General features: G+C 38.0%; 1 protein-coding gene and 1 pseudogene across 10 annotated transcripts; both read left to right on the top strand.

The window, feature by feature from the left end:
* Positions 1-32738: 32738 nt before the first annotated feature.
* Positions 32739-40972, top strand: LOC138081840 (UDP-glucuronosyltransferase 2B31-like; annotated as a pseudogene).
* Positions 40973-41717: 745 nt separating this feature from the next.
* LOC138082447 (UDP-glucuronosyltransferase 2B31-like) lies at positions 41718-120370 on the top strand. 10 transcript variants are annotated; one of them, XM_068975769.1, is made up of 7 exons: positions 41718-42452; positions 104282-104901; positions 105799-105947; positions 112171-112302; positions 112779-112866; positions 116170-116389; positions 119342-120370. In XM_068975769.1, the coding sequence occupies exons 1-7, from the start codon at positions 41719-41721 to the stop codon at positions 119616-119618; spliced, it is 2220 nt and encodes a 739-aa protein (XP_068831870.1). In that variant the 5' UTR covers position 41718; the 3' UTR covers positions 119619-120370. The 10 variants fall into 10 exon arrangements, with proteins under 10 accessions (XP_068831870.1, XP_068831879.1, XP_068831877.1 ...); XM_068975778.1 differs by lacking the exons at positions 104282-104901; positions 105799-105947; positions 112171-112302; ... (1 more) ...; positions 116170-116389; positions 119342-120370 and adding exons at positions 43262-43410; positions 50728-50859; positions 56397-56484; positions 57347-57566; positions 60391-61043 and having other exon boundaries at positions 41718-42045; positions 42397-42448; XM_068975779.1 differs by lacking the exon at positions 41718-42452 and having other exon boundaries at positions 104077-104491; positions 104843-104901.
* The last annotated feature ends 6363 nt before the right edge of the window (positions 120371-126733 follow it).

Raw genomic sequence — 126733 nt, 5'->3', positions numbered from 1 at the left:
AATTTGTAATGGAATATAATCTACAAAAACACTGAATCATTAAGCTATACCCCTGAAACTAACACGAAATTGTAAATCAACTACACTTCAAGGTAGATAGGTAGAAACAGATAGGTAGATAGAAAATTTTATTCCTGGAACCTCTGACTCTCTTTTGGCTGTACTGTGGCTTTGTTGCTGTGCAGCCTTTCCTCTAGCTGCAGGGCATGAGGGCTGCTCTCTAGTTGCGATGCACAAGTTTCTCATTGATGTGGCTTCTCTTGTTGGGGAGCACAGGTTCTAAGGCATGTGGGCTGCAGAAGTTGCAATGGGTGGGCTCACTATTTGTGGTTCCCAGGCCCTCGAGTACAGGCTCAATAGTTGTGGTGCACCAGTTTAACTCATCCCATGACATGTGAGATCCTCCTGGACCAAGGGTCAAACCTGGTGTCTCCTCCATTGCCAGGCAGATTCTTTACCACTGGGCCACCAAGGAAACCCCAAACCTCCCACATCTTAAATGGCAACATGACATATTCCATGGACAAGCTCTTACACAAAGTAAGAATAACCACTGAAAATGATACTTTAAAACAACTATTTAGTGTCTAGAAAATGCCCTAAAAAGACATCAGCAAATAAAGACACATTTGTTCCAGAAAAATACATTAACAGTAAAGTTGTTGAAAGCCTGTGATGTTTAAATCCAAAGTTCTCCCTCTTGTACTATCCATTAGCAGAAAAATAGATTCCACTCCAAGTAGGTTCAGAAAGAACACCTGGCTCTCACTACCTGCAGCTCCCATTTGAGTGTTATCGTATCTTCATAGAAGGATCAAGCCACTTGAATTTCTCTCACACACACACACCATAGCTGTGTGTTACAGTAGCTAAGTTCCAGACAAGTATGGCCAACAAAATTCTCCCTTCTTCCACACAACCCCAGTCATAGGGCAGTTGTTTGCTCAGTTCATTCATAGAATGGAGGCTCTGTGATGAAAAAAGCAAGCTAAAAATAAACCCTACTGTTTACACGTAAAAGAGGGATGTCACAGAGAGAGAAGTGTGCCTTGGTCCCTATCCCCAGGTCTGGAAGCCAAGGTGCAGAGTTTCATGATAGGGAGACTTAGGACATAAAATGAAAGTCGCTCAATCATGTCCGACTCTTTGCGACCCCATGGACTATAGTCCATGGAATTCTCCAGGCCACAATACTGGAGTGAGTACCCTTTCCCTTCTCCAGAGGATCTTCCCAATCCAGGGATAGAACCTAGGTCTCCCGCATTGCAGACTGATTCTTTACCAGCTGAGCCATAGGGGAAGCACAGAAAACTGGAATGGGTAGCTGCTCCCTTCTCCAGGGGATCTTCCTGACCAAGGAATCGAACTGGTGTCTCCAGGATTGCAGGTGGATTCTTTACTAATTGAGGCATCGAGTAAGCCCTAGGACATAAAAGCCATTCTCAAAACACTTTATTTTTTTTTATCAAACTGTAGGATGGTCAAGCTTATAATTACTCACAAACTATGAAAGATATGTTGATAAGCAGTTAAGAGGAAGCTGATTGCTTCATGACAGATACAGGCTAAACCACTGGCAAGCTAGTTTATCAGAGAAAACCAGAGAAAGAAACAGCTAAGAAGAGCCTTCCTGAGGTCTAACTAAAAGACAAAGAACACAAATAAATAAAATAAGAAACTAAAGTAAAGAATATAATAGATCATAGGATACTATTGTGATATTCCTACAAACTGGAGAACTTAGAAGAAAAGGATAAATTCTTGTAAGCATGAAACCTATCTTCAGGCAACTATGCTTAAAGAAGAAAAGTATAATGGCAATGTATTATAATAATATTCCATCTAATAAAGCCTATAAATAAAAGATAAAAATCATATTTTACAAAAGTAACAAATGGAAATTTTGGAGTTGAGAATTACTATATCTGAAATGAAAAATTCACTAGAGGAAGTCAATAGTAGATTTTAAGAAGCTGATGAAAAAGCCAGGAAACGTAAAGATATTATAGATCAATAAGTTAACATAATCAAATGAACAGAGGGAAAAAAAGAATAATGAACAGAAGTTTAGAGAATGGTGATACATAATAAAGCACACTAACATACACAGAGAGAGAGAGCCAGAAGAGAAAAGATACAGAGCAAAATATTTTAAATGTGTGAAAGCATTTCAATTAAGATGCAAAATCCCAACTACACATCCCAATTGTCCAACTAATTCCAAGTAGGATAAATATTGGAGAGCCATACACAGACACTAGTGAAATGTTGAAAGCTAAAGCAGAAAGTCTTGAAGAACTAAAAGAGAAATAATTCCTTCTTACAAGTGAATGCCAAGATAGTGCTTATTTCTCATAAGAAATAAGGAATGCTCCATGGCAGTGGGATGACCTTTTAAAGTGCTGAAAGTCAAAACTTTCAACCTAAAATGCATTATCAAGCAAAACTGTTTTTGAAATATGAGTGAAAAATATAGTCTTGTGCCCTCTAACTCCAAAAGAAAACTTATTGCTAGGAAATGTGCTCTATAGGAAAAACTGAGAGAACTCCTATGGCAGAAGAAAGTAAACCCAGACTACAATTCTAATCCCCATGATAGACCAAAGAGCAGTGATAAAGAGAAGCAATTTATAAAACAGTAAGAGCATGTATCTTTTCCTTTCTTCTCTCTTTTTTTTTTCCTTTCTTCTCTTAAAAAATATAAAAAGCAAGCATGTAAAATATGTATATAGTTGCATTTCCAGGCCTATGACATATAGTTATTTAACAATATATTTGAGAGGTGGGAGGAATGCAGCAGTGGTGAAAAGTGAAGTGAAAATGTTAATTACTCAGTCATGTCCAACTCTTTGCAACCCCATGGACAATAATGGCCTATCAGGCTCCTCTGTCCATGGACTTCTTCAGGAAAGATACTGGAGCAGTGGTACAGGGCCAAGGTGAAAGTGTTCTGCAGTGGCTTAATACTGCAGAGGCATGCTGTAGCTGGGAATGCACCAACTGAGAATGGTGCTTCAAAGTTCCACTTCTGGCCCCAAAGAAAGTGAGGGAAGATGAGCCATATGTCCACAATGATGACCAAAAAAAAGATGTCCTTTTCATTATAGGGGACTGGAATGCAAAAGTAGGAAGTCAAGAAACAGCTGGAATAACAGGCAAATTTTGCCTTGGGATACAGAATGAAGCAGGGCAAAGGCTAATAGAGATTTGCCAAGAGAATGCACTGGTCATAGCAAACACCCTCTTTCAAAAACACAAGCGAAAACTCTACACATGGACTTCACCAGATGGCCAACACTGAAATCAGATTGATTATATTCTTTGCAGCAAAAGATGAAGAAGCTCTACACAGTCAGCAAAAACAATAAAAGAAACTGACTGTGGCTCAGATCATCAACACCTTATTGCCGAATTCAGACTTAAATTGAAGAAAGTACGGAAAACCACTAAACCATTCAGGTATGACCTAAATCTAATCCCTTACTATTATCCAGGGGAAGTGAGAAATAGATTTAAGGGACTAGATCTGATAGAGTGCCTGCTGAACTATGGATGGAGGTTTGTGACACTATACAGGAGACAGGGATCAAGACCATCCTCAAGAAAAAGGAATGCAAAAAAGCAAAATAGTTGTCTGAGGAGGCCTTATAAATAGCTGTGAAAAGAAGAAAAGTGAAAAGCAAAGGAGAAAAGGAAAGATATACCCATTTGAGCAGAGTCCCAAAGAATAGCAAGGAGAGATAAGAAAGCCTTCCTCATTTGATCAGGGCAAAGAAATAGAGGAAAACAACAGAAAGGGAAAGACTAGAGATCTCTTCAAGAAAATTAGAGATACAAAGAGAATATTTCATGCAAAGATGGGCTCAGTGAAGGATAGAAATGGTATAGACCTAACAGAAGCAGAAGATATTAAGAAGAGGTGGCAAAAATACACAGAAGAACTGTAAAAAATAATAATAATAATAATAACCCAGATAATAAGGATGATGTTATCACTCACCTAGAGCCAGACATTCTGGAATGTGAATTCAAGTGCGCTTTAGAAAGCATCACTATGAACAAAGCTAGTGGAAGTGATAGAATTCTGGTTGAGCTATTTCAAATCCTAAAAGATGATGCTGTGAAAGTGCTGCACTCTATATGCCAACAAATTTAGAAAACACAGCAGTGGCCACAGGACTGGAAAAGGTCAATTTGCATTTCAATGCCGAAGAAAGGCAATGCCAAAGAATGATCAATTGCACTCATCTCACATGCTAGTAAAATAATGCTCAAAATTCTCCATGCCAGGCTTTAGCAATACATGAACTGTGAACTTTCAGATGTTCAAGCTGGTTTTAGAAAAGGCAGAGGAACCAGAGATCAAATTGCCAACATCCGCTGGATCATCGAAAAAGCAAGAGAGTTCCAGAAAAACATCTATTTCTGCTTTATTGACTATGCCAAAGCCTTTGACTGTGTGGATCACAATAAAGTGTGGAAAATTCTGAAAGAGATGGGAATACCAGACACCTGACCTGCCTCTTGAGAAATCTGTATGCAGGTCAGGAAGCAACAGTTAGAACTGGGCATGAAACAGACTGGTTCCAAATAGGAAAAGGAGTACATCAAGGCTGTATTTGACCCTTTTTATTTAACTTACATGCAGATTCTTGCCTAGAGAATCCCATGGGCAGAGGAACCTGGTGGGCTGCTGTCCATAGGGTCACACAGAGTCGGACACGACTGACATGACTTAGCATGCATGCATGCATTGGAGAAGGAAATGCAACCCACTCCAGTATTCTTGCTTGGAGAATCCTGGGAACAGAGGAGCCTGGTGGGCTGCTGTCTATGGAATTGCACAGAGTCGGACACAACTGAAGAGGCTTAGCAACAGCAGCAGCAGCAGAGTACATAATGAGAAAGGAAAAGATGGACGAAGCACAAGCTGGAATCAAGATTGCTGGGAGAAATATCGATAACCTCAGCTATGCAGATGACACCACCCTTATGGCAGAAAGTGAAGAACTAAAGAGCCTCTTGATGAAAGTGAAAGAGGAGAGTGAAAAAATTGGCTTAAAGCTCAATATTCAGAAAACTAAGATCATGGCATCTGGTCCCATCACTTCATGGCAAATAGATGGGGAAACAGTTGCAGACTTTATTTTTGGGGGCTCCAAAATCACTGCAGATGGTGACTGCAGCCATGAAATTAAAAGATGCTTACTCCTTGAAAGAAATGTTATGCCAAACCTAGAAAGCATATTAAAAAGCAGAGACATTACTTTGCCAAGATCCAGTTAGTCAAGGCTATGGTTTTTCCAGTAGTCATGTATGGTTGTGAGAGTTGGACTATAAAGAAAGCTGAGTTCTGAAGAATAGATGCTTTAGAACTGTGGTGTTTTTTTTTTTTTGGCAAGTACTGATTTTTATGGGATAATTCTTGGAAACAGCTGGAAGAGAATATGATAAATTAATAAATTGATTAAGATAATATTTTGAGGAATGAAGGAAGGAAGCTACCTAAATAACGAGGCAAATTGACTTGAGCCACTAGTGAGTTGGCAATTTCAAAGTGCTCTGGTCAAATGGAAAGAGAACACTGGTCCACATTCCAAAGGTTACTTTGAAATTTAACATTTATTTTGATACAGAAGACCTAAGTTTTCAAAATCTTGGTAAATTTTAGTTTTCCATACATAAAAAATGATATTATTCTACTATGGAACTCAAAAGAAACATTGTAAGGCTTACACATTTGGATCAGGGGACAGGAAAACACAGTATAATGCAGTAGAAAAAGCAGGTGCCTTTTTTAAAAAGAAAAAAATTATTTATTTGGCTGTGCCAGGTCTTGGTTGCGACAAGTAGGATCTTCAATTGTCATTGTGGTACATGAGACCTTTTAGTTGTGTGTTGTCAGATCTAGTTCCCTGACCAGGGCTGGAACTTGGGTCCCCTGCTTTGGAAGCTCAGAGTCTTAGCCAGTGGACAATCAGGAAATTCCCAAGAAGCGCATGCTTAAAGCCATGTAGACCTGAGGTTATTTCCCACCTTAACCCCCTTGTGTTGTATGATGTTGGAAAATAAACTTAAGTTCTGGTTCAAAAAAAAAAAAAAAAAGAACTGTGGTGTTGGAGAAGACTATTGAGATTCTTGATTTTGGAGCCCAAGAAAATATTTTTATATTTTTATTTCACACTTTCACTTTTAAAACAAATTTCTGTGAATTTATATTTATACAAACCCTCCTAGGTACTAGGAAAGATGGGACTTAATGCTACCAACTAAAAACATGACTTACCTAGTTGTTGCTTGTTGTTTAGTCACCAAGTCTTATATGACTTTTGCCACCCCGTGGACTGTAACCCACCAGACTTCTCTCTCTGTGGGATTTTCCAGGAAAGAATACTAGAATGGATTACCATTTCCTTCTCCAGGTTATCTCCCTAACCTAGGGATCAAATTCACATCTCCAGGTGGATTCTTCAACACTGAATGCCAGAGAAGTCCATGCTTACCTAGTTCAGTTCAGTCGCTCAGTTGTATCTGACTCTTTGGGACCCCATGGACTGCAGCATGCCAGCCTCCTGTCCAATACCAGCCCCCGGACTTTACTCAGACTTATGTCCATTGAGTCAGTGATGCCATCCAACCATCTCATTCTCTGTTGCCCGCTTCTCCTCCTGCCTTCAATCTTTCCCAAATCAGGATCTTTTCCAATGAATCAGTTCTTTGCATCAGGTGGCTAAAGTATTGGCGTTTCAGCTTCAACATCAGCCCTTCCAAAGAATATTCAGGACTGATTTCCTTTAGGATGGACTGGTTGGATCTCCTTGCAGTCCAAGGGACTCTCAAGAGTCTTCTCCAACACCACAGTTCAAAAATATTAATTATTCAGTGCTCAGCTTTCTTTATAATCCAATTCTCACATCCATACATGACTACTGGAAAAACCATAGTTTTGACTACATGGACCTTTGTTGGAAAAATAATGTCACTTTTTTTTAATACGCTGTCTACGTTGGTCATAGCTTTCCTTCCAAGGAGTAAGCATCTTTTAATCATGGCTGCAGTCACCACCTGCAGTGATTTTGCAGCCCAAGAAAATAAAGTCTGTCACTGTTTCCATTGTATCCCCATCTGTTTGCCATGACATAATGGGACCCAATGCCATGATCTTAGTTTTCTGAATGTTGAGTTTTAAACCAACTTTTTCACTCTCCTCTTTCACTTTCATCAAGAGGCTCTTTAGTTCTTCCTCACTTTCTGCCATAAGGGTGGTATCATCTCTGTACCTGAGGTTATTGATATTTCTCCTGGCAATCTTGATTCCAGCTTGTGCTTCATTCAGCCCAGCATTTCTCATGATGTACTTTGCATATTAATTAAATAAGCAGTGTATAATATACAGCCTTGATGTACTTCTTTCCCAATTTGGAACCAGTCTATTGTTCCATGTCCGGTTCTAAGTGTTGCTTATTTACCTGCATACAGATTTCTCAAGAGGCAGGTAAGGTGGTCTGGTATTCCCATCTCTTTAAGAATATTCCACAGTTTGTTGTGATCTACACAGTCAAAGGCTTTGGCGTAATCAAGAAAGCAGAAGTAGATGTTTTTCTGGAATATCTTTGCTTTTTCTTTGATTCAGCAGATGTTGGCAACTTGATCTCTGGTTCCTGTGCCTTTTCTAAATCCAACTTGAACATCTAGAAGTTCACAGCTCACATACTTGTTAACTTATCTGGCCACAAAGTAGAAATTATAATTATATGGCATGATAGAGGTTTGAACCATCATTAAAATGGCAATCATGTTATAATATATAGATGTATCAGTCATCATGTTATATATGTTAACTTAATGTTATATGTTAAATATATTCACCCTTTTCTATAAGTATATAATGTGAAACTAAGACTATCCCTGTATGGAGAGCTTTAATAAATCTTATTTCCCTTTATATAAACTTTCATACCTTTGCATATTTTATTGCCATGAGCTTATACTATTTTCATAAAGATATCAGAGGATGAAGTGAATCATTCCATATCAGTAATTAATTTGTATAGACAGTATATACTATAATAATTCCAAATGGATGCATTTTTCACAGCATAGATGAAGCAGCATTGGGTAGCAAGGCAATATGACCGAGCATTGAAGATAAGTAACTTTAAATTCTACTAAAGATTACTAGAAATAGAATATTATCTGGATATACCATGTGAGCATTAAGAAAGTTCAGTGACAATAATATTAAAACTGATATCAACAGATGAAATTATACTTTTGAAGAACACTCACATTGGATAAAAAATGGCAGCCAACTCCAATGTTCTTGCCTGGAGAATCCCAGGGATGGGGGAGCCTGGTGGGCTGCCATCTATGGGGTCGCACAGAGTTGGACACGACTGAAGTGACTTAGCAGCAGCAGCAGCATCAACACAGCCTTTAAGGTTAAAGTTTGAAAAAGTGCTTTCTTTTCTTTTCTTTGTTAAAATATATTTTTGCAAAGAAGTTTTACACAATAATTAAAATCATAAAGTGTATTTTTATGATATACAAATTTGGTCATTATTTTCCAGAGATTAAACGGAAGAAAATATTTTTAAAAAGATGAGTACATGGTTTTAATCCAATATCCAGAAAAATTTTGCTCCTCTAAATCTTAAATAGAAAACTTTGAGAAATGTGGAATTATTCCTGTATAGAAAATAACATGTTTTTTAAACTAGAAAGGATCAAGTACCACAAGACAAAATAATTCAAAAACAGTTCCAGGAAAATAAGTATTCACAAGGAGCTTTATTTAGTTAGAAGTGAACTACTCAAAAGGTGAGCAGATCGCTGGTGCAGAAAGCTCTGGGTTACCTCTCCCACTGTGAGGCAGGTGTTCCCTGGGTCTCAGGTGATGATGATGGTCCCTCACGGCAGTTACACATAGCACATCCTACTGTGACATCAATTATAAGATTTCAGGACAAAGGGTGCTGTATGTAAACAAACCGTAAATGCCATGTACTGAGTCATTCAGTTGTGTCCAGACTCTTTGCTACCCCATGGCTCTAGCCCACCAGGGTCCCCTGTCCATGGGAATTCTTCAGGCAGGAATACTGGAGTGGGTTACCTTGCCCTCCTCCAGGAGATCTTCCCAACCCAGGGATCGAACCCAGGTCTCCTGCATTGTAGGTGGATTCTTTACCATCTGAGCCACCAGGGAAACTCAAATCCAGCAATACAGTCACTCAAATAAGTAACTATACAAGTGTACCTCTGGGATACAAACGCAAGTCATAGAACTGTTTCATAAAGCTTCTAAACAATAAAACCAGACTCCTCAATATCAGTGACTAGTAATATAGACAGAGAGTTTTGGAAATTATTAAAATTTTTAAGGTAAAGAATAAGCAATAAGAATGGTAGACATAAACTGGATAAAATGATATTTTTTTCATAGTGCTAGTAGGAAAAAGCAATATTAATGACTAAATAAAATAATTCTCAAAGGACGGTCTCAAATAAATAAATGATTTAGTAGAATAATAATAAAAAAATTAAAGGTGAGTTGAATCCTGCATTGTAACTTCCTTCTAAGTATCTATATTAGTAACAAACAACATGATTAATGAAGAATCTGAATATAAAATTGTTTAACAGTATCTCCTTGTCAGCACTATGTACTGGCTTTATTTCATTTCCTGCTTATACACAAACACATTTGCACAAATATACATAATAGAAGAAACTGACCTCATATCACCCATTTCCTTCCCAAGGAAGTCAAGGATGATTTATGTTAAAAACAGCCATTATGGATTGTAATATGGAGTTTCCTCAATAAATTTTAACTTCTTTAGTGTTAAATACTGACCAATGTCCAAAGTGCACAGCTGACCAATGTCCAAAGTGTGAAGGCAGCATGTTCAAGAGACATGGCTTTGTAGGGGGGAGACTGGGGTGTTGGAGGGGTTAGGGAGGGAAATCACTCTATAAACTAGCTATATAGCACATTGTAGGAATAATGCACATTTTCTAATATAACACCTGTCTACATATGTGGCTCAGCAATTCCTCTTCTAGGTATGTATCCAAAAGAATTGAAATTAGGACCCCAGTGAGATATTTGCACACTAAATACATAAAAGCTCTATTCAAAGGAGCTAAGAGGTTGAAACAAACAAAAGTGTCCATCAACAGATAATGCAATAAACTAAATATCATATACACAAACAATGAAATATTCACCTTTAAAGGGAAATTCTGACACAATCACAACATGAATGAATCTTATGCTAAGTGAAATAAGACAGTCAGAAAAAGACAAATACTATACAATTCACCTTATAAGAAATACCCAGTCTAGTCACATTTGTAGAAACATAGAGTAGAATGAGAGGCTTCCCGGGTGGCTCAGACAGTAAAGAAACTTCCTGCAATGAGGGAAACCTAGATTCAATCCCTGGGTTGGTAAGATCCCCAGAAGAAGGGAATGGATACCCACTTCAGGATTCTTGACTGAAGAATTCCATCTGATTTTTTCTCTTTAGTTGCTTGTAGAAATCCATTCAATAATGTTTGCTACACTACTGCTCTTTTGTGATGGAACAAAATTTTTCATAGGAAATGGAAGAGTTGTTTGTGCAGAGCTCAGGAAAAGACAGTATTATGGTGTTTTCTTTGGGGTCAATGGTCAGTAACATGTCAGAAGAAAGTGCCAATGTGATTGCATCAGCCCTTGCCCAGATTCCACAAAAGGTACACACAGTAACTTAATAGTGGACAACTATTTAATATCTGTTAAACTATAAAAGACCTGATTTTAGACATTTTCTACCAGAAAGGTGAAATATTATGATAGTTACCACTTATCTCAGATACATAAATAAACCAAATATAAATGACAGGCTAGTTATAGCATTACAAGGAGTGTCTTTGATCCATAATAATTTTAGATTAACATTGTAATAAAAAAAGAATGATATTTGAAGAAACATAGTGTGAATTTTGGAATTATAATGGTAACATGGGCAGGAAAATAAATCACCATATTCTGCTTTGTCACTGTTCTCTTTCCTATAAGGGCTTCTTTTTGTAAAAATTTTTTAATTGAAGGATAATTGTTTTATAAAATTTTATGGTGTTCTGTCATACATCAATAAGAATCAGCCATAGGTACACCCATGTCCCCTCCCTCCCAGACTTCCCTCCTTACCCCACCCTTCAGCCTGTCACAGAGCTCTTGTTCGAGTTCCCTGAGTCATACAGCAAATTCCCATTGGCTATCTGTTTTACATATGATATTGTAAGTTTCTATGTTACTCTCTCCATACATTTTCCCTTCTCCCTCCTCTCCTTCCACCTTGTCCATAGGTCTGTTCTCTATGTCTGTTTCTCCATTGCTGCCCTGAAAATAAGTTCATCAGTGCCATCTCTCAGATTCCATACATATGTGTCAGTATATGATTTTTATATTTCTCTTTCTGACTTACTTCACTCTGTATAATGGGCTCTAGTTTCGTCCACCTCATTAGAACAGATTCAAATGTGTTCCTTTTTATGGCTAAGTAGTGTTCCATTGTATATATGTGTTGATGGACATCTAGGTTGCTTCCATGTTATAGTTATTGTAAATAGTGCTGCAATGAACACTGGGTTATATATGTCTTTTTCTGTTTTTATTTCCACATGGTATATGCCTAGGAGCGGGATTGCTGGGTTATCTGGTCATCCTAGCTTTCTAAGGAGTCTCCAAACCATCTTCCATAGTGGCTGGCTGTATCAGTTTACAATCCCACCAGCAACACAAGAGTGTTCTCTTTTCTCCACAATCTCTCCAGAATTTATTGTTTGTAGACTTTTTGATGATGGCCATTCTGACTGATGTGAGGTGGTATCTCATTGTAGTTTTGACTTGCATTTCTCTAATAGTGAAGAATTGATGTTTTTGAACTGTGGTGTTGGAGAAGACTCTTGAGAGTCCCTTGGACTGCAAGAAGATCCAACCAGTCCATCCTAAAGGAGACCAGTCCTGGGTGTTCATTGGTAGGACTGATGCTGTGGCTGAAGCTCCAATACTTTGGCCACCTCATGTGAAGAGTTGACTCATTAGAAAAGACCCTGATGCTGGGAGGGATTGGGGGCAGGAGGAGAAGGGGATGACAGAGGATGAGATGGCTGGATGGCATCACTGGCTCAATGAACATGGATTTGGGTAGACTCCGGGAGTTGGTGATGGACAGGAAGGCCTGGCATGCTGTGATTCGTAGGGTCGCAAAGAGTTGGACACAACTGAGCGACTGAACTGAACTGAACTGAACTGAATAATGAGGGATGTTGAGCATCTTTTCATGTGCTTGTTAGCCATGCATATGTCTTCTTTGTAGAAATGTCTCTTCAGGTCTCTTTCCCACTTTTTGATTGGATTGTTTGCTTTTCTGGTATTGAGTTGTATAAGATGCTTGTATATTTTGGAAATTAATTCTTTATCAGTTGTTTCCCTTGCTATTATTTTCTCCTATTCTGAGGGTTGTCTGTTTGCCCTGTTTATAGTTTCCTTTGCTGGGCAAAAGCTTTTAAGTTTAATTAGATCCCACTTGTTTATTTTTGTTTTTATTTCCATTACTCTAGGAGATGGGTCATAGAGGATCTTCCTTTGATTTATGTCATCGAGTGTTCTGTCAATGTTCTCCTCTAAAAGTTTAATAATTTCTGATCTTACATTTAGGTCTTTAATTAATTCTGAGCTTATCTTTGTGTATGGCATTAGGTAATGATCTAATTTCATTCTTTTGCATGTAGGTGTCCACTTTGCCCAGCACCACTTATTGAAGAGCCTTTCTTTGCCCCATTGTATATTCTTGACTCTTATGTCAAAAATAAGGTACTCTCTAGTGCACAGGTTTATCTCTGGGTTCCATTGGTCTATATATCTATTTTTGTGTCACTACCATTCTGTCTTGATGACTGCAGCTTTGTAGTATAGTCTGAAGTCAGGAAGTTTGATTCCTCCAAGTCCATTCTTCCTTCTCAAGACTGCTTTGGCTATTCAGGGTCTTTTGTGTTTCCAATGAATTGTGAAATTTTTTGTTCTAGTTCTGTGAAAAAAGCCATTGGTAATTTGATAGGGATTGTACTGAATCTGTAGAGTGCATTTGGTGATATAGTCATTTTCACTACCAGGAGCCAAGAATATCTCTCCATCTGTTTATGTCATCTTCTTTCATCAGTGTCTTACAGTTTTCCATATACAGGTCTTTTGTTTGCTTCAGTTCAGTTCAGCCACTCAGTCATGTCCGACTCTTTGTGACCCCATGAATTGCAGCACGCCAGGCCTCCCTGTCCATCACCAACTCCCAGAATTCACTCAAATTCACGTCCATCAAGTCGGTGATGCCATCCAGCCATCATCCTCTGTCGTCCCCTTCTCCTCTTGCCCCCAATCTCTCCCAGCATCAGGGTCTTTCCCAATGAGTCAACTCTTCACATAAGGTGGCCAACGTATTGAAGCTTCAGCCTTAGCATCATTCCATTCAAAGAACACCCAGGACTGATCTCCTTTAGAATGGACTGGTTGGATCTCCTTGCGGTCCAAGGGACTCTCAAGAATCTTCTCCATCACCACGGTTCAAAAACATCAATTCTTCAGTGCTCAGCTTTCTTCACAGTCCAACTCTCACATCCATACATGACTACTGGAAAAACCATAGCCTTGACTAGACGTTCCTTAGTTGGCAAAGTAACGTCTCTGCTTTTGAATATGCTATCTACGTTGGTCATAACTTTCCTTCCAAGGAGCAAGCGTCTTTTAATTTCATGGCTGCAATCACCATGCGCAGTGATTTTGTAGCCCCCAAAAATAAAGTCTGACACTGCTTCCACTGTTTCCCCATCTATTTCTCATGAAGTGATGGGACCAGATGCCATGATCTTCGTTTTCTGAATGTTGAGCTTTAAGCCAACTTTTTCACTCTCCTCTTTCACTTTCATCAAAAGGCTTTTTAGTTCCTCTTCACTTTCTGCCATAAGGGTGGTGTCATCTGCATATCTGAGGTTATTGATATTTGTTTCCTTAGGTAGGTTTATTCCTAGATATTTTATTCTTTTTGTTGAAATGGTGAATGGGATTGATTCCTTAATTTTTCTTTCTGATATTTCATTGTTTGTTAGTTTATAGGAGTGCAAGTGATTTCTGTGTATTGATGCTGTGTCCCATGACTTTCCTGAGTTTGCTGATTAGCTCTCATAATTTTCTGATAGTTTCTTTTGGGTTTTTTGTGTATAGTATCATGTCATTTGCAAACAGTGAGAGCTTTACTTCTTCTTTTCTGATCTGGATTCTTTTTATTTCTTTTTCTTCTCTGATTGCTGTAGCTAGGATTTCCAAAACTATGTTGAATAATAGTGGTGAGAGTGAATGTCCTTGTCTTGTTCCTGATCTTAGAGGAAAGCTCTTAGTTTTTCACCATTCAGAACAATATTTGCTGTTGGCCTTTCATATATGGCCTTTATTATGTTAAGGTAGGTTTCTTCTATGCCCAGTTTTTGAAGTGTTTTTATCATAAATGGATGCTGGATTTGTCAAAGGCTTTTTTTGCATGTATTGAGATGATTGTATGGTTTTTATCTTTCAATTTGTTATTATGGTGTATCATGTTGATTGACTTGTGTATAGCGAAAAATCCTTGCATCCCTGGAATAAACCCAACTTGATCATGGTGTATGAGTTTTTTAATGTGTTGTTGGATTCTGTTTACTAGAATTTTGTTGAGGATTTTTGCATCTATGTTCATTGGTGATATTGGCCTGTAATTTTCTTTTATCATGTTGTCTTTTCCTGGTTTTGGTATCAAGGTGATTGTGGCCTCATAGAATGAGTTGGGAAGTGTTCTTTCCTCTGCAATTTTTTGGAAGAGTTTCAGAAAAATAGGAATTAGCTCTTCTCTAAATATTTGATAGAATTCCACTGTGAAGCCATCTGGCCCTGGGATTTTGTTTTGGGGGAGATTTTTGATCACTGTTTGTTTGTTGGGTTTTTTTTTTCCACATTTTGGTAGTTTATTTTATTTTATTTTTAATTATTACTATTATTTAACTTTAAAATATTGTATTGGTTTTTCCATACATTTACATGGCAAAACCAGTACAGTATTGTAAAGTAAAAAAAATTAAAAATAAATAAATAAATAATTTGAAAAAAATAAATAAAATAGTATTTGTAATTGGATTGTTTCCTTAGTGATTCTCTGTTTTGATCATCAATCCGTTGGTGAAAGTGGGGTGTTAAAGTCCCCTGCTATTATTGTGTTGCTATAGATTTCTCCTCTTATGCCTGTGTGTGTTTGCCTTATGTACTGAGGTGCTCCTATGTTGAGTGCGTAGACATTTATAATAGTTATGTCTTCTTTTTTGGTTGATCCTTTGATCATTATGTAGTGTCCTTCTTTGTCTCTTATGATATACTTTATTTTAAAGTCTATTTTGTCTATTGTTGGAAAGAGAATAATCACTGAAATGGTAATAGAAGGATTAAGAAGCATTGAGAGCAAAGTTCAAATAGGGAACCAGGAATGTTATGGACACTCGTCTGCCCACTTTTCTTTCTTTCAGTGTGTGAACACCTCTGATGTTTTAAACTCTTCAAAGAGCATTTATTTTCAGTAAACTATCTTGATACTTTATTGTTGTTTAGTCCTCAGGTTGTGTCTTTGACTCTTTGCCAAACTGTGGACAGCAACATGCCGGGCTTCCCTGTCTTTTACTATTTCCTGAAATTTGCTAAAATCCTTGTCCATTGCATTGATGATGCTATCCAACCATCTCATCTTCTGTTGCCCCTTTCTTCTCCTACCTTCAATCTTTCCCAGCATCAGGGTCTTTTCCAGTGAATCAGCTCTTTTAATCAGGAGGCCAAAGTATTGGAGCTTCAGCATCAGTCTTTCCAGTGAATATTCAGTGTTGATTTCTTATATGATTGATTGGCTTGATCTCCTTGCTGTCCAAGGGACTCTCAAGAGTCTTCTCCAGAACCACAATTCAAAAGCATCAATTCTTTGGTAGTCAGGCTTCATTATGGTCCAACTCTCACATCCATACATGATTACTGGAAAAATCATAGATTTGACTATACAGACCTTTGATGGCAAAGTGATGTCTCTGCATAATAATACACTCTTAGGTTTGTCATAGTTTTTCTTCCAAGGAGCAAGCATCTTTTAATTTCATGGCTACAGTAACCTACTAGGTTTTTGGAGCCCAAGAGGGGAAAAGAAATCTGCCACTGCTTCCTTTTTTCCCCTTCTATTTTCCATGAAATGATGGAATCAGATCTCATGATCTTAGTTTTTTGAAAGTTGAGTTTTAAGCCAGATTTTTCACTCTCTTCTTTCACCTTCATCAAGAGCCTCTTTAGTTTCTCTTTACATTATGCCATTAGAGTGTTTCTGCCAGGATCATCTGCATATCTGAGGTTGATGATACTTAGAAATACCAAGAACCTCAGATATGCAAATGATACCACTTTAATGGCAGAAGATAAAGAGGAACTAAAGAGCATCTTGATGAAAGAGAAAGAGGAGAGTGAAAAAGCTGGCTTAAAACTCTGACTCATTGGGAAAACACACACATACACACACACACACACACACACACACACACACACACAACCCTAATACTGGGACCTTCCGGGAGAAAAGTGGTAAAGAATCTGCCTGCTAAGGCAGGAGACCCAAGAGACACCAGTTTGATCCCTGGGTCTGGAAGATCACCTGGAGAAGGAAATGGAAACACTCCAGTATTCTTGCCTAGAAAATTCCATGGACAAGGAGCTTGGTGGGCTATAGTCCATGGGGTCACAAAGAGTCGGACACAACTGAGCCACGGAGCACACTCACACATACACACTGATGCTGGAAAAGACTGAGGGCCGGAGAAGGGCATAACAGAGGATGAGATGGTTGGATGGCATCACCAACTCGATGGACATTAGTTTGAGCAAATTCCAAAACATACTGAAAGACAAGGAAGCCTAGCGTGCTGCAGTTCACAGAGTTACAAAGATTCAGACAGAACTTAGTGACTGGACAACAACAATAACGAAATATAACCTATAAAAGCCCTGATTTGTTATATTATGCACCTAAAACTAATGCATAATTGTAAATCAACTACACTTAAAGATTGATAGATCTATTGATACATATATTCATAGATATATTCATACATATGTTCAATAGATAAATAGAGGATAGATAGATATACTCACTTATGTTACAAACCAAAGGGCTTTTAAACCATGGGCTCTGGGCCATATCTTGGCAGCAGCCATTTGTGGTTCTACTGGAGAGGTTAAATGTATATAACACAAAATTTGCCCTTTTAACCATTATAAATTATATAGTTCAGTTAATAAGTTTACATGATATGCAATCATCACCTCTAGTTAGATCAAGAGTATTTTCTTCTCCCAAAAGAAACTATATACCCATTAGATAGTTACTTCCTGTTCATTCATTCCTCAACCCTAGCAAATAGCTATCTACATCCTGCTGCAGGTATTAAAGCAGCAGAATGTTGAGAAATTTCAAAACACTTTGAATCTCCCATTTCTTAAATGCTAACATGACATATTTTATGGACAAGCTCTTACATGAAGTAAGAATAACTAGTGGAAACTATGCTTTAAAACAACTGAAGTGTCTAAAAATTCACTTAACAGCATCAAAACAAGCAGCCCACTCAAAAAAAAAAAAAAAAAAGATCAGAAGATCTGAATAGACATTTCTCCAAAGAAGACATACATATGGCCAATAGGCATATGAAAAGATGTTCAGCATCGCTAATTATTGCTACAGCTACTGCTGCTAAGTCGCTTTAGTCGTGTTCGACTCTGTGCGACCCCATAGACGGTAGCCCACCTGGCTCCCCCATCCCTGGGATTCTCTAGGCAAGAATACTGGAGTGGGTTGCCATTTCCTTCTCCAATGCAGAGAGAAATGCAAATGAAAACTACAGTGAGAAATCACCTGACACTCATTACTATCATCAAAAAAAATCACAAATAACAAATGTTGGAGAGGGTATAGAAAGAAGGGAACCCTGCTACACTGTTGGTTGGAGTGTAAATTGGTACAGCCACTATGGAAAACAGTATGGCGATTCCTTAAAGAACTAAACATAGACTTACCATATAACACTTCAATCCCACTCCTGGGTATATATCCAAAGAAAAACATGATCCAAAAAAAAATGCATGCACCCCCAATGTTCACTGCAGCACTGTTTACAATAGTCAAGACATGGAAGCAACCTAAATGTTCATCAACAGAGGAATAGATAAAGAAGGCGTACATATATTCAATAGAATATACTCAGCCATTAAAAAGAAAATGATGCCATTTTCAGCAATACTAATAAACACAGAGAAAGTCATACTGAGTGAAGTAAGTCAGACCAAGAAAGAGAAATATTGTATGACATCTCTTATATGTGGAATCTAAAAAAAAAATTATACAAATAAACTTACAAAATATAAAAAGACTAACAGAAAATGAACCTAGGGTTGCTGAGGGGAGGATACAGTTAGGGAGTTTGGGAAGATCATGTACACATTGCTATATTCAGAGTGAATAACTGACAAAGACCTATTGGATAGAACATGGAACTCTACTCAATGTTATGTGGCCACCTGGATGAGATGGGGATATGGGGTAGGAAGGATACATGTATATGTATGGCTGAAACCTTAGCTGTTCATCTGAAACTATCACAACATTGTTAATTGGTTATACCACAATACAAAATAAACAATTTAAAGTTTGAAAAAAAGCAATAATAATAAAATGTCTAGAAACTGTCTTGAAGATACAGTAAAGACACGTTTATTCCAGAAGGGTATACTAACAGTAAAATCACTGAAATCCTATGCCATATAAACCTCAAACTGCTCCCTCTTTCACTTTCCTTAATCAGAAAAATAGATTTCACTCTAAGTAGGTTAAGAAAGAACATAGACCTCTCACTCCTCACAGTTCCTTTGACTGCTATGGTATCTTCTTCCAAAAGTCAAGTGACTTGAATATCTCAAACATACACATGTCAGCTATCTTGCAGAGGCAAAGTTCCACACAAGTGTGGTCAATAAGATTCTCCCATCTTCCACCCAACCAGATTCATAGGGCAAAGTTCTCTTTAGGCAAAACATGTTGAGAATCAATTCAGTTCAGTTGGTCAGTCATGTCCGACTCTTTGCAACCCCATGAATCACAGCATGCCAGGCCTCCCTGTCCATCACCAACTCCCGGAGTTTACTCAAACTTGTCCATCGAGTCGGTGATGCCATCCAGCCATCTCATCTTCTGTCGTCCCCTTCTCCTGTGCCCAATCCCTCCCAGCATCAGAGTCTTTTCCAATAAGTCAACTCTTCACATGAGGTAGAAAAGTATTGGAGTTTCAGCTTCAGCATCAGTCCTTCCAGTAAACACCCAAGACTGATCTCCTTTAGGATGGACTGGTTGTATTTCCTTGCAGTCCAAGGGACTCTCAAGAGTCTTCTCCAACACCACAGTTCAAAAGCATCATTCTTTGGTGCTCAGCTTTCTTCACAGTCCAACTCTCATATCCATACATGACCACTGGAAAAACCATAGCCTTGACTAGATGGACCTTTGTTGGCAAAGTAATGTCTCTGCTTTTTAATATGCTATCTAGGTTGATCAAAACTTTCCTTCCAAGGAGTAATCATCTTTTAATTTTATGGCTGCAATCACCATCTGCAGTGATTTGGGAGCCCCAAAAAATAAAGTCTGACACTGTTTCAACTGTTTCCCCGTCTATTTCCCATGAAGTGATGGGACCAGATGCCATGATCTTCGTTTTCTGAATGTTGAGCTTTAAGCCAACTTTTTCACTCTCCTCTTTCACTTTCATCAAGAGGCTTTTGAGTTATTCTTCACTTTTTGCCATAAGGGTGGTGTCATCTGCATATCTGAGATTATTGATATTTCTCCCGGCAATCTTGATTCTAGCTTGTGCTTCTTCCAGATCAGCGTTTCTCATGAAGTACTCTGCATAGAAGTTAAATAAGCAGGGTGACAATATACAGCCTTGACGTACTCCTTTTCCTATTTGGAACCAATCTGTTGTCCCATGTCCAGTTCTAACTGTTGCTTCATGACCTGCATATAGGTTTCTCAAGAGGCAGGTCAGGTGGTCTGGTAGTCCCATCTCTTTCAGAATTTTCCGCAGTTTATTGTGATCCACACAGTCAAAGGCTTTGGCATAGTCAATAATGCAGAAATAGATGTTTTTCCGGAACTGTCTTGCTTTTTCCATGATCCAGTGGATGTTGGCAATTTGATCTCTGGTTCCTCTGCCTTTTCTAAAACCAGCTTGAACATCTGGAATTCCATGGGTCATGTACTGCTGAAGCCTGGCTTGGAGAATTTTGAGCATTACTTTACTAGCGTGTGAGGTGAGCACAATTGTGAGGTAGTTTGACAGTTCTTTCGCGTTTCCTTTCTTTGGTATTGGAGTGCAAATGACCTTTTTCAATCCTGTGGCCACTGCTGAGTTTTCAAAATTTGCTAGCATATTGAGAGCAGCACATTGACAGCATCATCTTTCAGAATTTGAAACAGCTCAACTGGAATTCCATCACCCCCACTAGCTTTGTTCCTAGTGATGTTTTCTAAGGCCAAGTTGACTTTACATTCCAGGATGTCTGGCTCTAGGTGGGTGATCACACCATCGTGATTATCTGGGTCATGAAGCTCTTTTTTTGTATAGTTCTTCTGGATATTCTTGCCACCTCTTTTTAATATCTTCTGCTTCTGTTAGGTCCATACCATTTCTGTCCTTTATCGAGCCCATCTTTGCATGAAATGTTCCTTTGGTATCTCTAATTTTCTTAAAGAGATCTCTAGTCTTTCCCTTTCTGTTGCTTCCTTCTATTTCTTTGCATTGATCTCTGAGGAAGGCTCTCTTATCTCTCCTTGCTATTCTTTGGAGCTATGCATTCAACTGGGTATATCTTTCCCTTTCTCCTTTGCTTTTGTGTTGTTGTTTTTTTTTTTTTAATTTTTATTTTTACTTTATTTTACTTTACAATACTGTATTGGTTTTGCCATACATTGACATGAATCCACCACGGGTGTACATGCGATCCCAAACATGAACCCCCCTCCCACCTCCCTCCCCATAACATCCCTCTGGGTCATCCCCATGCACCAGCCACAAGCATGCTGTATCCTGCATCATACATAGACTGGCGATTCAATTCTTACATGATAGTATACATGTTTCAATGCCATTCTCCCAAATCATCCCACCCTCTCCCTCTCCCTCTGAGTCCAAAATTCCACTATACACATCTGTGTCTTTTTTGCTGTCTTGCATACAGGGTCATCATTGCCATCTTTCTAAATTCCATATATATATATGTGTTAGTATGCTGCATTGGTGTTTTTCTTTCTTTCTTTCTTTTTTTTTTTTTTTTTTTTTGATGTTCCTGCTGGTTTTATTTATTTTATTTTATTTTTTTTTGTAGGTCCTAGTTGGTTATTTATTTTCTTTTTTTTTAATAATTTTTTCCCTTTATTTTAATTTACAATACTCTATTGGTTTTGCCATACATTGACATGAATCAGCCACGGGTGTACATGCGTTCCCAAACATGAACCCCCCACCCACCTCCCTCCCCATAACGTCTCTCTGGGGCATCACCGTGCACCAGCCCCAAGCATGCTGTATGTGTCCTGCGTCGGACATAGATTGGCGATTCGATTCTTACATGATAGTATACATGTTACAATGCCATTCTCCCAAATCATCCCACCCTCTCCCTCTCCCTCTGAGTCCAAAAGTCCGTTATACACATCTGTGTCTTTTTTGTTGTCTTGCATACATGGTCGTCATTGCCATCTTTCTAAATTCCATATATACGTGTTAGTATACTGTATTGGTGTTTTTCTTTCTGGCTTACTTCACTCTGTATAATCAGCTCCAGTTTCATCCATCTCATTAGAACTGATTCAAATGTATTCTTTTTAACAGCTGAGTAATACTCCATTGTGTATATGTACCAAGGCTTTCTTATCCATTCATCTGCTGATGGACATCTAGGTTGTTTCCATGTCCTGGCTATTATAAACAGTGCTGCGATGAACATTGGGGTACATGTGTCTCTTTCAATTCTGGTTTCCTCGGTGTGTATGCCCACCAGTGGGATTGCTGGGTCATAAGGTAGTTCTATTTGCAATTTTTTAAGGAATCTCCACACTGTTCTCCATAGTGGCTGTACTAGTTTGCATTCCCACCAACAGTGTAGGAGGGTTCCCTTTTCTCCACACCCTCTCCAGCATTTATTGCTTGCAGATTTTTGGATCGCAGACATTCTGACTGGTGTGAAGTGGTACCTCATTGTGGTTTTGATTTGCATTTCTCTAATAATGAGTGATGTTGAGCATCTTTTCATGTGTTTGTTAGCCATCCATATGTCTTCTTTGGAGAAATGTCTATTTAGTTCTTTGGCCCATTTTTTGATTGGGTCGTTTATTTTTCTGGACTTGAGCTGCATAAGTTGCTTGTATATTTTTGAGATTAGTTGTTTGTCAGTTGTTTCATTTGCTATTATTTTCTCCCATTCAGAAGGCTGCCTTTTCACCTTGCTTATATTTTCCTTTGTTGTGCAGAATCTTTTAATTTTAATTAGATCCCATTTGTTTATTTTTGCTTTTATTTCCAATATTCTGGGAGGTGGATCATAGAGGATCCTGCTGTGATTTATGTCTGAGAGTGTTTTGCCTATATTCTCCTCTAGGAATTTTATAGTTTCTGGTCTTACATTTAGATCTTTAATCCATTTTGAGTTTATTTTTGTGAGCGGTGTTAGAAAGTGATCTAGTTTCATTCTTTTACAAGTGGTTGACCAGTTTCCCCAGAACCACTTGTTAAAGAGATTGTCTTTTCTCCATTGTATATTCTTGCCTCCTTTGTCAAAGATAAGGTGTTCATATGTGTGTGGATTTATCTCTGGGTTTTCTATTTTGTTCCATTGATCTATATTTCTGTCTTTGTGCCAGTACCATACTGTCTTGATGACTGTGGCTTTGTAGTAGAGCCTGAAATCAGGCAAGTTGATTCCTCCAGTTCCATTCTTCTTTCTCAAGATTGCTTTGGCTATTCGAGGTTTTTTGTATTTCCATACAAATCTTGAAATTATTTGTTCTAGTTCTGTGAAAAATATGGCTGGTAGCTTAATAGGGATTGCATTGAATTTGTAAATTGCTTTGGGTAGTATACTCATTTTCACTATATTGATTCTTCCGATCCATGAACATGGTATATTTCTCCATCTATTAGTGTCCTCTTTTATTTCATTCATCAGTGTTTTATAGTTTTCTATATATAGGTCTTTAGTTTCTTTAGGTATATATATTCCTAAGTATTTTATTCTTTTCATTGCAATGGTGAATGGAATTGTTTCCTTAATTTCTTTTTCTACTTCCTCATTATTAGTGTATAGGAATGCAAGGGATTTCTGTGTGTTGATTTTATATCCTGCAACTTTACTTTATTCTCTCCTTTGCTTTTGGCTTCTCTTCTTTTCACAGCTATTTGTAAGGCCTCCTCAGACAGCCATTTTGCTTTTTTTGCATTTCCTTTCCATGGGAATGGTCTTGATTCCTGTCTGCTGTACAATGTCACAGACCTCTGTCCATAGCTCATCAGGCACTGTCTATCAGATCTAGTCCCTTAAATCTAGTCCCTATTTCTCACTTCCACTGTATAATCATAAAGGATTTGATTTAGGCCATACCTGAATTGTCTAGTGGTTTTCCCCACTTTCTTCTATTTAAGTCTGAATTTGGCAATAAGGAATTCATGATCTGAGCCACATTCAGCTCCTGGTCTTGTTTTTGCTGACTGTATAGAGCTTCTCCATCTTTGGCTCCAAAGAATATAATCAATCTGATTTTGGGGTTGACCATCTGGAGATGTCCATGTGTAGAGTCTGCTCTTGTGTTGTTGGAAGAGAGTGTTTGTTATGACCAGTCTGTTCTCTTGGCAAAACTCTATTAGCCTTTGCCCTGTTTCTTTCCATACTCCAAGGCCGAATTTGCCTGTTACTCCAGGTGTTTCTTGACTTCCTACTTTTGCATTCCAGTCCCCTATAATGAAAAGGACATCTTTTTGGGTGTTAGTTCTAAAAGGTCTTGTAGATCTTCATAGAACTGTTCAGCTTCAGCTTCTTCAGCATTCCTGGTTGGGGCATAGACTTGGATAACTGTGATATTGAATGGTTTGTCTTGGAAACGAACAGAGATCATTCTGTCGTTTTAGAGACTGCATCCAAGTACTGCATTTCAGACTCTTTTTTTGACCATCATGGCTACTCCATCTCTTCTGAGGGATTCCTGCCCACAGTAGTAGATATAATGGTCATCTGAGTTAAATTCACCCATTCCAGTCCATTTTAATTCACTGATTCCTAGAATGTCAACGTTCACCCTTGTCATCTCCTGTTTGACCACTTCCAATTTGCCTTGATTCATGGACCTGACATTCAGGTTCCTATTCAATATTGCTCTTTACAGCATCGGACCTTGCTTCTATCACCAGTCACATCCACCACTTGGTATTGTTTTTGCTTTGGCTCCATCCCTTCATTCTTTCTGGAGTTATTTCTCCACTGATCTCCAGTAGCATTTGGGCACCTACTGACTTGGAGAGTTCCCCTTTCAGTATCCTATCATTTTGCCTTTTCATAGTGTTCATGGGGTTCTCGAGGCAAGAATACTGAAGTGGTTTGCTATTCCCTTCTCCAGTGGACCACATTCCGTCAGACCTCTCCTCCATGACCCTCCCTTCTTGGGTGGCCCCACAAGTCATGGCTTAATTTCATTGGGTTAAAAAAGGCTGTGGTCCATGCGATCAGATTGGCTAGTTTTCTGTGATTATGGTTTCAGTGTGTCTGCCCTTTGATGCCCTCTTGCAACACCTACCATCTTATTGGGTTTCTCTTACCTTGGATGTAGGGTATCTCTTCATGCCTGCTCCAGCAAAGCACAGCCACTGCTCCTTACCTTGGGCAAGGGGTCTCTCCTCATGGCTGCCCCTCCTACCTTGGACATGGAGTAGCTCCTCTCAGCCCTCCTGTGCCCAAGCAGCTGCCACTCCTTGGACGGCATATATCCCAAATAGTCATTTCCCCAGGTCATTCATAGAATGGAAGTTCCAGAACAAAAGAGGCAGACTAAAAATAGATACTATTCTTTACACCTAAAAGGATGTCACAGAGAGAGAGTTGTGCCACTGTCCATATCCCCAGTTTTGAAGTCAGTGTTCAGGGAGTTTGACCAGAGGGAGACATAAAACATAAAACACAGAGCTCCAAGCTATTTTCACTTTATTTGAATCAGACTGTGGGAAGGAAGGTTAAGCCTCTGATTACCCACAAGTTATGAAAGATTTGTTGGTGAACTGTTAAGAGGAAGCTAATTGCTTCATGACAGATACAAGCTAAACCATTTGCAAGCTAGTTTCTCAGACGAAAACAAAGAAAGACACAGCTAAGAATAGTCCTCCTGAGGTCACAACAGGCCTCAAACATTGACTTCCATAAACATCCTTGCAAATGAAAATGAACTTCTGGAAGTTAAATTCTGGAACAATTTATGCTCCCAAGATATTAACATAACCTATAGCACAATCAGTCAATAGTTGATGAGAGTTAACAGTAGGAAAAGAGACAGTCAAAAGGAGTCCCCTCCTAAAACTACTATCATCCCAGGGAATGTGAATATGCCCTAAGCTCCACCCTCCAAATAGCCCCCAACAGAGGCTTCACACTATAGGGAAAAGAGACTTCACTAAAATAGTTTAGTTAGTTATTGAACAAATAATAGTAATAATTAATGGTACTGGAAAGGACCAGTATCCAGAGTTGCTATACTCATTATCTAAATGTCATAGCTTAACAAAAATTTCACAGTACATAGAAACAGGGAAACGTAACCTACATGGGGAAAAAAAGCAATAGAAACTGCCTTTGAGAGGGACTAATAGTTCTAACAAGTAAAAACTTCATACTAGCTATCACAAATTGTGTTCAATGACCCAAAGGGGATTATCAAAAAAAAACAAAACAGTCAAGTAAATAAACTAAGGAGCTAAATATATATGTATGTATAAATATATATATAAATGATCATAAAAGAACATTATGAATCACTGTATTCTAAAAAATGGGAGAACTTAGAAGGAATGGATAGATTTCTAAAAACATACAATGCACCTTCTATAAAACAAGCTTAATGAAGTAAAGAAAGTTATAGAGAAAATGTCCCATTGACAGAGTCTATAAGTAAGAGATAGAAATCATATTTTTCAAGTACCAAATTAAAATTTGAGTTGAAAATTACAATAATTGAAAAAATTCACCAGAGGGAGTCAGTAGCAGATTTGAAGCAGCAGATGAAAAAGCCAGCCAACTTAAGATAGAGCAGTAAGATAATGTAATCAAAATAACAGAGATAAAAATGAATAGAAAAGTGAAAAGAAGGATAACAAATTGTGGAATACAATTAAACACACTAACATACGCAAAATAGGGGTGCCATAAGAAAAGTGAGCAAAGCAAAATATTCAAAAATATAATGCTGGAAAATATCCTAAATATGATGGCAAATATTAATCTTTACAACCCAGTATTTCAATCAGTTCAAAGTAGGATAAACATAGGAGAGCCATACATCAACACTAGTAAAATGTTGAAAGCTAAAGACAGAAAATCTTAAAACACCAAGAGAAAATAATGCATCCATACAAATGAACTGCAATAAAATATTACTTATATTTCATCAGAAAGGATGGAATCTCTATGACAGTGGGATGACATATTCAAAGTGCTGAAATTCAAAACTGTCAGTCAAAAATTTTGTCAACAAAGCTATCTTTCAAAAATAAGGACAAAATATAGATAGTCCTCTGCTGCTCATGCCTTCCCCTCCCCACCTCACCAAAAATTAAAAATAAAAAAGACTTCATTGCTGGGAAATCCGCCTTACAGGAAAACTGGAGAAGTTCTTCAGCCTGAGGATGGTAAAACCAGCCTCCAGTTCTAATCCACATGATAAACCAAAGAGCATTGGTAGAGATAAGTAATTTTGTAAGACAGTACAAGTACATATTTTTTCTCTTTCTTCTCTTAATATAAAGAACAAGCATGCAAATCATGTACATAGTTGTATTGTTAGACAGATGACGTATAGTTAATATATTTGTCAAAAGCAAGATAAAGTAGGTGGTGGTAACAAGCTGTATTAAAGAAAGGAATTACGCTATATGATAACAGGAATACATGGAAGCAAACATAGAAAATAAAAATAGGTAACTAAAAAGATGATCAAAACCACTGAAATAATATATACTTATTCTCATTTTTGCCTCATTTTGCCTTAAAAAAGGACAAAATTATATAAATACTAGTATACAATACATACACTAGTATGTAATTACATGTATGAATATAGCATGTATAACAGTGACAGCACAAAAGTTTCCAATAGAAAAGAGCTTTTAGGAACATTTTTTTCCATATTGAAGAGGAATTAAGTTAGTATAAAACTAATAAAGTTCTAATAATTTATCATGTATGTATAATAAACCATAGAACAATACAAAAATAATTTAAAATCATTAAATGAATTGAGATGTTGTGCTAGTAAGTATTCATTTGATGCAAAAGAAAGACATCAAAAAAAACCTAAGCAAATATAATGACATGCAGATAAAAGTAAAATGACAGATATAAATCCAACAGTACACCTGTGGTGGATTCATGTCAATGGATGGCAAAACCAATACAGTATTGTAAAGTAAAATAAAGTATTAAAAAAATAAAGAAAAATAAATAAATAAATCCAACAGTAGCAATATTAACACAAAATGTAAATAAATTAAAAATTCAATCAAAAGACATATGTTAAAGGTTGTAATAAAAATATTCAACTATGTTACTTAAAGATACAGTATAAATTCAAAGATACAAATAAGTGGAAATAAAAGAATAGAGTAGGATATATATCACACGAACAGCAACCATAAAAAAACTGGAATGACTATATTAATATCAGCCACATAAACTTTAAAACAAAAAAATATTACTATAGATGAAGAGACACATTTTATTATAAAAGTGTGAATCTATCAGTGTAAATATATATCAGTTATAAAAGATACACATACCTAACATCAAGACCAAAACACATGAAGCAAAAGCAGGGGAAAATTAAAAGAGAAAAAAATCCAACATTAATACTGGAACACTTTACTCACTTACATTTAATAATGGATAGAAAACTAGGCAGAAGATCAACAAAGGAAGCAGAAGAATTTCATAACACTATAAACCAATTAGGTTCTAAGAGACATCTATAGAATACCCCATTCCAAAAAGAGTAAAATACACAATCTACTCAAGTGCACATAAATATTTCCCAAGATACACTATCACTAGTGAAATTTTTAAGTCTCAATAAATTTTAGAAATTCAAATCACAAGATGAATGGCCTCTGGCCACAATGCAATAACAAAAAACGTTACAAAGAAATTGAGAAATTCACAAATATATGGAAATTAGATAATATTCAAAAAAGGCATCACAGATGAAAGCAAAAGAAAATTTAGAAAATAATTTAAGAAAGAAAATGAAAAATAAAAATTATGAGAATACATTGTTAAGAGGGTCATTTAAAACATAAACGTCTACATTAAAAAATAAATACTTCAAATCAATAGCCTAAACTTATACCTTCAAAAATCAGAGTATGGAGAAAGACGGGTTCCAGTTCAAGATGGTGTTTTTGAGCATAAATTGCTACACAGTCTGACCTAGCAAAATTCACACTCTTTTGCAGGAATGTTTTTTGAAGTTGGTGTTATGTCAAAGAATAAATTATGCCAAAGAGTATTCTGCTTATGTTTTCCTCTAAGTGTCCAGTCTCACATTTAGATATTTAATTAATTTTGAGTTTATTTTTGTGTATGGTAAGAGAGTATTCTGATTTCATTTTTTTCATATGTAGCTGTCCGGTTTTCCCAGCAACTTATTGAAGAGACTGTCTTTTCTCCATTGTATATTCTTGCCTCCTTTGTCATAGGTTAGACAAACATAGGGTACATGAGTTTTTTTCTTGACTTTCTAGGACACAATTCACAAAGATTTTTTTCATTCTTTTCTCTGTGTGTGTGCCTAGTCATTCAATCCTGTCTGACTCTTTGCAACCCCATGGACTGTAGCCCCCTGCCCCAAGCTCCTCTGTCCATGGGAATTCTCCAGGCAAGAATACTGGAGTGGATCGCTGTGCCCTTCTCCAGGGGATCTTCCTGACCCAGGAATCGAACCAAGGTCTTCGGCATTGCAGGCAGATTCTTTACCAGCTAAGCTACCAGGAAAGCCCTTTTCTCTCTATCAACTGGGTAATATCAAGACATTTGTTTTCAAGTTTGAAGATTCTTTCTTGTGTTTGATTGAGCTTATTGTCAAATTTCAATATCAATTGCATTTTAATTTCATTTATTTATTTTTCAGTTACAGAATTTCTGTTCAGTTGCTTTTATAATTTCTTTTTCACTTATCAGCTACTTGTTTTGTTCAGGTATTGTTTTTCCTGATACTATTGAATTATGTGTGTCCTCTTTAATCTCACTGGACTTTCTGAAAATAATTATTTTGAATTATTTCCAGGTAACTCATAGATTTTCATTTTTGGGGGGTCAGTTACTAAAAAATTACTGTGTTCCTATGGTAACACAATAATTGTCTCTGCCCAGAGGGAACTGTCACATTTCTAGCCTTTGTGGACTCACTTTATTGGGAAAAGACTTTCACCTAAGGCTGGCTGTGAGACAAATGAATGAGTGAGGTGTCATATCTGTTCCTCAGACTGCATGGCTGCATAATCTCTGTGGGCTATCACACAGATCAGCATCTGTGAAGACTGCATGGGTCTTCAGTGACCAAGGCTACAGAGATAGTTCTTGATGGTTGCAGCAGTAACTAGAGCTATTGGGGTCCTTGGCAGTGAAGTCTGCTGGCATCCTGCTGCTGGGGATCTCCACCTTGGTCCATGACACATAGTTGTAACTGAGGAGATCCTTCTTGGCACCAGGTACAATGTAGTGCACTGAGAGTGGCAGTGAAGCAAAGGTCCTAAAATTATGTTCATGTGTAACTACTATACTGCCTTGGCCCTGACGTGCAACAGTACATGCTGGAGCAGTGGTGTCAGAGTCAGAGTCAGGTACAAGCATGTGCAGATTTGTGATAGAACTTAGATGTGTGGCTGGTTTGCTTCAGTGACTTGCAAGGGGAAGGGGTGGGTGCAGCAGTGGTAAAGGGCCTGAGGTGACAGGGCACAGTAGTCGCTTAGGCCCAGGGGACTGAATGCTATAGCAGCCCAGCCTGAGGATGGTGCATCAAAATTCCAAAACTTATGCCAGGGGAAGTCTCAGAGCAGCACGATCCAGTGATGGCACGTTAAAGCCAATGTCAGGACCCAGGAGGTGTGACACAGAAAAGCAGTGGTGTGGCCCCCATAACAGTCGGTCAAACTCTGACTTAGAATCCAACAAGGGGGTTTAGAACAGCCTGGGTAATGGTCAAAGACATGGCTGCAAGTACAAGATGAGGTCTACAGCTGTAGCAGCATGGCCCCAGTTTTGCAGTGGTGGTTTAGTCAGCCTGTTGTGTCCGACTCTTATGACCCCATGGACTATAGCCTGCCAGGCTTCTCTGTCCATGGGATTTCCCAGGCAAGAATAGTGGAAAATTTGCCATTTCCTAATCCAGGGGATCTTCGCAACCCAGGGATCAACCACGTCTCCCGCTTTGCAGGTGGATTTTTTACCAACTGAGCTGCCAGGGAAGCCCAACCCCAGTTATACCAGGAAAAGAACAAGCTTGGAACCTGGGGGTGGGCTGCAGTCCAGCAGCTCCTCTCACATAGACCACAAGGCCTGTGGCATCTCAATCAGAAAAAGCCAGGCACAGGACTGACAGGGCCCCAGGAGCCGGGTCCCACCCCAGGGACAGTTCCAGCCTCGGGAAAGACATAGCAGCAAAGACGCGGCAGCTCTGTGGCTGGACTCAGAGTTGGAGAAGACTGTGGAAGTTCTCAGTAACACAGGCTGTAAACACCTATGATAGTGAGGCTTGCTGGTCTTTTCTGACACTACTCTTCCCCATGAAGGGAACTTACTCTGACAGAATCTCTGCTGGTGCCAAGCTGTCCTGAACTCTGCGTGCTCAGTCGCTCAGTCATGTCCAACTTGGTGCAACCCCATGGACTAAAGCCCACAAGGCTCCTCTGCTCATGGAACTTTCCAGTCAAAAGTATTGGAGTGATTTGCCATTTTCTACTCCAGGGGATATTCCCAAACAGGGACCGAACCCGCGTCTCTTGCACCTCCTGCATTGGCAGGTGGGTTCTTTCTACCACTGAGCCGCCTGAAAATGAAAGTAGCTCAGTCATGTCCAGCTGTTTGCGACCCCATGTACTATACAGTCCATGAAATTCTCCAGGCTAGAATACCTTATTCTGGCCGTTCCCTTCTCCAGGGACCTTCCCAACTCAGAGATTGAACCCGGGTCTCTCACACTGCAGGTGGATTCTTTACTGAGCCATCTAGGAAGTCCCAATACTACACTTGAAATTAGCCACAAGACCCAGAACCTCTGAACTGGAGGATGGGATAATGCAGGTAAAATCAGTCCCATGTTTTCTATATGACCATTCTCAGTTTTCAATCGTGCCAGGTTTCTGTTACTTCTTCATTATAGTCCAGAGCTTTCCCAACATATTGTTCACTATCGGACATGACTGAGCGATTTCACTTCACTATTTATAGTTTTTGCTATTTCTCTGTGGGAGATACAAGTGTTGAAACCTTCTTCAAATGGTCTATCTTGCTGTGTGCATGCATGTTAAGTTGCTTCAGTCACGTTTGACTCTTTGCAACCCTATGGACCATAACCCATCACCTTAACTCTAACTCTGATTGAAGGATTCTGCAGACATTCACTTGCTACAGTTTTCAGGCTAGTCTTGTCTCTTACATAACAGTGGATTTGCATGTGTAAACTCATCGACTTTTAGATCAGTGACAGTGCTGACAATACTGACCACCCTGTATAACCTAGAAGTGTTTTACTCTTTGCCCTTTCACTTGCTTTCCACTTCTGTTGACAATTAATATAATGTACTTAGTTGAGTTGTATTATATTATAAATATATAAACTCCCATATTATCAATCAGGAATTATAATTTAACTTCCTGATTGATTTCTCCTTTTATATATGCATGAGCACTGGTGAAAGAATGCAGTAATATTTGCAGGAGCAAAAAGTCTATGAAGTGGCTCTCATTTCTGGTACCGCAACAGATGACTTGCTACTTTAGCTCTAGAAGTTGTGGAAAGGTGCTGGTTTGGCCAATGGAATACAGTCATTGAATGAATATGAAAACAGTTCTGGATGAACTTGTCAGGAGGGTTCATGACGTGACTGTTCTAACACCTCCACCTTCCAATCTTGTTGATCCCAATGAATCATCTCCTATTAAAAATGAGACTTTTCCTCTGGCTAAAGGAGCCTGGCAGGTTGCAGTCCATGGAGTCCCAAAGAGTCAGACATGACTGAGTAACTAAGCACAGCACACAGCACACTGTAAGAATTTTATCAAGCATTTGGTCAGCATGTGGACATATCTGGCAAAAGATTTCTTTTGGACACATTTTTCATTAGTAAGAAGTTATACTGGGAATTTGTTGATGTTTTTAAGGATCTCTGTAAAGATGTTGTTTCTAACAAGTGACTTATGACAAAACACAGGAATCAGGTTTAATGTTGTTCTTGCAGATGCCATTGGATCCTGTGGTGAGTGAGCTTCTCACTGAGATACCTAAAGTGTCTTTATTTGTACAATCTCTGCTTCTTGTGTGGTGATTCAGTTGAAAAGATTAGTGGAAAACTTCCATTCTTACCATCTTATGTACCTGTTATGTTGTCTGAATTAGTCGTCATATGACATTCAGGGAGGGGGTCAAAAACATATGTAGTTTATTTTGATTTTTGGTTCCAAATGTTTAATGAGAACACATGGAGTAAGCTTTACAGTGAAATACTAGGTAAGTCATGTTTTTAGTTGGTAGCATGAAATCTTATTTTTTCTAGTTCGTTTGAAAGTGAATTCACATAAAGTCACAGGAATTTGTCTCCTCTAAGTAAAATGAGGAAATGAAAATATAAAATGATTCAGCAAACTCATAAATATTATGGAAACTTTTATGGAATACTGCAAGTAGAACTCTGTGTTCCATTACTGGCATAGAACACTCCAGGAAGTCATAAACCACAATTTGAATGATTAAGACTTCTCCAAAAAATTATATATCTACTTTACTAAACTTCTTTATTTAATTTAGAAAGCATCACTAGAAACCTCGTAAAATTTTTGATTAACGAAGACATGTATATTGAAGAGTTCACAGATATTGGTAGCAATAGTATCTAGGTAGCACTTAGAAACTGTTCCCACTTGTTTGTTCCTACTTGTTCCTACCTGTAGCTCAGTTTTCTTATTATATTACACTGTATTATATATTATGGGTTCCCAAGGTGGTACTAGTGGTAAAGAACCTTAATGAAGGAGACTTAAGAGACATGGATTCAATCCTTAGGTCAGGAAGATCCCCTAGAGGAGGGCATGACAGGGTTCAGCAAACTCATAAATATTACAGAAAATTTTATGAAATACTGAAAGTAAAACCCTGTGTTCCATTACTAGTATAGAGCATTCCAGGAAGCCATAAACAACCATTTGAAGGATTAAGACTTCTGCAAGCAATTATATATCTGCCTTAATAAGCTTCAGTGTCTACCTTACTAATACTCCAGGATTCTTGCCTAGAGAATCCAATGGACAGAGGAGCCTAGAGAATGACTAGGTCCACAGGCTCACAGAGAGTCAGACATGACAGAAGCGATTTAGCATGCATACATGAGTATTGCATACTATACATGCACAGATGTATTTGCTTTACCAAAAAACAGACACTTTGAAACATCTTTGGCCAAAACATTCCAAGCCTTTTCCCAAAAATTACCTAATATATGCATGTGACAAGACAGTCATTTCATCAAAGATTTGTTTTTGTTTTTTCTTTCAGGAAGACCCACTACAACATTTGAGATAATGAGGAAAGCTGAAACATGACTCATCTTGACACCTATTGGAATTTACAATTTCCTCTCTCAGTGCTACCAAATTTTGAGTTTATTGGAGGCCTTCTCTGCAAACCTGCCAAATCTCTGCCTTTCTGGATTTATTTCTCCACTGATCTCCAGTAGCACATTGGGCACCTACTGACCTGGAGAGGCCATCTTTCAGTGTCCTATCTTTTTGTCTTTGCATACTGTTCATGGGGTTCTCAAGGCAAGAATACTGAAGTGATTTGCCATTCCATTCTCCAGTGGACCATGTTTTGTCAGAACTCTCCACCATGATCCATCTGACTTTGGTGGCCCTACACAGCATGCCTCATAGTTTCATTGAATTAGACAAGTAATAAACTATTACTTAGCTTTTAGAAGAAAATTCTGACACACCACACAACAAGATGAATTTTACTCTAAATGAAATAAGCTAGTCCAGAAAGACAAGTACAAGAAAAGTCCAGAGTATCCAGCCTAGTCAAAGTTGTAGACACATAAAGCAGAGTGATGGCTGCCAGAGGCTGAGGAAAGAGGAAATTGTAGTTTCTTAATGACATAGACTTCAATTTTTGCCAGATCAAAAAGTTCTGGTGATTGGTTTCACTATATGAATACACTTAATGCTACTGAACCATACCTTTAGGAATGATTAAGATGGCAATATCTTTTAAAAAGCTACAATTATAATAATTCTAGAATATATCCAGTTTTCTCTCTTTAGGTGCTTATTTAATTTATATGCAGAGTACATCATGAGAAACGCTGGGCTGGAAGAAGCACAGGCTGGAATCAAGATTGCCGGTAGAAATATCAATAACCTCGGATATGCAGATGACACCATCCTTATGGCAGAAAGTGAAGAGGAACTCAAAAGCCTCTTGATGAAAGTGAAAGAGGAGAGTGAAAAAGTTGGCTTAAAGCTCAACATTCAGAAAACGAAGATCATGGCATCTGGTCCCATCACTTCATGGGAAATAGATGGGGAAACAGTGGAAACAGTGTCAGACTTTATTTTTTGGGCTCCAAAATCACTGCAGATGGTGACTACAGCCATGAAATTAAAAGACACTTACTCCTTGGAAGGAAAGTTATGACCAACGTAGATAGCATATTCAAAAGCAGAGACATGACTTTGCCAACTAAGTTCTGTCTAGTTAAGGCTATGGTTTTCCCTGTGGTCATGTATGGATGTGAGAGTTGGACTGTGAAGAAAGCTGAGCGCCAAAGAATTGATGCTTTTGAACTGTGGTGTTGGAGAAGACTCTTGAGAATCCCTTGGACTGCAAGGAGATCCAACCAGTCCATTCTGAAGGAGATCAACCCTGGGATTTCTTTGGAAGAAATGATGCTGAAGCTGAGGCTCCAGTACTTTGGCCACCTCATGTGAAGAGTTGACTCATTGGAAAAGATTCTGATGCTGGGAGGGATTGGGGGCAGGAGGAGAAGGGGATGACAGAGGATGAGATGGCTGGATGGCATCTCTGACTCGATGGACACAAGTCTGAGTGAACTCCGGGTGTTGGTAATGGACAAGGAGGCCTGGCGTGCTGCGATTTATGGGGTCTCAAAGAGTCGGACACAACTGAGCGACTGAACTGAACTGAACTGAGATGTTTGGAGCAATCTTTTCAATATGTTAGCTATGCTGTTGCTCCTTTGTGATGAAGTGTCTTGCTGATCTTGTTTGTGATGCCAGTTTTCTTGCCATTCATACAGCTCACACTGTTCGCTGAACCCAGGGTAGGCAAGGCACAAGTTAAGAACCTGGAAGGAGACTCAAGGAGCCACAGTAACTGCAGACAGGTTTACTGTCTCCTGACTGGCACGGCAGCCATAAAACAGCTTCTCTCCTGGCTGATGCAGTACCTGTAGCAGCAGCCATAACATAATCATAACCTAGCCATAGCATAATCTCAGGTAACATAACCATGGGTCACACCAGTGTAGCCCCAGTGCAGCAGCAGTGAGGGCTTTCATGGTGGAGCTCCTACAGGTCTACTGCACAAAGCAGCCCATGACCAGTAAGTACCTCGTGATATGCACATGCAGTCCTACATCTGTTACAGATCTCATCTGTTACATAACCGTGCAAACTCATTGTTTACAGAACATGGGTGAGAGAGCATGAGAGCATGGGGCGAGAGGCCCTGACTGGAGTCATCTTGTTAATTTCCCCACATGAAGCAAATTTTTTTTCCACAGGCAGTGAAAGAGTTTGCCCAAGCTCTGGAGAAAAAGACATTGTGGTGTTTTCTTTGGAGTCAATGGTTACTAACAGAAGAAAGGGCCAATATGATTGCATCGGCTCTTGCTCAGATTCCACAAAAGGTAAGTAAGTAAAGTAATTTAATAGTGGAAAAATATTTAATGAGTCACTTAAATAATATAAAAGGTGTGATTACAGACAATTTCTGCAAGAAAGGTAAATTACTATGATAATTCCAACTTAACTCAAATATTTATAAAAACCAAAATATATATGACAAGTGCTACAGTGGTGTGATCACTCACCTAGAGCCAGACATCTTGGAATGTGAAGTCAAGTGGGCCTTAGAAAGCATCACTATGAACAAAGTTAGTGGAAGTGATGGAATTCCAGTTGAGCTATTTCAAATCCTGAGATGATGCTGTGAAAGTGCTGCTCTCAATATGCCAGCAAATTTGGAAAACTCAACAGTGGCCACAGGACTGGAAAAGGTTAGTTTGCATTCCAATCCAAAAGAAAGGCAATGCCAAGAAATGCTCAAACTACCTCACAATTGCACTCATCTCACACACTAGTAAAGTAATGCTCAAAAATCTCCAAGCCAGGCTTCAGCAAAACGTGAACTGTGAACTTCCAGATGTTCAAGCTGGATTTTGAAAAGGCAGAGGAACAGGGATCAAATTGCCAACATCTGTGGAGAAGGCAATGGCACCCCCACTCCAGCACTCTTGCCTGGAAAATCCCATGGACACAGGAGCCTGGTGGGCCAGAGTCCATGGGGTCGCTAAGAGTTGGACACAACTGAGCGAATTCACTTTCACTTTTCACTTTCATGCATTGGAGAAGGAAATGGCAACACACTCCAGTGTTCTTGCCTGGAGAATCCCAGGGATGCGGGAGCCTTGTGGGCTGGTCTATGGGGTCTATAAGGTCACAGAGTCGGACACAACTAAAGCAACTTAGCAGCAGTGGATCATAGGAAGAGCAAGAGAGGTCTAGAAAAATATCTATTTCTCCTTTATTGACTATGCCAAAGCCTTTGACTGTGTGGATCACAGTAAACTGTGGAAAATTCTGAAAAAGATGGGAATACCAGACCACCTGACCTGCCTCTTGAGAAACCTGTATGCAGGTCAGGAAGCAACAGTTAGAACTGGACATGGAACAACAGACTGGTTCCAAATAGGAAAAGGAGTACATCAAGGCTGTATGTTGTCACCCTGCTTATTTAACTTACATACAGAGTACATCATGAAAAACTCTGGGCTGGAAGAAGCACAAGTTGGTACCAAGCAAGATTGCTGGGAGAAATACCAATAACCTCAGATATGCAGATGACACCACTCTTATGGCAGAAAGTGAAGAGGAACTAAAAAGCCTCTTGATGAAAGTGAAAGAGGAGAGTGAAAAAGTTGGCTTAAAGCTCAACATTCAGAAAACAAAGATCATGGCATCTGGTCCCCATCACTTCATGGGAAATAGATGGGGAAACAGTGGAAACAGTGTCAGGCTTTATTTTTGGGGACTCCAAAATCACTGCAGATGGTGATTGCAGCCATGAAATTAAAGACGCTTACTCCTTGGAAGGAAAGTTATGACCAACCTAGACAGCATATTAAAAAGCAGAGACATAACTTAGCCAACAAAGGTCCATCTAGTCAAGGCTGTGGTTTTTCCTGTGGTCATATATGGATGTGAGAGTTGGACTGTGAAGAAAGCTGAGTGCTGAAGAATTGATGCTTTTGAACTGGGGTGTTGAAGAAAACTCTTGAGAGTCCGTGGGACTGTAAGCAGATCCAACCAGGACATCCTAAAGGAGACCAGTCCTAGGTATTCACTGGAAGGACTGCTGCTGAAGCTGAAATTCCAATACTGTGGTCACCTCATGCGAAGAGTTGACTCATTGGAAAAGACCCTGATGCTGGGAAGGATTGGGGGCAGAAGGAGAAGGGGATGACAGAGGATGAGATGGCTGGATGGCATCACCGACTTCATGGACATGAGTTTGAGTAAACTCCAGGTGTTGGTGATGGGCAGGGAGGCCCGGTGTGCTGTGATTCATGGGGTCATGAAGAGTTGGAGACGATTGAGCGACTGAACTGACTGACTGACGGTAGTTTAGAGTATCTTTTATTAACAATGCTTTGGATTAACATTATCAAAATGGAAAATATCTAAGAGATCCAGTATGAATTTTGATATTATAATGGGGTTGTGGGCAGGAAAATAAACCATCAAATTCTGCTTTGTCATTTGTTCCTTTTCATTGAAGGACTCTTGAGGACACAGTAAACATACAAATATTCTCGAGTTAAATTTTAACAGTAAGTGCAATAGCACAAAGACATTATGCAATAGTGATAAAAGTCTGGAACGCATCATGCAGACTGTACTTGCCAGATAATCCTGACCCCTTTCATTTCCCCTAAATTTTAAAGTAGCCCTATCAGTGTGCTTTGTAGGGTGCTATTCAGAGAAAGGATGGTCAGGGCTCTCTAAGAGACCTCCAGATCCCATCCAGAAACAGTGACTTAGAGAACGATAAACATCAGCCACCCTGGTGACTTGGTCTGACGAAGTCTGAATCAGGAAGATCAAAGAGAAGACAGGGTCCTGCCCTTAAGTAAGCTCTGTGCGTGGTAAGGTCAGGCCCTAAATGGACTCTGCTTCTAACCTGTCACATTGCTCCTTCTGATTGAGGAGGGAGAGGGACTGTAAGAAGGAATCAAGCATAAGGAAAGTGGCATGGAAAAGATTCAGCAACCTCTTTCTCCATAAAATAGAGTGGTACCTTATTTTCTAATACATAAAATTCCCCTGAGGTCTTTGGATATTTTGAACTACTTTTATAATTTGCTATCTGATATTGTGATCTTCTCCTAATGACCTATGCTGTTTCTTTGCTGATAGAGTTACTTTACATTTCCAGAGCAAATAGAGGTTAAACACTATAAATTATAATCCAGTGTATGAGAATTGATTGGGAATTCCAAAATCTGTACCTTACTTTTGTACTGGGCATAGAAACTACAGATTGACACTGTCACTCCTTTGTGGTTCATTGTTAATGTGTTCATGGTCAGCTGAATGAATTTTATTATCACAAAGTTGGAACTTTTTCAACAGTTTATTGATACTTATAAATTACAAAAAAAAAAGTCTTCATTTATAAATGTAAACATCATTTGTCTATGCCATCATGTGTGAATGGTCATGATTATATTCCATAGCTGATTGAATATAGTAATAAGTATGTAAAATGTAACTATTCCTACTGATGTCAGTGCATTAATAGTTATCGTTGCTTATGATCACGCATCCTTTCTTCCTTACATGCCATATGGAAGACATTTAATGTTATCTTTTAATCTCTTGAATTCTAATGCTATAACTTTAAACTAATTGAATAAGGTATTTCTGTTACCCTAACAGGTTCTATGGACATACGATGGCAAAAAGCCAGACACCTTAGGACCCAATATTTGTCTGTATAACTGAATTCCCCCAGAATGACCTTCTTGGTAAATATTGGCAGAACAAATCCTAAAAACATGATTAACAGCTGAGCAGAGTGATAGTACTTCAATAGGAAATAAACTTATCAAGTGTTTATTATTAAGACATTCAGAAAGAAAATTTACTTCTGTGTTTTCACTCCCAACACTAGAGGGGAGAAGGAAAATATATCATAGTTGGCACTGTATTATACATTGGTCATATCCCTTATGCCCCAAATTAAAATATCTTCATTTTGCCTGTAATTGCTTCTAACAGTAAGTAGCTTAATGGGTTATTGTTCTACCTCTGAATGCTTTCCTTACACCTATTGGTTCTCCTGTGTAGGAGTATTTTAAATACTACTGATAAATAATAGCTTCTTATTTATTTCCAGTGACTCTCCATTTTCTACAGAAATAAAATCCACAATCATTTCCATGCAGAGGTAGCATATTTCTTAATAAAATGAAGATTCTCTTTTCTTTGGTTCCACAGTTACTACCATTACCCTTTCTGTGATTTTGACACCATTCTTATCAGATTAAATGACTTCCTTAATCTTTTAGAGAATATATTTCTGAATGCCCCCTTTTTATGCATATGTGGTTTCTTTTACCCAGAGTGTTCTTTAAGTTGTTCTTCTGCCAATCTTGAATTCGCTTGTGAAATCCAAGTGACAAAGCACTTCTTTCATAAAGTCTTCACTTATCTCTCCAGCAGACAGGAGTTTCTGGCTGTGAGTTCTGAAAGCAATTTAAATGCAGTTTCCTGTGTGTAACCATCTGTTATCTTAAACACATTGCTTTTTACAGTGCCTTATAAGGCCCATTTCTTGTTTTATTCTGAATTATTATTAATAATTTTACTGAAAGTCACTCAGTGCAAGATCATCCAAAAACCAAAGGCTTTATAACTCATGGTGGAATCAACGGCACTTACAAGGCCATCTGCCATGAGATCCCTATGGTGGGCTTTCCTATGTTTACTGATCAACCTGATAACATCACCTGATGGCCCACAGCATACCTGTCCTTCACCATCTCCCAGAGTTTGCTCACACTCATGTCCATTGAGTCAGTGATGCTATCTAACCATCTCATCTTCTGTCGTCTCCTTCTGTTTTAACTGCCCACTGTCATCAGCAGGCAGATCATTAAGACAAAATAATCAATATGGCAATAATGATCATAAATTATACAATTGACCAGTCAAACTTAATTGATATCTTTAGAATTAATACATTGCACTAAAAAAATCAACACACATCTTCAGTCTTTGCAAACTGCAGGATTTCTGCTGCTTTTTCATTTTAGTCCAGAACTTTCCCAAAATAATTTACATTGGTTTGCAGTTGGTCATTTATTGTTTTTGCTGTTCTGTGAGGGATACAATTGTTGTGACCTCATAACCCTCCATCTTGTTGATGTCACCTTATCTCTAATTTTGTGTCAAGGCGACTGCAGACACAAGAGCCTCTCACTTGCTATTGTTTTACACTAGTCTTCTTTCTCATAGAATATAATTGATGTGTGTGTACAAGATGGGTGACAGCACTGACAAATCAATACTAAACACACTGTATAATCTCGAAATGTTCTGCACTTTGCCTTTTCACTTGATTTCCACATCTGCTGACTATTCATGTAATCTACTTTTTTAAGGAATAGGAGTTATAATTTAACTTCTGGTTGATGACTTCTGGATATAAGCCTGAGCAATAGCAAAAGTTTACAGTAGTTATTTTTAAAGGACTGCATATGAGCAAGATGTCTATGAAAAGACTGTCGCTTCTGCTGCTGCTACAGCTGACTTGTTACTTTAGCGGTGGGAGTTGTGGAAAGGTGCTGGTGTGGCCGGTGGAATTTAGTCACTGGCTGAATATAAAGACAATTCTGGAAGAACTTGTCACGAGGGGTCATGAAGTGACTGTTCTGATATCTTCAGCTTCCACTATTCCTAATTCCAGCAAACCATCTACTATGAAATTTGAGAATTTTCCTGTATCTTTAACAAAAAGTGATTATGAGAATTTTATAGAACGTCTTCTTGAGGAATGGACATATGCGGCGAAAGATTCCTCTTGGTCCTATTTGGCAACAGTGAAAAGTTTATTTTGGGAATTTTTTGATACTGCTTTAAGTATGTGTAAAGACGCTGTTTCCAACAAGAAATTAATGACAAAACTACAGGAATCAAGGTTTGATATCCTTATTGCAGATGCCGTTGGACCCTGTGGTGAACTGCTGGCTGAATTACTTAAAATACCATTCGTGTACAGTCATTACACCTCACCTGGCCATATAATTGAAAAGAATAGCGGAAGACTTCCATTCCCACCATCTTATGTACCTGTTATGCTTTCAGAATTAAGTGATAGCATGACATTCATGGAGAGGGTCAAAAATATGTTTTACACACTTTATTTTGACCTTTTCTTCACGGCATACAACGATAAGAAGTGGAATCAGTTTTACAGTGAAGTACTAGGTAAGTTGGGCTTCCAGATAGCTCAGTGGTAGAGAATCTACCTGCCAAGGCAGGAGACACAGGTTTGATCCTTTGGTCAGGAAGATCCCTTGGAAAAGGAAATGGCATTCCATTCCAGTGTTTTTGCCTGGGAAATCCCATGGACTGAGAAGCCTGTTGGGCTATAGTCCACGGAGTTGAAAAGAGTCAGTTATCACTTAGCAACAAAACTACTAGGTAATTCATGTTTTTAGTTGGTAGCATTAAGTCTTATTTTTCCTAGTGCCTTGGAAGTTGAGTTTGTCTAAATACAAATTCACAAAAATTTATCTCAAATAAGTGAAACAGTGAAATAAAAATATAAAATGACCCTCAGTCCAGCAAATATTATGCAAACACTTAAATTATAGGGTAGGGTAAAGCCCATTACTAGTATCGGATACCAGGAAGTCATTTACCACAGACTGAAGTACCTAGGACATCTGCAAGTGACTATCCAACTTACAAAACTTCTTTTTTTAACTTAAAGTCATTAAGAATCTCATAAACTGTCTTGATAAATGAAGACATGCACATTGAAAGTTATACACATATTTGTAGTATAAGTATCCAGTTAGCTTTTAGAAATTGTTTCTGCTTATGTAGAAACAGATGTATTCCAGATATACTTTATTATCCTATACTATGCAATGTATAGATTTATCAAGAAACAGACACATTCGAATATCGTGGCCAAAACATCCCCAGTTCCTTCACAAAAATTATCTAATATACACACATGACAATAGTCTCATTTGATCAAACATTTGTTGTTGTTTTTCTTTTTACTTTCAGGAAGACCTACTACCTTATCAGAGACAATGGGGAAAGCCGAAATGTGGCTCATTCGAAGCTACTGGGACTTTTCATTTCCTCGTCCACGACTACCGAATGTTGAATTTGTTGGAGGGCTCCACTGCAAACCTGCCAAGCCTCTGCCTAAGGTCACCTACTCCTCCTTGCTGTTCTTTGTGAACTTTGTGTTTTCAATAGGAATATTCTGTATTTTTTATTTAGAATGTTTGATTACAGGTAGTCAGATGTGGGAACCTGGATAAAGTGAACTTTCACCTAGAAAGTGATGTATTTCTGTATCAACACAACTATCTGAATTTCATTATCATTACAGAATAAACTAGAGTACATGGGACACTTTGATAATACATCAATTAAATTGCAATTTCATTATTCACACATAGAGAAGCATCATTCATTAAAGGACACATAGAGTTCTATATAAAAATATATATTTCATATAAATAAAATAATAGCGATATTATCACCTGGTGATGCCATCCAAACATCTCATCTCATTATAATATGTTACATTATAATTGTATTATAATTATTATAGGGTAATTTTGTATATAGCATATTCCAGAAGTGAGTGCTAATATAGGCAAATGGTGTAGGCACAGTTTCTACCACCTGACAGTCTACCTGAAATGACAGAACACAATCAAGTTGTAAAAAATGTTATAATATGGAAAGACCAGAGTGCTAAAGAAATATTCAGCATGAATCATATAATGTATCTCTGACTCACAGACAATTATGAGATCTGAAGGATGCTCAGGAATAAACAGAGGGATAGGGCAGGGGTGGAAGAAGATATGGACTTCTCTCATAGCTCAGTTGGAAGAAGATATAAAAGAAAGGTAGGTGGAGTAGTAATGACAGTTGCCAAGAAGTCCAAGTTTAGTCTAGATAAGAAAAGGCTGAGTAAAGAAGATGATGCTATAGAGGTAAGTTGGAAACAGATCATTATAAAGATTTGAAACATCTAGTAGAGGCATTGGGAAGAATATTGAAAGGATTAAGAAAGAAAGAAGTGATGGCAGTGGTTTAGTCTCTAAGTTGTGTCCGACTCTTGCCATCACATAGACTATAGACTGCCAGGCTCCTCTGTCCATGGGATTCTCCAAGTGTGAATACTGGAGTGGGTTGCCATTTCCTTCTCCAGAGGATTTCCCCAACCTGGGAATCCAACCCAGGTCTCCTGCATTGCAGGCAGACTCTTTACTGACTGAGCTATGACAAAAACCCTGAGAAAGAGATAGTCATATATTACTAAAAATAAAAAGCAAGATGTCATCACTGGGTTGGATTGTAAATGGTAAAGAGTAGGAAGAGACCGTTTAGCAGATTATTGCTAGATATAGACAATAATGAGTGAAAACTAGAGTACAGTATTCACAGAGATATCACATTAACTCATTTTTTTCTTTATTTTAAATTAATTTAATTGGAGGATAATTACTTTACATTATTGTGGTGGGTTTTGCCATACATTGACATGAATCAGGATGATTTACTTTTAATAAATTTAAATAAATCTCTGGGTTGGGAATAAAAACATACATTTATATGTACATTCATTTATATTGTTGGAAATGGGCATTTATTTCAGCTAGTGCTGTGGTGAAAAGCCTTAAAACTTACAAAAATACTTTAATATTTCATCTTCATCTGATAGCCAAAACCTTAAAAATTCCTGACATTAAAAACCTATATATTATATATGGAATTTAGAAAGATGGCAATGACGACCCTGTATGCAAGACAGTAAAAAAGATACAGATGTATATAACGGACTTTTGAACTCAGAGGGAGAGGGAGAGGGTGGGATGATTTGGGAGAATGGCATTGTAACATGTATACTATCATGTAAGAATCGAATCGCCAGTCTATGTCTGACGCAGGATACAGCATGCTTGGGGCTGGTGCACGGTGATGACCCAGAGAGATGTTATGGGGAGGGACGTGGGAGGGGGGTTCATGTTTGGGAACGCACGTACACCCGTGGTGGATTCATGTCAATGTATGGCAAAACCAATACAGTATTGTAAAATAAAGTAAAAATGAAAGAAAAAAAAAAAAAAACTTTACAAATCCCATACTCTTAAAAAAAAAATAAAATAAATAAAATAAAATAAAATACAAAAAAAAAACCTATATATTAAATGCTGCTGCTGCTAAGTCACTTCAGTCATATCTGACTTTTTGTGACACTATGGACTGTAGCCCACCAGGCTCCTCTGTCCATGGGATTCTCCAGGCAAGAATACTGGCGTAGGCACCCATTCCCTTCTCCAGGGGATCTTCCCGACCCAGAGATCAAATCCTGGTTTCCTGCACTCCAGGCAGATTCTTTACCATCTGAGCCACTAGGAAATGTTAAATTATACTAAATCAGATACAATAAAATATACTAAATGAGATACAATAAAATATTTACTTGGAAAATAACAAATATAATAAGATCACAGTTTTCTTGAACATTATAAAAGCATAAGCTAGGATTACAACTTTTAGGATATATATCATAGTGTATTATTTGATTATAGGAATAGAATAAAGATTAAAATTTTATCATAATGTCTTCAAGGTCCACCCATATTGTCGAAAATGGCAGGATTTCCTTCTTTCTCGTGGGTGAATAACGTTTCATTCTGAGCACATGTGTCTCTGTGTGCATGTGTGTGCATGTCTGTGTGTATCTATGAAACATCTTTAAATAATTCATCCATTGGTGGGCACTTAAGTTTTTTTCCCTTAGCTAATTGTGAATAATGCTGCAGTCAACATGGAGCCCATATACCTCTTCTATATCCTGTTTTTATTTCCTTTGAAATAAAAATACTTCTGCATACCCAGAACTAGAATTGCTGGATCATACAATAGATCTATCTTTAATTGTATTAGGAACCTTCAATGTATGTTCCATAAGGGTTAAACCAATTTATATTCCCACTGAGAGTGTACAAGCATTCACTTTTCTCCACATTCTCACAACACTTTTCTCTTCTTGGTTATAGACTTTCTAATAGGGGTGAGGTAATATCTGATTGTGATTTTGAAATACATTTCCCTAATGACTACTGATGTTGAGTATCTTTTCCTATACCTGGTGACCATTTGGAAATCTTCTTAGTAAAGGGTCTATTCTGTTCATCTGCCCATTCTTTAATTGAATTTTGTTGTGTGAGTTGTGCATATATTCTGGATCTTAACCCCTCATTCAATATGTGGTTACAAAACTTTTCTTCCACTCTGTAGATCACATTTTCGTCTTGATTATTTCTTTTGCTGTGCAGAAGCTTTTAAGCTTGATATAGCCCCACTTGTGATTTTTTCCTTTTGTTGTGGTCTTGATGTCCTATACAAAAACTTCATTTTCAAGACCAGTGTCAAGGAGTTCCTAACCTTATATTTCCTTTTAGAGATGTTATGGTATCTGGTCTTGTGTTTAAGTCATTGATACATTTAAGTCATTGATACATTGATACATTTTGAGTTGTTTTTGTGAGTGGTCTGGTTTTTTGTTTTTTTCATAGTTTATCCAGTTTTCTCAGAAAAGAAAGAAGTGACTAACATTTCCACAATTGGTGTTTTTGTCTCCCTTGTTGCTCCCTTGTTGACTATTAGTTGAACTCTGTATGCTGTTCCATGGCCTATGTGTCTATTTGGGGGCCAGTGCACTATTTGAAATATTGAAACTTTGTGGTAAATATGAAATTTCAAGGTGTGATTCTTTGGGCTTTTGGTAATGTCAGCATTTTAGCAGTTTTAGTCTTCTGGTCCATGTCATATGATGACTTTCCATTTATTTGTGTTTTCTTCTATTTCTACAATTTCTTATAGTTATCACTGTACAGATCTTTCACTTCACTGATTAAATTTATTTCTAGTTATTTTCTTCCTTTTGATGCTATTGTGAATGGGATAGTTTTTTTCCAGATGTTTCATTATTAGTACACAGTAAGGAAACTGAATTCTATATAGTGGGAGTAGGCATCCTTATTTTGTTTCTGATTAGAGAAAAAACCTTCAAGTGTTCACTCTTGAGTATAACGTTAGCTTTGGGTTTGTCATATATGTTCTTTATTACATTGAGATATGTTCCTTCTATACCCTATATGTTGAGGGTTTTATCATGAAAGAATGTCATATCTTGTCAAAAGTTTTTTGGACATCTATTGACATAATCAAGTTATTTTATTGTTTATTCTATTTATCCTTGCATCACAGAGATAAATCTCACATGGTCTTACTATATAATTCTTTTTTTTTTTCAGAGTAATAATCACTTCATTTTATTTTTTTTATTTTTTTAAGTCTTTTACTTTTATTTTTTAATTTTTTTTAATTTTTATTTTTACTTTATTTTACTTTACAATACTGTATTGGTTTTGCCGTACATTAACATGAATCCACCACGGGTGTACATGCCATCCCAAACATGAACCCCCCTCCCACCTCCCTCCCCATAACATCCCTCTGGGTCATCCCCGTGCACCAGCCCCAAGCATGCTGTATACTGCATTGGACATAGACTGGTGATTTGATTCTTACATGATAGTATACATGTTTCAATGACATTCTCCCAAATCATCCCACCCTCTCCCTCTCCCTCTCCCTCTGAGTCCAGAAGTCTGCTATACACATCTGTGTCTTTTTTACTGTCTTGCATACAGGGTCATCATTGCCATCTTTCTAAATTCCATATATATGTGTTAGTATACTGTATTGGTGTTTTTCTTTCTGGCTTACTTCACTCTGTATAATCGGCTCCAGTTTCATCCATCTCATCAGAACTGATTCAAATGTATTCTTTTAATGTGCTCTTGAATTTGGCTTGTTGATATTTTGTTGAGAATTTTTGCAACAATACTCAATCTGGATATTCACTTTAGTTTTATCTTCTTGCAATGTGCTTATCTATTTGGTATCATGATCATGGTGATGACCTTGTAGGATGAGTTTGGAAATGTTCCTACCCTCCTCTTTAATTTCTAAGATTTTTGGAAGAACTAGCATTAATTATTCTATAATATTTCATAGAATACATCAGTGAAGCCATCAGGCCCTGGGCCTTTTGTGTGTTGATAGGTTTTTGATTACCAATTCAATTTCTTTACTTATTAGGACTGTTCAGATTTTCTACATCTTCCTCATTCATTCTTGGTAGGTTCTGTTTTTAAGAAGTTCTCCATTCTTCTCATATATGTATTAATAATTTCTTAGCTTATGATTATTCATGGTATTCTCGGGATCCTATGTAATTTTTCAGTATTAGTTGTAATGTCTCCATTTCATTTCTAATCTTATTTGAGTCACTTTTTTTCTTGATTAGTCTAACTAAAGGTTTTCACTTTTGTTTATCTTTTTGAAGAAACAGAGAAGGACAAATACTATAAGAAATCACTTATATATGAAATCTAAAAATGCCAAACTTGTAATAACAGAGAGTAATATGGTAGTTGCCAGGACTGAGAGTTGGAAGAACAGGAGAAATGTTGTTTAAGGATACAAATTTGCATTTCTTAGAAAATAAATACTAGAGATCTAAGGTGCAGAACAGTGAATATGCATACATGCTCAGTCATGTCTGACTCTTCATGACCCTGTGAACTATAGCCAGCTAGTCTCCTCTGTCAATGGGATTTCCCAGACAGGAATATTGGGGAGGGTTGCCATTCAACATTTGGAATTATTCTAGTATATAAAGTAACTTTTTTTTAATCAGAAAGGATCAGGACCACAAAGCAAAATAATTCAGAAAAAATTCCAGGCAAATACGGATTTACCTGGAGCTTTATTTAGTTAGAACTGAATTACTCAAAAGCTGACCAGACCTGTGCTGCAGAAAGCCCTGGGCACCTTTTTCTCTGTGGAGCAGGTGCTCCCAGGGGGACTCATTGAAGTCAAGTTGAAGGTCCTTCACCGCAGTTAGACATAACACATCCATCTGTGACATTAATTATGCAAGTTCAGGACAAAGGCATCATATGTAAAGAAACACAGCAATATGGTCTCTCAAATAAGTAACTATACAAGTGTAAATTTGGATTATAAATAGAACTCACAGAACTATTTCATAGAACTTCCAAACTATAATACTTGACTCTTCAAGTCAGTAGTTAGTATTTTAGACAGAGTTTGGAAATTATGACAAAGTCTAAGATGAAGAATAGGATTACAGAGCTGAATGAATGACATAAACTGATTCAGATCATATATTTTTTCATAGTGCTCATAGTCAGGAAATGAAATATTAATGAATACTTAAATAATTCTCAAAAAGTCTGTCTGGAATAAATAAATGAGTTAGCAGAATTATAATAACAAAGAACCAAAGGGAGTTGAATCTGGCAAGTAACTTCCTTCCAAGAATCTATGTTAGTAATTAACATCAAGACTAATGAAGAGTCTGAAGATAATATAGTTTAATAGTATCTCCTTGTTACTACTAGTACTGGCTCTATCTTATTTCCTGCTTATACAGAAACACATTTGCACAAATATATATAATGGAAGAAATTGACCTCATATCACCCATTCTTTTTCCAGGATCTCAAGGATGAAAAATGTTTTTTAAAAAATATAAAAAACAATATAAAGTCCCTCAAAAAAATTTTTCAATGATTTTATAGTGTGAAATATTTATTAGTACAACTGACCAAAGTCCAAGATGTGAAGTTAATATGTTCAAGAGAATTGGGAGAGTGGGGTGGGTGAGGGAGGGAAATCAGTTTATTAGCTAACTGTATAGTATGTGATAAGAATAATGTGTACTTTCTAATATAAAACCTCTCTACACATATAGCTCAGCAATTCCTTTTCTGGATTTATATTCAAAATAATTGAAATTAGGATCCCAATGAGATATCTGTACAACATATTCATGAAAGCTCTATTCACAGGAGCCAAGAGGTTTAAGCAACCCAAATGTCCATCAACAGAGGAAGCAATAAACAAATATCATATATACAAATGATGGAATATTACTCACCTTTAAAAGGAAATTCTGACACATGTCACAACATGAATGAACCTTATATTAAGTGAAAATAACTAGTCAGAAAAAGACAAATACTCTACAATTCAACTTATGAGAAGTATCCAGACTAATCTCATTTGTAGAAACAAAGTAGAATGAAACTTGCCAAAGGCTAGAGAAAGAGGAAAGTAGAGTTTCTTAATGATCATAGACTTCCAGTTTTGTCCGATGAAAAAGATCTGGAGATTGGTTGCACAATGTGAGTATACTTAACACTACTATACTATACACTTAGGAACAATTAAGAAAGTAAATTTTATGCCATGTGTATCTTACCACAATATTTTTGTAAGAAATCTCTACTCTAATATCTCGAGACAATTTCTGATTTTCTCTCTTTAGTTGCTTGTAGCAATCCCTTCAATAATGTATGCTATGTTGCTGCTGTTTTGTGATGGGGCAAATTCTTTTTTCACAGGAAATGGAAGAGTTTGTGCAGAGCTCTGGCGAAAATGGTATTGTGGTGTTTTCGTTGGGGTCAATGGTCAGTAACATGTCAGAAGACAGAGCCGAGGTGATTGCATCAGCCTTCGCTCAAATTCCACAAAAGGTAGATACAATAACTTAATCATGGACAACTATTTAATAAGTCTGTTAAACTCTGTAAAGATATGATTTTAGACATTTCCTATCACTTTGTCACTTGTTCCTTTTCTTTGAAGGACTTCTGAGGACACAACACACATACAGATGCTCTCGGGAGTTAAATTTTAACAATAAAGGTAGTCATGCAATATTGATTCAAGTCAAACAATTCCACTTTTCATTGTTTTTGGAAGTAGGGCTTAATAATTTGTAAGTTAAGAGAACATACTTCTTCGGCAGCACTAATTAACATTATTAAAAAATTATGCTGTTGTTGCTTAGTCATTAAGTCATCAAAATCATTGCAATCCCATGGACTACAGCATGCTGGGCTCCCCTGTCCTTCACTATTACCCAGGGTTTGCCACAATTCATGTCCATTGATTTAGTGATGCTATCTAACCATGTCATCCTCTGCCAGCCCTTCTCCTTTTGCCTTCAACCTTTCCCAGATCAAGATCTTTCCAAACAGTTACCAGGTGGCCAGAGTATTGGAGCTTCAGCATCAGTACTTCCAATGAATATTCAAGATTGGTTTCCTTTAGGATTGACTGGTTTGATGTCCTTGCAGTCCAAGGGATTCTCAAGAATCTTCTCCAGCACCACAATTCAAAAGCATTAACTCTTCAGCGCTTAACCTTCTTTAAGGACTTCTTGGGTGGCTCAGATGGTAAAGCATATGCCTACAATGCAGGAGACCTGGGTTCGATCCCCGGGTCAGGAAGATCCTCTGGAGAAGGAAATGGCAACCCACTCCAGTACTCTTGCCTGGAAAATCCCATGGGTACAGGAGCCTGGTAGACTACAGTCTGTGGGGCCGCAAAGAGTAGGACATGACTGAGTGACTTCACCTTATCTTACCTTACCTAACCTTCTTTACTGTCCAACTCTCATATCCATACATGATTACTGGAAAAAAATATAGCTTTGATTATATGGACCTCTTTTGACAAAATGATGTCTCTGCTTTTAATATTCTGTCTAGATTTGTCATAGCTTTTCTTTCAAGAAGCAAGTGTCTTTTCATTTCATGGCTACAGTCACCATCCACAATGCTTTTGGAGCCCAAGAAAATAAAATATGTCACAGCTTCCACATTTTCCCCATATATTTGCCATGAAGTGATGGGACCAGATGTCATGAACGTATTGTTTTGAATGTTGAGTTTTAAGACAGCTTTTTCACTTTCTTCTTTCACCCACATCAAAAGTCTCTTTCAGTTCAGTTCCGTCACTCAGTCGTGTCTGACTCTTTGCGACTCCATGAATTGCAGCACACCAGGCCTCCCTGTCCATCACCAACTTCCAGAGTTCACTAAAACTCATGTCCATTGAGTGGTGATATCATCCAACCATCTCATCCTCTGTCGTCCCCTTCTCCTCTTGCCCCTAATCCCTCCCAGCATCAGAGTCTTTTCCAATGACTCAACTCTTCTCATGAGGTGGCCAAGGTACTGGAGTTTCAGCTTTAGCATCAGTCCTTCCAATGAACATCCAGGGCTGATCTCCTTCAGAATGGACTGGTTGGATCTCCTTGCAGTCCAAGGGCTTCTCAAGAGTCTTCTCCAACACCACAGTACAAAAGCATCAATTCTTCAGTGCTCAGCCTTCTTCACAGTCCAACTCTCACATCCATACATGACTACTGAAAAACCATAGCCTTGACTAGATGGACCTTTGTTGGCAAAGTAATGTCTCTGCTTTTGAATATGCTATCTAGGTTGGTCATAACTTTCCTTCCAAGGAGTAAGCGTCTTTTAATTTCATGGCTGCTGTCACCATCTGTAGTGATTTTGGAGCTCAAAAAATAAAGTCTGACACTCTTTTCACTGTTTCCCCATCTATTTCCCATGAAGTGATGGGACCAGATGCCATGATCTTCGTTTTCTGAATGTTGAGCATTAAGCCAACTTTTTCACTCTCCTCTTTCACTTCATCAAGAGGCTTTTTAGTTCCTCTTCACTTTCTGCCATATGGGTGGTGTCATCTACATATCTGAGGTTATTGATATTTCTCCCAGCAAGCTTGATTCCAACTTGTGAGTCACTTAGCCCAGTATTTTACATGATGCACTGTGCATATGTAAGTTAAGTTAGCAGAGTGACAATATACAGCTTTTGTGGACTCCTTTCCCCATTTGAACCAGTCCGTTGTTTCATGTCTGGTTCTAACTGTTGCTTCTTCACCTGCATACAAGTTTCTCAGGAGACAGTTAAAGTGGTCTGGTATTCCCAGCTCTTTAAGAATTTTCCACAGTTTGTTGTGATCCATACAGTCAAAGGTTAACATAGTCAGTGAAGCAGAAGTAGATGTTTTTCTGGAATTCTCTTGCTTTTTCTGTGATCTAATGAATGATGGAAATTTGATCTCTGGTTCCTCTGCCTTTTCTAAACCCTGATTGCACATCTGGAAGTTCTTGGTTCATGTACTGCTCAGGCCGAGATAAATGACTTTTGAGTATTACCTTGCTAGCATGTGAAAGGAACATAATTTTACAGTAGTTTGAACATTCTTTGGCATTACCCATTTTTGGGTTTGGAATGAAAACTGACCTTTTCCAGTCCTGTGGCCACTGTTATGTTTTCCAAATTTGTTGGCATATTGAATGCAGCACTTTAACAGTATCATCTTTTAGGATTTGAAATATTTCAGCTGAAATTCCACTAGCTTTCTTCACAGTAATACTTCCTAAGGTCCCATTTTCTTCACACTCCAAGATGTGTGGCTCTAGATGAGTGACCACTCCATCATGGTTATCCAGGTTACTAAGACCTCTTTTGTATAGTTCTTCTGTGTATTCTTGCCACCTCTTCTTAATATCTTCTGCTTCTGTTAGGTCCATACCATTTTTGTCCTTTATTGTGCCCATCTTTGCATGAAATGATCCCTTGGGTTCTCTAATTTACTTGAAGAGATCTCTAGTCTTTCACATCCCATTGATTTCTCTATTTCTTTGCATTGTTCATTGAAGAAGTCCTTCTTATCTCTCCTATCTATCCTCTGGAATTCTGCATTCAGTTGAGTATATCTTTCTTTTCCTTTCTCCCTTTGCTTTCACTCCCTTTCTTTTCTCAACTATTTATAAAGCCTCCTCAGATAACCACTTTGCCTTCTGGCATTTCCTTTCCTTTGGGATTGTTTTGATCGCTGCCTCCTGTACAATGTTACACACCTCTATCCACAGTCCTTCAGGCACTCTGTATATCAGATACAATCCCTTGAATCTATTCATCACCTCCACTGTGTAATTATATGGGATTTGATTTCTGTCATACCTGAATGTCTTAGTGGTTTTCCCCGCTTTCAATTTAAGTCTTTCTTCAATTCAAATCTGAATTTTGCACTCAGGTGCTCATGATCTGAACCACAGTCAACTCCAGGTCTTGTTTTGCTGACTGTATAGAGTGTCTCCATCTTTGGCTGTAAAGAATATAATTAATCTGATTTCAGTATTGACCATCTGGTGATGTCCATGTATAGAGTCATCAGTTGTTGGAAAAAGATGTTTACTATGACCAGTGTGTTCTCTTAACTAAAGTCTGTTTGCTTTTGCCTGCTTCTTTTAGTACTACAAGGCCAAACTTGCCTCTTATCCTAGATATCTCTTGACTTCTTACTTTTACATTCCTATCCCCATGATGAAAAGACTTCTTCTTCATTTTTTTTTTTTTTTTTTTTTTTTTTACTGTTAATTCTAGAAGGTCTTGTAGGTCTTGCTGAAATCAATCGACTTCAGCTTCTTCAGCATTAGTGGTTGGGGCACAGACTTGGATTGCTGTGATGTTGAATGGTTTACCTTAGAAATGAACCAAGATCATTCTGTTGTTTTTGAGATTGCACCCAAGCACTGCATTTCAGACCTTTTTGTTAACTGTGAGGCTTCTCCATTTCTTCTAAGGGATTCTTAACCACAGTAGTAGATATAATGGTCATCTGAATTAAATTCATTGAACTTGACCATTTTAGTTCATGGATTCCTAAGATGTTGATATTTACTCTTGCCATATCCTGCTTGACCATGTCCAACTACCTTGATTTCATTGGCCTCACATTCCAGGATCCTATGTTATTTACAGCATCAGACTTTCACCACCAGACACATCCACAACTAAGCATCATTTCTTCATTGGCCCAGTCACTTCATTCTTTCTGGAACTATTAGTAATTGCCCTCCACTCTTCCTCAACAACATATTGGACACCTTCTGACCTGGAGAACTCATCTTCCAGTGTCATATATTTTGTCTTTCCATATCGTTCATGTGGTTCTTATGGCAAAAATACTGGAGTAGTTGTCCATTCCATTCCCTCCTCCAGTGGACCACAGTTTGTCAGAACACTCTGCTATGACCCATCTGCCCTTGGGTAGCCATGCAGAGCAGGGCTCATAGCTTCATTGAGTTACACAAGCCACTTTACCATGACAAGGCTGTGATCTATGAAGGGGATTAATAAATTATAAATAAGCCAAAATATTTATCTTAGGTGATTGACTGCATATGTTTTCTTCTTTGTAATCAAAACGTGTAAAATTCTAATAAAATAATTTCCCATTTTAACTACTTGATATAAGTAAACTCTTTTATAGCAGTCAAAAATAAATCAGTGAATATTGAATTTGAAAATGAGCACTAGCATATAAAGAAAGCAAATGAATATGTAGCTTATGTGTAATCTGCCACTGACTTATTGTATTAGAAATAAAACCACCTATCCATGAAAGAAAAGCTATGACAAGTCTAGACAGTGCATTTAAAAGCAAAGACAGCATTTACCTGGAAAAGTCCATTTAGTCAAAGCTATAGTTTTTCAGTAGTCATGTATGGATGTGAGAGTTGGACCGTAAAGAAAGCTGAGTGCCAAAAAAATGATGCTTTTGAATTGTGGTGTTGGAGAAGACTCTTGAGAGTCCCCTGGACAACAGGATCAAACTGGTCAATCCTAAGTTAATTAACTTTGAATATTCATTGGAAGGACTGATGCTGAAGCTGAAGCTCCAATACCCTTGGCCACCTGATGCAAAGAGATGACTCATTGAAAAAGACTTTGATGCTGAGAAAGATTAAGGGCAGGAGGGAAAGGGAGTGACAGAGGATGTGTTGCTTGGATAGCAACACCAAATCAATGGATATGAATATGAGCAACTTCTGAGAGATAGTGAAGGACAGGGAAGCCTAGCATGCTGCACTCCATGGAGTGCAAAGAGTTGGACACAACTTAGTGACTGTAAAGCAACAACAAAGCAGTTTTTTTTTTTTAATATTTGAATTGTTCATTGAAAATCTCACTTGTCTCTGCCATCATGCGTACATAATTAATACATCAAACGTAGGTATTCCTATTTATGTTTTTGTATTACTAGTTACCGTTACTTAATATGTCTTCATTTCCTTACATGTCATATGGAAGGCATGTAATTATATGTATCTTAGTTAATTTAGAAATTATTCGTATAACTTTGAAGTTCAACTCATAAAATAAAGTATTTCCTTTACTTTTAACAGGTGCTATGGAGATATGATGGCAAAAAACCAGATAACTTAGGACCCAACACCCGGTTGTATAAATGGCTTCCCCAGAATGACCTTCTTGGTGAGACTTGTCAGAACAAATAATGAAAACATGAGTAACAGCTGAGCAGAGTGACAGTGCTTCAACAGGAAACACACTTACAAAGCAATTATTAAAACACTGAAAAGGAAAACTTTACTACTTTATTATAATTTTCTTTGCTATGAGAAAAAAAGGAGAACATATAACAGTTGTCAGTTTATTCTACATAGTCGCATCCCTCACAGCCAGAATCTTTACTTCAGCTGTAATTACTTCTCACAGTGAACTTTTCAATAATTTCCTGGATTGTTGTTCTGTCTCTGAATTCTTTCCTTATACTTATCATTTCCATTCTGTAGAGGTATGTTAAATGCTACTAAAAATAAGAACTCTTCTGCCATTACCAATGACTCTCAATTTTCTATTTAAAAAAAATGCACAATCATTTTTGTGAAGCAATAACACACTTCATGATAAAATTTAGCTTCTCCTTCCTCTGGTTCCAGTGCCACTACCATTATCCTTCTTTTCCCCTGACACCATTCCTATCAAACTAAATGACTTCACTATATCTTTAGGTGAATAAATTCTAGCATGCCCTCTTCTTTTTTTGCACATGTGGTTTCTTTTACCCAGAATGGTTCTTCAAGTTGTTCACCTGCCAATCCTGGATTCATTTGTGATGTTCAAGTGACTCAGCTCTTCTTTCACAAAATCTTCATTTACCCCTTCAGCAGACATAGCTGTTTCTTCTCTGAGTTCTGAAAGCAAGTTAAAAGCATCTTCAATATACATAATAATGTTATCTAAAAGATACTGCTTCTTCCAGTGCCTTATAATACCCATTTCTCATTTTATTCTGTTATAATTAATAATCTTACTGAAATTCACTCAATCCTAGGCCATCCAAAAACCAAAGCCTTTATAACTCATGGTGGAAGCAATGGTGTTTATGAGGCCATCTATCATGGGATCCCTATGGTGGGCACTCCTTTGTTTGCTGATCAAGCTGATAACATTGCTCGAATGAAATCCAAGGGAACAGCTGTCAGGTTGGACTTGGAAACAATGTCAACAAGAGATTTGCTCAACGCATTGAAGGAAGTCATTAATAATCCTTCGTGAGTATATATATATATATATATTTTTTTCTTTACTAGCCAATCTTTCTAGAGAAGTTCTCATCTGAAGGTGAGGGAGGCAGCCATGAGTCTTCACATAAGCACAATGAGGTGTAAGATTTGCTCAATGTTTTGAAAACAGACAAAAATAACGGGTTGTGAATGTCGCATTAAGTTTTTTTCATGGCTTAATGGAAAAGGTTTGTCAGTGTTTTAAAGATAGTGGAGAAATTTTGAAAACTTAATCATTAGAATGAAAAGAACCATTGAAATTCTAATGGATTAAGAAGCATTGAGAACAAAGTTATTGTAGGGAACCATGAACAATATGGATACACATCTGCCCACTCTACTTTCTTTCAGCATGTGAACTTCTCAAATGTTTTAAACTCTTAAAAGATGGTTTATTTTCAGTAAACCACCATGACATAATCCATTTCAAATTCCAATTACATTTACTATTTTCCAAGTTTTCTATGCTAATATTTTGACTCCATTTCTGATAAATGATAAACAGCTATAACTTTCTAACTACCCAGTTTCAAATATGTATATCCTATTTATAAATGTGGGTATATTCTTGGTGTTTTTTTCTTTTTTTTTTTTTTTTACTCTGGTCATTTTGTCTTGTTTGGAAGAATTATAAAATCTAAACATAATAGACTTTGGAAGAATATGTTGATATGAAAAAGTGAAAGTGTTGGTTTCTCAGTTGTGTTTGACTCTTTGGGACCCCATAGACTGTATCCCACCAATCCTCAGTCCATGGAATTTTCCAGGCAAGAACATGGGAGTAGGTAGCCACTCCCCTCTCCAGAGGATCTTGCTGACCCAGGGATCAAACCAGGTCTCTGCACTGCAGGCCAATTCTTTACATCTGTGGCCACCAGGGAATCCCATATGTTGGGATATTCCTTTTTTTAAAAAATGTTACACAATTTTTACAGGTTATTTTCCATTTAAAGTAACTACCAAATAGTGGTTAAATTTCCAGTGTTGTATAACACCTCCTTGAGCTTCTGTTAGTCCCAGTAATTTTGCCTCCTACTCCCCCACCTGTGTGTTTCTACTCCCCCAAATCTGGTGTCCAATAGATTGTTCTCTGTATCTGCTAGTCTGTAATAATATTTTGATCCCATCATTCATAAATGGTAAACAACTAGAATTTTCTAATTTTCTCAATTACAACTATGTAGATACAGCTTATAAATGTAAGTATATTCAGAGTTCTTTTATTCGTGCTCATTTTTGTCTTATTTGGAATAGGTAGTTATGTTGGGATGTCCCTATTTAAAAACCACATTTTCTGAAAACAGAAATATTTAATTTCCAAGTCACTTCAGGATATACATGAATTTCAATCACACAATTATATTAATATCACAAATATGATGTATATATCCCCCCTTTTTTGTCATAATGACTTTGTAAAGAAACCATTTTGAGAATGTGTCAGTAATGGCAGCAAAATGCATTGTGTGTTTTATAAGCAGTGTTATTTAAATTTAATTTTAGCACAGCTATTGTCCTACGTGAGCAGCATAAAAAGCACTTTTTTTCTTTTTTTGAAAGAAACAAATCTTTCATTTGCTGTTTTTATGTAAATGTACATATCTCTAGTATATTTATATGCCTTTTTAATTTTTAATAATGTAATGTTGGTGTCAGAAATGAAAATATACTGAATGTTCATGATATGCTACATGTTGTATTTAGTAAAACAGTGTTACTTTACACATTTTAAGTAACTTCTTTATTGTAGTCTATTCCTCTTGTATTAAAAATATATTTCCACGATTACTGCAGTCTTTGCAAAAACCCAGTGCTCCTCCTGTGTTTTTGACAGTAAAGGGAGAAAAGTGACTTCCATTGTTATTACTACACTGCCATGTTATAGCACTTTGTGATTTAAAGTTCATGAGCTATATGTCTTTATTCTTCCTTCTTGTCTATTAGTCTGCCATTATTTCAGCAATAGAAACAAGTGTGTCTGCAATGCCTGAGAGTGAAATGTTGAGCCTTCTCCAGAAGGCTCATGACAAAGAACCAGAACAACAATACAAGAACCAGAACAACAATACTAGTAAACATTCACTGAGTGTCTACTGCATGCTAGGAATGCCTCTAAGAATCAATACAATATTCTCAAAATAATTAGATAAGATACTATTCCTAGCCATTTCATATAACAATGAAAAACTGAGAAACAGATTCTATCATAATTGAGCCCTCCAAAGTAAAATTAAAAGTTTAAAAAATAAAAATGTTTTAAAATGTTAGTAAAATTAATTTTCTTAAAAAAAATCAGAGGAACAGAAAAATAAAAAAGCAGCCAAGAAAGTAAGAGTCAGGAATCAAACTGAGTCAATCTACTTCCACACTCTCAACCACCACTTCACTAATGTAAGACCAGCCCTGTCTGGACATGTCTCCAAACCTCATCCCTGATTTACCTGCTATATCTAGATTATAACATTTTGAAATACATCTACCAGGTCTATTAACAATTCTTTATGAGATGATTCAAACTTTGGACAAACATATTATGAATTTCTTTTCTTTTCTTTCCCTTTGGGACAGCTTGTTCCATTCTTTAGAATACACAATCTTGTTCTCTCCCATTTTCTTTCTTTTCTTTGTAGCTTGAAAACTGTGCATTTAAGAAATCCTAGCCCATAAGCTAATATCTCAATAATCACCTCGGAGAAAATTATCTGTTTTTCTTCCACTCTGTGTTGCACTCTGTTACCATCTGCAAGAAATTTTCACATATTTATCTGTTATAGCTCATTCCATAAATGATAACTGTTTGATTTTCCTTCAGCTACAAAGAGAATGTGATGAGATTATCAGCCATTCAACATGATCAGCCTATGAAGCCCTTGGACAGAGCAGTCTTCTGGATCGAGTTTGTCATGCGCCACAAAGGAGCCAAGCACTTGCGGCCAGCTATCCATGACCTCACCTGGTTCCAGTACCACTCTCTGGATGTCATTGGGTTCCTGCTGGCCTGTGTGGCAACTGCCATATTTGTCATCACAAAATGTTGTCTATTTTGTTGCTGGAAGTTTGCTAAAACAGGAAAGAAGGGGAAAAGAGACTAGCTGTATCTGAGACTCAGCGCAGGTGTCCCCAACCTCTGAGATCGAATGCCTGATGATCTGAGGTGGAGCTGATGCAATAATACAAATAAAGTGAGCAATAAATGTAATGTGCTTGAATCGTCCCAAAACCATTGCTTCCTATCCCAGTCCATGGAAAAATGGTCTTCCACGAAACTGGTTCCTGGGGCCTAAAAGTTTGGGTACTGCTGCTCTAGCAGTTCTGCCTCATAAGTAGAATTCCTCCAAAAAATGATGTGGGTATGTATTGAAATTTATTATTTTAATGCAAAAGTATACTAAAAAGATATGGTTGAATTTAACTGTTTTTCACATGTTGGGTGTAGAAACAAGAACAATAAAAGTCTATTCATAGTATCCATATTACTTTGTAGATATTCAGAATTTTATCTTCATTTTTGTATAGAATTTTATAGCTTTTCCTTGCTATAGAGATTGTTCAATAATTGGAATTCTTTTGAAAGATTCACCCTTTAATTTTATTAGTGAGACCACTAATACTTCTTCATTTTTACTGTGCATCCAGCCTCAACAACACTTCTTACCTAAAGCCATGGCAAGACACTTGCCTTCATCCAGTTAAACTCATTTGCCTTTGGAGTGTTCATGGAATTAGAAGTGTAGCAACTGCTACATGCTTCCATCTATAAAACCGAAATATTTGCAAAAATCTTTAATTTCATGACCTAATTCTCTTTTTGTCACCCACCTTTTATTCATCTATTATTTTCACTCCCATAACCAGCTTTTGCTAATGGATATAAGTTCTCAACTGTATGTTAAGAAAATAATTACCTGAACTCTAAAGGGACTTTTGAATTTTCATTCTCTCCAAAGCTCCCTGAATATATCTATGATCTTATCTATATCTATATACATATCTAAATCTATGTATATTTTTACAGTTCAGGACAGAGCACCACGTAGCTACTTGCAGATATGATGAAAAATTCAATGGGTTTGTTGAACACAGACTGAATTATTTACTATTATGTTATAATATGAGCTTCCCTGGTAGCTCAGCTGGTAAAGAAACTGCCTGCAATGCAGGAGACCCTGGTTCATTTCCTGGGTTGGGAAGATTCCCCTGGGGAAGGGATAGGCTACCCACTCCAGTATTCTTGGGCTTCCCTGGTGGCTCAGACAGTAAAGAATCTGCCTGCAACGTGGGAGACCTGGGTTTGATACCAGGTTGGGAATATCCCCTAGGGAAGAGAATAGCTACCCACTCCAGTACACTGACCTAGAGAATTCCATGGACAGAGGAGCCAGGTAGGCTACAGTCCATGGGGTCCCAAAGAGCTGGATATGACTGAGCAACTTTCACTTTCATATTATATTATATCATAACCACACTTTAGATCAGCATTTATCATTCTTTTGTCTCTTTCCTCAGGAAGCTGTTGCGTCGTCCCTCCCATAACACTTACATGTAAACATTCAATCTTTTATTATGACAGAAAATATTATAGACATTATTTTCTTTAAACCTAGGTCCACTATGACTGAAATCATCAGAAACAATGAGCACAAGACAAAAATCAAGTAAATTTTGTAAAAAATTGGTGAATCAAATGAAAACAATCTGAAGGTACTGATGAAAACTGTACATCAGAAAAGCAGTTTATTATCAAAATGTCCAGGTCAGGGAACGAGTCTTGTCTCTTTGGTCAAGGGGACCACCATCCACAACATTTAAAAAACATTCATCAGCCTTAGGCATAGTTTATTTTAAAGAAGAAACATTGATGTTTGGGGAATTATAGGAAAATTTACCAAGAACTTCTCATAGAACCCACCTAGATAACTGACACATATTTAAAGAAAACTAAAACTAACAGAAAGTAAGAAGGTAGAACCATATGTTTCCATAGTAGAAAATGTTTTTAAATCAAGCATATATGCTTACAAAATTTTCCTCAAATCTACACGGCAGCACGTGTAATAGACAAAGGGTTGGTAGTCACTGTGCAATAAGAAAGACTAAAAATCTCCAGTGAAAAGTCTAGCACTCCAATATGAAAATAAATGAAAAGTACAAACAGGAAATTCACAGAAGCGAAATGGCCAATGACATATAAAAGGTGGTATGGAAAATCTGGGAAATTTAAATTGTCAACAAGTAATATTCCTGCAAATAATTTATAGAACAAATAATCTGGGAGGACTAATTTTGAGGGAGTATAATATGGAAATACCATTGAAATAAAATTTATACACAATGTTTTATATAGCAACTCATTATCTAGTTATATGTCATGCAGAAAGACTTGCACATGTTCATGATTACATACTCAATATTCCCACTAGCACTTAAATGGCTATCAATTTGTGAACACACTAATCTACAACATAGATATGAGTTATACAGCCATGAAAGAAAACAGTTCAATTATGGGCAATATTGTTAAATACTCTTCATGTCACATTACTAAACAAATAAAAAGTTCCAGAAATTCTAAAAAACATAAGGATGACACTTATCTTTGGAAATAAAATTAAACACATTTTATGTAAATATATGTAAATTTGTAGACCACAGAGGAAACGATCTTTAGAATACACTGAATTTCCAACAACTTCCAGGTGTTCAAGGCAGTTTTAGACAAGGCAGAGGAACCAGAGATCAAATTGCTAACATCCGCTGGATCATCGAAAAAGCAAGAGAGTTCCAGAAAAACGTCTATTTCTGCTTTATTGACTATGCCAAAGCCTTCGACTGTGTGGATCACAATAAACTATGGGAAATTCTTCAAGAGATGGGAATACTAGACCACCTGACCTGACTCTTCAGAAACCTATATGCAGGTCAGGAAGCAACAGTTAGAACTGGACATGGAACAGCAGACTGGTTCCAAATAGGAAAAGGAGTATGTCAAGCCTGTATATTATCACCTTACTTATTTAACTTCTATGCAGAGTACAGCATGAGAAAGGCTGGGCTCGATGAAGCACAAGCTGGAATCAAGATTGCCAGGAGAAATATGAATACCCTCAGATATGCAGATGACACCACCCTTATGGCAGAAAGTGAAGAAGAACTACAGAGCCTCTTGCTGAAAGTGAAAGAGGAGAATGAAAAGTTTGGCTTAAAGCTCAACATTCAGAAAACTAAGATCACTGGATCCAGTCCCATCACTCTATGGCAAGTGGATGAGGAAACAGTGGAAACAATGGCTGACTTTATTTTTCTGGGCTCCAAAATCACTGCAGATGATGACTGCAGACATGAAATTAAAAGACACTTACTCCTTAGAAGGAAAGTTATGACCAACCTAGATGGCATATTCAAAAGCAGAGACATCACTTTGCCAACAAATGTCCACCTAGTCAAGGCTAAAACGTTTTTCCTGTGGTCATGTATGGATGTGAGAACTGGACTATAAAGAAAGCTGAGTGCAGAAGAATTGATGCTTTTGAACTATGGTGTTGGAAAAGACTCTTGAGAGTCCTTTGGACTGCAAGGAGATCCAACCAGTCCATGCTAAAGGACATCAGTCCTGAGTGTTCACTGGAAGGATTGATGTTGAAGCTGAAACTCCAGTTCTTTGGCCACCTGATGCAAAGAGCTGACTCGTTGGAAAAGACTGATGCTGGGAAAGATTGAGGGCAGGCGAAGACGGGAATGACAGAGGATGTGATGGTTGGATGGCATCACCGACTCAATAGACATGGGTTTGGGTGGACTCCAGGAGTTGGTGATGAACAAGGAGGCCTGGCATGCTGTGGTTCATGGAGTCACAAATAGTCAGACACGACTGCGCGACTGAACTGAACTGAACTGAACTGAACTGAATTTCCAATGAAAACAATTTAAATTTTTATTCTATATACTTCTTCATTTTTGACCTTTCATAATAATCTTTTCATTTATTTATTATGTGATATTAAATAATTAGTGAAATAAATATATAGATTCAAAATATTCAGTTCTTATTATCTTAAGATACTAAATCATAAGATTTTCACATCACGTTATCAATGTATTAGTTTGTCTCAGAATCCTTGAATTGAGGACTTCCCTATTAGTTTAAGGGGCTCCCCAGGTGGCTCAGTGGTAGAGAATTTGCCTACCAATGCAGGAGATGCAGGAGACCTAGGTTTGATTCCTTGGTCGGGGAGACCTCCTGGAGGAAAAATGACTATCCACTCCAATATTCTTGCCTGGGAAATCCCATGAACAGACAAGCCTTGTTGGACACAACTAAGTGACTGAGCACGTACTTAGACTGGTGGTCCAATGGTTAAGATTCCAGCTTCCACTGGAGGAAGCACATGTTCAATCCCTGGTCTGTGAATTAAGATCCCCATCCCACATGCTGGGGCCAAAATTAAAATAAAAATTTTTGGTTCGATGCAGGATCCTTGGGGCTGGTGTACTGGGATGGCCCGGAGGGGTGGTGTGGGGCGTGGGGGGGGGGGGGATGTGGAAGGCGGGTTCAGGGTGGGGAGCGCGTGTGTGACCCTGGCGGATTCGTGTTGATGTGTGGCGGAACCGATGCAGTGTTGTGGGGTGGTTGGCCTCCAAGTGAAATAAAGAAATTTAAATTAAAAAAAAAAAAAAAGTTACTGGAAATTTAGCATACTATTCAATGTGTCAAATAAAGACGCTCTTTTTTTTTTTTTTTAGAACACCTTATATTTATAATTCCAATAGTTTTTAAAATCTTAACTCACATAATCTACTGATTTTACTGTGGTTTTAACAGCAGTATTATATGCATTTTACAATAGTTAAGGGACCTCTGCTGGATTACATCTATACTTATAATTATAGTGTTTTTGAGTCATGATTACAAATACTCTGCCAGCTCTCCCCTCAAGTAATTCCCTCTCTCTTGAACTTTAGTAACTCTAGAGGCTGTCTCACAAATGTTTCAGCCTAACCTGCAAGGCTCAGTTACAGAACACAACACAAACCTGTCTCTGCCTCTCTGTCTTGGTCGTTCAGCCTGTCTATGTCTCTATCTATCTATCTATCTCACTATCTCCATTTCATCTCTCTGTCTGCCTACTCACCATGTAGGTCTGTAACATACTCAAAGTTTCCGTGATAAATGACCACTTGTGGAAAGATACATACACATGCCTAAGAAGTCCCAGTAGTTCCAGCCCTCCAGCAATTTGAGCCATTTAAAAGCAGTCACCAGAGGTCCTCATGATTATAGCCCCAGTCACCATAAGACTGAAACCACCTGAGAATCTGATTACAAGAATCACCTGAATGAGGCCCACCAATAGTCAAAACTATGAGAGATAAAAATAAAATAAATATTGCTCTTCTAAGGGCAGTTTTTTGCACTAATACATAACCTAAACAATAATAATGCTTTTATCATAATATCATAGTGATGATATATCTTAATAATGGGAAACTGTTAATGTTACATTTTGAAAGTAACTATAACCCAGAAAAGGGAGTCACCATACCATAATGGTTAAGAGGTTGCACTCTGAACACAGAGAGTGTGGATTTAAGTCACCGAAATACTACTACATGAATCACAATATTCATAGCAGCATTATTTACAATAGCCAAAATATGGAAGCCAAGTAAGTGCTCAACAACAGATAATTGTCTTAACATGTGGGATGTATATACAAAGGAATATTACCCTTAGAAAGAATAAAAATTTGCCATTTGTAGCAACATGGATGAACCTAGAAAATATCATTCATGGTGAAATATGTCATCCATAAAAATACTATATCACTTATATGTGAAATCTAAAAAGTAATACAAATGTATCTATGTATAAAATAGAATCAGCTTCATAGACATAGACAATAAATTTATGGTTACCAAACTGGAGAAGGGGAAGAACAAATTAGGAGTATAGTGTTATAAATATAAACTATTAAACATAAAATAAGCAATAAGAATCTATTAACTAGCACAGAGAATTATACCCAATATCTTGTAATAAATGATGATGAGTATAATCTACAAAACATCCTGAATCATGATGCTATGCACCTAAAACTCAGACAAAATTGTAAAACTACACTAAAAGATACATAGAGAGATGATAGATAGATAGGTTTATATTACAAACCAGCGGCTATTAAACCATGGCCTCTGAGCCAAATCATTTTTGGGGGGCTCCAAAATCACTGCAGATGGTGACTGCAGCCATGAAATTAAAAGACGCTTACTCCTTGGAAGAAAAGTTATGACCAACCTAGATAGCATGTTCAAAAGCAGAGACATTACTTTGCCAACAAAGGTCTAGTCAAGGCTATGGTTTTTCCAGTAGTCATGTATGGATGTGAGAGTTGGACTGTGAAGAAAGCTGAGCGCCGAAGAATTGATGCTTCTGATCTGTGGTGTTGGAGAAGACTCTTGAGAGTCCCTTGAACTGCAAGGAGATCCAACCAGTCCATTCTGAAGGAGATCAGCCCTAGGATTTCTTTGGAAGGAATGATGCTAAAGCTGAAACTCCAGTGCTTTGACCACCTCATGAGAAGAGTCGAGTCATTGGAAAAGACTGTGATGCTGGGAGGGATTGGGGGCAGGAGGAGAAGGGGACGACAGAGGATGAGATGGCTGGATGGCATCACTGACTCGATGGACCTGAGTCTGAGTGAACTCCGGGAGTTGATGATGGACAGGGAGGCCTGGCGTGCTGAGATTCATGCGGTCACAAAGAGTCGGACAAGACTGAGTGACTGAACTGAACTGAACTGAACTCTGAGCCAAATCCTGGTGGCACCCATTTGTGATTCTGCCAGTGAGGTTAAATTTATATAACACGAAATTCATCTTTTTAAGCATTATAAATTGTATACTTCAGTTAATGAATTACACTATGTGCAACTATCACCTCTAGCTAGATCCAGGGTCTTTTCATCTCCCAAAAGCAACTGTGTACCCATTAGATAGTTACTTCCCACTCACTCATCTCAGCCCTAGCAAACTGACATGTACATTCCATTGAATATATTAAAGAAGCAGAATGTAGAGAAATTTCACAACACCTTGAACTTCCTTCTTAAATGGCACCATGACATATTCCATGGACCAGCTCTTACATGAAACAAGAATAACTAATGGAAATTGTGCTTTAAACAGCTGTTTAAAGTGTCTAGAAATTGTCCTGAAGACACACAGTAAAGACACATTTATTCCAGAAAAACATTACAACAGTAAAACCACCGAAATCCTGCGCCATTTAAACATCAAATGGCTCCTTCTCTCACTATCCTTAATCAGAAAAATAGATTCCACTCTAAGTAGGTTCAGAAAGAACACACAGCTCTCACTCCTCACAACTCCTTTTGAGTGCTATAGTATCTTCTTAGAAGGGTCAAGCCACTTGAATTACACACACACACACACACACACACACATATCTCAGCTGTGTGTTACAGAGGCTAAGTTCCAGACAAGAGTGGTCAACAAGGTTCTCCCTTCTTCCTCTCAGCCACACTCAAAGGGCAAAGATTCAATTTAGGTACAGCATATTGAGTACAGTGAATTGCAGATAGTCATTTCCTCAGCTCATTCATAGAATGCAGCTTCCATAATGAAAGAAGCAAACTAAAAATAGACACTATTATTTACACCTAAAAGAAGGATGTAACAGAGAGAGAAGTGTGCCAGTGTCCATATCCCCAGCTCTGGAAGCCAAGGTTCAGAGAGTTTGATCAGAGGGAGATTCAAAGCATAAAACACAGAGCTCCAAGTTATTCTCAAGGCACTCATATTTTTTTAATATAAATTTATTTTTTTAATTGGATGTTAATTCTTTTACAATATTGTATTGGTTTTTGCCATACATCAACTCATTTTATTTGAATCAGACTGTGGGAAGGTCAGGGCTTCCCTGATAGCTCAGTTGGCAAAGAATCTACCTGCAATTCAAGAAAATCCCAATTTGACTACTGGGTCAGGAACATTCGTTGGAGAAGGGATAGGCCACTTACTCCAGTATTTGGGGGCTTCCATTGTAACTCACCTGTTAAAGAGTCTGCCTGCAGTGAGGGAGATCTTGGTTTGATCCCTGGGTTGGGAAGATCCCCTGGATAAGGGAAAGGCTACCCACTCCAGTATTCTGGCCTGGAGAATTCCAGACACTACAGTCCCTTGGGTAGCAAAGAGTCGACATGACTGAGCAACTCGCACTTAGTGGGAAGTTCAAGCCTACGAGTGCCCACAAGCTATGAAAGAATTTGTTGCTAAGAAGCTAAGAGGAAGCTAGTTGCTTCAAGACAGATAGAAGCTAAACCACTGGGAAGTTACCAGAAACCCTAGAAAACCAATGGAAGACACAGCTGAGAAGAGCCTTTCTGAGGTCAGAACACACATCAGACACTGACTTCCAAAGTATCCCTGAAAAATTATCTGAACTTTTTGGGGTCACATGCTGGAGCAATTTATACTTCAAGATGTTATCCAAAACTATAGCACAATCACCCAACAACTAGTGAGGGGTAACAGTTAAAAATAGAGACAGTCAAAAAGAGTGTCCCACTATAACCGCTATCAGCCCAAGGAATGTGAGTATGCCAAAGGCTGCACCTTCCAAGCAGTCATATCATAGCTTTAACACAGTAGAGGAAAAAGACTTCACTAAAACAGTCCATTCAGTTACTGAACAAATAGCAGGAAAAATACATGGACCTGGAGAGGATCAATATTCAAACTTGCTATACTCTTATTACCTAAATGTTACAGTTTAACAAAAATTTCACCATACATATAAATAAAAATGGAAATGTGACCTCCGTGTGGGGGAAAAAATGCAATAGAAACTGACTATGAGAGAGACTAATAGTTCAAACAGGGAAAAACTTCAAATTAGCTATTGCAAATTGTGTCCAACGACCCAAAGGAAACTATGAGAAAGGCAAAACACTCAAGAAATGATAAACTAAATATACATATTAATGTGTGTGTATGCATATATACATATACATATATATAAACAATTGCAGGCTTCCCAGGTGACACTAGTGGAAAAGAACCCGACGGCTAATTCAGAAGACATGAGAGAGGTGGATTCAGTCCCTAGGTTGGGAAGATCCGCTGGAGTAAGGGCATTCAACCCTCTCCAGTATTCTTGCCTGGAGAATCCAATGGACAGAGGAGCCTGGTGGGCTACAGTCCATGGGGTCACAGTCAGACATGACTGAAGTGACATAAGACCCACACAGGCAAATGACCATGAGACCATTGTGAATCCTTATATTACACCTAAATGGAGGACTTTGAATTCCTAAAAGCATGAAACCCACCTTCAGTAACCATTCTTAAGACAGAAAGAGAAGTATAAAGATAATGTCCCATCCAACAGAATCTATACGTCAGAGATTGTTGTTTCTCAGTCATTCAGTCACGTCTGACTCTTTGTGACCCCATGCACTGCAGCATGCCAGGCTTCCTGTTCTTCACTATCTCCCAGAGTTTGCTCAAACTCATGTCCATCAAGGTGTTGATGCCATTCAACCATCTCATCTTCTATCACCCACTATCCTCCTGCCCTCAGTCTTTTTCAGGCATCATGGTCTTTTCCAATGAGTCAGCTTTTCACATCAGGTGGCCAAAGTATTGGAGCTTTAGTTTCAGCATCAGTCCTTCAAATGAATATTTGGGGTTGATTTCCCTTTAGGATTAACTGGTTTGATCTCCTTGCTGTCCAAATGACTCTAAAGAGCCTTCTCACAGTTGAAAAGCATCAATTCTTGGATACTCAGCCTTCTTTATCATCCAACTCTCATATGCATACATGACTACTGGAAAAACCATAGCTTTGACTATATGGACCTTTGTCAACAAAGCAATGTTCTGCTTCTGAATGTGCTGTCTAGGTTTGTCATAGCATTTCTCCCAAAGAGCAATCATCTTTTAATTTCATGGCTGTAGTCACTACCCACAGTGATTTTGGAACCCAAGAAAGTAAGAGATACAAAGTAGGGGATAGAAATCATGTTTTCAAAAGTATCAAATGAAAATTTTAGAGTTGAAAATTACAATACTGGAAAAAATTCACTAGAGGGAGTCAGTAGTCAATTTGAAGCCACAGATGAAAAAGCCAGCAAATTCAATATAGATCAATAAGATAATAGAATCAAAAGAACACAAATATAAAAGAATAAAGAGAAATGAATGCAAGGGTAGCAAACTGTGGGATATAAACCAGCACACTAACATACACAAAATAGGAGTGGTATAAGGAAAATAGGCAAAGCAAAATATTCAAAAAATAATGGCAGAAAACATCCTAAATATGATGAATGATATCAGTCTACATATCCCAGTGTTTCAATCAATTCCAAGGAGGATAAACATGGGAGAGTCATACACAGACACTAGTGAAATGTTGAAGACTAAAGATACAAAATCTTAAAACAGTAATAGAAGATAATATATCCATACCAGTAAACTCCAATAAGATACTACTTATATCTCATCAGAAACTATGGATGCTCTATGTCAGTGAGATAATATATTCAAAGTGTTGAAAGACAAAACCATCAGCCAAAAATTCTGTGTCAGATAAAGCTATCTTTAAAAACTGAGGGCAAAAAATAGAAAGTCCTTTGCCCATCCTACCCACACCCATCCCCACCACCACCATCACCCCCTGGCTCCCCTGTGTCCAGAAGATCCTCTGGTGGAGACAATGGCAATCCACTCCAGTATTCTTGCCTGGAGAATCCTATAGGAGCCTGGATGGCTATGTCCACAGGGTCGTAAAGAATCAGGCATGACAGAAGCAACTTGCCTGGCACGTGCATATTGTATATTATACATGCACATATATGTTTGCTTTATCAAAAAACAGATACTTCAAAACATCTTTGCTAAAGTACTCTAAGCTCTTTTCCAAAAATCACCTAATATATGCATTTGACAATATTGTCACTTCCTCTAAGATTTGTTTTTGTTCTCCTTTCAGGAAGACCCACTACAACATATGAGACAATGATTGGAAAGCTGAAATATGGCTCATTCGAACCTACTGGGATTTAGAATTTCCTCTCCCAGTGCTACCAAATTTTGAATTTGTTGGAGCCCCCCTCTGCAAACCTGCCAAATCTCTGCCTAAGGTATTCCTGTTTTGCATTGTTTACTTTGCATTTTCAACAGAAATAATTCTGCATTCTTAATTTAGAATGTTTGATTAGAGTGAGTTGGATGTGAGAAGCTTGATAAAATTACCAGCCAATTAGAAACTCGAAGAAATTCCTATACCAACTCAAGTGTCTGAATTTAATTATCATTACAGAATCAAATGGGATACCTGGGAATTTTGAGAATATATGAAAAAAATGAAAGTCTTCATTATTCTACAGATAATAAAACATCAGACATTCATTAAAAGAATAATTGTTCAATGATTAGCATATTCCAGAAGTAAGTGCTAATATAGAGAAATTGTGTAAAGCCAGCTTGTGCCACTTGGCACTCTACCTGGAAAGCCAGAATACAAGAAAGTCATAAAAATTTCATGCTCGGTATCATAATAAGGAAATTCTTACCCTGGTGGCTCAGATGGTGAAGAATCTGCTTGCAGTGCGGGAGACCTGGGTTCAATTCCTGAATCGGGAAAATTTTTAGAGAATGGAATGGCAATCCACTCCGGTATTCTTGCCTACAGAATCCCATGGACTAAGGGGCCTAGCAGGCTGAAGTCCATGAGGTCGCAAAGAGTGGGACACGACTGATCGACTAACACTTTCACTTTCACACATGCTATTGCAATATCCAGTAGGAATTATGGAAATTATCTCTGAAGCACTGATAAGGAAGGTGAAATCTGAAGGATGTTCAGGGATAGGTAAAAGGGATAGGGCTGGGGTGCAGACATGAAAGAAAAGCAGGTAGAATAGTAATGACAGTTTCCAAGAAGTTCAAGCTTAGTCTAAATGGAAAGAGGCTGAGTAAGAGGCAGATGATGTTGAAGAGATTAGTTGAAGAGAGATCATCATAAGGAATTTGAAATTTCTAGTAGAAGAATTGGGAGAAAGTTAAAAGAGTTAAGAAAAGAAGAGATAGGATCACATTTTATTAAAAAAAAAAAATCACAGGATGTAGTCACTGGGTTGGATTGCAAAGGGCCAAGAGCAGAAGGGACACCATTTAGCAGGTTTTCGTGAGATATAGGCAACAATGATGGAAACTAGACTGCAGTGTTCACAGAGATATAACCACTCACTCCTAAAATCCTAGAGCCAACCTCCCATTGTTGTTGTGGGGAAAATTTTTTTAGTACATTTGAAACTTCCAAAATGTGACTGGCACATATTCAAGGATCTAAAAGAAATACTAACTGTTGTTATTACTATTATTTTTTTTCTATTAGATATTGTCTATAAACTAATGTGTGCTAGCCACCTGTGCCTAATTAATTGAATCAAAATTGATTTTGATTTTCAATTATGACAAGATTGTAATTTTTCCTGGTTAGTCTAGTTAGAGATTCTCATTTCTTTTCATCTTTTTGAAAAGACAGAGAAAGACATATTCCATATGATATCACTTATATGTAGAATCTAAAATAGTCAAAAGGTAAAAGCAGAGAGCAATATGCTGGTAACCAGGAGCTGGCAAAATCTGGTCCACTGGAGAAGGAAATAGCACTTCAGTATTCTACCTTGAGAACCTCAGGAACTCTATGAAAAGGCAAAAAGATAAGACATAGAAAGATGAACTCCCAAGGTCAGTAGGTGCCCAATATGCTACTGAAGATCAGTGGAGAAATAGCTCCAGAAAGAATAAAGGGATGGAGCCAAAGTAAAAACAACACTCAGTTGTGGATAGGACTGGTGATGGAAGTAAAGTCCAATGCTGTAAAGAGGAATTTTGCATAGGAACCTGGAATGTTAGGTCCATGAATCAAGGCAAATTGAAAGTGGCCAAACAGGAGATGGCAAGAGTGAACATTGACATTCTAGGAATCAGCAAACTAAAATGGACTGGAATGGGTGAATTTAACTAAGATGACCATTATATCTGCTATTGTGGGCAGGAATCCATTCAAAGAAATGGAGAAACTATCATAGTCAACAAAAGAGTCTGAAATGCAGTACTTAGATGCAATCTCAAAAATGACAAAATGATCTCTGTTTGTTTCCAAGGCAAACAATTCAATATCATGGTAATCTGAGTCTATGTCTCAACCAGTAATGCTGAAGAAGCTCAAATTAAATGGTTCTATAAAGACCTACAAGACCTTTTAGAACTAACACCTAAAAAAGATGTACTTTTCATTATGCGGGACTGGAATGCAAAAGTAGGAAGTCAAAAAACACCTGGAGTAACAGACCAATTTGGGCTTGGAGTACAGAATGAAGCAGGGCAAAAGCTAATAGAGTTTTGCCAAGAGAATGTACTGGTCATAGCAAACACCCTCTTCTAGCAACACAAGAGAAGATTACACATGGATGTCACCAGATGGCCAACACCAAAATCAGATTGATTGTATTCTTTGCAGCCAAAGATGGAGAAGCTCTATACAGTCACCAAATACAAACCAGGAGTGACTGTGGCTCATATCATCACAGTGGAAGTGAGAAATAGACTCAAGGGACTAGATCTGATAGACAGAGTGCCTGATGAACTAGGGATGGAAGTTCGTGATCTTGTACAGAAGACAGTGAGCAAGACCATCCCCAAGAAAGAGAAATGCCAAAAAAGCAAAATGGCTATCTGAGGAGGCCATACAAAAAGCTGTGAAAAGAAGAGAAGCCAAAAGAAAAGGAGAAAAGGAAAGATATATACGTTTGAATGCAGAGTTCCAAAGAATAGCAAGGAGACATAAGAAAGCCTTCCTCAGTGATCAGTGCAGAGAAATAGAGGAAAACATTAGACTGGGAAAGACTAGATCTCTCTTCAAGAAAGTTAGAGGTACTAAGGGAACATTTCATGCAAAGATGGGCTCAATAAAGTACAGAAATGGTATGGACCTAACAGAAGCAGAAGTTATTAAGAAGAGGTGGCAAGAACACACAGAAGAACTGTACAAAGAAGATATTCATGACCCAGATAATCACGATGATGTGATCACTCACCTAGAGCCAGACATCCTGGAATGTGAAGTCAAGTGGGCCTTAGGAAGCATCACTACGAACAAAGCTAGTGGAGGTGATGGAATTCCAGTTGAGCTATTTCAAACCGTGAAAGATGATGCTGTGAAAGTGCTGCCCTCAATATGCCAGCAAACTTGGAAAACTTAGCAGTGGCCATGAACTAGAAAAGGTCAGGGTTCATTGCAATCCCAATGAAAGGCAATGCCACAGAATGCTCAGATTATCACACAATTATACTCATCTCACACGCTAGCAAAGTAATGCTCAAAATTCTCCAAGCCAGGCTTCAGCAATACGTGAACCATGAACCTCCAGATGTTCAAACTGGATTTAGAAAAGGCAGAAGAACTAGAGATCAAATTGCTAACATTTGCTGGCTTATCAAATAAACAACAGAGTTTCAGAAAATCATGTATTTCTGCTTTATTGACTAGGCCAAAGTCTTTGACTGTGTGGATCACAACAAACTGTGGAAAATTCTGAAAGATGGGAATACCAGACCACCTGACCTGCCTCTTGAGAAACCTATATGCAGGTCAGGAAGCATCAGTTAGACCTGGACATGGAACAACAGACTGGTTCCATATTGGAAATGGAGTACGTCAAGGCAGAGTACATCATGAGAAACACTGGCCTGGAAGAAACACAAGCTGGAATCAAGATTGCTGGGAGAAGTATCAAACCTCCAATAACACCACCCTTATGGCAGAAACTGAAGAAAAACTAAAGATCCTCTTGATGAACATGAAAGAGGAGAGTGGAAAAGTTGGCTTAAAGCTCAACATTCAGAAAACTGAGATTATGGCATCTGGTCCCATCACTTCATGGGAGATAGATGGGGAAACAGTGGAAACAGTGCCAGACTTTATTTTTTGGGGCTCCAAAATCACTGCAGATGATGACTGCAGCCATGAAATTAAAAGACACTTACTCCTTGGAAGGAAAGTTATGACCAACCTAGCCAGCATATTAAAAAGCAGAGATATTACTTTGTCAACAAAGGTCTGTCTAGTCAAGTTATGGTTTTTCCAGTAGTCATGTATGGATGTGAGAGTTGGACTATAAAGAAAGCTGAACACTGAAGAATTGATGCTTTTGAACTGTGGTGTTGGAGAAGACTCTTGAGAGTCCCTCGGACTTTAAGGAGATCCAACCAGTTCATCCTAAAGGAGATCAGTTCTGGGTTTTCACTGGAAGGACTGATGTTGAATCTTGGAAGGACTGATGTTGAATCTGAAACGCCAATACTTTGGCCACCTGATGCGATGACCTGACTCATATGAAAAGACCCTGGTGCCTAGAAAGATTGATGGCATGGTGGAGAATGGGATGACAGAGGATGAGATGGTTGGATGGCATCACTGACTCTATGGACATGAGTTTGGGTAAACTCCCAGTGCTGGTGATGGACAGGGAGGCCTGGCTTGTTGTGGTACATGGGGTCACAAAGAGTCGGACATGACTGTGTGACTGAACTGAACTGAAGAGAAGGTAAAGTATAGAGATGAGAAAATGATAAATCATTCAAATTATAATTTTTCTTAGTGTTAATAGGGAAATGAAATACTAATGACTTATTTTTAAAAAGTATTCAGAACATCTCCCTGGAATAAATTAAAGAAATGATTTAGCAGGACTATAATAATAAACAATTAAATATGGGTTGCTATGTTGCTATGTGGTCTTCTTCCACTAATCTATGTAGTAACCAATGACAATATTGATGAAGAGTCTAACACTGTTTTACAGTATCTCCTCTTCACCACTGTGTGTTGCCTCTGTCTCCTTTCTTTCCTAACTCATACACACAAGCGCACAGATACACATAACACTAGAAATTTACCTTATACCAAGGACCTCAAGAATCTCAGGGATGAGGTCTGTTAAAAAACAGTCATTATTGAAAACACTATGAAGTTTCCTAAAAAGCTTAATAATTGAATTTACATATAGTCCAGCAATTACCCTTCTGGGAATGTATTCACAAGAATTCAAATTAGGATGCCAATGAGATATTTGTACATCATGTTCATGAAAGCACTGTTCACAAGAGCCAAGAGGCTGAAGCCACCCAAATGTCCCTCAACCAATAAAGCAATAAACGATTATTCAACCTTTAAAAGGAAATTCTGAAACACCACACAACTTGGATGCACCTTCCCCTGAGAAAGACATGTACCATAAAATTCAAAAGTATATAGCTTGGTCAAATTTGTAGAAACACAAAGCAGAGTGATGGTTGCCAGAGCATTTCTTAATGACATAGATTTTCAGTTTTGCCAGGTGATAAAGTTCTGGTTATTGGTTGCACAATATGAATACACTTAACACTACTGAACCACACATTTAGGAATGGTTAAGATGGTAACATCTTTTTAAAATCTACAACTCTAATAATTCCAGACCATATCTGATTTTTCTCTCTTTAATTGTGTGCAGCAATCATTTCAATATTGGTCGTTATGCTGTTGTTCCTTTGTGATGAAGCAAATTCTTTTCTCACAGGATATGGAAGAGTTTGCCCAGAGCTCTGGAGAAAAATATATTATGGTATTTTATTTGGGGTCAGTGGTCACTAACATAAAAGGAGAAAGAGCCAATATGATTGCATCATCTCTTGTCCAGATTCCATATAAGGTAGGCAAAGTAGCTAGTGAAAAAGTAGTAGTGAAAAACTATTTAATGACTTGTTTCAATAATGTAAAAAGTCAGATTACAGACAGTTTCTGCAAGAAAGGTAAACTACTATGACAGCTTCAACTTATCTCAGATATTTATAAAAGCCAAAATATTCATAGCAAGTGCTACAGTAGAACAGAATGTCTTTTATTAACACACTGTGGATTAACATTATTATAAAGAAAAATATTTAAAGATAAGTGTCAATTTTGGTATTATAATGGGATTGTGGACTGAAAGGTAAATCACCAAATTCTGCTTTGTCATTTGTTCCTCTTGAATGAAGGACTCCTGAGGACAGTACACATACAGATGTTCTCAAGAGTTAAATTTTAACAGTACGTGTAGTAACACAATGATATTATGCAATAATGATAAAAGTCTGGAATGCATTATGCAGACTATATTTGCCCTGGCCCCTTTCATTTCCCCTAAATTTTGGAATAGCCCTATCAGCGTGCTTCTCAGGGTCCTGTTCAGAGAAAAGATGGCCAGGGCTCCCCAAGATGCCTCCAGATACCCAACCAGCACAAAGACTTAGAAAAAGAGAAATATCGGCCTCCCTGGTTGACTGAACCCTGCCAAGTTTGAAGCGGGAAGATTAAAGAGAAAGTGGAAAGATAGGGCCTTGCCCTTTAGTAAACCCTGTGCATTGTAAGGTCTGACCGTCAATGGATTCTGCTTCTAACCTGTCACATTGCCCCTCCTGATAGAGAAGGAAGAAAGGATTATAAGAAGGAGTGAGGCATGAAGAAGACTGGCGTGGAAATATTTAGCAGCCTCTTTCTCCATAAAATAGAGTGATACCTTATTTTCTAATGTATAAAATACCACTGGGGTCTTTGGATATTTGTGAACTACTCTTTTAGTTTGACATCTGATATTGTAGTCTTCTCCTAATAACCTATGCTATTTTTATAAACTTACTTTATATTCACATAGAAAATAGAGGTTAAAAACTATAAATTATAATCCAGTGTATGAGAATTGATTGGGAATTCCAAAACTGGTACTTTACTTTGGTACTGGGCATAGAAACTTCACTTTCACTTTTCACTTTCATGCATTGGAGAAGGAAATGGCAACCCACTCCAGTGTTCTTGCCTGGAGAATCCCAGGGACAGTGGAGCCTGGTGGGCTGCTGCCTATGCGGTCACAGAGAGTCATACATGACTGAAGCGACTTAGCAGCAACAGCAGCAGCAGCAGCATGGAAACTAAACGATCGTTACTGTCAATGCTTTGTGTTTGTTGTTAAAGTATTCAAGGTCAGCTGAATAAATTTTATTATCACAAGGGTGGATATTTTCAATAACCTTATTGATATGTATAAATTACCAACAAGCTCTTCTTTTCTAAATTTAAACTATTTCCAAACCTAGTAAGCCCTAGTAAGTCTGGGCTCATGACAAAACTTACTAGTTTTCATTTTCTTGGAAGTAATGCTTACAATTTATAATCTAAGAAGGTATGCTTTCTAAGTAGCATTAACTTATTATTGCTAAATTATAAATAAACAGAAAGAGTTGTTTCTCTTAAATGGCTAATTACACATGCATTTTCCTTGTATATCAAAAAAGTAAAAGATATCTATCAAAAGATATATTAACAAGTGAATATAAGTTAACTCTCTTCTGTAGCATGTTAGTGAATATCATATTTGAAAATGACAGTTAGTGTATTAAAGTGAAGTCACTCAGTCGTGTCCGACTCTTTGTGACCCCATGGACTGTAGCCTACCAGATTCCTCCATCCATGAGATTTTTCAGGCAAGAGTACTGGAGTGGGTTGCCATTTCCTTCTCCAGAGGATCTTTCCAACCCAGGGATCGAACCCGGGTCTCCCTCATTGTAAGCAGACACTTTACCATCTGAGCCACTAAGAAAGACTATATATATATATATATATATATATATACTATATATACATATATAACAAATGTCTAAGTGTTATAAAACTTACGAATTCTGAAACTTTGTCAATAATGTGTGTAAAACTATGAGAGTTGAGGGTAGAAGACATAAAATTTAAGAAATTAAGAAAACTAAGAAAATTAGATATAAAAATTAAGAAATTTAGAAGAAAATAAAGCTATAAAGTATACAGATTATTAGAAATTTCCCAGTCTTTTTACATTAGAATAAAGACCGTCTAGCAATTATTTTAAATATCTAAATTTGGCATTGAAAACTTCATTTGTCTATGCCATCATGTGTAGAAATTCATGATTATATTCCATACCTGACTGAACATAGTAATAAGTGTGTAAAATATGGGTCTTCCTACTAATGTCAGTGCATTAGTAGTTGTCAAGACATAAGATCTCTTGTACTTGCTTCCTGACAAACCATGTGGAAGACATTTAACTAGTTGTCTTTTCATCTCTTCAGAAATCTAATACTATAACTTTAAACTCACTGAATAAGATATTTCCTTTACCCCAACAGGTTCTACAGAGATACAATGGCAAGAAACCAGACACCTTAAGACCCAATACTTGGCTGTATAGCTGAATCACCCAGAATAACCGTCTCAGTAAAAATTGGCAGAACAAATGCTAAAAAGCTGAGCAGAGTGATTTTACTTCATTAAGAAACAAACTTATGAACAGTTTATTTTTGAAACACTCAAAGGGAAAACTTTAGCTCCGTATTTTTACTCCCAACCCTAGAAGGGGAAAGGAGAAAATGTGACAGTTGGCACTGTATTATACCTGGTTATGTCACTTATGTTCAAAATAAAAAATATCTATACTTTGCCTGTAATTACTTCTCGCAGTGAAATATTCAGTAGCTTCATGAGTTATTGTTCTGTATATTAATTCTTTCCATACATCTGTATTTTCTCCTGTGTTCAGTTCAGTTGCTCAGTTGTGTCCAACGTTGTGATCCCATGGACCGCAACATGCAAGGCTTCCTTGTCCATCACCAACACCTGGAGTTTATCCAAACTCATGTCCATTGAGTCGGTGATGCCATCCAACCATCTCATCCTCTGTCATCCCCTTCTCTGCCTGCCCTCAACCTTTCCCAACATCAGGGTCTTTTCAAATGAGTCAGCTCTTCGCATCAGGTGGCCAAAGTATTGGCATTTCAGCTTCAACATCACTTCTTCCAATGAACACCCAGGACTGATCTCCATTAGGATGGACTGGTTGGATCTCCTTGTAGTCCAGGGGACCTCAAGCATCTTCTCCAACACCACAGTTCAAAAGCATCAATTCTTTGGCACTCATCTTTCTTCACAGTCCAACTCTCACATCCATACATGACCACTGGAAAAACCACAGCCTTGACTAGATACCTTTGTTGGCAAAGTAATGTCTCTGCTCTTTGATATGCTGTCTGTCTGATTTGGCCATAACTTTCCTTTCAAGGAGTGAGTGTCTTTTAATTTCATGGCTGCAGTCACCATCTGCAGTGATTTTGGAGCCCAAAAAATAAAGTCTGACACTGTTTCTACTGTTTCCCCATCTATTTCCCATGATGTGATGGGACCAGATGCCATGATCTTCGTTTTCTGAATGTTGAGTTTTAAGCCAACTTTTTCACTCTCCTTTCATCAAGAGGCTCTTTAGTTCTTCTTCACTTTTTGCCATAAGGGTGGTGTCATCTGCATATCTGAGGTTATTGATATTTCTCCCAGCAATCTTGATTCCAGCTTGTGCTTCATCCAGGCCAGCGTTTCTCATGATGTACTCTGCATAGAAGTTAAATAAGCAGGGTGACAATATACAGCCTTGACGTACTCCTTTTCCTATTTGGAACCAGTCTGCTGTTCCATGTCCAGTTCTAACTGTTGCTTCCTGATCTGCATACAGGTTTCTCAAGAGGCAGGTCAGGTGTTCTGGTATTCTCATCTCTTTCAGAATTTTCCAGTTTGTTGTGATCCACATAGTCAAAAGCTTTGGCATAGTCAATAGTGCAGAAATAGATGTTTTTCTGGAACTCTCTTGCTTTTTGATGATCCGGTGGATGTTGGCAATTTGATGTCTGGTTCACCTGCCTTTTCTAACACCAGGTTGAACATCAGGAAGTTCACGGTTCATGTATTGCTGAGGCCTGGCTTGGAGAATTTTGTGCATTACTATGTAGGGGTATTTTTAAAGCTACTGAAAAGTAACAGCTCCTTTTTTATTACTAGTGACTCTCATTTTTTGCAGGAAAAAAAAATCCACAGTCATTTTTTCAAGGCAATTACACATTTCATGAGAAAATATTTTTCCTTTCTCAGTTTCTACTGTCACTACAATTACCTTTCCCATGGCCTTGACACCATTCCTATAAGATTAAATGACTTTACTATTTCTTTAAGAGAATATATTTCTGAATGTTCCCTTTTTATGCATATGGTTTCTTTTACCCAGAATGTTCTTTTAAGGTGTTCACCTGCCAATCATGAATTCATTTGTGAAGTTTAAGTGACAAAGCACTTCATCTATGAAGTCTTCACTTACCTCTTCAGCAGACTTAGGGGTTCCTTGCTTTATGTTCTGAAGCAATTTAAATGGGCTTTCATATGTATAATCATCTGTTATCTAAAAGACACTGCTTATTTCAGTTACTTTATAATGTTCATATCTTATTTTATTTCTCAATATTATAATTAATAATTTTACTGAAATTCATTCAATCCTAGGACACTGAAAAGCCAAAGCCTTTATATAGTAGAACAAATGGCATTGTACATGAACAATGTACCATGGGATCCCTATGGTGAGACTGCTTATGTTTGTTGATCAACCTGATAACATCCCTCAAATGAAGGTCAAGGGAGCAGCTGTTAGATTAGACTTGGAAACAGTGTCAAGATCAGATTTTCTTAATGCATAGAAGCAAGCCATTAATAATCCTTTGCGAGTATAATTTTTTCTTTACTAGATACTATTTCTAGGGGAGTTTTCATAGGAAGACCAGGAAGGCAGCAGTGAGTCTTCATATAAACACAATGAGGAGTAAGATTTGCTCAATACTTTGAAAACAGTAATCAGTAACTTATTGTTAGGGTCACAAAAGTTTTTCTGGTGCTTTTAGGGAAAGGGTTTATCAGAGTTTTAAGGATAGTGGAGAAATTTTGAAAGAGCTAATCATTAGAATGAGATGAATCACTGCAATGCTAACAGGAGGATTAACAAAGGTAACAGGAAATATTGAGAACAAGATTAGAGCAGGAACAATTAATATTATGAGTACTCAGCTGCACAGTCACAGATTTCTTTAGCAAATGAGCTCCTCAAATGTTTTCAACTCTTCTAAGATTGTTTATTCTCAGTAAGCCACCATGATTTGGTCAATTTCAAATTCCCTTTACATCTAAGACATCCCAATTATGTACTATGATTTTGACTCCATCACTAATAAGTGGCAAAAAGCTAGAACTTTTTGATTTACCCAATTACAACTATGTAGATACTATTTCTAAGTGAAAATACATTCTGATTTTTTTGTTGTTGTTGTGCTTGTTTTGTCTTATTTGGAAGAATGTAAAATCAAAAAGCAATTGACTTGAAGAGATACATTGGGATATTCCTGTAGAAAAATCAGATATTTTGAAACCAGGAATATTGGGTTATCAAATCATTTAAAGATATACATTAATTTCAGCAATACTCTTATTATTATATCATAACTGTGATGTACCTATTTTTCCCCATTTGTTTCATAATGACTTTGAAAAATCATTTTGTGAATATATTGGTAATAATAGCACAATCAACATTTCTCTCTTAAAATCAGTGCTATTTAATTTTTACTTCAGTATAAATATTAGACTAAATGAGTACCATAAGAAGCACATTTTATTCTTTTTTTTAAGAGATACAGCTTTCATATGGTGGTTTTTATTAGAAGTACATCTCTCTAGAATCTTTTACATTTCTTAATCTTTAGTACTGTAAAGGTGGCATCCAAAAATGAAAATAAATTATTACCTGATATATACTGAATGTTTATGAAACTTTACACTCAGTACTAAGTCTTTTGCATATACTAAGTAACTTCTCATTATAGTCATTCCCTGCATACATGCAGGAAGTGTCAACTCTTTGCGACCCCATGGACTGTGACCCACCAGGCTCCTCCATCCATGGGATTCTCCAGGTCAGAATACTGGAATGAGTTGCATGGCCTCTTCCAGGAGATATTCCCAATCCAGAGATCAAACTTGTGACCCCACCATCTCCTGCATTGCAGGCGGATTCTTTACTGGTGAGCCACCAGGTAGCCCCAAGTCTTTTCCTAGGGTAAAACAAAAATGTTTCTGGTTTATTGCCCTCTTTCCAAAAACCCAGTGCTCTCCTGTGTTTTCTACAGAATATGAAGAGAAGTTAACTCAATAGTTTTCACTACAGTGCCATGTTGTAGCATTTTTTGATAGAGTTCCTGAGCCATATTTCTTTTTTACCCCTTCTTCCTTGTCTGTTAGTCCATCATCATTTCAACAGTAGAAACAAATGTAACTGCAAAGCCTGAAAGTGAAATGTTGAGCCTTCTCCAGATTCTAAAGTGACTGACAGTAAAAGCAATAAAACTAGCAAACATTTTCTAAAAGGCTACTATATTATAGGAATACCTCTAAGAATCAATTTATTATTCCTCCAAAGATTCAGATAAGAAACTATTCCTATGCACTCCTTTTAAAAAGGAAAAAGTAAGGAAGAGAAAGAATTAAAATGTAGGCAACAAGATAAGTATCTTCAAACCAAGACAATCCACTTCCACACTTTCCACCTCTCACTTCAGTTCAGTTCAGTTCAGTCGCTCAGTCGTGTCTGACTCTTTGTGACCCCATGAATCTCAGCACGCCAGGCCTCCCTGTCCATCACCAGCTCACGGAGTTCACTCAGACTCACGTCCAACGAGTCCGTGATGCCATCCAGCCATCTCATTCTCTGTCGTCTCTTTCTCCTCCTGCCCCCAATCCCTCCCAGCATGAGGGACTTTTCCAATGAGTCAAATCTTCGCATGAGGTGGCCAAGGTACTGGAGCTTCAGCTTTAGCATCATTCCTTCCAAAGAAATCCCAGGGCTGATCTCCTTCAGAATGGACTGGTTGGATCTCCTTGCAGTCCAAGGGACTCTCAAGAGTCTTCTCCAACACCACAGTTCAAAAGCATCAATTCTTCGGCGCTCAGCCTTCTTCACAGTCCAACTCTCACGTCCATAAATGACCACAGGAAAAACCAGAGCCTTGACTAGATGGACCTTAGTCAGCAAAGTAATGTCTCTGCTTTTGATTGTTTAAGAGAGGAAAAGACCAGACCACCTTACTTGCCTCCTGGTAATTCTTTATGCAGATCAAGAAGCAACAGTTAGAACCAGACATGGAACCATGGACTGGTTCAAAATTGGGAAAGGAGTATGTCAAGGCTGTACGTTGTCACCCTGGTTTTTTTTTTTTTTTTTTTAACTTTTATGCAGAGTATATTATGTGAAATGCCAGACTGGAAGAATCAGAAGCTGGAATCAAGATTTCCAGGGGAAATATTAGCAATATCATATATGCAGTTGTTACCACCCTAATGATAGAAAGTGAAGAGAAACTGAAGAGCCTCTAGATAAGGATGAAAGAAGAGAGTAAAAAAAGTTGGCTTAAAACTCAACATTCTGAAAACTAAGATCATGGCATTCGTCCCATCAGTTCATGGGAAACAGATGGGAAAAAATGGAAAGAGTGGCAGATTTTATTTTCTTTTTAAAAAAATTTATTTAATTGGAGGCTAATTACTTTACATATTGTAGTGTGTTTTTTTTTGCATACATTGGCATGAATCAGCCATGGGTGCACATGTATTCCCCATCCTGAACTCCCTCCCACCTTCTTCCCCATCCCATCCCTCATCGTTGTCCCAGTGCACCGACTTTGAGTGCCCTGTTTCATACATTGAACTTGGACTGGTTATCTATTTCACATATGGTAATATACATGATTCAATGCTATTCTCTCAAATCATCCCACCCTTGCCTTCTCCCACAGAGTCCAAAAGTCTGTTCTTTACATCTGTGTCTCTTTTGCTGTCTCTCATATAGGGTCATCATTGCCATCTTTCTAAATTCCATATATATGTGTTAGTATACTGTATTGGTGTTTTTCTTTCTGACTTACTTCACTCTGTATAATAGGCTCCAGTTTCATCCACCTCATTAGAACTGATTCAAATGCATTCTTTTTAATGGCTGAGTAATACTCCATTGTGTATCTGTACCACAGTTTTCTTATCCATTCACCTGCCGATGGACATCTAGGTTGCTTCCATGTCCTGGCTATTGTAAACAGTGCTGCGATGAACATTGGGGTACACGTGTCTGTTTCAATTCCGGTTTCCTTGGTGTGTATGCCCAGCAGTGGGATTGCTGGGTCCTATGGCAGTTCTATTTCCAGTTTTTTTAAAGACTCTCTACAGTGTTCTCCATAGTGGCTGTACTAGTTTGCATTCCCACCAAAAGTGTAAGAGAGTTCCCTTTTATCTGCCCCCTCTCCAGCATTTATTTTTTGTGGACTTTTTGATAGCATCCATTCTGACTGGCATGAAGTGGAACCTCACTACGATTTTGATTTGCATTTCTGTGTGGATCACAACAAACTGTGGAAAATTCTGAAAGAGATGGGAATACCAGACCATCTGACCTGACTCTTGAGAAATCTGAATGCAGGTCAGGAAGCAACAGTGAGAACTGGACATGGAACAACAGACTGGTTCCAAATAGGAAAAGGAGTATGTCAAGGCTGTATATTGTCACCCTGCTTATTTAACTTCTACGCAGAGTACATCATGAGAAACACTGGGCTGGAAGAAGCACAGGCTGGAATCAAGATTGCCGGGAGAAATATCAATAACCTCAGATATGCGGATGACACAACCCTTGTGGCAGAAAGTGAAGAGGAACTCAAAAGCCTCTTGATGAAAGTGAAAGAGGAGAGTGAAAAAGTTGGCTTAAAGCTCAACATTCAGAAAACGAAGATCATGGCATCTGGTCCCATCACTTCATGGGAAATAGATGGGGAAGCAGTGGAAACAGTGTCAGACTTTATTTATTTGGGCTCCAAAATCACTGCAGATGGTGACTGCAGCCATGAAATTAAAAGACACTTACTCCTTGGAAGAAAAGTTATGACCAACATAGACAACGTATTCAAAAGCAGAGACATTACTTTGCTGACTAAGGTCCGTCCAGTCAAGGTTATGGTTTTTCCAGTGGTCATGTATGGATGTGAGAGTTGGACTGTGAAGAAGGGTAAGCACCAAAGAATTGATGCTTTTGAACTGCGGTGTTGGAGAAGACTCTTGAGAGTCCCTTGGACTGCAAGGAGATCCAACCAGTCCATTCTGAAGGAGATCAGCCCTGGGATTTCTTTGGAAGGAATGATGCTGAAGCTGAAACTCCAGTACTTTGGCCACCTCATGCAAAGAGTTGACTCATTGGAAAATACTGTGATGCTGGGAGGGATTGGGGTCAGGAGGAGAAGGGGACAACAGAGGATGAGATGGCTGGATGGCATCACTGACTCTATGGACGTGAATCTGAGTGAACTCTGGGAGTTGGTGATGGACAGGGAGGCCTGGTGTGATGCGATTTATGGGGTCACAAAGAGTCGGACATGACTGAGCGACTGAACTGAACTGATAATGAGTGATGTTGAACATCTTTCATGTGTTTGTCAGCCTACTATATGTCTTCTTTGGAGAAATGTCTGTTTAGTTCTTTGTCCCGTTTATTGATTGGGTCATTTATTTTTCTGAAATTGAGCTGCAGGAGCTGCTTGTATATTTTTGAGATTAATTCTTTGTCAGCTGCTTCATTTGTATAATTTTCTCCCATTCTGAAGGCTGTCTTCTCACCTTGGTAATAGTTTCCTTAGTTTTGCAAAAACTTTTTAGTTTAATTAGGTCCCATTTGTTTATTTTTGCTTTTATTTCTATTACTCTGGGAGGTAGGTCATAGAGGATCCTGCTGTGATTTATGCCAGAGAGTGTTTTACGTATGTTTTTCTCTGGGAGTTTTATAGTTTCTGGTCTTTCATTTAGCTCTTTAATCCATTTTGAGTGTATTTTTGTGTATGGTGTTAGAAAGTGTTCTAGTTTCATTCTTTTGCAAGTGGTTGGCCAGTTTTCCCAGCACCACTTGTTAAAGCTATTGTCTTTTCTCCATTGTATATTCTTGCCTCCTTTATCAAAGATAAGGTGTCCATAGGTGCATGGATTTATCTCTGGGCTTTCTATTTTGTTCCATTGATCTATATTTCTGTCTTTGTGCCAGTACCATGCTGTCTTGATGACTGTAGCTTTGTAATATAGACTGAAATCAGTGTCGTTGATTCCTCCAGTTCCATTCTTCTTTCTCAAGATTGCTTTGGCTATTCTAGGTTATTTGTATTTCCACACTAATTGTGGAATTATTTGTTCTAGTTCTCTGAAAAATACTGTTGCTGGCTTCATAGGGATTGCATTGAATCTATAGATTACTTTAGGTAGTATACTATTTTTCACTATATTGATTCTTCTGATCCATGAACATGATATATTTCTCCATCTATTTGTTTCATCTTTGATTTCTTTCATCAGTGTTTTATAGTTTTTGATATATAGGTCTTTTGTTTTTTAGATAGATTTATTCCTAAGTATTTTATTCTTTTCATTGCAGTGGTGAATGGAATTGTTTCCTTCATTTCTCTTTCTGTTTTCTCATTGTTAGTGTATAGGAATGCAAGGGATTTATGCATGTTAATTTTATATTCTGCAACTTTACTATATTCATTGATTAGCTCTAGTAATTTTCTGGTGGAGTCTTTAGGGTTTTTATGTAGAGGATCATGTCATCTGCAAACAGTGAGAATTTTCCTTCTTCTTTTCCAATCTGGATTCCTTTTATTTCTTTTTCTTCTCTGACTGCTGTGGATAAAACTTTCAAAACTGTGTTAAATAGTAGTGAGAGTGGGCACCCTTGTCTCATTCCTGACTTTAGGGGAAATGTTTTCAATTTTTCACCACTGAGGATAATGTTTGCTGTGGGTTTATCGTATTTGGCTTTTATTATGTTGAGGTATCTTTTCTGTGCCTGCTTTCTGGAGGATTTTTTTTTTTTTTTATCGTAAATGGGTGTTGAATTTTGTCAAAAGCTTTTTCTGCATCTATTGAGACACTCATATGGTTTTTATCTTTCAATTTGGTAATGTGGTGTATCACATTGATTGATTTGCAGATATTGAAGAATCCTTGCATCCCTGGGATAAAGCCCACTTGGTCATGATGTATGATCTTTTTAATACTTTGTTGGATTCTGTTTGCTAGAATTTTGTTAAGGGTTTTTGCATCTATGTTCATCAGTGATGTTGGCCTGTAGCTTTCTTTTTTTGTGGCATCTTTGTCTGGTGTTGTTATTAGGATGATGGTGGCCTCATAGAATGAGTTTGGAGGTTTACTTTCCTCTTCAATTTTCTGGAAGAGTTTGAGCAGGATAGGTGTTAGCTCTTCTCAAATTTTTGGTAGAATTCAGCTGTGAAGCCATCTGGTCCTGGGCTTTTGTTTGCTGGAAGATTTCTGATTACTGTTTCAATTTCTGATTACAGTTTCGATTTCTGTGCTTGTGATGGGTCTGTTAAGATTTTCTATTTCTTCCTGGTTTAGTTTTGAAAAGTTATACGTTTCTAAGAATTTGTCCATTTCTTCCAAGTTGTCCTTTTTATTGGCACATAGTTGCTGATAGTAGTCTCTTATCCTTTGTATTTCTGTGTTGTCTGTTTTGAGTTCTCCATTTTCATTTCTAATTTTGTTGATTTGATTCTTCTCCCTTTTTTTCTTGATAAGTCTGGATAATGGTTTGTCTATTTTATTTACCTTCTCAAAGAACTAGCTTTTAGCTTTGTTGATTTTTGCTGTGGTCCCCTTTGTTTCTTTCTCATTTATTTCTGCCCTCATTTTTATGATTTCTTTCCTTCTACTAACCCTGAGGTTCTTCATTTCTTCTTTTTCTAGTTGCTTTAGGTGTAGAGTTAGGGTATTTATTTGATTTTTCCCTTGTTTCTTGAGGTAACCTTGTATTGCTACAAATCTTCCCCTTAACACTGCATTTATTGAATCCCACAGGTTTTGGGTTGCTATGTTTTCATTTTCATTCATTTCTATGCACATTTTGCCTTTTTTTTTTTTCTGTGATTTCTTGGTTATTTAGAAGCATGTTGTTTTGCCTCCATATGTTTGTATTTTTAATAGTTTTTTTCCCCCCTCTAGTTGACATCTAATCTTACTGCATTGTGATCAGAAAAGATGCTTGGAATGATTTTATTTTTTTTGAATTTATGAAGGCTAGATTTATGGCCCAGGATGTGATTTATCCTGGAGAATGTTCCTTGTGCACTTGAGAAAAAGGTGAAATTCATTGTTTTGGGGTCAAATGTCCTATCAGTTTAGTTCAGTTCAGTCACTCAACTGTGTCCAATTCTTTGCGACCTCATGAATCGCAGCATGCAGGGCCTCCCTGTCCATCACCAACTCCTGGAGTTCACTCAAGCTCATGTCCATCGAGTCAGTGATGCCATCCAGCCATCTCATCCTCTGTGGTCCTTTTCTCCTCCTTCCCCCAATCCCTCCATGCATCAGAGACTTTTCCAATGAGTCAACTCTTCGTGTGACATGGCCAAAGTACTGGAGTTTCAGCTTTAGCATCAGTCCTTCCAAAGAACACCCAGGACTGATCTCCTTCAGAATGGACTGGTTGGATCTCCTTGTAGTCCAAGGGACTCTCAAGAGTCTTCTCCAACACCACAGTTCAAAAGCATCAATTCTTCAGTGGTCAGCTTTCTTCACAGTCCAACTCTCAAATTCATACATGACCACTGGAAAAACCATAGCCTTGACTAGGTGGACCTTTGTTGGCAAAATGATGTCTCTGCTTTTTAATATGCCCTCTATGTTGGTCATAACTTTCCTTCCAAGGAGTAAACGTCTTTTAATTTCATGGCTGCAACCACCATCTGCATTGATTTTGGAGCCCAAAACCATAAAGTCTGCCATTTTTTCCACTGTTTCCCCATCTATTTCCTATGAAGTGATGGGACCTGATACCATGATCTTAGTTTTCTGAATGTTGAGCTTTAAGCCAACTTTTTCACTCTCCACTTTCACTTTTATCAAGAGGCTTTTTATAGATATTAATTAGATCTAACTGGTCCATTGTGTCATTTAAAGTTTGTGTTTCCTTGCTAATTTTCTGTTTAGTTGATATATCCATAGGTGTGAGTGGAGTATTAAAGTCTCCCACTATTATTGTGTTATTGCTAATTTCCTGTTTCATACTTGTTAGTGTTTGCCTTACATATTACAGTGCTCCTATGGTGGGTGCATATATATTTATAATTTTTCTATCTTCTTCTTGGATTGATCCTTTGATCATTATGTCATGTCCTTCTTTGTCTCTTTTCACAGCCTTTATTTCAAAGTCTATTTTATCTGATATGAGTATTGCTACTCCTGCTTTCTTTTGGTCTCCATTTGTATGAAATATCTTTTTCCAGCTCTTCACTTTCAGTCTGTATGTGTCCCTTGTTTTGAGGTGGGTCTCTCGTGGACAGCATATATAGGGGTCTTGTTTTTGTATTCATTCAGCCAGTCTTTGCCTTTTGGTTGGGCCATTCAATCTATTTACATTTAAGGTAATTATTGATAGGTATGATCCTTTTGCCATTTACTTTGTTGTTTTGGGTTAGAGTTAATACACCTTTTCTGTGTTTCCTGTACAGAGAAGATCCTTTAGCATTTGCTGAAGAGCTGATTTGGTGGTGCTGAATTGTCTCAGATTTTAGTTGTCTGTAAAGCTTTTGATTTCTCCTTCATATTTGAGTGAGATCCTTGCTGGGTACAGTAATCTGGGTTGTAAGTTTTCCTCTTTCATCACTTTAAGTATGTCCTGCCATTCCCTTCTGGCCTGAAGAGTTTCTATTGAAAGATCAGCTGCATCCTTATGGGAATCCCTTTATTTGTTCTTTTGCCATTGCTGCTTTCAATATTTGTTCTTTGTATTTGATCTTCATTAATTTGATTAATATGTGTCTTGGGGTGTTTCATCTTGGGTTTATCCTGTTTGGGACTCCCTGGGCTTCTTGGACTTGGGTGGTTATTTCCTTCCCCATTTTAGGGAAGTTTAAAACTATTATCTCCTCCAGTGTTTTCTCATGGCCTTTCTTTTTGTCTTCTTCTTCTGGAACTCCTATGATTCAAATGTTGGGGCATTTGACATTGTCCCAGAAGTCTCTGAGGTTGTCCTCATTTCTTTTAATTCTTTTTTCTTTTTCCTCTCTGCTTCATTTATTTCCACCACTCTATCTTCCGCCTCACTTATCCTATCTGTGGCAGAGCCTCTGTTATTCTACTGTTGGTTCCCTCCAGAGTGCTTTTGATCTCATTTATTGCATTATTCATTATTGATTGACACTATTTATTTCTTCTAGGTCCTTGTTAAACATTTCTTGCATCTTCTCAATCCTTGTCTCCAGACTATTTATCTGTAAGTCCATTTTGTTTTCAAGATTTTGCATCATTTTTCCTATCATTATTCTGAATTCTTTTTCATGTAGACTCCCTATCTCCTCCTCTTTTGTTTGGTTTGGTGGGCATTTATCGTGTTCCTTTACCTGCTGAATATTTCTCTGCCTTTTCATCAGATTGCTGTGTTTGGGATGGCCTTTGGGGTGGCTAGAAGTTTGTGGTTCCTCTTTAGTTTTGAGTTTCCTCCCTGTGGGTGAGGTTGGATGAGTGGCTTGTCAAGGTTTCCTAGTTAGGGAAGTTTGTGTCAGTGTTCTGGTGAGTGGAGTTGGATCTCCTGTCTCTGAAGTGCAATGAAGTGTCCAGTAGTGAGTTTTGAAGTGTCTATGGGTTTGGTGTGACTTTTCACCACCTGTATTTTAATGCTCAGGTTATGTTCCTGCATTTTTGGAGAATTAGCTTGGTATGTCTTGTTCTGAAACTTGTTGGCTCTTGGATGGAGCTAGGTTTCAGTGTAGGTATGGAGGCTTTTCGATGAGCTCTTGTTAATTAATGCTTCCTGGAGTCAGGAGTTTTCTGGAGTTCTCAAGTTTTGGATTTAAACCTCCTGCCTCTGGCTTTCAGTCTTATTCTTACAGTGGTCTCCAGGCTTCTCCATCCCTCCTTTTGAAGAGAATGGGCTGCCTTTCTGGGTGTCTGGTGTTCTCTGCCTGTGTCCTCCGCCAGTGTCCTCTGCCCTGTCCTATTCCTCTGCCATCTTCAGACCACTTCTAGATTTTATTTTCTTTGACTCCAAAATTACTGCAGATGGTGACTACAGCCATGAAATTAAAAGATGCTTGTTCCTTTTAAGGAAAGCTGTGACAAACCTAGGCAGAGTATTAAAAAGCAGAGTCATCATTTGGCTGGCAGGTCCATCTAGTCAAAGCCATTGTTTTTCCAGTAGTTATGTACAGATATGAGATTTGGACCATAAAGAAGCTGAGGGACAAAGAATTGATGCTTTCAAACGGTGGTGTTGGAGAAGACTGTTGAGAGTTTCTTAGAGATCAAGAAGATCCAACCACTCAGTCCTAAAGGAAATCAGTCCTGAATATTCATTGGAAGGACTGGCACTGAAGCTGAAGCTCCAATACTTTGACAACCTGATTTGAAAGAGTCAACTTATTGGAAAAGACCCTGGTGCTGGGAAAGATTGAGGCTAGGCAGAGAAAGGGGCAACTGAGGACAATATGGTTGGATAGCATCACTGACTCAATGGACTTATGTTTGAGCAACCCTGGAGATAAGTGAAGGGCAGGGAAGCCTACTGTGCTGCAGCACATGGGGTTGCAAAGAGTTGAACATGACTTATTGACTGAATAACAACAAATCATCATGGGTATTATTAAGGGGGAAGAGTAATTCAATATAATCAAGGCTTTGTATGGAAAATGTCTTTACTTCTTTTAACCAAATATTTTACTATTTATTTTTAGGTAGCAGGCCAGTTAGCACCATTCAGAATTTCTGAAAGAAACAAAATTTACATGAAAAAATGTTTTGTGTTTCTTGAGGTTTTTGAACTCTAAACTCCTATACAGAACAAAGAAGCTGCTTAAACACTGTGTTAAGAGACTTGACCAACTTCAGCCTCACTTCAACCTGTACTGGATTGTAGCTTGTGTCTGTAAAGATAGCCCCAAACATTATGCTGAGTTTTGTTTAAGAAAATGTGATCCCACAAACCACAAAATGTACATTGTCTAATGTACCTTGGCAAACCATTTTTAGTATTTTTCCCACTTACCCTTGTAGTGCTAGTGGTAAAGAACCCATTTGCCAATGCAGGAGACATAAAGAGATGCAGCTTCCATTTCTGGGTCAAGAAGATCCCCTTTAGAAGGAAATGCAACCCCTCCAGTATTCTTGCCTGGAAAATCCCACAGACAGAGAGACCTGGCAGGTTACAGGCCATGGGGAAGCGACTTAGTATATAAGGCACCACTTGCCCTTTTTGTAATTTTCCATTTCTACATAGCACCTCATCCCTTTTTTTTTCCTTCTCTCACTTCCCCCATAGTCTCTTTGTTCTTTATCTATTCACCCTTTAAAGACCTCAGTCACCTGTGTCTAATTTGAAGCAGAACCTCAGTTTATGCTGGAATCTCTCTCTCTCCCTTTATTTAGCAGTTTGAATAAAATTTGTCTTGTTGTTCTTCAATGTGTCTAGCTCTGTTTTTCTTTGACAAGGACATCTATCTTATATTTTTGAATTTTTAATGCAGAAGATGTTTCTGAAAATACATAGTGAAAACAGTCTGCTCAATCTTTTTAAATCAATAGACTGAGATCCTAGCCAGTCTCATTTTTTCATAGTATGAATTTATATGTAAATTGGTATGAAAAGCAGAATTGATCACTGAAAGATTTATAAAGTTAGAATTGTAAATTTAATATAATCCACTCATATCTTCAGTTATCACTTTTCTTTGTTTTCATGAACAGAACTGATGATTTCAAGAGGAATATTTAAGTATTTATCAAAAACTGCACAGAATTATTTCCATCCATGGAGCTGAATGGATTAACAAACACAATATGTTTAAGAAAGAATAAAATCTTGGGGTAAATCAGGAAACCTCACTTCTTGTTAAATGCAGAGGATAATCTTGGCACAACTTGATCCATAGTAGTTGAATTAAATGGAATAATCTTCCCTATCATGCCTACTAGCCTGAGGTCTCAAAATCTACTTATTTTTCTTCTTCCCTGTCTTAATAAACATTTGATAGCAAAGCAAGCAACAATTTATGACAAGGAAAATAGCAGTTGCCACACAGGCCAGCTGGAACCCAATCACATCCAGAGAATGGTATTGGTACAAGTTGAGGTCATGAGTGGCTGGTCGCAGGTGCTTAGCTCCTTTGTGGTGCATGACAAACTCAAACCAGAAGACTGCTCAGTCCAGGGACTTCATGGGCTGAGTGATTGATAACCACATAGCATTCTCTTTATACCTGAATGGAAAACAATGCAATATCAATTTATAGATAGAATTAGAAAAGATAAATATGTGAAATTTCCATGCAGATAGAAGAAATATGTGCCTCATAGACAGGAAGAGTGATAGATTATTTTCTTCAGACACTTTAGCTTATGGGATAAAATTTGTTAAATGAAAAGAATTTCAAGCTATGAAGAAAAGAGAGAACATGGGAGAGGAGAAGTATTTATAACCCAAAGAATTTATAACCCAAATTTATAACCCAAAGAATGGGATAAGCTCACAGATGGAAAGAAGAATATAGAAAAGAAATGAGAAAGGAAAAGAAATACATGATCTGAGTGTTCAAAGCTTGAGTTATCCAGTAAGGTTTTGTTAACAGACCTAAGAGACAAGTTTTAAAATACAATAATAATCAAGAAATAGGAGGCAAATCCATGATAAAGTTCAGAGATGTATCCACCCAGAGCTGATCAGGGGTTGGTACTGACCAGGAATTAATACTGACCTTATTTTAGGTAGTAGTAGCAGTAGTTTTAGCAGTTCAGCTGTGACTGACTGTTTGTGACCCCAAGAACTATACCCCTCCAAGCTCCTCTGTCCATGGAATTCTCCAGGCAAGAATACTGGAGTGGGTTTCCATTCCCTTCTCCAGAGGATCTTCCTGACCCAGGGATTGAACCCAGGTCTCCTGCATTGCAGGCATATTCTTTACCATCTGGGCTACAGGAAAGATGTTGTAATGAAGATAACCTCCTTCCAAAGGATTTTAAATAGCCCTAGCTTTGTTCATAATAATGCTTTGTCAGGCCTGCTTGACTTCACACTTGGAATGTCTGTCTCTAGGTGAAAGACCACACCATTGTGGTTATCTGGATCATTAAGACCTTTTCTGTACTCTGCCACATCTTCTTAATCTCTTCTGCTTCTGTAAGGTCCTTACCATTACTGTCTTTTATTGTGCCCATCTTTGCATGCAATGTTCCCTTGGTATCTCTAATTTTGTTGAAGAGATCTCTAGTCTTTTCCATTCTATTGTTTTCCTCTATTTATCTGCATTATTCACTTAAGAAGGCTTTCTTATCTCTCCTTGCTAGTCTTTGGAACTCTGCTTTCAAATGGGTACATCTTTTCCTTTCTCATTTGCCTTTTGCTTCTGTTTTTACTCAGCTATTTTTAAGGCCTACTCAGACAAGCATTTTGCCTCCTTGCATTCCTTTTTCTTTGGGATGGTTTTGACCACCACCTCCTGTACAATGTTATGAAACTCCATCCATAGTTCTTCAGACACTCTATCAGATTTAATCCCTTGAGGCTATTTATCACTTTCACTGTATAATCATAAACGATTTGACTTAAGTCATACCTGATGGCCTAGTGATTTTCCCTGTTTCTTCGATTTAAGTCTGAATTTTCTGATAAGGAGCTCATGATATGAGACACTGTCAAATCCAAATCTTATTTTTGCTGACTATATAGAGCTTCTCCATCATGGGCCGTAAAGAATATAATCAATCTGATTTCAGTATTGACCATCTGGTGATGTCCATGTGTAGTGTCATCTCTTGTGTTGTTCAAAGAGGGTGTTTGCTATGACCAGTGCATTCTCTAGATAAAATTCTGCAAGCCTTTGCCCTGCTCCATACTTGCTTCATGGTAGTTCAGTCGCTCAGTCGTGTCCGACTCTTTACAACCCCATGAATCGCAGCACGCCAGGCCTCCCTGTCCATCACCAACTCCTGGAGTTCACTCAGATTCACTTCCATCGAGTCAGTGATGCCATCCAGCCATCTCATCCTCTGTCGTCCCGTTCCCCTCCAGCCCAGCATCTCCTCCCAGCATCAAAGTCCTTTCCAATGAGTCAACTCTTCGCATGAGGTGGCAAAAGTACTGGAGTTTCAGCTTTAGCATCATTCCCTCCAAAGAAATCCCAGGGCTGATCTCCTTCAGAATGGACTGGTTGGATCTCCTTGCAGTCCAAGGGACCCTCAAGAGTCTTCTCCAACACCACAGTTAAAAAGCACCAATTCTTCTCTGCTCAGCCTTCTTCACAGTCCAACTCTAAAGTCCATACATGACTACTGGAAAAACCATAGCTTTGACTAGACGGACCTTAGTCGGCAAGGTAATGTCTCTGCTTTTGAATATGCTATCTAGGTTGATCATAGCTTTCCTTCCAAGGAGTAAGCGTCTTTTAATTTCATGGCTGCAGTCACCATTTGCAGTGATTTTGGAGCCCAAATAAATAAAGTCTGACACTGTTTCCACTGTTTCCCCATCTATTTGCCATAAAGTGATGGGACTGATGCCATGATCTTCGTTTTCTGAATGTTGAGCTTTAAGCCAACTTTTTCGCTCTCCTCTTTCACTTTCATCAAGAGGCTTTTGAGTTCCTCTTCATTTTCTGCCATAAGAGTGGTGTCATCTGCATATGTGAGGTTATTGATATTTCTCCCAGCAATCTTGATTCCAGCCTGTGCTTCTTCCAGCCCAGTGTTTCTCATAATGTACTCTGCATAGAAGTTAAATAAGCAGGGTGACAATATACAGCCTTGACGTACTCCTTTTCCTGTTTGGAACCAGTCTGTTGTTCCATGTCCAGTTCTAACTGTTGCTTCCTGACCTGCATACAGATTTCTCAAGAGGCAGGTCAGGTGGTCTGGTATTCCCATCTCTTTCAGAATTTTCCACAGTTTATTGTGATCCACACAGTCAAAGGCTTTGGCATAGTCAATAAACAGAAATAGATATTTTTCTGGAACTCTCTTGCTTTTTCCATGATCCAGCGGATGTTGGCAATTTGATCTCTGGTTCCTCTGCCTTTTCTAAAACCAGCTTGAACATCAGGGAGTTTACGGTTCACGTATTGCTGAAGCCTGGCTTGGAGAATTTTGAGCATTATTTTACTAGCATGTGAGATGAGTGCAATTGTGTGGTAGTTCGAGCATTCTTTGGCATTGCCTTTCTTTGGGATTGGAATGAAAACTGACCCCTTCCAGTCCTGTGGCCGCTGCTGTGTTTTCCAAATTTTCTGGCGTACTGAGTGCAGCACTTTCACAGCATCATCTTTCAGGATTTGAAAGAGCTCAACTGGAATGCCATCACCTCCACTAGCTTTGTTCGTAGTGATGCTTTCTAAGGCCCACTTGACTTCACATTCCAAGATGTCTGGCTCTAGATGAGTGATCACACCATCGTGATTATCCAGGTCGTGAAGATCTTTTTTGTACAGTTCTTCTCTGTATTCTTGCCACTTCTTAATATCTTCTGCTTCTGTTAGGTCCATACCATTTCTGTCCTTTATCGAGCCCATCTTTGCATGAAATGTTCCCTTGGTATCTCTAATTTTCTTGAAGAGATCTCTAGTCTTTCCCATTCTGTTTGTTTCCTCTATTTCTTTGCATTGATCGCTGAAGAAGGCTTTCTTATCTCTTCTTGCTATTCTTTGGAACTCTGCATTCAGATGCTTATATCTTTCCTTTTTCCTTTGCTTTTCATTTATCTTCTTTGCACAGCTATTTGTAAGGCCTCCCCAGACAGCCATTTTGCTTTTTGCATTTCTTTTCTATGGGGATGGTCTTGATCCCTATCTCCTGTACAATGTCATGAACCACAGTCCATAGTTCATCAGGCACTCTATCTATCAGATCTAGGCCCTTAAATCTATTTCTCACTTCCACTGTATAATCATAAGGGATTTGATTTAGGTCATACCTGAATGGTCTAGCGGTTTCCCCTACTTTCTTCAATTTAAGTCTGAATTTGGTAATAAGGAGTTCATGATCTGAGCCACAGTCAGCTCCTGGTCTTGTTTTTGTTGACTGTATAGAGCTTCTCCATCTTTGGCTGCAAAGAATATGATCAATCTGATTTCGGTGTGTTGGCTATGACCAGTGCATTCTCTAGATAAATTTCTGCAAGCCTTTGCCCTACTCCATACCTGCTTCATGGTAGATACAAGCTAAACTATTGGAAAGCAAGTTTATTAGAGAAAACTAGAGAAAAAACAGCTAAGAAAAGCACTCCTGAGTTCAGAACATACCTTAGATACTGACTTCCAAAAGTTTCACTATCAAACACTCTGAACTCTTGGGGTCAAATGCTGGAGCTGTTTATACTACCAAGATATTACTTTAAAAACAAAAACAAAAAACTATAGCCATAATCCCTCAACAAATGGTGAAGACTCAGTCAGTTCAATTTCTCAGTTATGCCCAAGAGTGTAACCCCATGAACCACAGCACACCAGTCTTCCCTGTCCATTACCAACTCCCAGAGCTTGCTCAAACTCATGTCCATCAAGTTGGTAATGCCAACCAAATATCTCATCCTCTGTCGTGCCTTTCTCCTCCTGCCTTCAAACTTTCCCAGCATCAGGGTCTTTTCCAATGAGTCAGATCGTGAAGGCTCACAGTAAGAAAAGAGGCAGAAGGAGTCCCCTAGTGAAACCACTGTTACCCCAAGGAATGTGACTATGCCAAAGCTGCACCTTCCATGTAGCCATATCAGAGCCTTTACACTGTTGGAAAAACAAACTTCACTAAAATTGTCTATTTAGTCGCTAAAAAAATAATAGTAACAGTATCTGGAACTAGAGAGGACTAGAATTCAGAGTTCTCTACTATCTAAAAGTTACAGCTTTTAAACAAATGCTTCACAAGACATATAAAGAAATAGAAAAATATCACCTTAGTGTGGAAAAGGACAGGCAACAGTATCTGCCTGTGATGGGAACTGATAATTGGCTCTAACAGGGAAAATTTTCAAAATAGCTATTGTCAATGGATTCAGTGATTTAAGGGAAACTTTCACAAAAACAAGATTTTGAATAAATTATATATAAACTAAAATAAAAATATAAATGACTAGAAGAGACTATTGTTATGTTTCAACAAACTGGTCAACTTAGAAGAAATGGATTAATTATTAAAAGTACTCATCTACTTTAAGGAAACCACGCTTAAAAAGTAAAAAAGTTATAATGACCATGTTCCATCTGATAGTCTTTAAGCAAGAGATAGAATTCATATTTTACAAAAGTAAAAAATGGAAATTTTGAAGTTGAAAATTAAAATATATGAAATTAAAAATTCACTAGAGGATGTAAACAATAGCTTTAAAAAGTTGATTTTTAAAAAGCCTGCAAACTTGAATATCAACCAATAAGTTAATAAAATCCGAGGAACAATGGGAAAAATGAACAAAGAAAAAGGAGCAGAAGTATTGAAATCTGTGGGACATAATTAAGCACAGTAACATACACAAAATAGGAATGCCATTCAAAGTTTCTTCAAAACTACTTTGAAGTTTTTCTGTGTTAGAGCCAATCATTAGTTCTTCTCATAGGCAGATCATATTGCCTGCTTTTTCCCTGATGCAGATCACATTTTCCCATTTTTTAAATATGTCTATAAAGTGTTTGTTAACATATACAAAATGGGAGTGCATAGAATAGTATTTTAAAAAATAATGCCTGAAAATATTCCAAATATGATGAAAAGCATTTATCTACCTATCCCAATAGTTCAACCAATTCCAAGTAGGATAAACAGAGAGAGCCATACACAGACACCAGTGAAATGTTTAAAACTGAAGACAGAAAATGTTGAAGCACTAAAAGAAATTCATCCATACTTGTGAACACCAATAAGACATTATTTATATCTCATCAGAAACAATGATGCTCACACTGTTAACAATACCCAAGACATGGAAGCAACCTAAATGTTCATCGACAGAGGAAAATTTAAGAAAATATGGTACATATATACAATGGACTATTAGCCATTAAAAAGAATGAAATAATGCCATTTGCAGCTATATGGATGGATGGAACTAGAGATTGTCATTCTGAGTGAAGTATGACAAAGTGAAATCAGACAAAGAAGGAGAAATAGCATATGACATCCCTTATATGTGGAATCTAAAAAGAAATTATGCAAATGAACTTATTTAGAAAACAGACTCACAGAATTAGAGAATAAACATATAGTTGCCAGAGGGAAAGAACAGGGGGAAGATATAGAGGGTTTGGGATCAACATGTATACACTCCTATACCTAAAATGGATAACCAACAAGGTGCTACTGTATAGCACAGGGAACTCTGTTCAATGTTATGTGGCAGCCTGAATGGGAGAGGATGCCGGGGGAGAATGGATACATGCATATGTATGGCTCTGTCCCCTCGCCATCCACCTGCAATTATCACAACATTGTTAATCAGTCACACTCCAATATGAAATAAAAAGTTTAAAAAAAAAATGATGGAGGACTTCCCTGGTGGCACACTAGAGCCCACACATCGCAACTACTGAGCCCCAGTACTGCAACTGCTGAAGCCCATACCCCTAGAACCTGTGTCTGCAATAAGAGAAGCCACCACAACGAGAAGCATGCACACTAAAACGCAGAGTAACCCCCACTAGCCGCAACTAGAGAAAGCCTGAAGCAAACAAAGCAAAGACGGCCCAGTGCAGGCAAACTGAATAAATATAATTTTTTTTTTAATTTTAGAAAGACAAAGAAAATGAAAGTAAAATAGACCACAATGATATCATTATAGAAAAAAGAAACATTGGATGTTCTCTGGCGGTGGGATGACATACTCAAAGTGCTGAAAGACAAAACTGTCAACCAAAAGTTCTGTATAAAGCAAACTACCTCTCAAAAAGGAGAGCAAAAAGATAGATATACCTCTCCCCTGCCTTGTCCTACCAAAAAAAAATCATTTCTGGGAAATCTGCCCTATAGGAAGAACTGAAGGGAATTCTTCAAACTGAAGAAAATAAACCTAGATTGCAATTCTAATCTCCATGTTAAAGCAAATGTGCTGATGAAGATACAAGACAGTGTAAGTGCATATATCGTCTCCTTCCTTCTCTTAATAAACATAAAAAGCAAGCATGTAAAAAATGTATATAACTCTGCTGCTTCTGCTAAGTCACTTCAGTCATGTCTGACTATGTGACCCCATAGATGGCAGCCCACCAGGCTCCCCTGTCCCTGAGATTCCCAAAGGCAAGAACACTAGAGTGGGTTGCCATTTCCTTCTCCAATGCATGAAAGTGAAAAGTGAAAGTGAAGTCCATCAGTCGTGTCCAACTCTTCACAACCCCATGGACCGCAGCCCACCAGGCTCCTCCACCTATGGGATTTTCCAGGCAAGAGTACTGGAGTGGGGTGCCATTGCCTTCTCCGTTATATAACTCTAGTCCTAGGCATTTGACATATAGATAATGTATTTGGGGGAGTCAGTGGTGTTATAGGCCCTGAGATGACAGGGTTCAACAATGGCTTAGGTCCTTGGGGTCCAGGGTTCTGTAGCAGCAAAGCCTGGGGATGATGGGCCAAGATTCCAATTCTGGCCCTAGTGAAAGTCTCAGAGGAGCAGCAACATGTTCCCTGTGATGGCCTGTTAAAGCCAAAGGTCAAATCCATGGTGTGGGATGCAGAGCCCGAGCAGTGTGGCCATAGTAATTGTTGATCAGAACCCTGACTAGGACCCAGGGTGAGGAACAGAGTAGCAGCACTTTGTCGTTGCTGTCCACTCACTCAGTCATGTCCAACTAACTATGCAATCCAGTGAACAGCAAGCAACACTCCAGGTTTCTCTATCCTTCACTATTTCCCAGAGTTTGCTTAAACTCAAGTCTATTAAATTGAGGATGCCATCCAACGATCTCATCCTCTGTCACCCTCTTCTCATCCTGCCCTCAATCTTTCCCAGCATCAGGGTCTTTTTTAATGAGTTGGTTATTCATTTCAGGTGGCCAAAATATTGGAGCTTCAGCTTCAGCCTCAGTTCTTCCAATGAATATTCAGGGTTGATTGCCTTTAGGATTGACTGGTTTGATCTCCTTGCTATTCAAGGGATCTCAAGAGTCTTCTCTAGTACCATAGTTTGAAAGCATCACTTTGAAGGCACTCAGCCATCTTTATGGTCCAACTCTCACATCTGTACATGACGACTGGAAAAACCATAGCTTTGACTATATAGACCTTTGTCAGCAAAGTGATATCTCTGTTTTGGAATATGCTGTCTAGGTCTGTCATAACTTTTCTTCCAAGGAGCAAGTGTCTTTTAATTACATGGCTGCAGTCACCATCCACAGTGATTTTTGAGCCCAAGAAATTAAATATCTGCCACTGTTTCTATTTTTCCCCATTTGCCATGAAATGATGGGACCAGATGCCATGATCTTAGTTTTTTTAATGTTGAGTTTTAAGCTGCACTTTACCCCAGCAATGCTAGGCTAAAACCATTCTGACTTCGGACCCAGAAATAGTGTGTAAAATAGCAGCAGCTCAACCTAGGTAACGGCCATTCAAAGCCACAACTAGGAATACAGTGTTAGGTCCAAAGAAATAGCAGCATTTCCCTAGTTATGGCCAGACAAAGCACTGACTTAGTGCCAGGGGGCAAGGCACAGAGCAACAGTTCCAATCTCGTAGAAGCCAAAGCACTATGACATCTCATCCATGGCAAGCAGGGTACAGGAGTGATGGGGCCACAAGGTCAGGTCTCACCATAGTGACATTTTCAGCCTCAGGAAAGATCCAAAAGCAAGGACTCTGAGCAGCTCTGTCAAATGGAATCAGTGCTGGTGAAGACTGTGAAAGTCCTCAGTAGCTAAAATCTGCACAAGTCTATGATGGTGAGACTTACTAGGATTCTCTTGCTGTCTTTTTCCCCATGGGATGAAATCCCTTTGAAGGAATCTCTGCTGGTTCCAAGTTCCTCCGAACTAGAGGATAGGATAATGGAGGTAAAATCTTTCCAAGCTTTTCTGCACAGTCATCCTCAGGTTTTGCAATCTGCAGAGCTTCTGAAACTTCTTCATTGTAGTCCAGAACTTTCCCAAAGTAAATTACATTAGTTTATAAGTGTTCATTTATTTGTTTTTGTTGTTTTTGTAAGGTATACAAGGGTCAGAAATTCCTAAGTTTCCATCTTGTTGCTGTCTCCTTATCTCTAATTCCATGTCAAGGAGACTGCAGATAGGAGAAACTCTCACTTGCTTTTGTTTTTACACTAGTCTTCTCTCTTACACAATATAATTGATCTGTATGTGCAAGGTCTTTGCTTTTTGGATGTGTGACAGCATTGAGAAAACAATATTAAACACATTGTATAAACATGAACTATTCTACACTTTACCATTTCACTTGCTTTCCACAACTGCTGACTGCTTATATAAAGTCACTACTAGAGGTATAAGAGTTATAATTTAACATCCTGATCAATTTCTCCTTGGATAAAAACATGAACGGTGGCAAAAGGATATAGTAATTTTTGGAATGTTCTGCATTTGAATATGATGACTATGAAATGGCTCTCGTTTCTGCTGCTGCTACAGCTGACTTGTTACTTCAACTCTGGAAATTGCGGAAAGGTGCTGGTGTGGCCAGTGGAATATAGTCATTGGATAAATATAAAGACAATTCTTGATGAACTGGTCTCAAGGGGTCATGAGGTGACTGTTATGACATCTTCAGCTTCCATTTTTATTAATACCAGAAAAGAATTTGGTATCAAATTTGAGAATTACCCTGTTTCTTTAACTAAAGATGATTTTGAGTATATCTTCAAGGATTTGCTTGATAAATGGACATATATGGAAAAAGATTCATTTTTTTCATATTTCTCAGCGTTGCAAAGTTTATTTTGGAAATATTCTGATGTGGCCATGAAGATGTGTAAAGAAGCTGTTTCAAACAAGAAACTTATAACAAAACTACAGGAATCAAGCTTTGATATCTTTCTTGCAGATGCCATTGGACCCTGTGGTGAACTGCTAGCTGAGATACTTAAAGTGCCTTTAGTGTACAGTCTCCGCTTCTCTCCCGGTTTTTCTATTGAAAAGTATAGTGGGGGCCTTTCACTCCCACCATCCTACGTACCTGTTATTATGTCAGAGTTAAGTGATCAAATGACATTCGTGGAGAGGGTAAAAAATATGATATATGTACTTTATTTTGACTTTTGGTTCCAGACATTTAATGAGAAGAAATGGAATCAATTTTACAGTGAAGTACTAGGTAAGTCATGTTTTTAATTGTTAGTGTGAAGTCCTAACTTTCCTAGTGCCTTGGAAAATGAATTTGTATAAAGTCACAAAACTTTGTCTCATAAGTGGAATGACAAAATGAAAATATAAAAGTATCTAATAAATATATAAAAATATTAAATTATAGAATAAGGTATAACCCTGTTGCCCATTACTTGTCCAGACACTCCAGGAAGTCATAAACCACAAATTTGAAGCACTTAGGTACTTTCCAAGCAGTTATATATCCATATAACTGAACTTCCTTTTTTAATGTAAAAAAAGTCACTAGAATCCTCATAAAATGTCTCAATAAAAGAAGACAGATTAAAAAAAAAAGAAGACAGATAAATTGAAATACACAAATATCTGTAGCACAAGTATCTAGGTAGCATTTAGAATTTTTTTTTCTATTTGTGTACCTCAGCTTCTGTATTATGTTATGTTGTATTATATAGTGTGATATGATATGATATGATACAATATGATATTATATGCCATTGTTGTTGTTTAGTCATTAAGTTGGGTCCAACTGTTTGCAACCCCATGGACTGCAGCATGCCAGGCTCCTCCGTCCATGGGACTCCCCAGGCAAGAATACTTGAGTGGGTTGCCATTTCATTCTCCAGGGTATTTTCCCAACTCAGAAGTTGAACCCATGACTCCTGCATTGACAGGTGGATTCTTTACCACTGAGCCACCAGGGAAGTCATATACTATACACGTACACGTTTATTTGCTTTACCAGATTACAGACACTTTCAAATATCTTTGACTATATCATTCCAAGCTCCTTTCAAAACATTAGCTAATGTATTCACATGACAATATTATCATTTCATCTAAATCTTGGTTTGTTTTTTTTTTTTTTTTTTGCTTTTCATTGTAGGAAGACAGACTACATTATCAGAGATAATGGGAAAAGCTGAAATGTGGCTCATTCGAACCTACTGGGATTTTCAATTTCCTCACCCACTGCTGCCAAATTTTGAATTTGTTGGAGGCCTTCACTGCAAACCTGCCAAACCCCTGCCTAAGGTTACCTATTCCTTTTTATTTTCTTTTGTTTACATTGCATTTTTGATACTAATAATCCTACACTTTTTATTTAGAATGCTCAGTTACAATGAGAGAGATGTGGGATGCTAGATATCTGACTTGCCAATTAGAAACTCATTTATTTATTTCTATAGCAACATAAGTATCTAAATTTCAGTATCAATACAGAATAAAGTGGGATCAGTGGGAGAACTTGAGAATATGGCAGTAAAAATATGACCTTCATTATTCAGCACATTATAAAGAATGATATTTAGAAGAATTATAAAATAAAAAGAATAATTTTTAAAATGACTAGCATATTCTAGAAATAAGTGCTAATATGCAGAGAAATGGTGTAGATACAGCTTCTGCCACCTGCCACTCTACTGGAAACATTGAATACCAATAAGTAAAAAAAAAAAAAAAAATTGTGTGAAAATTGTTATAATAAGGGAAGACCACAATAATAAGGAAACATCCAGCATGAATTATAGAAAGTGTCTCTGAAGCACTGATATTAAGATTGAGATCTGAAGGACGTTCAGGAATAAGTAGAAGGGATAGGGCAGGTATGAAGGAAGACTCAAAAGGAAAGCTGGTAGTATTTTAATGACAGTACCAAAGAAGTCCAAGATTAGTTGAAATGTGAAGAGACTGAGTAAAGAGACAGATGATGATGACAGAGAGGTGAGTTAGAGACAAGTAACCCAGAAACAACCGACTGGTTCCAGATAGGAAAAGGAGTACATCAAGGCTGTATATTGTCACCCTGCTTATTTAACTTATGTGCAGAGTACATCATGAGAAATGCTGGGCTGGATGAAGCACAGGCTGGAATCAAGATTGCTGGGAGAAATATCAATAACCTCAGACATGCAGGTGACACCACACTTATGGAAGAAAGGAAGAAGAACTAAAGAGCCTCTTGATGAGAGTCAAAGAGGAGAGTAAAAAGTTGGTTTAAAGCTCAACATTCAGAAAACTAAGATCATGGTATCTGGTCCCATCACTTCATGGCAAATAGATGGGGAAACAGTGGCAGACTTTATTTTGGGGGGCGGGGGGGCTTCAAAATCACTGCAGATGGTGACTGCAGCCATGAAATTAAAAGATGCTTACTCCTTGGAAGAAAAGTTATGACCGGCCTAGACAGTATATTGAAAAGCAGAGACATTACTTTGTTAACAAAGGTCCGTCTAGTCAAGGCTATGGTTTTTCCAGTAGTCATGTATAGATATGAGAGTTGGACTATAAAGAAAGCTGAACACTGAAGAATTGATGCTTTTGAACTGTGGTGTTGGAGAAGATTCTTGAGAGTCCCTTGGACTTCAAGGAGATCCAACCAGTCCATCCTAAAGGAAATAAGTCCTGAACGTTCATTGGAAGGACTGATGTTGAAGTTGAAACTCCAATACTTTGGCCACCTGATGCGGAGAGCTGACTCATTTGAAAAGACCCTGATGCTGGAAAAGATTGAGGGCAGGAGGAGAAGCGGATGACAGAGGATGAGATGGTTGGATGACATCACCGACTCAATAGACATGCATTTGGGTGGACTCCGGGAGTTGGTGATGGACAGGGAGGCCTGGCATGCTACAGTCTGTGGGGTCACAAAGAGTCGGACAGGACTGAGTAACTGAACTGAACTGAAGCATCTAGTAGGAGCATTAGGAAGAAAACTAAACAGGTAAAAAGAAGGAGAGAGATGATCACGTTACCAAAAAAATCACACACAGGATTTAGTCACTGGGTTGCCTTGTAAAGGGGCAAGAGTGGAAAGGGACACCATTTAGCAGTTTGTTGTGAATTACAGGAAACAATGATGCAAAACTAGACTATGATATTCATAGAGATATGACCACACTAATTCTTATAATAGAATCAACTTCATATTGATGTGGGGGAAGATATTTGTTAGTATGAAACAAATGCCTCTGGCACTTATTCAGTGAGTCAAAAGAAATATTAACTACAGTAATCATTTTCATTTTGTTGCTATTCCATACTGTCAATAACCCAATGTGTACCAGTCACTTGGATCTAATTTCTAAACTAATGGAAACTGGTTTTCCAATGCATCAAGATTATATCAATATAATCTAGCAAAGTCCTAGGAAGTATATATCCCAAGGAGTTGTTTAAAAGTAAGTTTTTTAATTAAAAAATAAAAGTAATTAAATGGGTTAAAGCGTCTGCTGGCAATGCAGGAGACTCGGGTTCGATCCCTGGGTCGGGAAGATCCCCTGGAGAAGGAAATGGCAATCCACTCCAGTATTCTTGCCTGGAGAATCCCATGGACGGAGAAGCTAGTAGGTTACAGTCCACGGGGTCGCAAAGAGTCGGACACGACTGAGCGACTTCACCACCATCACCATCACCACATTTAATAAAATTTAAGTTAAAATATAATTTAAAACATTTAATTTAAAAGTTTTTAATGTTAAGAATTTTTTTAAGATTTGGCTTTCAGATAACCAAGATGAAATGCTAAAATTCTTTTCAAAGGATTGCAGCTCTTCACCAGTGAGTGCTCTAGCTAAAAAAGACCATTCTTCAACAATATAAACGTATGACTTAACAGTTTTTTACAGTCAAATTCAGCACTTCCTACATTTAAACATTTAAATCATATCAACATTTAAACCATTCTTCATTTGCAGTCCCAGGGTTTTACAATTTACAGATTAAAAAAGATCACTACGTTTATTAGGCCAACTGTTTTGTGTATACACCTACACTAAAGAAAAGCTCAGTAAAGCTCCCTTTAGGAATGTGCATTTCAACATCATAGCTAAGAGAATGAGCACAGGAAAAATATAAACTGCATGTAGAAGAACCATAAATTCTGCACAGACCCTAAAGAGCAAATAATTTGCATCTCTTGAATCTGAAAACTTCCCATACTTTAAAATTACAAAGAATTCCTTATGAAGGTAAGCAAGAATCTAATCTGTCTTAAATTGATATGATCTCATTTAAATTGACTTAAGACATAAATGGATTTCCCTAGTGGCTCAGAGGTTAAAGTGTCTGCCTGGAATGCAGGAGACCAGGGTTTGATCCCTGGGTTGGGAAGATCCCCTGGAGAAGGAAATGGCAACCCACTCCAGTACTCTTGCCTGGAGAATCCCATGAAGGGAGGAGCCTGGTAGGCTACAGTTCAAAAGAGTTGGACAGGACTGAGCGACTTCACTTTCACTTTCAAGATGTAAATAGGAAGAAACAATCTTTAGCTAACTACTTTGTGATCTCTTAAGAGTTCCTTTTGTCTTCCCCTTGCTGGTGAAAAAATTAAATTGAAAATTTTTTTTTAAATAAAGCTCAGTCTCCCTGTGAATTGCCAATCATTTGCAACTTTCATAGTATTCAAAGACTGAGATGCGATTAGTGAAGTTCTGTGCTAACAAATCCTAATTTTTACACCCGTGGCAGATTCATGTTGATGTATGGCAAAACCAATACAGTATTGTAAAGTAAAATTAAAAAAAAAAAAAAGATTTTCCCATTCTAATTTCAGGAATAGTGTTAGTGTTATAGTAGTAGTAATGATACTGTTATATAGTGATATATAATACAAAGATACATAATATATAGATAGTGATAGAGCATACCCAGGGACGGCGGAGCCTGGTGGGCTGCCGTCTATGGGGTCGCACAGAGTCGGACACGACTGAAGCGACTTAGCAGCAGCAGCAGCAGCAGCAATGATAGTGTTAGTAGGAGGGGAGGGAAGGGGGAGAGGAATAAGAAAAAAGAAAAGATTAATAGTAGGATAGTGATAACTAATTAATAGTAGCTGTTGTTATTAAGTTGAAAACAAGATTTAAATCCAAGTCAATGATTGTGAAGATTTCATTATATAAAGAAACTGTTCCATCAAACTCCTAACTTTTCCATTCATTATTAGAATCTCAGAAAATTTCTGTAATTTTTTTTATAAAGCTCACTTTACCATGATGTATGATCTTTTTATTTTAAATTTATTTAAAGTGACAAAATAATTATGAAACAATTCCAAGTGAATACAGCTTCTCCAGGAACTGTGTTTAGTTTGATGGGGACTGCTCAAAAAGTGACCAGATCTCTGCTGCAGAAAGCCCTGAGGTGCTTCTCGCACTGTGGAAAAGGGAAACTCACTCCCTGGGAAACTCAGTGAGGTGATGATGATGATGGTCCCTCAAAGCCATTTCACATAGCACATCCTACTGTGACATCAATTACACAAAATGAGTTTATGGCAAAGGATGTCATATGTAAACAAAACCAGCGATAAGGTTATTCAAATATGTGAGTACACAGGTACACATCTGGGTTATAAAAGATCTCATAGTATGAGACTGTTGGATTATAAATAGTCCTCATCAGACTGTTTCACAGAAACTTCAAACTACAATGCCAGACTCCTCACTGTCACTGATAAGTAGTATATAGAGAGTTAGGAAAACTGTGACAAAGTTTAAAATAAGGATTATAGAGCTACAGAATAACAGACATAATTCTAATCATAATATTTTTTCAGTGCTAATAGCCATGGAAATGAAATGTGAATGACTATGCTAAAATAATTCTGCATGGAAAAAGACAATTTAGTGTAACTATAATAAAAAATAAGGGTGAGATAAATCCTGGAGTATAGCTTTTTTCCAAGAATCTATGTTAGTAATTAATAATATTGTAGATGAAGAGTAGTCTGAGTCTAAACAGCAATTGTTTAAAAGCATCTCCTCATCACTGTTGGCTAAGATGGTAAAGAATCCACCTGCAATGCTGGAGACCTGAGTTCAGTCCCTGGGTTGGGAAGACCCCTTGGAGGAGGGCATGGCAAACCACTCCAGTATTCTGGCCTGGAGAATTCCCATGGACAGAGAAGACTGATGGACTACAGTCCCTAGGATTGCAAAGAGTCTCATCACTACTGTGTACTGGCTCTATCTCATTTCTTGCTTGTACATACACACAAGTGCACAAATAAACACAATAGAAAAAGTTGACCTCATATGACACATCTCCTTCCAAAGGACGTCGGAAATTAGGTCTGGTGGAAAAAAAAAAAAAACAAAAACCATTACTTAAAACATTATGGAGTTTCCTCAAAAAAATAAATGTCCATATGATCCAGCAATTCCTCTTCTGGGCATATATCCAAAAAGAATTGAAATGAGGATCCCAATGAGTTATTTGCACACCATGAGCATGAGCACTATCCACTAGAGCCAAAGGAGTGAAGCAACTCAAGTGTCCATCAACAGATAAATCCATAAACAAAATGTGGTATTTACAAACAATAAAACATTATTCAGCCATTAAAAGTAAATATGACACATTGCACACTATGGGTGAACTTTAAATGAAATAAGACAGTCCAAAAAGTCAAATACTAAATAATTCAACTTATAAAAGGTATCTAGACTAATCAAATTTGTAGAAACATAGAAAGGACTGAGGTTTGCCAGAGGCTGGAAAAGGAGGAAAATGGAGTTTCTTAGTGGGATCAGACTTTCAGTCTTTCAAGATGAAGACTTCTGGAGACTGGTTGCACAACATGAATATACTTAACACTACTGAACCATAAGGGATTCCCTGGTAGCTCATCTGATAAATAATCTGCCTGCAATGCAGGAGTCAATCCAGGGTTCAATCCCTGGATCAGGAAGATCCCCTTGGAGAATGGAATGGCAACCCACTTCAGTATTCTTGCCTGGAGAATTTCATGGACAGAGGAACCTGGCAGGATACAGTCCATGGGGTCACAGTCAGACATGACTGAGTGACTAACACTTGACTAACACTTGACTTGACTTGACTGAATCGTTTAGGAGTGATTAAGATGGCAAATTTATCTTATGTGTATTTTACTACACTTTTTAAAAAGCCACTACTCTAATAATTCTTCAAAAGATTAGATTTTCTCTCCCTGGAAAATCCCATGGATGGAGGAACCTGGTAGGCTGCAGTCCGTGGGGTCGCGAAGAGTCGGACACGACTGAGCGACTTCACTTTCACTTTTCACTTTCATGCATTGGAGAAGGAAATGGCAACCCACTTCAGTGTTCTTGCCTGGAGAATCCCAGGGACGGGGGAGCCTGGTGGGTGGCTGTCTATGGGGTCGCACAGAGTCGGACACGACTGAAGCGACTTCGCAGCAGCAGCAGCAGGGACCCTTTAAGTAATGTGTGCTATGTTGTTGCTCTTTTGTGATGGAGCAAATTCTTTTTTATAGGAAATGGAAGAGTTTGTCCAGAGCTCTGGAGAAAATGGTATTGTGGTGTTTACTTTGGGGTCAATGATCACTAACATGACAGAAGAAAGAGCCAATACAATTGCATCAGCCCTTGCCCAGATTCCACAGAAGGTACATATAGTGATTTTAAAGTGTCAATTATTTAATGGGTCTCTTAAATAATTAAAAGATCTGATTACAAATATATCCTACAAGAAAATAAACTATTATGATAGCTCCAACTTATCTCAAAATAAACGTGTAGATTATTAGTAATTTGCCACTAATATTTTGACAATAGAATCAAGACCATCTAACAATTTTTAAATTGTTAAATTTGTCAAGGAAAATCTCATTTGTCTATGGCATCATGTGTGAAATCTGATTGCCAGCCATACTTGATTTAACATAACAATTAAGTATGTAAAATGTGTGCATACCTGTTCAGGCCAATGCATTAGTAGTTTTTACTTAAAATCTCTGATCCTTATTTCCTTATCTGTCATACACAAGACATTTATCTAGATGCCTTTAAACCTCTACAAAATTCTAATGCTAGAACTGTGAAATTTAAGTTATGGAATAAGGTATTTCCTTTACTCTAACAGGTGTTATGGAGATACAGTGGCAAAAAACCGGACACCTTAGGACCTAATACTCGGCTGTATGACTGGATCCCCCAGAACGACCTTCTTGGTGAGACTTGGTAAAACAAATATTGAAAGCAAGAATAACAGCTGAGCAGACTGACAGTGCTTCAACACGAAACAAACTTATTGAGTATTTACTATTGAAAAACTCAAAAAGAAAAAGTTACTTTCTCATTGTTATTTCCAGCCTTAGGAGAAAAAAAAAAAAAGAAAATATAAAAATTCTCATTTCATTACACACAATTAATTTCTTATGGCCCAAATCAAATATCTTTATTTTGACTGTAATTACTTTTCACAGTGAAATTGTAAATAACTTTGTGGACTGTTGTTCTGTCTCTGAACACTCTCTTTACACTTGTCTGCTCTATAGGGATATTTTATTTTATTTTTTATTCTTTTATTTTACTTTATTTTACTTTACAATACTGTATTGGTTTTGCCATACATCAACATGAATCCACCATGGGTGTATACGTGTTCCCAATCCTGAACCCCCCTCCCACCTCCCTCCCAGTACTATCTCTCTGGGCCATCCCAGTGCACCAGCGCCAAGTATCCTGTATCCTGCATCGAACCTAGACTGGCAATTCATTTCTTATATGATATTATACATGTTTCAATAATATTCTTCCAAATCATCCCACCCTCTCCCTCTCCCACAGAGTCCAAGAGACTATTCCATACATCTGTGTCTCTTCTGCTGTCTCACATACAGGGTTATCATTACCATCTTTCTAAATTCCATATATATGTGTTAGTATGCTGTATTGGTGTTTTTCTTTCTGGCTTACTTCACTCTGTATAATCAGCTCCAGTTTCATCCATCTCATTCGAACTGATTCAAATGTATTCTTTTTAATGGCTGAGTAATACTCCATTGTGTATATGTACCACAGCTTTCTTATCCATTCATCTGCTGATGGACATTTAGGTTGTTTCCATGTCCTGGCTATTATAAACAGTGCTGCGATGAACATTGGGGTACATGTATCTCTTTCAATTCTGGTTTCCTTGGTGTGTATGCCCAGCAGTGGGATTGCTGGGTCATAAGGCAGTTCTATTTCCAGTTTTTTAAGGAATCTCCACACTGTTCTCCACAGTGGTTGTACTAGTTTGCATTCCCACCAACAGTGTAAGAGGGTTCCCTTTTCTCCACACCCTCTCCAGCATTTATTGCTTGTAGACTTTTGGATCACAGCCATTCTGACTGGTGTGAAATGGTACCTCATTGTGGTTTTGATTTGCATTTCTCTGATAATGAGTGATGTTGAGCATTTTTTCATGTGTTTGTTAGCCATCTGTATGTCTTCTTTGCAGAAATGTCTATTTAGTTCTTTGGCTCATTTTTTGATTGGGTCGTTTATTTTTCTGGAATTGAGCTGCAGGAGTTGCTTGTATATTTTTGAGAATAGTTGTTTGTCAGTTGCTTCATTTGCTATTATTTTCTCCCGTTCCGAAGGCTGTCTTTTCACCTTGCTTCAACACACAGAAAGCCCTTGCATTCCTATACACTAATAATGAGAAAGTAGAAAAAGAATTTAAGGAAACAATTCCATTCACCATTGCAACGAAAAGAATAAAATACTTAGGAGTATATCTACCTAAAGAAACTAAAGACCTATATATAGAAAACTATAAAACACTGGTGAAAGAAATCAAAGAGGACACTAATAGATGGAGAAATATACCATGTTCATGGATTGGAAGAATCAATATAGTAAAAATGAGTATACTACCCAAAGCAATCTACAGATTCAATGCAATCCCTATCAAGCTACCAGGGGTATTTTTCACAGAGCTAGAACAAATAATTTCACAATTTGTATGGAAATACAAAAAACCTCGAATAGCCAAAGCAATCTTGAGAAAGAAAAATGGAACTGGAGGGATCAACATGCCTGACTTCAGGCTCTACTACAAAGCCACAGTCATCAAGACAGTATGGTACTGGCACAAAGACAGAAATATAGATCAATGGAACAAAATAGAAAGCCCAGAGATAAATCCACACACCTATGGACACCTTATCTTCAACAAAGGAGGCAAGAATATACAATGGAGTAAAGATAATCTCTTTAAAAAATGATACAGGGAAAACTGGTCAACCACTTGTAAAAGAATTAAACTAGAACACTTTCTAACACCATATACAAAAATAAACTCAAAATGGATTAAAGATCTAAACGTAAGACCAGAAACTATAAAACTCCTAGAAGAGAACATAAGCAAAACACTCTCCAACATAAATCACAGCAGGATCCTCTATGACCCACCTCCCAGAATACTGGAAATAAAAGCAAAAATAAACAAATGGGATCTAGTTAAAATTAAAAGCTTCTGCACAACAAAGGAATGTATAGGGATATTTTAAATGCTACTAAAACATAAGAGCTCATCTTTTATTACCAGTAGTTTTCTATTTTCTATAATAAATGTATAATATCATATCTGAAATGAGTTGCCAGTCCAGGTTCGATGCATGATACTGGATGGTTAGGGCTGGTGCACTGAGATGACCCAGAGGGATGGTATGGGGAAGGAGGAGAGAGGGGGGTTCAGGATGGGGAACACATGTATACCTGTGGCAGATTCATGTTGATGTATGGCAAAACCAATACAATATTGTAAAATAATTAACTCCAATTAAAATAAATAAATTTTTAAAAAAGAAATAAAAAGAGGAACTGGAAAATATATATATATATAATCTTATTTTATAACAGTGTCTTGTTGGTTACCTATTTTAAATATAGCATTGTGTACCTGTCAAATCCCCGTCTGTCCCTCCCCACCCCACACTTCCCCCCTGATAAGAATGAATTCATTCTCTAAATCTGTGAGTCTGTTCCTGTTAAAAAATAACTTCATTTGTATCACATTTTTCTTGAAAAATTACACATTTGTGATAAAATATAGATTTTCCATCCTTGGGTTCCAGGACCACTAGTATTACCCTTCCTTTGGACTTGACAGCCTTCCTATCAAACTAAATGTCTTCAAGATTTCTTTGTAAACTATATTTCTGACATGCCCTCCCCGTTTGTTTTTTTTGATGTGATTGTTGTTCATGCGGTTTCTTTTACCCAGATGTTCTTTCAATTTGTTTACCTGCTAATCTTGAATTTATGAAGTTCAAGTGACAAAGCTCTTTTTTTAGGAAGCCTTCACTTAACCTCTCCAGCAGAATTAGTGGATTCTTGCTCAGAGTTCTGATAGCAATTTAAATGAATTTTCCTTTGTATAATCATCTGTTATCTAAAATATACTGTTTCTTTCAGTGCCTTCTAGTATTCATTTTATTTCTAAGACTCAATTAATAATTTTACTGAAATTAATTCAATCCTAGGTCATCCAAAAACCAAAGCCTTTATAACTCATGGTGGAACCAATGGCATTTACGAGGCCATCTATCATGGAATCCCTATGGTGGGCATTCCTTTGTTTGCTGATCAACCTGATAACATCGCTCATATGAAGGCCAAGGGAACAGCTGTCAGATTGGACTTCGAAAAAATGTCAACAAGGGATTTGCTTAATGCATTGAACGAAGTCATTAATAATCCTTCGTGAGTATATATATATATATATGTATATGTACACATATATATATATTACTGTATACTATTTCTAGAGAAGTTCTCTTGGGAAGACATGAGAGGCAGCAAGGGGTTGTCACATAAAAACAGAGGATTAAGATTTGCTCAATGTTTTGAAAACAGTCAACAATAGCCTACTGTGTCACCTTAAGTTTTTTACATGGTTGTAGGGAAAAGGTTTGTCAAAGGCTCAAGGATAGTGGATAAATTTTTAAGGAACTTATTAGATTGTGAAGAATCCCTCAAAGGTAACAAGGATGAAGAGGAAGAACTGAGAAAAAAGCTAAAGTAGGGAACCATGAATGCTATGAAAACTCATCTGCATACTTTCTTTCAGCATGTAAAATCCACAAATGTTTTAAATTTTTCTAAGATGGTTTAATTTTAATAAATCACCATGACATAATTCATCTCGAATTCCCATTACATTTGGACTTTCCAGGTAGCTCAGAAAGTAAAGAATCTGCTTGCAATGCAGGAGACCTGGGTTCAATCCCTGGGTCAGGAAGATCCCCTGAAGAAGTGGATAGCAGCCCACTCCAATATTCTTGCCTGGAGAATTCCATGGACAGAGGAGCCTGGGGGGTTACAGTTGGTGGGGTCGCACAGAGTCAGACATGACTGAACAACTAACCCTTGCACTTTGCACTTCTTTATAGTCTTTCCCTATTGTATTACAAAAATATTTCTGAATCCCTGCCCTCTTCTCAAAAACACAGTGCTTCCACTGTGTTTTTTACAGAACAGGCCTTCAATCTTTCCTAGCATCAGGGTCTTTTCTAATCAGTCTGCCCTTCGTATCAGGTGGCCAAAGTATTGAAGCTTCAGCTTCAGCATCAGTCCTTCCAGTGAATATTCAGGGTTGATGTCCTTTAAGATTGGCTGGCTTGATCTCCTTGCAGTACAAGGGACTCTCAAGAGTCTCCTCCAGCACCACAATTCAAAAACATAAATTTTTTGGCCTTCAGTCTTCTTTATGGTCCAACTCTCACACTTGTACATGACTATGGAAAAACCATAGCTTTTACTACACAGACCTTTGTTGGCAAAGTGATGTCTTTGCTTTTTAAAATGCTGTCTAAGTTTGTCATAGCTTTTCTTCCAAGGAGCAAGCATCTTTTAATTTTGTGGTTGCAGTCACCATCCACAGTGAATTTGAAGCCCAAGAAAATAAAATCTGCCTTTTTTAAATCACTGCTTTCACTTTGTCCCCTTCTATTTGCCTTGAAGTGATGGGCCCTGGTGCCATGATCTTAGTTTCTTGAGTGTTGAGTTTTAAATCAGCTTTTTCACTCTGCTCTTTTACCCTCATGAAGAGGCTCTTTAGTTCCTCTTCTCTTTCTGCCCTTAGAGTGGTAACCTCATCTGCATATATGAAGTTGTTGATGTTTCTCCTGACAATCTTGATTCCAGCTGGTAATTCATCTAGTCTGTCAATTCACATGATATTCTCAGCATAGAAGTTAAGAAAGCAGGGTGACAATATAAAGCCTTGAGATACTCCTTTCCCAGTTTTGAAGTAGTCCATTTTTCCATGTCTGGTTCTAACTATTGCTTACTGATCTGCATACAGGTTTCTTAGGAGATAGTAAGGTAGTCTGGTACTCCCATCTCTTTAAGAATTTTGCACATTTTGTTGTGATCCACACAGTCAAAGCCTTTAGCGTAGTCAATTAAGTAGAACTAGATGTTTTTCTGGAATTAACTTGCTTTCTCCGTGATAAAGCAAATGTTGGCAATTTGGTCTCTGGTTCCTCTAACTTTTCTAAACCCAGATTGTACATCTGGAAGTCTTGGTTCACATTACTGAAGTCCAGCTTCAGCTGGATTTTGGTTATAACCTTGCTAATATGTGAAACAAGCACAGCTGTATGGTAGTTTGAACATTCTTTGGCATTTCCCTTCTTTGGAATTGGAATGAAAACTGACTTTTTCTGTCCTGTGGCCACTGCTGAGTTTCCCAAATCTGTTGACATATTGAGTGCAGCACTTTAACAGCATCATCTTTTAGGATTTTAAATAGTTCAGCTGAAATTCTATTATCTCCACTAGCTTTATTCATAGTAATGCTTCCTAAAGCCCACTTGATTTCACACTCCAGGCTCCCTGTAGCCTTTCCCTCTCCAGGGGATCTTCCCAACCCAGGGATCAAACCCAGGTCTCTCACTTTGCAGGCAGATTCTTTACCAGCTGAGCCACATGGGAAGCCCAAGAATACTGGAGTGGGTCAAATACTGGAGTGGGTAGCCTATCCCTTCTCCAGAGGATCTTCCCAACCCAGGAATCGAACCAGGGCAGACTCTTTACCAACTGAGCTATGAGGGAAGCCCAAGAATACCCCAAAGAATCAATGTATTATTCCTCCAGATAATCAGAAAAGATATTATTCCTAACATCCCATTTGACAATGAAAAAAGCAGGCAGAGTTAAGATTCAAACCAAGGCACTTCACTTCCACACTTCTAAATATTACTCCACTAATATGATGTCAACATCAACTCCTGAGCAGCACTGCCTGGACATGTCCCTGAATCTCATCATGGATATGTCTCCTATTTCTGGATTATAATAGTATTTTAAAATCTATCCACTGAATCTATTGCCAACTCCTTACTGGATAGTTCAAACTTTGAACACTCAAAATATGCATTTCCTTTCTCTTTTCTGGCCTTTGGAATTTAATTCATTCATTCCTTAAGTTACAAATACTTCTCTTTTCAATTTTCTTTTTTCATAGATTGAAATCTTATGCATTTTATAAATCGTATTACATAAGCTAAGGTCTCTAATCAACTCTGAGGGAAATAATCTGTATTTCTTCCACTCTATGAAGCATTCAATTTTACCATCTGTAAGAAAATGTGACATACTTATCTTTTCTAGTTCATTCTAAAAACTGATGTCTATTTGATTTTTCTTCAGATACAAAGAGAATGTGATGTGGTTATCAACCATTCAACATGATCAGCCTATGAAGCCCCTTGACAGAGCAGTCTTCTGGATTGAGTTTGTCATGCGCCACAAAGGAGCTAAGCACCTGCGGCCAGCCGCCCACAACTTCACCTGGTACCAGTACCACTCTCTGGATGTGATTGGGTTCCTGCTAGCATGTGTGGCAACTGCTGCATTTGTCATCACAAAATGTTATCTATTTTGTTACCGAAAGTTTCTTAAAACAGGAAAGAAGAAGAGGGAGTAGCTGGATGTGAGGCCTGAAGCAAATATGCCCCATAGCTGGAACTCTTCTAGCTAATTCCAACAGGAAGGAATTAAGGCTCCCATCCTCCTGGTCTCAGTTTAGCACCTCAGATAAAAATTAGTTTTTAAGGGATTTTCTGTGCTTAAGAGTAAAAATCTGTCATGCCAGAGGAAGTTAAATAAAAATAAAACTCTATGACTATATCTTGAAATTCATGATTTTATTTTATTCATTTTGATTTTAATTCAAACATTATACAAAAAATTATTGAATATAACAATGTTTCACATATTGTGCACAGCAACAAGTTTATGCATAGTATCCATGTTATTTTGTAGATACCCAGAATATTTTAATTTCATTTTGATGCAGAATTTTATAGTTTTATCTTGCTACAGAAACTGTACAATAATCAGAATTGTGTTGATTCACCTTTTTGTTTCATTTGTGAGACCAGCAACACTTCTTGCTTTTTAACTGTGCATCCAGCCTCACCATTACTTCTTACCTAAAGCCATGATGTAACATTTGCCTTCATCTAGTTTAACTATTTCCCAGTGGAATGCTTGTGGAATTAGAAACATAGACTCTGCTACCTGCTTCCTATTGAAAAAAAAAAAAAAACTGAGATATTTGGGAAAATCTTTGATATTTTGACCTAATTATTTTTTCCTCATCACCTTTAAAAATAATCACCTTATCTCTTTTGCTTCGATATTCAGCCTTCAATAATGGATGTATGTCTCAACTGTATATTAAGATAATATAATAAATGGTCTTACTGAATTTTCATTTTTTCAAAATGCACATGAATATATATGTATATAAACCTAGGCACATTATGACTGACATAATAACAATGAGCAGAATACAAAAGTTACATAAATTTCATGGAAATTGATAAATCAAATGAAAGCAATCTTAAGACACTCCTGAAAACTGAACATCAGGAAAGCAGTGTACGATCAAAGTGGCCAAGCTGAGGAAAGTATACCTGTCTTACTGGTCAAGAGGATCACTATCCATGTCGTATGGCAACCATTTATCAACCTGAGGCATAATTTATTTTAAAAATAAAATAAAGCATTGACACTTGGAGAATTATAAGAAAAATTTACTACTGAATTTTCCATGAAAGCTGCCTAAATAATTGACATGTTTTTAAAGAAAAACAGAACTAATATGGTGCCTTAGTAGACAGTATTGTTCAATCACACATATAGGTTTAAATAATTTTTTTTCAAATCCATCCTGCAACACACATAACAGAAAAAGGACTGGTAGTCCACTGTACAATGAGAACTACTACAAATCTCCAAAGAAAGGCCAACCAGCCCAATATGAATATGAATATATGAAGTATATGAACAGGAATTTCACAGAAGTTAACTAGCCAGTGACATATAAAAGGTATCAATGGTCACTGATTCTTTATGAAATGGAAATTAAGTCAATACACTACTTTCCTATAGATGATTTGTAAAACAAATTATATGGGAGGACTATTTTTCTGGAAGTATAGTGTGGAAATACCTGTGATTAAAGACCATTTGTAGACAGATATGGTTTTCCCAGTGGTCACATATGGTTGTGAGAGCTGGACCATCAAGAAGCCAATGCACCAAAGAGTAGATGGCTTTCAATTGTGGTCCTGGAGAAGACTTCTGAGAGGCCCCTGGGACAGCAAGGAGATCAAATCAGTCGATCTTAAGGGAAATCAACACTGAATAGTCATTTGAAAGACTGATGCTGAAGTTGAAGCTCCAGCATTTTGGTCATCTGATGTGACTCATTGGAAAAGTCCCTGATGCTAGGAAAGATTGAGGGTGGAAAGAGAAGACAGCATCAGAGGATGAGATGGTTGGATGGTATCACCAATGCAATGGACATGAACTTGGGCAAACTTCGGGAGATGGTGAGGGATAGGGAGGCCTGGCATGCTGAAGTCCATGGGGTCACAAAGAGTCAGACATGACTGAGTGACTAAACAACAAAATAGACATTCATAAAAGCTCAACATTCAGAAAACTAAGATCATGGCATCCAGTTCTATCACTGCATGGCAAATAGATGGGGAAACAGTGGCTGACTTTATTTTTCTGGGCTCCAAAATCACTGCAGATGGTGATTGCAGCCATGAAATTAAAAAACGCTTGCTCCTTGGAAGGAAAGTTATGACCAACCTAGACAGCATACTGAAAAGCAGAGACATTACTTTGCCAACAAAGGTCCGTCTAGTCATATATGGATGTGAGAGTTGGATTATAAAGAAAGCTGAGTGCCGAAGAATTGATGCTTTTGGACTGTGGTGTTGGAGGACTCTTGAGAGTCCCTTGGACTGCAAGGAGATCCAACAAGTCCATCCTAAAGGAGATCAGTCCTGGGTGTTCATTGGAGGGACTGATGTTGAAGCTGAAACTGCAATACTTTGGCCACCTGATGCGGAGAGCTGACTCATTTGACAAGACCCTGAGGCTGGGAAAGATTGAGGGCGGGAGGAGAGGTGGACAATAGAGGATGAGATGGCTGGATGGCATCACCGACACAATGGACATGGGTTTGGGTGGACTCTGGGAGTTGGTGATAGACAGGGAAGCCTGGCATGCTGCGGTTCATGGGGTCGCAAAGAGTCGTACATGACTGAGTAACTGAACTGAACTGAACTGAACAATTCCTCCTAGTTCCAGCCCCCCAGCACTTTGAGTCTTCATAAACCAATCACCAGGTATGTTCAGATGATTACAACCCCAGCCACCACAAGACAGTAACCACCTGAGAAACTTTCTATAAGAACCATTTAGCTGATCCCAGCAACACCCAGAACTATGAGTTCTAAGTCCCTTCATTTAAGGGCAGTTTTTGTGCACTAATATATAACTGAGCAATATTTATACTTCTGTAATAATATTACAATTATGACATATCTTAATGGGAAACTTAATATTTCATTTTGAAGATAACTATAACACAGAAAGTGCAGCCACCATAACATACTGTTGAACAGGCTGCATTTTGAACACAGTATATCCATAAGTCACCATGAAACAACCACAGAGTTACATGGGTTTGGATCAGATGCTCAACCTCCCTATGCCTCCGCTGCCTCATCAGTGGAATGCAGATAAAGTAACAGTATCACCTATTTCATAGGTTGTTAAAAGTCTAAATATATTAATATTGTAAAGCACTGAATAGTTGCTGTATATAGTAAAATGTAATTTGCATTGACTATTCCCTGGTGGCTCAGATGGCAAAGAATCCACCTGCAATGCAGGAGACCTGGATTCTATCCCTGGGTTGGGAACATCCCCTGGAGGAGGGCATGGCAACCTACTCCAGTATTCTTGCCTGGAGAATCCCCATGGACAGAGGAGCCTAGTGGGCTACAGTCCATGGGGTTGCAAAGAGTCTGACATGACTGAACAATTAAGCACATTCTCATTTAAATACATAGAAAATTTCCACAATGACTTTAGTCTTCACATTGACTTGATATATTTTAATGTAACGTGTAAATGACAATAAGAAGATCAAATCAGTCAACCCTAAAGGAAATCAACCTTGAATATTCATTGGAAAGTTTGATACTGAGCTGAAGCTTCAATACTTTGGCCACCTGATGCAAAGAGCTGACTCATCAGAAAGACCCTAATGCTGGGAAAGACTGAAGGCAAAAGGAAAAGGTGGGGGAGGGGTAGAAGATGAGATGGTTGGATAGCATCACCAACTTAGTGGACATGAATTTGAGTAAACTCCGGGAAATAGTAAAGGACAGGGAAACCTGGCGTGCTGCAGTCCATGAGGTTGCAAAGAGTCAGACATAACTTAGTGACTGAACAACAACAACAACAAAATGATAATTTACTGAGAAATATGTAGGAATTAAACGTAATGGTTTAAAATCTGACAAGATGATGGTGTATGAGGATGTCAAACCCCTTCTCCCTGCAAACACATCAAAAATACATCTTCATGTGTAACAATTCACAGAGAAAACTAACTGGAAACTGGCAAAACTCCTATAAATATATAGCTACAGGAAACATTTCCTTGTGATCGAGTGCTTAGTCATTTGGTCATCTTACTCTTTGCGACCCCATGGACTGTAGACCCACCAGGCTCCTCTGTCCATGCAAATTCTTCAAGCAACAATACTGGAGTGGGTTGCCATCCCCTCCTCCAGGGGATGTTTCCAACCCAGGGATCAAATCCAGGTCTCCTGCACTGCAGGTGGATTCTTCATCATCTCAGTCACCAGGGAAGTCCCAAAATACTGGAATGTGTAGCCGATCCCTTCTCCAGTGGAACTTCTTGACCCAGGAATCGAACAGGGGTCTCCTGCATTCCAGGCAGATTCTTTATCAGCTGAGTTACCCACGAAGCCTTGTAATCAAGTGGGACAGAAAAAAAGGCATAGAACTGGAACCTCAGCCCCTACCCCCTTAGAGAGATCTGAAAAAAAAAAAAGAGAACTCCCTCACAGGTGGACCCTCATCCTGGAGAGCTAGCAAGCAGAACTACTGATCAGACAGCCCATCCTGGGGTCCTATATGGTCGCTGGGAAACTACTGAAACAAACATCAAGGGTGGAAGTGACTAGATGCTGCTCTCAAAAAGTGCAGAAGTGGCTGGCTTACTAACAAACAGTAAGGAGAAGCTCCACACCAGCAGCTGTCACTTCACCATGCTCCTGAATCCAAGCAGCACAAATATCCCAGGCCTGTTCATTTCACATATCAACTGGGAAAAGACCCAGACTGACTATACATAGAAATCTGGGGGCTTTGGGTATGGTCCAGGTGGGAAGTCATGTCAATACTGGCACTTATTAGGCAGTGTTTCAAGAGTCACCACTGTCAGCATACCATGGTCCATCTACCAAAGACTCTGGCCCCACCCACTTCATACCGTAGCCTTACATTACATCTGGGACAACCACAACCAAAGAAGTGGCATGAATTGAACTCAAGTTGCATGTGAGCAGAGCCACAGATGACTACACAGGTTGTATATAGGACATCTGTGAGCACACAGACCTCATTGCTTCAGCACCTCCCCACCCTTAGGACAAGGAACACAATGATAGCTTATGGTGAATGATATATAATTCATGATATCCGAAGAAGATTTAGCTTTGGGATCAGGGACCAAGCTTGGTCACTCAAGAGCTTTTGTGTAGCAGAGTTTCATTAAAGTGAAAAAGGACAGAGAAAGCTTCTGACATTGATATCAGAAGGGGGATGGAGAGTACCCCCCTTGCTAGTTTTAGCAAGGGAGCTATATACTTTTTCAGTTGGTTATTACAGTAAATCAAAAGAATGTCTCAAGGTTGTAAAGTTCTTACCAGACCTACCCCCAGTATTTACTGATGCTGGGAAAGATTGAAGGCAAGAGGAAAAGGGGATGATAGAGGATGAGATGGTTGGATGGCATTACCCACTTGATGGACATGAGTTTGAACAAGCTCCAGGAGTTGGTGATGGACAGGGAGGCCTGGGATGCTGTAGTCCATGTGGTCACAAAGAGTTGGACATGACTGAGTGACTAAACTGAGTCTGACCCCAGAGCTTCTACTCCAAAAAGCAAAGATCAGATCCTACCTCTGACAGGGCAGTGAAAGCCCTGTTCAGTTCAGTTCAGAAAGCCATGTAACAGAGAGGAAGTCCTGCCTCCCAACCTGCACAGGCTTTAGACACTCTGACCACAACAACATCCCCTATCAAGGCGGTAATGCCCAGTGCACACTGATCAAATTTGTGACTGACATTCATTTCTAAACCACTGCTCACAACAAAAACAAACTGGAAACAGGCAGTCTGTACAGGGACACTCCCATATAAAAACGCCATTTCATGACCATGATAGAGAACTATTTCTCCTAAATTCATGGAGACAAAGAAAGTTAAGTGAAATGGAAAGCTAGAGAAAATATTCCCCAATAGAAGAGCAAGAGACATCCCCTGAAAGAATAAAGAAAGAAACACAGACACCAGTCTATCAGACACTGAGTTCAAAAAGGGGGTAATAAACATACTAACTGAATTAAGAAAAATTATAGACATAAACACAGATCACTGTAACAAAGAATTAGGAATTTTAAAGTTCAACTGATCAAAAAGGAACAATTTCTGAGACAAAGAGCAATCTAGAAGCAATGAATAGTTGACTACATGACACAGAAAAATGAATAAATGATCTGGAAGACAGAATAATGGAAATGACTTAATCAGAACAGCAAACAGAAAAAGAAATTTTTAAAAATGAAAGCAAATAGGAGGCCCAGGGGATGATATAAAACGTGCCAATTTATGCATTATAAAGGTTGTAGAAGAAGAAGAGATAGAGAAATGGATTAAAAATGTCTTTGAAAAATTATGGATGGAAACTTCCCAAACCTAGAAAAAAAAGACAGATTTCCAGGCACAGAAAACACAAAGGATAAAAAACAAAATAAACCCAAATAGAGACACAACAAAATATATAATTAATATGCAATAGTTAATGATAAAGACATAATTTAAGGAAGCAAGAAAAAATATATTTTCAAAAGAACCCTCCTAAGTCTATCAGCTGATTTCTTGAGACAAATTTTGCAAGCCATACAGTGCTGCTATAGACAAAGTCCTGAATGGGAAAACCTTGAAACCTAGGATACTCTGACCAGCAAGATTATCATTTAGAATAGAAGGAAAGAAAAAGAATTTCTCAGACATGAAAAAACTAGAAATTATATGAAGCATTGTTTAAATCACAATAGTATGAAACTAGAAATCCCCTACAAAAAAGAAAAAGATGGAAAGAATTAACACATTAACACTATTCAGCATGCTTCTAAAAAAAAAAAACAATGGGTCAACAATGAAATCAAAGAAGAAATGAGAAACCACCACAAGCAATTGAAAATGAAATCACTGTTCTACAAAATCTATGGGGTGTAGCAAAAACAATTTTAAGAAGGAAGGTCATAATGATGCAAGCCTTCCTCAAGAAAAGAAAAATTTATAATGTAACCTACCTTCCAAAACAATTAGAGAAAAGGGAAAAAAAAAAGAACAAAGAAAGACCAAATTTAGCAGAAAAAAAGAAAATACAAGGGGTTAACATCCCAAATATAA

This window comes from Capricornis sumatraensis, chromosome 7, assembly GCF_032405125.1.
Source record: "Capricornis sumatraensis isolate serow.1 chromosome 7, serow.2, whole genome shotgun sequence".
In the NCBI taxonomy this organism is placed as follows: domain Eukaryota; kingdom Metazoa; phylum Chordata; class Mammalia; order Artiodactyla; family Bovidae; genus Capricornis; species Capricornis sumatraensis.
Note: the sequence above shows the minus strand (reverse complement) of the source record. Positions and strands in the feature narration are given on the sequence as shown.

Coding starts and splice junctions, on each gene's coding strand:
- LOC138082447 (XM_068975769.1), top strand. CDS start 41,719: ATGAGCAAGATGTCTATGAAAAGACTGTCGCTTCTGCTGCTGCTACAG. Junction 104,902..105,798: donor ATTTTACAGTGAAGTACTAG/GTAAGTCATGTT, acceptor TTTTCATTGTAG/GAAGACAGACTACATTATCA. Junction 105,948..112,170: donor CTGCCAAACCCCTGCCTAAG/GTTACCTATTCC, acceptor TCTTTTTTATAG/GAAATGGAAGAGTTTGTCCA.